Source organism: Pristiophorus japonicus, chromosome 22 (assembly GCF_044704955.1).
Source record: "Pristiophorus japonicus isolate sPriJap1 chromosome 22, sPriJap1.hap1, whole genome shotgun sequence".
Lineage (NCBI taxonomy): Eukaryota > Metazoa > Chordata > Chondrichthyes > Pristiophoridae > Pristiophorus > Pristiophorus japonicus.
In genome coordinates this window covers 64,294,897-64,439,075 of record NC_091998.1, presented here as the reverse complement: position 1 = coordinate 64,439,075, position 144,179 = coordinate 64,294,897, and the positions used below count along the sequence as shown (strand labels likewise).

Below are 144,179 nucleotides of genomic sequence, written 5' to 3'. Positions count from 1 at the left end.
GAGTGCGAGGAGCCAGTGCTGAGCGAGCCACTGACAGTAACCCGGGAGTGTGGACCCTGCCCCCTCACACGCAGACCCCTGTACCTGAGTGCCGGCATCTGGCACTGCTCAATCTCCGCAACTCGCTGGTCGACAAACAGCGTCTCCCTCTCCAGCTGAACCTGCGCCGAGCCTCCAGGGAAAGCATCGCGACTACTCCCCCCATGGCCACGCACAGTGGGATCCTCAGTCCGGGCTGGTCACTGCCAAGTGAATCAGACAAGCTGACCTTTGTCTGTATTTATCTGCAGCTAACCCGCCTCGTCACTGAATTATCACGTGCTTCTGCCCCCCCCCCCCCCCCACCCCAGCTCCTCTCTGACCAACCACGCTGCAGGGTTTCTGCCCATTCCTCACCGCAAATGAACAAAATACTTGCATTTATATAGCGCCTTCCACCACCACTGGATGCCCCAGAGCGCTGTACAGTACTCTCTGAAGTGTAGTCGCTGTTGTAATGTGGGAAACGCAGCAGCCAATTTGCGCACAGCAAGCTCCCACAAACAGCAATGCGATAATGACCCAGATAATCTGTTTTTGTTTTGATTGAGGGATAAATATTGGCCCCAGGACACCGGGGATAACTCCCCTGCTCTTCTTCGAAATAGTGCCATGCGATCTTTTACACCCACCTGAGAGAGCAGACAGGGCCTTGGTTAAACATCTCATCTGAAAGACGGCACCTCCGACAGTGCGGCACTCCCTCATTATTGCCCCTCCTACAGTGCACATTCCCTCAGTACTGACCCTTCGACAGTGCGGCGCTCCCTCAGCAGTGCCCCTCCGACAGTGCGGCCCCTCCGACAGTGCGGCCCCTCCGACAGTGCGGCGCTCCCTCAGCACTGCCCCTCCGACAGTGCGGCCCCTCCGACAGTGCGGCGCTCCCTCAGCACTGCCCCTCCGACAGTGCGGCGCTCCCTCAGCACTGCCCCTCCGACAGTGCGGCGCTCCCTCAGCACTGCCCCTCCGACAGTGCAGCACTCCCTCAGCACTGCCCTCCGACAGTGCAGCTCTCCCTCAGTATTGCCCCTCCGACAGTGTGGCGCTCCCTCAGCACTGCCCTTCCGACAGTGCAGCGCTCCCTCAGCACTGCCCCTCCGACAGTGCAGCGCTCCCTCAGTACTGCCCCTCCGACAGTGCAGCACTCCCTCAGCACTGCCCTAGTTTTATTTTTGTGTTCAAGTTCCTGGAGTGGGACTTGAACACACGACCTTCTGACTCAGAATGACAATGACCTGTTATTTACAACAGCACTTTTAACGTGAACTCTGTCCAACAGTATGTCACGGATAAGTGTAAGGAAAATGAAAAATCATTGACAGCTTATTATCCAGCATTCCTGCGCATGAGGCCAATATTTATCCCTCAATCAACATAACATAAACAGATTATCTGGTCAGTATCACATTGCTGTTTGTGGGAGCTTGCTGTGTGCAAATTGGTTGCTGTGTTTCCCACATTGCAACAGTGACTACACTCCAAATGTACTTCATTGGCTGTAAAGCGCTTTGAGACATCTGGTGGTCGTGAAAGGCGCTATATAAATCTTTCTTTCTTTCAAACAACACCATCAGAACAGATTAGCTGGTCAGTCACCTATTTTTCCGTGTAGGAACCCTGGCTGTGCACAATTCGGCTGTGGGGTCTGTCTGTGTCTCAAGGACTACATTTCAGCACTGCACCATGTTCTGAGCATGTGATAAAATATTGATCCAATGCCAATTTTCTCCATCATCTTATTGACAGCTAATGATCTGGTGTCAGCTGTGACTCAGTGGATAATGCACTCGCCTCTGAGTCAGAAGGTTGTGGGTTCAAGTCCCACTCCAGCAACTTAAGCATAAAAATCTAGGCTGACACTGCAGTGCAGTGCTGAGGGAGTGCCGCACTGTCAGAGGTGCCATCTTTGGGATGAGATGTTAAACAGTCTGCTCTCTCAGGTAGACAAAAAGATCCCATGGTACTATTTTGAAGAAGAGCAGGGGACTTATCTCTGGTGCCCTGGGGTCAATATTTATCCCTCAATCAACATAATAAAAAAACAGATTATCTGATCATTATCACATTGCTGTTTGTGGGAGCTTGCTGTGAGCAAATTGGCTGCTGCGTTTCCCACATTACAACAGCGACGACACTCCAAAAGTACTTCATTGGCTGTAAAGTGTTTTGGGACGTCCTGAAAGGTGTGATATAAATGCAAGTCTTTCTTTCTTGATGCCCAGCCTGTTACTGAGGGGCAATTACCCAATGTTGATCTCCCCTAGGTGTGTATGTTATTTGCATGGATCTGATCTATCTAATCGTAGCCAGCGGCTTCTCACCTACACCATTACCCCTGGTGTACCCCAAGGGTCTATCCTTGGCCCCCTCCTATTTCTCATCTACATGTTGCCCCTCAGCGACATCATCCCAAAACACAGCGTCAGTTTCCACATGTACGCTGACGACACCCAGCTCCACCTCACCACCACTTCTCTCGACCCCTCCACGGGCTCTAAATTGTCAGACTGCTCGTCCCACATCCAGTTCTGGATGAGCAGAAATTGTCTCCAATTGAATATTGGGAAGACCGAAGCCATTGTCTTCGGTCCCCGTCACAAACTGCGTTCCCTAGCCACTGACTCCATACCTCTCCCTGGCAACTGTCAGAGGCTGGACCAGAGTGTTCGCAACCTTGGTGTTGTACTTGACCCTGAGATTAGCTTCCGATCATAACTAAGACCGCCTAGTTCCACCTCTGTAACATCGCCCGACTCTGCCCCTGCCTCAGCTCATCTGCTGCTGAAGCCCTCATCCATGCCTTTGTTACCTCTAGACCTGACTATTCCAACACACTCCTGGCTGGCCTCCCACAGTCTACCCTCCAAAGCTCAGCAGCCCGTGTCCTAACTCACACCAAGTCTCGTTCATCCATCACCCCTGTGCTCGCTGACCTACATTGGCTCCCAGTCCAACAATGCCTCAAATTTAACATTCTCATCTTTGATTTCAAATCGCTCCATGGCCTCGCCCCTCCCTATCTCTCCAATCACCTCCCCAGCCCAATAACCCCCCCCCCCACCCCGAGATCTCTGTGTTCCTCCAATTCTGCCCTCAAGCATCCCTGATTATAATCGCTCAATCATCGGTGGCCGTGCCTTCAGCTGCCTGGGCCCCAAGCTCTGGAACTCCCTCCCTAAAACACTCCAGTTCTGTACCTCTCTCCTCCTTTAAGATGCTCCTTAAAACCTACCTCACCTGTATTAATATCTCCTCATGTGGCTTGGTGTCAAATTTTGTTTGATTACGCTGCTGTGAAGCGCCTTGGGCTATAATTTAGTTGTTGTGCCCATCCCGTTACTAACAGTTAAATCTTTCGTTGTTGTGCGCCATTACTGACACCCAATTTTTAAATGTATTTTATTAACTTTGATCACAATGTCACATGCCTGATCCATTCCCCGACTGTTCCCAGTTAATAAAGGCACTTCCCCGTGACATGAGGAATGTTCACCCTGCCCATCACTGTTGGTGGTAATTGTCGGTTCAGTAGAATTATAGAAATTTACAGAACGGAAGGAGATCATTTCGGCCCATCATGTCCGCTCCGGCCGACCAAAAGCTACCCAGCCTAATCCCACTTTCCAGCTCCAGGTCCGTAGCCCTGTGGGTTACCGCACTTCAAGTGCACATCCAAGTACTTTTTAAATGTGGTGAGGGTTTCTGCCTCTACCACCCTTTCAGGCCGTGAGTTCCAGACCCCCACCACCCTCTGGGTGAAGAAACTTCCCCTCAAATCCCCACTAAACCTCCTACAAATTACTTTAAATTTATGTCCCCTGGTTGTTGACCCTTCTGCTAAGGGAAATAGGTCTTTCCTATCCACTATATCTAGGCCCCTCATAATGAGGTCTCAACCTCAGCCTCCTCTGTTCCAATGAAAACAACCCCAGCCTATCCAATCTTTTCTCATAGCTTAGATTCTCCACACCCGGCAACATCCTCGTAAATCTCCTCTGTACCCTCTCCAGTGCAATCACGTCTTTCCTTAATGTGGTGACCAGAACTGCACGCAGTACTCCAGCTGTGGTTGAACCAGTTCAAGCATAACCCCCCCTGCTCTTGTATTCCATGCCTCGGCTAATAAAGGCAAACATTCCGTATGCCTTCTTAACCACCTTATCTACCTGGCCTGCTACTTTCAGGGATCTGTGGACATGCACTCCAAGGTCCCTCTCTTCCTCTACACTTCTCAGTATCCTACCATTTATTGTGTATTCCCTTTCCTTGTTAGCCCTCCCCGAATGCATTACCTCACACTTCTCCGGGTAAAATTCCATTTGCCACTGTTCTGCCCACCTGACCAGTTGATTGATATCTTCCTGCAGTCTACAGCTTTCTTCTTCATTATCAACCCCATGGCCTATTTTAGTATCATCTGCAAACTTCTTAATCATACCCGCTATATTCAAGTATCAGCATCATAGACAGTCCCTCGAACGAGGATGACTTGCTTCCACAAGAGTTCACAGGTGTTTCAATGAAGGACCCGATGTTCCAGATCCTGAACTCCAGTTGAGGGGGTGGAAGATGCCTGTGCGTAGATTTTTTAACGTGTTGTTGAGGCCAATTCACTAAATATATTCAAAAAGGAGTTAGATGTAGTCCTTACTACTAGGGGGATCAAGGGGTATGGCGAGAAAGCAGGAATGGGGTACTGAAGTTGCATGTTCAGCCATGAACTCATTGAATGGCGGTGCAGGCTCGAAGGGCCGAATGGCCTACTCCTGCACCTATTTTCTATGTTTCTATGTTTCTATGTGGGGTGACCGTTGCACACCAACCACCACACGGGCTTGACAGAGCTAGGTCTTGGTCCAGTGGCAAGGGTTACCCAGAACGATTGGAGATCTGCTCTGCTGCACGGACCTAGTGGGCACACATATCGCAGTGTGGGCTGGGCCCGTGCTGCCCCTGGGCCCTCGGCTCTTCTGGGCCCCGTACCCTCATTCGCCGCACCTCCGCCCACGATGTTCCAGGGCCCGGCTGTCCAGCTCTATTTATAGCCCCGACCTGTGGTGGTGATCTCACACAGGTCGGGGGGGCCCAAGTCTAGATCATTGATGTATATCACAAAAAGCAAGGGACCTTGTACTGAGCCCTGCGGAACCCGTAGTGACAGGGTTAAACGTTCCTCCCCACTCTCTTCCTTTCAAGTTAAGGTTACTGCAGCAACATCTTTGCCTTTCATGTGCTGTTTCGCCTTTTATCTGGAAACTCAAAGCGCGACATGAAAGTTGATGCAAGAACAGACAGCGACTGATCTGGTGCTGTCTGGGCCACAGCTGGCTCCCTGACATCACACACCATGCAGCAGTGGTGAAAATCGATGACACAAATAATCACTTTGCAAAACTTCACAACAAATAATTTAACTAGAGAGCTCAAGCCCTGAAAGCAAATATGAATTATACTGGTTTTAAGCTTCCAACGCTTTTACAGTTGATAGGAATTTTTAAGAACTGAAAAATGAGATTAAGCCTGCCTTTCTTTCATATTTTAATCCCCTCCACCCACCTTCTCATCGCCACCCTTAATCCCTCATTCTGCTGAAGCATATCTTGATAAGTCCTTTCTATACAGTATAAATGCACACGAGGCCCATTCTTGAGAGAAGGTCACTCTGTGACCAGTTACCTTTATTACCAAAACCTCAAGTGATGAAGGTGGGTGGAGCTTCCCCTTTTATACCTGAAAGTCCAGGTTAGGAGTGTTTCCCACAAGTGCACCCCTTGTGGTCAGTGTTCTCAAGGTGTGCAACTTAGGTCAGCTTATACATGGGTCACAATGATAGTTGAATACATGGCATCTCTAATGGTCTCTTGAACTCATCTGTGATGGAACATCAGTGCATTGTTAGAATCATACAGCACACAGGAGGCCATTCAGGCCTTCATCCTTGTGAAACAGCGATCTGTAATATATTTGCTTCATGGGTTCTTTGCTTAAGAATTCATAGCAACACATTGCTATTAAGAACTAGTTGGTTTATTAGCAAAGGTTTAACAATCACACGACACATTACCAGCTGAGCACCTCGAGTCTCGTCGCCGAGAGCATGCAGAAAACAAGCGCAGACAGCGGAAGGAGCGTGTGACAAACCTGTCCCACCCTCCCTTTCCTCCAACCACTGTCTGCCCCACCTGCGACAGAGACTGTAATTCCCGTATTGGACTGTTCAGCCACCCGAGAACTCACTTTTGGAGTGGAAGCAAGTCTTCTCTCAGAGGGTTGTAAATTTGTGGAGTTTGCTGCTTCAGAGAGCTGTGGAAGCTGGGACATTGAATAAATTTAAGACAGAAATAGACAGTTTCTTAAACGCGAAGGGGACGAGGGATTATGGGGAGCGGGCGGGGAAGTGGAGCTGAGTTCATGATCGGATCAGCCATGATCTTATTGAATGGTGGAGCAGGCTCGAGGAGCCGTATGGCCTGCTCCTGTTCCTATTTCTTATGTTCTTATGTTCCTCGATTTCAAGGGACTGCCTATGATGATGATGATGACATTACCAGTCCATCCACTAGCTTCACAACTGCATACCTCATCATGGATGACCTAGACCCAACTGGCTGGGGTTTTATTGAGTCTTGTGAACATCACGTGACTGGCTAAGCCACTCCCAATGCAACAGCTCTACAACTATTTTAAGTTGAAACCATAAATCAAGTGCCGCCTTATTAAATGTGTGGGGGGGGGGCACTAAAACTGACACATTAAACAAATTAAACTTAATTAAAATTAAAATTTGGTTGCCGTGGGTGATGATGCACTCCAGTCCCTCCGGCGCCCATCTCTCGCGGAAGGCCACGAGCGTATCGGTAGACACCGCGTGCTCCATCTCCAGGGACACCCTGGCTCAACAGCTCTACAAACCTGTGAGCATACTCACATGTGCAAATATTACACTACCCAATTAGTCGCGGACCCTGTTGAACAGCGTTTTAAATGTTACCCATTGCTATTCTACATCATTGTTTGTCCATTGCCAATAAATACTGAGAAGGACTACAACAAATTACAGGAGGACATTAATAAACTTGCAGAATGGGCATATAATTGGCAAATGAAGTTCACCACAGAGAAATATGATGTATTACATTTTGGTAAGAAAAATTACTAAAAATGGATATTGCTGCCCATTTTATTTTCCCGAGTTCTATTCTCAGCCGCTTAAAATCTCAGCTTCCGCTGTCTCTCCACAAAATTCCTTCTTAACAACAGACAAAATGTGCATTAGTCTCGTATGTCAATACTCCTTAATTTGTGACTGTCTTTCATGCTCGGCTGTTGCACAGATAGAATTCTTACCTGCTCCCTGTGGAACCCCACGACTCAGAATCCATTTTAACAGCCAGCATTTCATCAGTGCCTTCCTGGAGAGATGTGGCTTTTGCCAGTTTGCTGTCGTCTTCACCAGCACTGGCTCTGCCATCGGGTCAGAATTTACAGGCTGGCTGCCTTCAGAATCAGTCGTGTCCTGGGAGCAGCAACACAAACACAAACAGTTCACATCAATGCAACCTGAGAGCTCACTGCATGGCTCCTGCATACAATAGCGCTGATGCTCATGTACCGGTGTCAGTCTGTTCTCAGCGGCTAAGATCATGTGTCAGCTGCAGCTCAGTGAGTAGCACACTCTATCCTCTGAGTCAGAAGGTCGTGGGTTCACACGGCCCCACTCCAGAGACTTGAACACACAATCTAGGCTGACACTCCAGTGCAGTGCTGAGGGAGCGCCGCACTGTCGGAGGGGCCGTCTTTCGGATGAGACGTTAAACCGAGGCCCCGCCTGCTCTCCCAGGTGGACGTAAAAGATCCCATGGCACCATTCGAAGACAAGCAGGGGAGTTACCCCCAGTGTCCTGGCCAATCAGTATCACTAAACACAGATTATTTGGTCATTATCCCTCTGCTATTTGTGGGAGCTTGCTGTGTGTAAATTGGCTGCCATGTTTCCTACCAGTGACAACATTTCAAAAAGGACAAGAGGTCATGAAAGGTGCTATACTGTATAACTTTCTTATCTCACCAGACGGTTAATTTACTTGTCGCACTCATTTTTCTCCTGACACTTATTTCAAGCTCCACCAGAAACTTGCACAAGAAGCAAGCCGAGTGGTAATGAGAATAGTCCCACCCATTTTTACAATTCAACACATACCTAATTCCGAGGTGTAATGAATCCTAAAACTGGCTCCAGTATATATTGGCAGGCATTGCCACAGCTCTCCCACAACTCTTCATAATAGTATTCACGCCGTGAACTTCAAGATCGCAGTATTAAGGATACCTAGCTGCAGTTTTTATATTCGTTCCTGGGATGTGGGCGTCGCTGGCAGGGCCGGCATTTATTGCCCATCCCTAATTGCCCCTTGAGAAGGTGGTGGTGAGCCGCCTTCTTGAACCGCTGCAGTCCGTGTGGTGAAGGTGCTCCCACAGTGCTGTTAGGGAGGGAGTTCCAGGATTGTGACCCAGCGACGATGGAGGAACGGCCGATATATTTCCAAGTCAGGATGGTGTGTGACTGGGAGGGGAACGTGGAGGTGGTGGTGTTCCCATGCGCCTGCTGCCCTTGTCCTTCTAGGTGGTAGAGGTCGCGGGTTTGGGAGGTAGTGTGCTGACGTGGATTGAGAACTGGTTGTCAGACAGGAAGCAAAGAGTAGGAGTAAACGGGTACTTTTCAGAATGGCAGGCAGTGACTAGTGGGGTGCCGCAAGGTTCTGTGCTGGGGCCCCAGCTGTTTACACTGTACATTAATGATTTAGACGAGGGGATTAAATGCAGTATCTCCAAATTTGCGGATGACACTAAGTTGGGTGGCAGTGTGAGCTGCGAGGAGGATGCTATTAGGCTGCAGAGTGACTTGGATAGGTTAGGTGAGTGGGCAAATGCATGGCAGATGAAGTATAATGTGGATAAATGTGAGGTTATCCACTTTGGTGGTAAAAACAGAGAGACAGACTATTATCTGAATGGTGACAGATTAGGAAAAGGGAAGGTGCAACGAGACCTGGGTGTCATGGTACATCAGTCATTGAAGGTTAGCATGCAGGTACAGCAGGCGGTTAAGAAAGCAAATGGCATGTTGGCCTTCATAGCGAGGGGATTTGAATACAGGGGCAGGGAGGTGTTGCTACAGTTGTACAGGGCCTTGGTGAGGCCACACCTGGAGTATTGTGTACAGTTTTGGTCTCCTAACTTGAGGAAGGACATTCTTGCTATTGAGGGAGTGCAGCGAAGATTCACCAGACTGATTCCCGGGATGGCGGGACTGACCTATCAAGAAAGACTGGATCAACTGGGCTTGTAGTCACTGGAGTTCAGAAGAATGAGAGGGGACCTCATAGAAACGTTTAAAATTCTGACGGGTTTAGACAGGTTAGATGCAGGAAGAATGTTCCCAATGTTAAGAAAGTCCAGAACCAGGGGTCACAGTCTAAGGATAAGGGGTAAGCCATTTAGGACCGAGATGAGGAGAAACTTCTTCACCCAGAGAGTGGTGAACCTGTGGAATTCTCTACCACAGAAAGTTGTTGAGGCCAATTCACTAAATATATTCAAAAGGGAGTTAGATGAAGTCCTTACTACTCGGGGGATCAAGGGTTATGGCGAGAAAGCAGGAAGGGGGTACTGAAGTTTCATGTTCAGCCATGAACTCATTGAATGGCGGTGCAGGCTAGAAGGGCTGAATGGCCTACTCCTGCACCTATTTTCTATGTTTCTATGTTTCTATGTTAACAATTTCAAGCACAACCTTACCAACCTTCCAATGAAAGCAAGAGTTGCAGCTGTTAAGGGATGAGTTAGATGCACATATTGTAAGGGATGAGTTAGATGCACATATTGTAAGGGATGAGTTAGATGCACATATTGTAAGGGATGAGTTAGTTGTCGAAAGCACCGAAACCCGGCTTTTGCCAGATCACACGTTTGTAAAGGAAACGGACCTCCGCGGTGGAGATTAGGCTATTTGCCCAACTCCTGCCCAGCGAATGTCCTACAAATTCTTAAAGTGGTAAAAGCCTTGACCAGCGTAACAGTTTTTTTTTAAATGTAAAATAAAATGTCATCACACATTTATATATTAAAACCCTGCCCATTAAGGTAAGTTTATTTTTAGCCCTGTTAAAACATATATTTAAAAAATTCCAAAAAATAATTTTTTGCATAAAATATTCAGTTCGATTGCATTTTAATTCATTTTAAATATGAAACGTGTTGTTTAAATTTATTTTCAGTGTTTCTGTGTATTCCCATTCTTACTCACGGCAGCTCCGTACATACGGAATTACTATAATTGTGAATGAGGATCCCCCTACTCTGATTGGTTGGGCGACCCACGTGATCCAGAGATCCGTACAAAACCCGTACGACCCTGGGATAGGTGGGCCCCTACGCTGGCCTTTGCGTAGAGCCCCAGGACCTCAAATCGCCAAACCTCCGGGACCACCGAGTACTTTCGTAGAAATGATTGCGGTCGAAGGCACACAATTTCTGGGCCATGGTTGTGTCCAAATCCCTCCATGACCTCGACCTCCGTCTCTCTGTAACCTCCTCTAGCGCTAGAATCCTCCGCGGTCTCTGCGTTCCTCCAATTCGGGCGTTTTGAGCACACCTGATTTCCTTCACCCCACCATCGGTGGCCGTGCCTTCTGTTGCCTGGGCCCCAAGCTCTGGAACTCCCTCCCTAAACCTCTCCGCCTCTCTCTCCTCCTTTAAGACGCTCCTTAAAACCGACCTCTTTGACCAAGCTTTTGATTATCCGCCCTAATATCTCCTCATGTGGCGCGGTGGCAAATTTTGTTTGATAAGCGCCTCGGGACATTTTACGATGTTAAAGGCGCTATATAAATTCACATTGTTATTGTTGTTGTTCCCAGCAACTGTGACGATTCTTTCATTTTATGGCAAGGTGCATACTGGCCAACTACGCACAGAGTGGAAAATCTATCTTATTGCATTATCGCTATCTACGGCCAGATGCCAAGGGCAATTGGCACAAAAATTTTCAGATGAAAGAAGCAATGAATGAGAAAGACCTGCGCGCAATGTTCGCTCGAATTTGTTTTGGGGGGGGTGGGGTGGCGCGGGGGTGCACCGGCCCTTTAAGGGCGCCCCTTAAAGGGGCAGCGTGGCCCAGTCAAACCTTCGCCCGTGCGCGATTTTCTTTGCAGCGGGAACCCGGCAAGTGGCCTGCGCGGGAGCCTCAGACTGATGTGCAACCGTGCGGCTAGACAGGGGCATTGCTGGAGACAGACAGACAGAGAGAGAGAGAGAGAGAGAGACAAGCAGACAGACTTGGAGATAGAGAGGCAGAGCACGCATCCGACAGGACAGAGAATTATGTGCGGAGACACTGCGAGAGAGAGCGAGAGAGAGAGAAAGAATGGTGGGGAGGGACAGCCGTCCTTTGGATGTGAAAGAATATCCATCTCGGCACCAAAAACATGAATAAAAGCACGGGCAGATTTCCCTGCTGGGAGTAAACCTATATTTAGAACAGATCCTGAAAGCACAAACATCAGCAGCTTGCGAGGAAAGAAATGACTGAAGCACGAGAACACCGATAATCAGAAGCGCAAGGTGCTGAAAATAAGCTAGGTTCAACCGTATGTTACACAAACATTAAAGCAATGGCAACGGTTCAGGATAAAGCTGCCACTGTTACCTGCATGCAGACAAGCTGGATCCTGGCGTCCAGTTCACAGCAATCCCAGGCAGCAGCGAGCTCAGAATATCAGCAGCCAGGCACAGCCTATGACTCACCATTCTGCCTCACAGTTTGAGCACTGAATTATGAGAGAGCGACACTCGGGGATAGAATCACAGGGGTCGGAATCCGGTCCGGCCGTTTATGAGGCGGTGACACCGGCTGAGCGCTGGTTTTTAACGCCAGGCCCTCAAACTGGGCAAAATTCAGTTCTGCCGCCCAAAAGGTGAGAGAGCGGAGCTCAAAGTGGCGTCGCTGACTCACCCTCGGGCACCAAAGGGGGCAGCATCTCAGGGGGCCGACCGAATTTCCCAAACGGTCGGCTGCCGGCATGCGGGTTAAAAAAAAAGTTACCGACACTCTCCCTCACCAAACCCCCATCCTTCCCCACCGGTCCCATTAAAAAAAAACCGCAGAAATTATAACCATAACCAATGACCTTGATCCCCCCGCCCCGGGACCCCGATGACCCGCCACCTTTCCCCGGCTGTACGGACGCGTGCCGGTCAGGTCACCGCGCTCACCGAATCTCGCAGCCGCGGGCGGCAAGGGGGCGTGGCACGCTCGACGATGTCACCACGTGGGTGGCGGCCGAGCGCGCGGCGGGACGCCTTGCCACCGCCAGCGCCCAACTGAATTTAGCGGGAGGCCAGGATCCCGGTCGCCGTCGACGGTAAGGACTTAGCCGCCCGTTGCCCGCCACCTCTCCGGCGGCAACGAGCGGCGTAAGAAACCGAATCTCGACCCCCATGAACCGTACCGCACAGAGCGAGCCGTCCCATTCGTCCCACTCGATGCTCCTTGGTCTGAGGCTCCTGTACAGGCCGCACACCGCCTTCTAAATGGAAAAAAACGCGCATGCGCGGGGATTTGAACGGGCCCCGCAGCCCCTTAAAGGGGCTGTGCACCCCCCCCCCAAAAATTAAAGGGAACATTGGGCCCACTCCCCCACTCTTTCCCCACAGCCCTGTAAATATTCTCCTCTTCAAGTACTTACCCAATTCCCTATTGAAAGTTATTATTGAATCTGCTACCACTGCCCTTTCAGGCAGCGCGTTCCCGATCGTCACATAAGGGGGCCGGAATTCGGTTTCTAACGCCACCTGTTAGTGTCGGAGAGGGGCGGCTAAATACTTACCGTCGGCAGGGAGCCGGTTCCTCGGTTCACGGGAAATTTAGTTGGGCGGTGGGTCGGAGCCAACACCTGATGAGACCACACCTGGAGTACTGCGTACAGTCTTGGTCTCCTTATTTAAGGAGGGATATACTTGCATTGGAGGCAGTTCAGAGAAGGTTCACTCGGTTGATTCCTGGGATGAAGGGGTTGCCTTATGAAGATAGGTTGAGCAGGTTGGGCCTGTACTCACTGGAGTTTAGAAGAATGAGAGGTGATCTTATTGAAACATATAAGGTACAGAGGGGGCTCGACAAGGATAGATGCAGAGAGGATGTTTCCCCTCGTGGGGGAATCTAGAACTAGGGGGCATAGTCTCAGAATAAGGGGTCGCCCATTTAAAACGGAGATGAGGAGGAATTTCTTCTCTCAGAGGGTTGTAAATCTGTGGAATTCTCTGCCCCAGAGAGCTGTGGAGGTCACTGAATATATTTAAGGCGGAGAGAGACAGATTTTTGAGCGATAAGGGAGTGAAGAGTTATGGGGAGCGGGCGGGGAAGTGGAGCTGAGCTCAAGATCAGATCAGCCGTGATCTTATTGAATGGCGGAGCAGGCTCGAGGGTCCAACAGGCCTACTCCCGCTCCTATTTCTTATGTTCTTATGTTCTAAGACCGACCGCTGAGTGCTCTACCGCCACCCACGTGATGACATCATCGAGCGTGCCACGCCCCCTTGCCGCCGCCGCGGCGAGATTCGGTGAATGTGGTGGCCTTACCGGCCGGCATCCGTACAGCCTGAGAAAGGTAACGGGACATCGGGGGTCCAGGGGCGGGAGGGTCCAGGGATCAAGGTCAGTGTTTATGGTTATATTTTTCAGTATTTATGTATTAATGGCACCAGTGGAGATGTGTGGGTGGGGTCAGATAAATTTTCGGAAACTGTTTTTTTTCACTTTTTCCAACTCCAAGGACACCGACCTGAAACGTTAACTCTGTTTCTCTCTCCAAAGATGCTGCCTGACCCGCTGAGTATTTCCAGCAATTTCTGTTTTTACTTGCATTTGTATCAATAGATTTTTTTATTGGGCAAGGGTACCAAGTGATATGAGTCAAATGTTCTTCCAATATAATCGCTTTTACAATTAGATGATTACAAAGTTTGCAGATGATACAAAAGTCGGCCGTGTGGTTGATAGTGAGGAAGAAAGCTATAAACCGCAGGAAAATAGCAATGAACTGGTCAGCTGGGCAGAACAGTGGCAAACGGAATTCAATCTGGAGAAGTGTGAGGTAATGCATTTAGGGAGGATTAACAAGGCAAGGGAATTCACAATAAATGGTAGGACACTGAGAAGTGTAGAGGCACAGAGGGACCTGGGAGTGCAGGTCCACAGATCCCTGAAGGTAGCAGGCCAGGTAGATAAGGTGGTTAAGAAGACATACAGGATACTTTCCTTTATTAGCCAAGGCATAGAATATAAGAGTAGGGATGTTATGCTTGAACTGTATGAAACATTGGTTAGGCCACAGCTGGAGTACTGCGTGCAGTTCTGGTCACCACATTACAGGAAAGATGTGATTGCACTGGAGAAAGCGCAGAGGAGAATTACAAGGATGTTGCCTGGACTGGAGAATTTTAGCTATCAGTAAATTGGATAGGCTGGGATTGTTTTCTTTGGAACAGAGGAGGCTGAGGGGAGATTTAATTGAGGTGTATAAAATTATGAGGGGCCTAGATAGACTGGATAGGAAGGACCTGTTTCGCTTAGCAGAGGGGTCAACAACCAGGGGGCATAGATTTAAAGTAATCGGTAGAAGGTTTAGAGGGGAGTTGAGGAGAACTTTGTTTACCCAGAGGGTGGTGGGGGTCTGGAACTCACTGCCTGAAAGGGTGGTAGAGGCAGAAACCCTCACCACATTTAAAAAGTACTTGGATGTGCACCTGAAGTGCCGTAACCTACAGGGCTACGGACCGAGAGCTGGAAAGTGGGATTAGGCTGATAGCTCTTTGTCGGCCGGTGCGGACACGATGGGCCGAATGGCCTCCCTCTGTGCTGTAAACCTCTTTGATTCTATGATCTATGCAGGGGCCTCAACTATTCACTATATTTATTAATGATGTAGATAACACAATAGAGAGCCATATATCCAAATTTGCCAATGACACAAAGATTGGTGGCACAGTCAGTAGAGTAGACAGGAGCATAAATTACATGGAGACATTGATAGATTAATTGGCTGGAATTTTAATTTGGAGGTGGGTAGGGAGTGGGGGAGGCGGGGTGGGGCAGTGATGGGTGCTGGAAAACGGTCGGGAAACCCGGGAAAACTATTTTTCCACAGGCCCTGACAAATTTAACGGCAGGACTGTTAGAGATCAGGGATGCCTAAAAATGGATAAAACTGTTACGAATGCTGTGGTTAGATCGTGTGCACACTAGGCCCGTGCAGCAGAGCAGGTCTCCAGTCGTCCTGGTTAACCCTTGCCGCTGGACCAAGACCTCGCTCTGTCAAGCCCGTGTGGTGGCTGGTGTACAACGGTCACCCCACGTTAAAACAATCCACGCACAGGCATCTTCCACCCTTCAGGATGTAGTTCGGGATCCGGAATATTATCGAAACACCTGTGAACTTTTTGATGTGGAAGCAAGTCAGCCTCGACTCGAGGGACTGCCTCGAGTGACGGTGATGATGATGTTTTGAACTGGAGAAGAATTGTCTGTTGAAGATGGTCGGAAATGCTAATGCCTTGGTGCCCTGCTGAGATGTTATAATATTTTGCACCATAGCAACCATTAACTGTGGTTTTCAAGTTAAAGCTTAAGTTTGTTGATGTATCTTGAAGACAACGTGTATAGAAAAGGCTTAGAATCGATGGAAATTGTAAGAGTTAACATAAACATGTTGCTACATCGTAATAGAGATAACGATTCTAAAGTGGGCACTTTTCTGGTTTGACCTCATGGGATCAAAGAGAGGATCAGGATGAGAGGGATGAGTGAGATTCCACGGGAAGAAATCTTGGATTAGTGTAAACAGCGTGACATATGGCCAAAATCGTAAGACGTTTTTAAGGTGGGCTTTGTTTCGAGAATCGAGACAAAGAACTAGAAGGCTTATTGGATATTATGTTTACAGGGGAACCTCTATAGGTCAAAATCCTGGGTCAGGTCCACCCCTAAAAAGAGAATAAAAGTGACACATAGAGATCCGTTTAGCGCAGTCGGTGGAGGGGAGAGCAGAACAGAAGTTTAGTTGGTTGAATACTTTTCGCGAGTGGTCCCATGCATTACTGAAGGAAGCTCCAGCCAAGAGAAAGAGTCTAGAAACCACAGAACTGCTTAGCGCCAGCTGTTTGTCCGATCGGAATTGGTATCAACTACCTGTTACGGTTGTATGTTTTTGTTATAGAAACACAGGGCCCAAGTTTCCACATGATTTGCGCCTGATTTTTAGGAGCAACTGGTGGAGAACGGACTATTTTAGAAATCGCAATTCTCCACATTTTTTTTTCTGCAGTTCTAGTCAGGTAGAACAGTTCTAGTTTAGAACAGAATTTTTTCTTCAAAAGGGGGTGTGTCCGGCCACTGACGCCTGATTTGAAAGTTTCCACAGTGAAAATGTACTCCAAACTAAAGTAGAATGGAGCAAGTGAAGATTTTTGTAGAACTGAAAAAACCTGTTCTTCACATTAAAAAATCAGGCGCAGGTTACAAATTAGGTGTCCAGAACGAGGTGGGGGGGGGGGGGGAGGGAACTCATTAAATTCTACAATAAATCCTTATTTATACATCTACAAATATTATACAAATAAATCCAACCTGAATAAACATTTATAAGCCAAGAAAAGATTAAATAAACCATCTTCCTACCTGTGTGAAAGTGCTTCAGCCAGGGAGAATTCTGCAGCTGTTCGTGCCGCTGAGCGAGGCAGGGGGAGAGAGAGAGAGAGGGAAGGGAGGGAGAGAGAGAGGGAGAGGGAGAGAGGGAGGGAGGGAGAGAGGGAGGGAGAGGGAGAGAGGGAGGGAGAGGGAGGGAGAGAGGAGAGGGAGGGAGGGAGGGGGAGGCAGGGAGAGAGAGGGGGGGGTCGGGGGGAGCGGGTGTCGGGTCGGGGGGGGGGGGAGCGGGTGTCGGGTCGGGGCCGGGGGGGGGGAGCGGGTCTCGGGTGTCGGGTCGGGGCGGGGGGGGGGAGCGGGTGTCGTGGGGGCGGGGGGAGCGAGTGTCGGGGGGGGGGGGGGGAGCAGGAGCTGGCCGTGGGAGGAGCCTTATTCACGCAGCCCCAGTGAGGCCATTGGGCCAGGGCTAGGGGCTGCGTGCTTCGGGCCCCTCCCACACAGTTCGGCGCCTGGAGCTACTGCACTTGCGTGCCCACTGTAGCGCGCATGTGCAGAGGTCCCGGCACTGTTTTCAGCGCAGGGACCTGGCTCCGCCCCCCCACAGCTCGTGCCGGCTGCGCCGAGGGCCAGAGGACCTGTAAGTCGGTGGAGAATACCGAGGATTTTTTTAGGCGCCGTTTTAGGCGCGAAAAACGGGCGCCCAGCTCGGAGGGGCGCCCGTTTTTTTTCTTGTGGAAACTTGGGCCCATAGAAACTAACAGCGCAGAAGGAGGCCATTTCGGCCATCGTGTCCGCGCCGGCCGACAAAGAGCCGCACGGCCCTCGGTCAGCAGCCCTGAAGGTTACATATAAACCTATAAACAATGAACAATGGCGGAAAGGTAAAGAGCACCCAGCCCAACCAGTCCGCCTCACACAACTGCAACACCCCTTATACTGAAACATTCTACACTCCACTCCATTATATAACTAATGTGTTATATTCCGTCTTAAACTCTGATTAAATACAATATAGCCACCAGATTGGTTTCGAGTTGATCCTGATTATTAACGTGAATAGCGCTAGCCTTAACCTGGCATATTTCACAACAAGGGCCTGATTAATATTTCAAAGCACTGATTCCCACCCACAGCCAGGTGTAGGCCTGTGGCACCAGGCTGTAGAGAGGAGGGAGGGAGAGATAAAGGGGGGGTTTCGTAAGCCGGAGGAGGATGGGGGCAAGAGGGGGAGGCTGGAGGGGGAGGCGGGAGGGAATTGGGGTCAGTGAGGGGAGGTTGGAGGGGGGTTCAGGCCAGAGGGGGGTGGGGGCCGGAGGGAGGAGGGCAGTAGGTCGGGGGGGAATCGTAGGCCAGGGACCGAGTTTCGAAGGCCGGAGGGAGATCGGAGATCAGGCTCGGGCACAGATCAACGGCCTCGGGGGGACAGACGGAGACTTCTGCGGGGGAGAGAAGGGTCTAGGGTTATCCGATAGCATTGGGTTGGTGAGGCAGGGACGCTGGATCCAGCTGGCAAATGCAAAGGCTCGTACCTCCTGGATCCAGCAGTGCTCAGCTCCCTTTATCTGGCGGGTTTTCCGAGGCCTGAGAAACCCAGTCAGCCAGAGTTAAATGTGAAATGGTGGATCACCTTGAGGCACGGAGCCTCATTATAATATTTAACCGGGGGTGGGTTGGCTTCCTGCCTCCGTTAAAACGGGAAGTGGGCGGATTGGGGGGGGGGGGCGGGTGTGATTCTGTTTTTTTAACTCTTTAACCTCCCACCCGACCCTAACCTACCCGTTTGGCAAGGTTAAAATGACACCTATTGAAGGGACAAATCTCTGCCAGATGGACTTCAGTGCAGGTAAGCGTGAGGCCACCCAGATTCGGCTGTTGGGCACAGGCGAGAGAGGGAGAAGTGGGTGCCCGTTTAGTGGGTATGGCAGCACAGCGGGCAAAGAGAAATGGACCTCCAAGCGGGAAGGGAGAGAGACTGGTGGGCCATTAATGGGGGAGTTTAGTGGGTGTGGGGGGGGGGGGGGGTGAACAAGGTATGGGCAGAGGAGTGCGAGCAGAGATGGGGAGCAGTGCACAGCAGGATGGCTCCAGTAGTGAAGGTCACGACAGAGAGGCAGAGGAAGACTCAATGGGGATGGAGGCCCGGAGTATATACAGCAGTAACGATCTGGGACTCCGGCACAAGTCAGCCAGAGAGAGCAGCGGGAACAGGTGGGATAGGAGCATTCCGGCTCGGACACCGGGAAAGTGAGGAAACAGTGAGTGTACCATGGGAGCTGATAATTTAACTGCAGAGGATCGCACACGACTTTACAAATTATTTTCATAAGAACATAAGAATTAGGAGCAGGAGTCGGCCATTCGGCCCCTCGAGCCCGCTCTGCCATCAGTGAGATCATGGCGGCTCTTCTACCTCAACTCCACTTGCCTCAAGGTTATGGGTTCAAGTCCCGCTCCATAGATTTGAGCACAAAAATCTAGGCCTGACACTCCAGTGCAGTGCTGAGGGAGTGCCGTACTGTCGGAGGTGTCGTCTTTCAGATGAGACGTTAAACCGAGGCCCCGTCTGCTCTCTCAGGTGGGGTAAAAGATCCCACAGCACTATTTCGAAGAAGAGTAGGGGAGTTATCCCCGGTGTCCTGGGGCCAATATTTATCCCTCATCAAACATCACTAAAAACAGATTATCTGGTCATTATCTCATTGCTGTTTGTGGGAGCTTGCTGTGCACAAATTGGCTGCCGTGTTTCCTGCATTACAACAGTGACTACACTCCAAAAGTATTTCATTGGCTGTAAAGCGCTTTGGGACGTACGATGGTTGAGAAAGGCACTATATAAATGCAGTCTCTACAACTATTTTAGTAGAAAACCTTTAATCAAGTTCCCTCTTTTGGCATTGGAACCCACAAATTAACAATTTAAAACAACGAAAACCTTTAATCAAATTAAAATTTGGTTGTCGGGGGTGATGATGCACTCCAGTCTCTCCGGCGCCCACCTCTCGCGGAAGGCCGCGAGCGTACCGGTGGACACCGCGTGCTCCATCTCCAGGGACACCCTGGCTCGGATGTAAGCGCGGAAGAGAGGCAGGCAGTCAGGCTGAACGACCCCCTCGACCGCCCGCTGCCTGGACCGACTGATGGCCCCCTTGGCCGTGCCCAGGAGCAGTCCTACGAGGAGGCCCTCGGACCTACCCGCTCCCCTCCGCACAGGGTACCCAAAGATCAGGAGTGTGGGACTGAAGTGCAGCCAGAACCTGAGGAGCAGCCCCTTCAAATAATGGAATGGGGCACAGGCTCTACAACAAATGATGCTACAACAGAAGGCAGGTCCGCAATGGCGATGGATAAATGAAAATTAATCCAGCGGAGTCTTGGTTTGCACTGTCCCAATGAAGGGTTCAGAGCTGAAGTGTTGGCTTGTCTCTGCAGACGGTGTTTAACCTGTTCAGAGTATGTTTGGTTTATGCTACAACCTTGGTTTTAGACAGAGGAAACGTTACAAGGACATCCTCAAAGCCTCCCTGATAAAGTGCAACATCCCCACCGACTCCTGGGAGTCCCGGGCCAAAGACCGCCCTAAGTGGAGGAAGTGCATCCGGGAGGGTGCTGAGCACCTCGAGTCTCGTCGCCGAGAGCATGTAGAAATCAAGCGCAGACAGCAGAAGGAGCGTGCGGCAAACCAGTCCCACCCACCCCTTCCCTCAACGACTATCTGTCCCACCTGTGACAGGGACTGTGGCTCTCGTATTAACATAGAAACATAGAAAATAGGTGCAGGAGTAGGCCATTCGGCCCTTCGAGCCTGCACCACCATTCAATAAGATCATGTCTGATCATTCCCTCAGTACCCCTTTCCTGCTTTCTCTCCATACTCCTTGATCCCTTTAGCCGTAAGGGCCACATCTAACTCCCTCTTGAATATATCCAATGAACTGGCATCAACAATTCCACAGGTTAACAACTCTCGAAGTGAAGAAGTTTCTCCTCATCTCGGTCCTAAATGGCCTACCCCTTATCCTTAGACTGTGTCCCCTGGTTCTGGACGTCCCCAACATCGGGAACATTCTTCCTGCATCTAACCTGTCCAGTCCCGTCAGAATCTTATAAGTTTCTATGAGATCTCCTCTCATCCTTCTAAACTCCAGTGTATAAAGACCCAGTTGATCCAGTCTCTCCTCATATGTCAGTCCAACCATCCCGGGAATCAGTCTGGTGAACCTTCGCTGCACTCCCTCAATAACAAAAACATCCTTCCTCGATTAGGAGGCCAAAACTGAACAGAATATTCAAGGTGAGGCCTCACTAAGGCCCTGTACAACTGCAGTAAGACCTCCCTGCTCCTATACTCAAATCTCCTAGCTATGAAGGCCAACATACCATTTGCCTTCTTCACCGCCTGCTGCACCTGCATGCCAACTGATACGTCCTTACTATTCAGTATAAATGCACACGAGGCCCATGCTTGAGAGAAGGTCAGTCTGTGACCTGTCCTTTATTCCTTAGCACTTGTTAGATCTCTTAATTTCCAATGAAATACGAACTCCGATTGTAGTTTTAATGTCACTTTATTTTAACAGCAGCAACAGGTCTTTGTCCTTCTGATATCACATGGCCAAAATGGCTGTACTTATACCTGGATCAATTTACAGAAAAGAACTCACCTTCTTTGACCTTATTGGCTCAATTAATAGTCTTTTAACCTTTTAATTGGCTCGCTTCCCAAGGTCCTAAAATGTCAAGTTGATTGATGACTTAATGCAACATGCTCCCACTCACGTAGCATCTCTGACTTGGTGTCTGTGAATTTTCACAGCCTGTCTAAATGCAGCCTGTTTGAATTACCTATCAATCCCCCCTTTGATTCTTTCACAAACTGAATCATAAAACATCAGGTATCACTGGTTAAACATTCTACAAAATAATTTCTTACATGTTAATAGAGTTTCCTTCTAAAATTTGTTGATGTGTTTCGCCACATGTCCGGACTAGTAGCTTCCACACAAATTTACACCAACCCGAGTTCCATCGTGGCCACAATGGAAGTCTGGTTTTAGTAGGTTAATTAACCTTATTCCAATTTAATCCAAATCAATATCTTAATTCAACCAGTAAACAACCTTCCCTTAAGCATAACATACCCCTGTGCCACGTACAGACGGTCTGCTGGGACCTGCAAGGTGCCTCACCTGCGGGACAGCAGCTACAGCCGCCTGGTCGCAACAACATTTAATCAACATAAACAAACAATATAAAAATAAAACAATTACAACAAATAGAATTAAACCTTCCACCAATGAAGTTCCTATTGAACCTAGCCATTCAGTGGCTCCGCTCCACAAAGTGAATGATGGGGGTTGCTTAAGTTTTTCTACCTCCTTTTGGATATGCTCCGCTAAGTGGGTAATTTCTTCGGAGCTATCTGGGATATACGTGCAACACTCAGTTCCGAGTAGGGTGCAAGTACCTCCCTTTTCAGCGAGGATGTAATCAAGGGCCAGTCTATTCTGTAGGGCTACTGTGCGGATTGCTACCATTTCTGCATTGATTTTAACTAGGGCCTCTGAGGTATCATTGGCTACTCATTCCACAACGGATGCCATGTTAATGGATTCCCTTGCCAGTCTGGCGGTCCCATACCTGGGGATCAGAATGGCAAAGAACCTCTCTGTTTCTGTGATAGCTCTCTTAGGACGTGTAAATGTTCCGACAGTGACTGTATATGATACATATAAGGCACAATGTAGGCTAAATAGCAGGATCCCGTCCAATTCTGGGGCAGCCAAGGGTAGGCCTTGTGGCCACACACCCAATAGGTGCCATTATAGGCAATGAATGTTAGCTGTTTCTTTGTCAGCAACACTCCGGGGCCTGTCCAGGCTTTTCCATCTGTTTTATTCAGAATCCCCGTTGCGTTAAAAATTCCCACATCGGCCCAGTTTGAACGGTTCCGTGGCTTGATTATATTATAATTCCGGGAGCAGTTACTATACCCCATATTTTGGCCTCCTTTGATGTTTCTAATCAGACAGACCGATTCCCCCGGTCTTCCTATTCCCGTTGTATTAGTGATAACAAAAAATGGGGGCCGTTTGGAATTATTGTAGCACGGTTGGTATCCCCCTTCAAAGGTAGTCAGATTGTAACCTGCTGACTTCCATTTACGTGCCCAGTTTTCCGTATCCTGAAACGCATTGCCTGTTTTATTTTGATTAATTATCCACTCAGCCATTTCCGAGATATTCAAGGGAACTGGCCTCAAGGGAATCCCTCCCTTTGAGTGAATAGGAATATACGCACACACCCAACAACTAGACATGTTACCTTGTTTGGCATAAACGTATGACATATATAAAAAGGTATTTACATGTAATTCCCTTGCTACCCTACTATCTCCCTTTGGTGCAGAGGGTTGGCTCGTAAGAAGTAGGCCTATGCCTAGAATACTTACAATCAATAATACAGTAAATTTATAGATTTTCGCAAAAAGTAATTGTCCTTATTAGATTTCAGCTTCAGTTACGGGTGCTCGTTTAATGTGTGAAGCGTGGATCCAGGCTTTCTTTCCTTGGACTTTAACAGCTGCCTGAGTGGTCGATAACACTTGATAAGGTCCCTCCCACTTGGCACCCAAAGGTTCTTTATGCAACTTTTTCACATACACCCAGACTCCCGGGATGATGTCGTGTCCTCCTTCGGGTGGATTACCCCAAGCTGCCGATACCTGTCAGGAATCAGAACTAATAGCATTGGTTAAGTTCTGACAGTATGATAACAAAGTGTCACTAAGTGAACATCAGCTTTCCGTAAATCGATAGTTCCTGGCAGCGACATGGGTCTTCCTGTGATAATTTCAAATGGGCTTAGACCTGTAGTTCTGTTCGGGGTTGCCCTAATACTACATAGCACTATTGGTAGCGCCTGGGGCCATGGTGTTCCTTCTTGGTGATATTTGGCAAGCTGTTGTTTCAGAGTTCGATTCATTCGTTCTACTTGTCCTGATGATTGTGGATGATGAGGACAGTGTAAATCCCACGTAATGTTCAGTAACCTAGACTTCTTGGCAGACAGCACCTGTGAAGTGTGTTCCCTGATCTGAGTCAATGCTACTCGGGACTCCCCATCGGGGAATGTAATCCTTACACAAGACCTTTGCAGTGTGATTGGCTGTGGCTCTTTTGGTTGGGACAGCTTCTACCCATCTAGAGAATCTGTCGACCATGACAAGAATGTTAGTGTATCCTTGGCATGAAGGAAGAGATATATAATCAACCTGCAGATGCTGGAATGGTCCGACAGGGGCAGGGGGCCTCAGTTGGGGCATTACCGTGATGGGTCCAGAATTATTTTTCTGGCAGACCACACAGCGGTCTACTACCAGCTTGGGCGTGTTTTTTAAATCCCCGACCCCACCAGCTTTTCTGGAACCGTGCTGTCATCTGTTGTGAGGCCAAGTGTCCCCACGAGTGGATCTGTTGGGCTAAAAAAGGCATAAGCGCTTGTGGCGCGACTGGCTTGTCGGTAACTCTTTGTCTCCAGACACCATCTTCACATAGCTTAATTCCTGCCTCAATCCATGTCCATTTTTCCTCTCGGGAGCACTCGCCTTGCATTGTTTGAAGGTCTTGTGTCAGAGTCCTGAGTGCTTTCAATCTGCACATCTGTGTTGGTTCTTCTGGAGGAACGCCCTGTGAGGCGGCATCTTTAGCTGCCTGGTCGGCTAGGGCATTTCCCTGTGCTTCTGTGGTATTTTCCTTGGTATGGGCCTTACACTTCAGGATGGACACTTCCAGAGGTGATTGTATGGCCTCCAGTAAGTCTCGGACTTCTTTTCCATTTCGGATAGGTGTACCAGCAGCAGTGAGGAATCCTCTTTTCCGCCATAACAGACCAAAGTCATGAGCGACTCCAAAAGCATAACGCGAATCTGTGTAGACATTAGCTGTCTGTCCTTCTGCTATTCGACATGCTTCTGACAGGGCCCGTAACCCGGCCTGTTGTGCTGACATTCCTGAGGGTAAACATCCTTTTGCCACTACCTCATATAAGGTTGTAACTGCCCATCCTGCTTTTCTGGTACCATTGTCAACAAAGGAGGAACCATCAGTAAACGGGATGAGGTCTGGGTTGTGCAGAGGCTCCTCTGCTGCTAAGGCTGCTTCTTCTGTTTCTTTTAAAATCTCCATGCAGTCATGCTCTTCACATTCTCCCCCCTCTTGCACCCTCGATTCTGACATCGGGAGCATAGTTGCGGGATTAACCGGGCTGGCCCGGACGATATGGAGATTAGGAGCTTCCAAAACTGCTGTCCAGCGGGTCCATCTTGCTGCTGTCACCTGAGACACTCTATTCATAGTCAGCAAAGCGTGTACGGTGTGGGGACACTTGACAATCAGCTTTTGATCGAGGACTAGACCCGCAGTGATCATTACCGCTTAACATGTAGCTTCCATGGCCCTTAGGCAACTTCCCCATCCGAGGGCTACCGCATCCAGTTTTGCCGAGTAATAGCCAATAGGTCTTTGCTGATCCCCATGTTCTTGTGTCAATATAGCTGTCATATATCCTTCTTTCTCATGAACAAACAGGGTAAATGGCTTACCACTGTCGGGGATTCCCAGAGCCGGTGCCGAACACAAAGCCTTTTTCAAACTCAGGAAGGCCTCTTGCTGTTCCTTAGTGAGGGTGATGGCTTCTTTAGAGCCACGTTTCCCCTTTAAAATATCATTCAATGGCTGAGCAAGCTGTGTGAAGGAGTCAATCCAATTTCTGTTAAAGTTACACAATCTCAAAAAAGACCGTAGTTCCTGAATAGTGGTGGGGTTTTTTAGCAGCCCGAATGGCTGCAGTTCTATCCTGGGTAAGTTCTCTCTTTCTTTGTGAAATCTTTTGTCCCACGTATACAACCTCTTCTTGGGATATTTGTGCTTTGTCGATGCTGGCTTTATGTCCTTTCAGCCGAAGGTGGTCCAGCAAAGCTCATAAATCTTGTTCATGCTGGTCTTCCGTGTTTGAAGCTAGCGGGATATCGTCTACATATTGGATGACTGTGGATGACAGGGGAGGTAATTCTTGCAAATGGCTTTGTAAAGCCATGTGGAATACCGTAGGGCTGTTGTGGAAACCCTGCGGTAACCGGGTCCAAGTATACTGTTGTCCTTGGACCATGAAAGCAAACCACTGTCGAACCTCTGGTGCCAGAGGCACCGACCAAAATCCGTTGGCCATATCTATAACCGAGAAATATTTATGTTCCGGTTTGAGGGCATTAAAAATGGTGGAGGGATCTGCGACCACAGGAGCTTTTTGATCAATACACTGGTTAGCTTTCCTATAATCGACAGTCAAACACCAAGTCTCATTAGATTCCTGTACCGGCCACACGGGACTATTGGAGGAGCTATGCGTTTTAATAAGCACCCCTTGTTTCTTCAATTGCTGAATAACCGGTAAGATTCCCGCGATGGCAGTTGGACTGATGGGATATTGTTTAGTGCATGGAGGCTTGGTCCCGGTAAATGACGCAGGCTCCATCTGGAGTAGGCCACAATCGTTCTTATCTTTAGCCCATATCGGGTGTTCCTTCAATTCTTCTTTCTTCAAAGTTCTAATTGACCATGTCACCCGACCATCCTCGAAATGCAACGATGAATCTATTTGGATTAGAACGTCCATTCCCAAAAGGGGTTGATCTACTGGGCCTATCCAGACAGGCGTGGTTAGTTCATGTGGACCCAGCCCTATAAGTACCGGTGTTGTCCTTTTAATTTCCATTTTATGGCCCCCAACTCCATAGGCTGTACGTGCCCTACCATCCAACAGCAAAAAGTCTCCATATTGTAGGGGTAAGCATGTTAATTCTGCCCCTGTGTCTAAAAGACAGTCCACATCCTTATCGCCCACCCTCACAGTTATATATAGCCCATCTCCCCTTTGTTGTATTAGTGCGAGATGGTGGGCTCCAATCGTTTTTTGCTATCCCAAGTAACTCCTGTTGTTGTATTGTCAGTCGCTTAAATGCCTCTATGAGGTCATTATCTTGTGACAAGCCTGGCTTGTTGGCTGAATTGTATCCCTGGCTGCGTCCTCTTCCCCAGCCACGACCTTTCTGTTTTGCCCTGCACGTCTTGGCCCAGTGACCTTCTTTCCCACAATAATGACATTTTCCGGGTAATTTTCCTAATGACTGTTTATTGGAATCCTGGGATTTCCATCCCATAGCCTGTACAGCTCGGACTTTAGCTCCCATATCCCGATCTAATTGGTTACATCGATCCACTAACTCTGCAAAAGTAGTTCCTCTACCTTCCCAGTCCGGTAACACTACCTGAAGCATTTTGGACAGTTCTGGCTTTAGACCTGCCACGAAAGCTGCTTTCAGGGGTCCAAACACTTGTTCATCCATTTCCTCATCTGTATTATTCATACCCGAATGTTCTAGCCACGTGCATCTAAACCGCTCGTCATACTCCAGGACCTCCTCTGTTCCTTTCTGTTGGCAGGCTGCAATTTTTCCCCAGTCTGTCTTAGCTGGACTGAAGGCTTGCAGCCAGTGTTTAATCGCCTCCCATCCTGCGTCGAATTCTTGCTCATCCTGCCCCAAAGCTTCATCTACCTTGTCGTGCAATTTTCTTCCCTGTGTTTTTGGCACCATTATGGTCAAAATTTGCACTCCGTCCCAGGGATGAAGTTGATATATATTTCTTAAGCGGTCCAATTGGTCCCACATTTTTACTCCTCCTTTCTTTGGATTGGGCAATTCCTTGGACCATTTACCAATTTCTCTAGGCCTGCCGGATCATGAACTAAGTATTCTGCATACATCCTTTTCCTCGTTTTTTTGGTTCCGCCCTGATCCGCAGTCTCTTCTGATTTGACTACAACTCGTCTTTTTTTAAACGGGGCAAAGCGCACCTGTTGTAGGTATTAGGCACCCTAGGGCAATGGCACCTGTAGGATAAGGTTAGAAATACACCTGTAGTATAAGGTTAGAACTAAATATGTAACTTGTACCATAAAATGGCTATCAGTGAAGCCTCAAGGAATTTCTGTTAGCTGAAATTAGACCGCATTCTTGGAGACTGATACTTGTTGTTTCCCACACACAGGACTAGAAGCAAACTCTGCAGGTGTCTCTAAATTAGCCAGGCCTCAGGACTAAATGTTCTGTTGAAAGTAAGGACAATACGACTCTGTAGCAGGATTTAGATAAGGAGGCTACCCAAACACAGCATCCAAGGACAGTAAGATAAGGGAGGCCCAGGCCATGTTACAAGACACATGAGTCATTCCTAGCAACACACCCCTTAGCAACACATCTCTTGGCAACACATGAGCCACTTTACGTTTAGAGACTAACTCTATCTATTGGTCTAATGTAACTGTAGTAAACTGTTGTATGTAACTGTAGTAAACTGTTGTAAAACATATAAAGATCCATGAAACCCTTTGTTCGGCGGAGAGAAGCCTGGATCCAGTCCTGTGACTTCCTCCCTGCTGGCGTAAATAAAGGCCGCAGTGGCATTGGAACCGACTCTGAGTGTTGAGTGATTCTTCTGATAAACACTAACACTAACAGTGGCGTCACGAACAGGATTTCAGGGTCGCTGGATGCCCTTGGAAAAACCCGGATGAGTATAAAAAATGATTTTTAATTATAAAGGATGCGGAAGGTGGATGCTGGTTGATCGACACGAGGGGACGGTCCAATATCTCAAACACCTAGCCTGAGCCTAAATTAAAAGGACTTTAGTCCCACGTGACGGCCAGGAATTAAGTAGGTGCCGGGAACACACTTGGACCATGGGATCATGATACCGAAAGACATCTTCCGGACCCAGTAGTGTAATTTGAGATATACCCCGGGGTAGAACCAAGCGGTGTACAGAGGCTAATGGAATCCAAACCTGTGAACAGGGTCGGACCAACAGGCAGAGCAGTGGTAGGTAGTCGTTAAGGATACGTAGAGCACTGCGGGAATTGCTTAAACGCGTTTTAAGAATTGTATAAGTTTGTGTAATAGCAGACTTGTGACCTGACAGCAGCCCAGAGACGGTCTATTACAAGTTGTGCGAGGTAAAAGGCAAACCTCTGAGAGTAGATTCCTAATGGTTCTAGTCCTACCCAGGAATGGCCATGAAAGCAAGTAACCTCGAGTGGGGATCAGAAGGGTCCATTCCCCGCCATCTGGCGGAAAAGCAAAAGAAACTAATTGAGAAAATGATTAGAGCAGGGTGGGATACTCAGGACCTGCCAGCAGCCCAACGGGAATGGTGGGAGAAGGAACGGAAAGTCAAAAAAGAAAAAAGGCTGTGGTCTTGATACTGCGAGCCCACGTAAATTAACATGGGAAGTTAATCAATAAAAAAAAACTGACGGTGATTGTCTTAAGTGAAGTATGGAAGAGGAATAGAGCTGGCCAAAACAATTAATAGGAAAGAAGAGAGACTTTTGTGAACGTCTGTTTTAAATGAGAAGTGCCTGTGTGATTTTTGACTGCGGAATGAATTTTTTATGTTTTCATGTTCTGAAAGCCTGGTTGGAAGAGGAATGCTTATTTTAGCTAACCCTTTGTAGTGTTGTCCTGTATGTGGGAAGTTTTAAGACATTTTAAGTTAGAAACGCAGGTGTGGATTTATTCGGATGATAAGTTACGGAGCTAGGAAATGTACAAAGGATAGGTTTGTTGAGCAAAAGATAATAAATACATGGTCCCGGTGGTTAAAAAAAAAAGAATTTACTTGTCGAAAGAAAACGTGCAATGATTGATTACATTCGATTGAAAGACATAAATTTAGTCTTGGAATGAGATAAAGAATGCCTTTTAAGAAAGCTTCTAGCTCAAAACAAAAAAAGGTTTTAAATAAAGATTGAAATTACAAAGTTTGAATTGGGATTTTGAGATATTCAGAGAAGGCACAGAAAATACTGAGGTGGATTCAAAAAAAAAATTATTAAATTAAATCTGATCAGGTCAAACTCCTGGGCGAGTGGCGAGTTATCTGCGAAGGTGTAAAAGGGACTTTTGAAAAATAACGAAAAGCAGCCCTCAAACCCTCAAAGCTGGACTCCATTCCAGTTATGGAGAAAAGAAAAAGATAAAGACGCCACTTTGAAAGTAAACAAATGATTTTAAATTAACAACTTTATGGAGTTACGGGCCCTCTGTGTAAAATACAAAACCTAATTTGAAGAAAGAAAAAAAAAGATGTAACGGAATAAATAAGTGCTGAAAAAAAAAATGTTTGTGATGGAAAAAAGACATAACTTACTAAATACTAGTTGATGTTTGCTGTGAAAAAAAAAGATATTGATTTAATTAGAAAAAGAGAAAAAAATTTCGAAGAGGTAAAAAAACACTCAACATTGATAATGATTTTAAATTATGAGAAAGTTTCAATGCAGTTTGAAAAGATTTCCAAAATGGACTGTGTTTATCAAGAAAAGTCCTGAATAGTCTAAACAAGCAAGAGGGTTTTGTAGATAACGAGGAGAAAGAGAGAAATTTAAAAAAAATTGAATTTCAGTAAACAAAATTGCTATTGTATGTGTGGTCTCGTTTTAAATCAATTAAAAAAAATTTTTTGGCAAGTACTTGAATTAGAAGTTAAGAAAACATTGGAGTTTACTCTAATGATTTATGCTGTTTAACGGATTCCTAATTTCTAAGCAAGTTTTTAAGGCACAAAGACTTTTTTTTCAGATGATTACGTGAAGTCACGTAATGACATCAGGTCTTCGTACAAACCTGGAAAGGAGTTAACCCTTTCCATTGACAGCCGTTTTATACTGAACATTATTAATTTGGATTTCTTAATAGAAAAAAAGACTCACCTATCAGAGGAAACAAAAATAAAAACAGAACTAGCTTATGTAATAATACTTGCCTGATACAATAAAGAAATAGATACTCAAACAAAACAAATTGAAGAGTTAAAAGCTAAGATAAACAGGCTGGAAGAGATGTTTTAAAAAAAAAACGGGACTACACGGATAGTGCAGTGCGTAGTCATAGCACCATCACCTATGGCAATAGAGCCAATGTACCCCACAGAGGGTAGGTGTAGTCCACAAACCCAACCTAACGGTAAAGCAGACAGCGATGTTTGGAGGAATAATGGTGGCATTGGTGTTGATTGGAGTTTGGATAATATTTAGATGGGTCATCGTGCAGGCTCGAGCACAGCAGGCTCAAATACAAAACCGACAGCAGCCCAGACAGGGACATGAAGTGATAGAGGTGGTACGACTATAAAGAATATGGTTAACCTAATCCTTACCTTCGATTCCACAGAGTGACAGCGACACAAGTAGACCAGAACCTAACACCTGGTGACGACCAGGCTATCTGTTTAAAATTTTCAGATAAAACACTCACCAAGATGGGACCGCAGTGGTGACTCCGACTCTGGGGACTCATGATATTGGGAACCTCAAGACCCACGCAAACACTGGATGATACCAACGGATTGCAGCGCACTCAGGAAATAAACAACTACATGAACTATGGAGTCTTGTTTAATTTAACGGATGGAATGTGCATCCCAGCAGCCAAGGACTGGAGCAAGGACAGGACTTATTTTAATGCATGGTTACAAGTGAATCCTAATAAGAACCGGGTATCTGTACAGTGCTCCACGGGTACAAGGAGCAGCTGCATTAAACAGAGGGGTGTCAAAGGACCCGATGAATGTACTTTCGGCATAATTTGCACGCCTCCGGGACAGTCCCAGCAATCAGTCATCCGCAAAAAGGGAGTGGGGCTGTGTGGATACTACGAGGAGATGGGGGCGGCTGCAATATCATTGTATGTATGCTTCTCACCCCCTCCGACACCGCGCCCCATAAGAACCACTGCATTGCCCGAGGAACTGCCTTGTCCCATAACTACTAAGGGACCAGAAAATGGGATTGTAATGTACAACGAAGGGGAATTATTGTATGATAATGTTAAACATGAAATTGTGCCTGTCCTGATCAATATTTCAGGCATCCAGATGCCGGAATACTGTACAGAACAGTCAAGGAAAATGTACAATGTATTAAGTAAAGTTGCAATGCAGCAGGCTGCCGATGCAATGGGTGCCAGTAGATTCCGAGGACAGGGGTCAGCCCCCTGGATAAAGAGGGGAATAGTTAATGATGTTGCCACCGTTTTCAATACAGGGGCCTCCGTAGTAAACTCGATAGATATACAAGGGTTAAATGAGAGGGTGGAACAGCTGAGAGGAGTGATGAAGGGGTTATTAGAGAGGGTGGAGAAAAACCAGGAAGACCAAGCCAACCTAGGAAAGGAGGGTGCCGAAATCCAGTTGGATGGCATCTCAGTCCTGGAAGCTCACGCCAAAACCATCAATCACCTCATTGATAGAGAAAGAGAAGATACCGGAAAGCAAAGACAGGGGCAACTCTGTCACGCTTATGGTCTGTGGATGGTGGGACAGATCCGCCACAATCTCGACCAGATCCAACGCGGGGAAGTACCCGATTGGATAGACAGTTCACATTTGGCTCAGTTGGCTAACCAGAGGGGGACTCTGGATAATTGTACTCTGAAGGGACTGACCTGAGTATACCCAGCAATTCCAGACTGCCAGATGGGAAGGAATACTGGGATAGGGATAGTCCTGATGATCCCTATAGCCACGCCGGACTCAGGACCGTTCCCCCTGTACCAACTAGAGAATATCGGAGTAATACGGGAAAATGTCTCCACACGTTACTATCTGACCACCACCTCCGCCGTTCGTCGAAACAACATACTTACCGGGATTTCCCTAACAGAATGCAAGCAAAGGGGGGAGATCACAGTATGCCCTCCCCCAGTAGGCCGAGGTGAGCTAGACGAGTGCGGGTTTAACCGAACCGACGGGTGTGTACTAGAAATAGTGCCCGCACACAGGCACTTCGCGAGGTCAGGCTACGGAGGGAAAGGAAGATACTGCATCTCTACCACAGAGCGTTCATACCAGTATAATGACCTGCAGCGCCCGATACCACAGCCAAGCTTTTGCTTTACGCCGCTACGACCTGTCACGATCGGGCAAGCGCATATCACCCAGGTTAGGCGCCGGAAGCCTGAAGCTATTGATGTAACCGATCAGCTCCATGATCATTTGCAGGATTATGACGAGCCAGATCAGGTCCCTATCCCACAGCTAACCGAAGTATTACGAGAATTGAGGCTCAGGGTGGGTCAATCCGTAAAGCTCTACCACCAACTGCAAACTAAAATCAAAGTACTGGAAGAAGATATCGAAATAGACTTACAAAGTCAGAGTTGGTGGAGAAAGGTCTGGGACTGGGGAATAAATGTGAACATCCATCCTTGGAGTCGTATAATTTCACACATACTGGTCGGGATACAATTGATCTTGGCAATAACATGGGGCATAATGGTCTGCCAGGCATGCAGGCACCAAGCACGATGAAGAGGGACCCATGACCGGTCCCCAAACACTAAACAAGCCTGTCTAATAAAGGAGAAGGAGGATTTGACCTTAGTCAATTTGATCTAAGCAACCGGGACTCCTGAAACCGCGTGACTGGCCAGCACGTTGAGGCAGGGAGTACCGAGCTGTGCACAAAATCTAACATAAGTAGGCCGGTCGGTTAAAGGGGGACTAGGACTAGTCCCCTTACCGAAAGGAGGGAATTGATGTAGATATTAGGCACCCTAGGGCAACGGCACCTGTAGGATAAGGTTAGAAATACACCTGTAGTATAAGGTTAGAATTAAATATGTAACTTGTACCATAAAATGGCTACCAGTGAAGCCTCAAGGGATTCCTGTTAGCTGAAATTAGACCGCATTCCTGGAGACTGATACTTGTTGTTTCCCACACACAGGACTAGAAGCAAACTCTGCAAGTGTCTCTCAATCAGCCAGGCCTCAGGACTAAATGTTCTGTTGAAAGTAAGGACAATACGACTCTGTAGCAGGATTTAGATAAGGAGGCTACCCAAACACAGCATCCAAGGACAGTAAGATAAGGGAGGCCCAGGCCATGTTACAAGACACATGAGTCATTCCTAGCAACACACCCCTTAGCAACACATCTCTTGGCAACACATGAGCCACTTTACGTTTAGAGACTAACTCTATCTATTGGTCTAATGTAACTGTAGTAAACTGTTGTATGTAACTGTAGTAAACTGTTGTAAAACATATAAAGATCCATGAAACCCTTTGTTCGGCGGAGAGAAGCCTGGATCCAGTCCTGAGGCTTCCTCGCCGTTGGCGTAAATAAAGGCCGCACTGGCGTTGGAACCGACTCTGAGTGTTGAGTGATTCTTCTGATAAACACTAACACTAACAGCACCCCTAATTCTTCATCCTCCGACCCTGTATCATCGGAGGATTCAGAATCCGTATCTATTCCTCGGTTGTGTCTTCGGGTTTGCGCTTTTAATTTATCCAAACATGGGTACCCTGGGAATTGACCGATACATTTTCCTTTTCCTATTACTGTCTCTTGACCTAATGATTTTTTCCATTCTTTAATTTCACCTTTAAGATCTTTAATTTCCACTTCCGACTTTTCAAGTTCAAGTTTTTTCTGTCGAAGCTGTGCACAAACAGCTAGCAATTGGTCCTTTGTACTGCTCAGTTCTCGATCATGTTGGGAATGCATTATAATTTCATTCCGCTTTCGGATCTTTCCCATAACAGCTAGGGACCATCTGATTCGCTCTTTATTTTTCATACGGGTCGTTTTTCCCCAGACCCTTTTAATCTCGTCCAAGGACCATTGTCCTTTGGAGGTTCTGTGCTTTTGTTCGATCTTAATACAGGTTTTAGATAAGTTGAATTGTTGCTCTATGTATTCTTTCAACTGCTCGAGGATTTCATCTATCGAAACCTCAGGTGGTGCCTGCCCGCCTTTAACAGTTGTCGGCAATTCTTTGCTCTTATCTCCTGCTGCCATAATACTGATTTCTTTACTGGGGTCTCGAGTCGTAGGCTTTCCAGCCGATCAGTGGGTCAGTGATTAATTAACTAACACACCGCCGAAGTTAGACATCTATGGGACCTCGAGCCGACTACCAACCGGAGGGTTCGCAAACCGGAGGCTTTCAGAATCGCGTAGAAGGAGAGGCGAATTTAGACTTTTGACTGAGGACTTTTATAAAGAGGAGTCCTTACCTCAGTATGTAGGTCCGATGTCCAAAATTCAGTTTCTTCCCTCAGCAATCGTGTTCGTGACGCCAAAATTGTTAGATCTCTTAATTTCCAATGAAATACGAACTCCGATTGTAGTTTTAATGTCACTTTATTTTAGCAGCAGCAATAAGCTCTTGGCTTTAAGCCAGGTCTTTGTCCTTCTGATATCACATGGCCAAAATGACTGTACTTATACCTGGATCAATTTACAGAAAATAACTCGCCTTCTTTGACCTTATTGGCTCAATTAATAGTCTTTTAACCTTTTAATTGGCTCGCTACCCAAGGTCCTAAAATGTCAAGTTGATTGATCACTTAATGCAACATGCTCCCACTCATGTAGCATCTCTGACTTGGTGTCTGTGAATTTTAACAGCCTGTCTAAATGCAGCCTGTTTGAATTCTCTATCAGCACTCAAGTGATGAAAGTGGGTGGAACTTCCCCTTTTATACCTGAAGGTCCAGGTTAGGAGTGTCTCCCACAAGTTCACCACCTAGTGGTCATTGTTCTCACAGTGTACAACTTCGGTCAGATTATACATGGGTTACAATGCTGGTTGAATACATGACATCACCTCCCCCCCAAAGTCTTATTGGGATCACAGGTTGAGTCTCTCTGGTGGTTTACGCTCTCTTGTAGAGCGCCTGAGTTGGGGCTCCGGTTGTTGGGCGCTGGCCTGAGTGTCTGCTGTTTGCGGTGCCTCAGGCCTATCCGGACTGCCCACAGTGACTGGGCTCTCCTCCCTTTGGTTCCGGTGTTCGGTCACCTGTGTTGGAGTGAACTCTATATCGTGTTCTTCCTCTGCTTCTTCTATGGGGTTGCTGAACCTCCTTTTTGTTTGATCCACGTGTTTGTGGCAGATTTGTCCATTGGTAAGTTTAACTACCAGAATCCTATTTTCCTCTTTGGCAATCACGGTGCCTGCGAGCCATTTGGGGCCCTGCGGCATAGTTGAGGACAAAAACAGTGTCATTTACATCAATACATTCCTGTCATGGTAGTCATATTGTGACTGGCGCCTGCTCTCGACAATTTCTTTCATGGTGGGGTGTATAAGGGATAACCGGGTTTTGAGCATCCTTTTCATTAGCAGCTCTGTGGGTGGAACCCCTGTGAGCGAGTGTGGTCGGGATCTGTAGGCCAACAGGAGGCGTGATAAGCGGCATTGTAGGGAATCCCCTTGGATTCTGAGCATCCCCGTTTGATTATCTGCACTGCTCGTTCTGTCTGGCCATGTTCTGACATGGTTAATTCCATTGCCTGCCATGAAGTCCTGGAATTCAGTGCTTGTGAAGCACGGGCCATTGTCGCTGACCAAGATGTCCGGTAGACCTGGGCGGCGAACATTGCCCATAGACTTTCTGCCATGGCAGAGGATGTGCTTGAATTTAAAATGTCACACTCGATCCATTTGGAGTAGGCGTCTACTACAACCAAAAACATTTTCCCCATGAAAGGACCTGCGTAGTCCACATGGATACGTGGCCAAGGCTGGCGGGCCATGGCCAGGGGCTAACCTGGACTTTCAGGTATAAAAGGGGAAGCTCCACCCACTTCCATCATTATCGGTGGCGTCCTGGTGTATGAACGGTATACGTGCTCCACATGAACTCGCTGAACTTCAGCTTCCTGCGATTTCCCCCAGCGTTCATTTCTGCAATTTCTGCAGGTATTTTGCTCATCTCTGCAAACTCCGGCTGAGTGTGTGCCTCCATGTCTCCAATATGAGCTGTTGTTGGAAACAAAAGGTCCCTTGCCAGTCGATCGTCCCTGACTGCCCCTGTTATTGTCCTTGAGTGCACCATTAACAAGTGTTGATGGCCCCATTACTGGCCGCATTGTCCCTTGCAATGGCGTGAATCGCCGTTCAGCTTGCCATTGTCTCTGTCGAACTCCCCCTCTGGGTTCGACTACATGTTGGGGCATGCCCGATTGCCCTTGTCTGCCTGGAGAACTGTGTGTTGCTTTAACAATGTTGAATCTCTGTCCCAACCATTCCTTAACATAGTACCTCTCGTCTGTTCTGCTAGTGGCCATGCTCACGTGGTTTAAATCCCGTTTCTCATCGCCATTGATACGTCCTTACTATACAGTATAAATGCACACGAGGCCCATGCTTGAGAGAAGGTCAGTCTGTGACTTGTCCTTTATTCCTTAGCACTCAAGTGATGAAAGTGGGTGGAGCTTCCCCTTTTATACCCGAAGGTCCAGGTTGTGTCTCCCACAAGTTCACCACCTAGTGGTCATTGTTCTCATAGTGTACAACTTAGGTCAGATTATACATTGGTTACATTGCTGGTTGAATACATGACACCAACTTTCAATGACTGATGAACCATGACACCTAGGTCTCGTTGTACCTCCCGCTTTCCTAATCTGCCGCCATTCAGATAATATTCTGCCTTCCTGTTTTTGCCCCCAAAGTGGATAACCTCACATTTATCCACATTATACTGCATCTGCCATGCATTTGCCCACTCACCTAACCTGTCCAAGTCACCCTGCAGCCTCTTAGCGTCCTCCTCACAGCTCACACCGCCACCCAGCTTAGTGTCATCCGCAAACTTGGAGATATTGCACTCAATTCCCTCATCCAATTAATTAATGTATATTGTAAAGTATATTGTAATGTATATTGGACTGTTCAGCCACCTAAGGACTCATTCTAAGAGTGGAAGCAAGTCTTCCTCGATTCCGAGGGGCTGCCTATGATGATGATGGTTTCAGGAGAGTTTGTTTCTGATTCCGCAGTGCAAGGAATGACTTTCGTAGGAGCTGGCGTCAAAATTAATAAATAGAAACGACAACGTCATTATAAATAGAAAATATTTTATTCCTTACAATCAACGTAAGTCATTGGACAAAATGATGCAGCGTATAAGTAGCGCAAATCAGCAGAAAGCACCTGACACGAATCTAAATGTGCCCTGTGCCACCCAGCGATGGGAAAATGTGTTTCATTCACTCGTGACAGGAAGGAATGGAAGGAGAGAGGGGCTTGCTCTGGCAGAGAGAGCCAGTCCCGTCTCTCCACCTCCACTCGCCCTCCACTTTAACAAAATGGCTATCATATCTTCAGGGAGCACACAACACACAACCTGTCAGGTGGCTGCAGGTTCCGGAATCTTCTGACCGGCTGGTCAGGTGACCTGCTCTTTATTAAACAGCACTAGCTGCAGTAACACAGGCGTCCACAGTGTGGAGCTACAGACATGTCGGGCGGCCTGCTCACGTCAATCTGCGCGCCTTTATTGGTTCAGATTCTTCTATCTGTCGCAGCAGTTTATGAGCGTGATTCCTGATCCGGCGCTCCTGGGAAATGCTTCTCGGCAAATCGCGTCTCCAAACACCTTTCCCCACTCGGAGTGCCAGATCGGGTAATGACCCTGTGTGTCTGTGCACATCACACGTGTCTGATATCCCTTAATGTAATAAACAGCAACAGTATATATAAAATATAATAGAAACACTGACTCCAGCAGTAATTCCCAAATATTAATGGCAACCCGGGACTCCGGCAATAACAATTAAGACCCCAAACTAAGAGGCACTAACACACTTGAATCAAACGGTATCCTAGTCATGTAACACTAATATAAGGGTGACCATATTTTCTAAACCCAATCCGGGGACACACAGGGTGGGAACACGGCAAAGTAGCCAGGATGGAAAATGTAGGCCGGGCGAGGCAACATTTTATTTCAGCAGCCTATATTTTAACAGTTGCACAGATGCACTGCAAATGTACAACGATTGTGCATGTGTTTATCGTGGATGTGACCAATGTTCCCGTTAAGCTGCACGGCCGTGCAGTGCCCTGGAGGTCTCGCGCAGGCTGCTCAGCGGCTTTTCAATGAAACTGCGGTAATTTGAATGGGCTGCACACCCCCCCCCAAAGAAATTAGCGGGAACATTGGATGTGACATTGAAGGTCACACCTGACTCCTCCCCCCAGTGACTGAGGTCACACCCCCCCCCTCCTCCCCCAGTGACTGAGGTCACACCTAACCCCTCCCCCCACACTGACTGAGGTCACAAACCCCCCCCCCTCCCACCCCACTGACTGAGGTCACACACCCCCCCCCCCTCCTCCCCCAGTGACTGAGGTCACACCTAACCCCTCCCCCCACACTGACTGAGGTCACACCCCCCACCTCCACCCCCAGTGACTGAGGTCACACCTGACCCTCCCCCAGTGACTAAGGTCACACCTGACCCCTCCCCCAGTGACTGAGGTCACACCCTCCCCCCTCCACCCCAGTGACTAAGGTCATACGTAACCCCGCCCCCTCACCCCCAGTGACTGAGGTCACACCTAACCCCTCCCCCGTGACTAAGGTCACACCTAACCCCGCCCCCTCACCCCCAGTGACTGAGGTCACACGTAATCCCGCCCCTTCACCCCCAGTGACTAAGGTCACACCTAACCCCTCCCCCCAGTGACTCAGGTCACACCTAACCCCTCCCCCCCCCCAGTGACTGAGGTCACACGTAACCCCGGCCCCTCACCCCCAGTGACTAAGGTCACACCTAACCCCTCCCCCAGTGACTAAAGTCACACGTAACCCCGCCCCCTCACCCCCAGTGACTAAGGTCACACCTAACCCCTCCCCCAGTGACTAAGGTCACAACTAACCCCACCCCCCCCCACAGTGACTAGGAATAGCCGCCCCTCCCATCCCCCCCATTCCCCCAGTGATGCTGACCGATGTCCCACCCCCCCCCCCACACAGCCTCTCCCTCAGCCCCCCTGGTTGCCATGGTACCAGGCACTTCCAGCGCTGACAATCCGGCATCACGAGCCCAGCCAGAAACTCAGAAACAGCAAGGGGCATGTGTGCAGAGAGACCGCCCAGACGTGCATGCGCAGGGAGCCATGCGTGGCCGTTGTACAAGTTGTTGTTTAGCTTGGACATGTAGCTACAAAAAGGCAACCTGGAGCGCGGTGGGGGTTGTGGGGGGAGTGCACCCACTGCCCAGGGGCACACCTCGAGGACGAGGAACGATGGTCACCCTAACTAATCCCTGTGTCTGAGTGCTACACACACTCACACGTCAATGGAAGCTGGACTGTGGAACCACGGCCTGTTTATTGAGAGAAACCCAGGCAGCAACGCACATTATCAGTGGACACTTGAGGCAGCCTCACATATTAAGCAGTAAAGCCGCTCCGAATCTATACAAAACACATTCACAGTATTGGTGGAGCTCGGGGAGAGAGCGTAGTGCATCCTCAGAGTGTTGGGAGGTTCTCTGATGAGGTTGTCAGTCTCCAGTCTTGTCTCAGCGAGCAGCACCAGCCGGTCCAACAGGCCTGTGTTTACACAAACAGGACAGAGAGTGAAATATTCCAGGGTGGCCGGTTCATACCTGTTTCCCCCTCCCCTCGGCCCCAACCCCCGCCGCCGAGACTGAGGCAGGAGCATTCATTCTACCTGGCCTCGTGGAAATATATTGTCTAAATATCTTTCCCTCCTCTTCAAGGTCACGGTGCATGGGTAGCGTGAATTGGGCTGTGCTTTAATCAACTAAAATGAGGAGGAAAATAATCATATAGCACGGAAGGAGGCCATTCGGCCCATCGAGCCCGTGTCAGCTCTCTGCCAGAACACCTCAGCCAGTCCCGCTCCCCCCCCCCCCCCACCCCACCTTTCCCCGGAGCCCGGCAAATTATTTTCTTTCAGATACTTATCCAACTCCCTTTTGAAAGCCACGATTGAGTTTGCCTCCACCACCTTCTCAGGCAGCGCATTCTGGATCCTAACCACTCGCTGCGTAAAAACGTTTTTTCTTACATCGCCTTTGGTTACATAAGAACATAAGAAATAGGAGCAGGAGTCGGCCATACGGCCCCTCGAGCCTGCTCCGCCATTGCATAAGATCATGGCTGATCCGATCATGGACTCAGCTCCACTTCCCCGCCCGCTCCCCATAACCCCTTATCCCCTTATTGTTTAAGAAACTGTCCATCTCTGTCTTAAATTTATTCAATGTCCCAGCTTCCACAGCTCTCTGAGGCAGCAAATTCCACAGATTTACAACCCTCTGAGAGAAGAAATTCCTCCTCATCTCAGTTTTAAATGGGCGGCCCCTTATTCTAAGATCATACCCTCTAGTTCTAGTCTCCCCCATCAGTGGAAACATCCTCTCTGCATCCACCTTGTCAAGCCCCCTCATAATCTTATACGTTTCAATAAGATCACCTCTCATTCTTCTGAATTCCAATGAGTAGAGGCCCAACCTACTCAACCTTTCCTCATAAGTCAACCCCCTCATCCCCGGAATCAACCGAGTGAACAAAGCAAGTATATCCTTTCTTAAATATGGAAACCAAAACTGCACGCAGTATTCCAGGTGTGGCCTCACTAATACCCTGTATAGCTGTAGCAAGACCTCCCTGCTTTTATACTCCATCTCCTTCGCAATAAAGGCCAAGATTCCATTGGCCTTCCTGATCACTTGCTGTACCTGCATACTAACCTTTTGTGTTTCATGCACAAGTACCCCCAGGTCCCGCTGTACTGCAGCACTTTGCAATCTTTCTCCATTTAAATAATAACTTGCTCTTTGATTTTTTTTCTGCCAAAGTGCATGACCTCACACTTTCCAACATTATACTCCATCTGCCAATCACCTTTAGATCTGTCTCCTCTGGTTTTCGACTCTTCCCCCAATGGGAACACTTTGGGGGCGGTTTTTGTGGACTGAGGGCATTGTTTGCCTGGGGACCCCGTACCTCATCCAGGCAAGAAAATGGCAGCCCTCTGCCGAAACCAGCCTTAACGGCCGGTGCTAAGGGGCCACATTTCACAGCCATAAAATTACTCTGCTAAAGACACTAACACACGATTGCTGCATGGACACTGGCTGCACGCCAAAGCCTCACCAGAGTGATCATTCTTCGTGTGTGAAGGAGACAGTGAAGCTGGCTGAAGGCCTCTTGCCCCCCATTCAGGTAGAGGACTTGTCTTCTTCCACAGTGACAACGAGGTGCTTCTGCAACAAAGCACCTCCCCTTTAAGAAGTGCAGAGGAGCCTTAGGCAAAATTTTATTGGCCAGCAGACTGCACCCAATATTGGCCCCCCGCTCTTGTGTGCTGAGCCAATCAGCAGCGTGTTTAGCACTGGGTCAGCGCTGCAATCATTATAATGAGCGAGCAGCATGAATTTTGCGTGCTGCCTGCGCCACTTTAAACAGGCACGGCCATGCTCCCCACGAAAATGGCCAAGCAAGCCACCCACTTGTATTCAAGCAGCTGGCTCACCGCCACCACCTTCTCGAGGGCAATTAGGGATGGGCAATAAATGTCGGCATTGCCAGCGATGCCCACTGGAATGTATGTTTGTGAAGCTGTTGCATTGTGAGTGGCTTAGCCAGTCTCGTGATGTTCACAAGACTCAATAAAACCCCAGCCAGTTGGGTTCGGGGGATCCACGATGAGGCAGGTGGTTGTGAGCCTGGTGGATGAACTGGTAATGTGTAGTGTGATTGTTAAACCTTTGCTAATAAACCAACTAGTTTTTAATGGCAATGTGTTGCGATGAATTCTAAGCAATCAACCCATGAAGCAAATACATTACACTCACATCCCGTGAATGAAGAAGCATTTATTGCCCCAGAGAAGGTGGTGGATGAGCCACAATTTCAGAGGGCAGTTAGGAGTCAACCATTTGCTGTGGGTCTGGAGTCACATATAGGCCCAGACCGGGTAAGGACGGCAGATTTCCTTTCCCTAAAGGAAATTAATCAACCAGATGGGTTTTTAACAATAAGCTAATAGTTTCATGGCCACCATTACGAACAATTCCAGATTTATTTTGTATTCCCCAGCTGCCGTGGTGGGATTCGAACTTGTGTCTGCGGACAGGCCTCTAGATTACTCTAGATTACAACCGAGCCAAAGGTGGGCAGCGCAAACGTTATAAGGACACCCTCAAAGCCTCCCTGGTGAAATGCGACATCTCCACTGACACCTGGGAGACCCTGGCCGCAGACCGCCCGAGGTGGAGAAAGTGCATCCGGGAGGGCGCTGAGCTCTTCGAGCCTCATCGCTGCGAGCGTGAAGAGGTCAGGCGCAGGCAGCGGAAGGAGCGTGCGGCAAATCAGTCCCACCTACCCCTTCCCCCAACGAATGTCTGTCCCACCTGTGGCTCTCGTATTGGACTGTTCAGCCACCAAAGAACTCACTTCAGGAGTGGAAGCAAGTCTTCCTCGATCCCGAGGGACTGCCTATGATGAGATTACTAATCCAGTAACATAACCACGATCCAACTGTTCCCTGAACATTTACTTTAAGTGAAGTCTGTGCATAAAAGGAAACTAAATAAAAAACAAAAACCTCAAAATTGGAACAAATACAAAACATTGAAAAGCATATTGTGACCAGGACTCACACGGCGGGACCGGATGAGGTATTGTACTTACTGGTGTACTGGGGGGCCATACGTATTCTGTACCCGAGGAAATTTAAAGTGAGCCATTTCCGACCGCTCAGGACTGCAAAACAGAAACAAGCGGGAGAAACAGGAATGATTAATACCTGTACCGTTAGATTCTGATTATTACACATCAGCTGCAGTGTTCAGTCCCTGGGAAAGACTCTTAATAGTAGGATCACAGACCCGTCATCACCAGGGAGAGCGGAGGAGAGGAGAGCAGAGGAGAGGAGAGCGGAGGAGAGGAGAGCGGAGGAGAGGAGAGCGGAGGAGAGGAGATCCGGGAAGAGGAGAGATGAGGGCGAGAGGACTGGAGGAGAGGAGAGCGGGTTGTGGAGAGGTACGGAGAGGAGAGAGGGGAGAGGAGAGAGGGACAGAGGAGAGGAGAGATGAGGGAGAGAGGGGCAGAGGAGAGGAGAGATGAGGGAGAGAGGGGCAGAGGAGAGGAGAGACGAGGGAGAGAGGGGCAGAGGAGAGGAGAGCGGGTTGCGGAGAGGAGAGCAGAGGAGAGAAAAGGCTTATTGACTACCACACCAGTAGACGAAGGTCAAACTGATTTAGAATCATAGAATCCTAGAACGGTTACAGCACAGAAGAAGGCCATTCGGCCCGTTGAGCCCGTGCCGGCTCTCTGCAAGAGCACCTCAGGTATTCCCACTCCCCCGCCCTTTCCCCGAAGCCTTACAATTTTTTTCCTTCAGGTACTTATCCAACTCCCTTTTGAAAGCCACGATTGAGTCTGCCTCCCCCACCCTCTCAGGCCGCACATTCACGAACCTAACCACTCGCTGCGTAAAAAAACGTTTTTTCTCATGTCGCCTTTGGTTTTTCTAACAATCACCTTACATCTGTGTCCTCTGGTTCCTGACCCTTCCACCAATGGGAACAGTTTCTCTCTCTCTACTCTGTCCAGACCCCTCATGATTTTGAACACCTCGATCAAATGTCCTCTCAACCTTCTCTGCTCCAAGGAGAACAACCCCAGCTTCTCCAGTCTATCCCCGTCACTGAAATCCCTCATCCCTGGAACCATTCTTGTTTCCTACATTACAACAGTGACTACACTGCAAAAGTAATTCATTGGCTGTAAAGTGCTTTGAGACGTCTGGTGGTCATGAAAGGCGCTATATAAATGCAAGTCTTTCTTTCTTTCTTTAAATCTTTTCTGCGCGCTCTCTAAGGCCTTCACATCCTTCATAAAGTGTGGTGCCCAGAATTGGACACAATACTCCAGTTGAGGCCGAACCAGTGTTCTATAAAGGTTCATCACAATGTAGTCCATTACACTGCACGGAATAATTCTGTTAAATCTAACATGACAAATTTTAAAGAGGAGGACAACCTCACAGATCTCTGCGGCTTTTGAATTATTAGCGAGCACCATAAGTGAATGAAGAAAGGGGTAACATCACTTGGCGGCAAAGTGTGTACTGTGTTTTCATCTGTAGAAAGATTATAAGCACAGCAAACAGCATAATTCTTGCTGATTCTAACTTGACATCAGTGGTGTATGGGCGTAAGTTTCAACAGTTCTGGAAATGCTCAGGGCAGTACTCAAAGACAGAAATTTGCATGATGTCTTGACGTAGTGGTTAGAAAGAGAAACTATAACATTTCAGAAGGAGGTACACCAGATAATGGTAACATTCTTTATAAAGTGATTCCAGATGATTAAAGGGTTTGGCTGCTTGATCAGGGGCACTAAACCCCTGGGGTGATTCTCCCAGAAATGAGCTTCCAGCCACATATCCACAGCGTAACTAAGACCGCCTATTTCCACCTCCGTAACATCACCCGTCGCCGCCGTTGCCTCAGCTCATCCGCTACTGAAGCCCTCATCCATGCCTTTGTTACCTCTAGACTTGACTATTCCAACGCACTCCTGGCTGGCCGCCCACATTCTACCCGATGTAAACTAGAGCTGATCCAAAACTCGGCAGCCTGTGTCCTAACAAGTCCCGCTCACCCATCACCCGCCCCTGTGCTCGCTGACCTACATTGGCTCCCGGTTAAGCAACGCCTGGATTTCAAAATTCTCATCCTTATTTTCAAATCCCTCCATGGCCTCGCCCCTCCCTATCTCTGTAATCTCCTCCAGCCCCCACAACACCCCCGAGATGTCTGTGCTCCTCTAATTCTGCCCTCCTGAGCATCCCTGATTATAATCACTCAACCATCGGTGGCCGTGCCTTCTGTTGCCTGGGCCCCAAGCTCTGGAACTCCCTCCCTAAACCTCTCCCCATCTTTACCTCTCTTTCCTCCTTCAAGACGCTCCTTAAAACCGACCTCTTTGACCGAGCTTTTGGTCATGTGCGCTAATTTCTACTTATGTGGCTCGGTGTCAAATTTTTGATATCATAATACTCCTATGAAGCACCTTGGGACGTTTCACTACGTTAAAGGCGCTATCTAAATACAAGGTGTTGTTGTTGTTCAGTGTTAGTGGGGTACAAGTCATTGTTGTAAATTTGAGCATAAACTGTGCGCACATTTTCTCCCGTTGGGTTGCAACGAGAGACAGACAGCGATTGGAGTCAGGAGAGCGGAGTGCAGAGTGACAGCAAGCGGAGAAAGGTTAATGATTGGCCCACAGCACGCCCTTATATGGGGTGGGAGGGGCGGATAGGTCACCTCACCTTGACAGGCGCATTCAACCATTTCACTCAACGTGAACCCTCCGAGCGTCTGGTGAGCTTACCTGCTGGCTTTATTCTTGATGGGCCGGTAGTGTTTTGCAGTCTTCACTGCGAAGATAATGCTCGGGATGAGGAACAGCGTGCACCATCCCAGGCAGAACCAAAAGGCATTCTGTGGGACAGTGGTCAAAGGTCAAAATCAACGGCAACGTCAATTGTCTTGATTAAAGTCAGTGAAACGACCCGTTTTAACCGGGTCAAGGGCCGCATTAATACCAAAGCAAAATACCGCGGAGGCTGAAAACCTGAAATAAAAACAGAAAATGCTGGAAATACTCAGCAGGTCAGGCAGCACCTGTGGAGCGAGAAACAGAGTCCGTGGGCCGAGAATTGCGGCCTCACTGGGCGCGTCCGATGTGCACACGCCCCTGAAGAGGCCTCGCAAATGCCGGCTCTCAGCGTGTGATGTGCATGCGCAGAGACCCGCCTTTTGCGATCTGTCAGAGCGCACGCGTCCCCCGGGAGAAGGACAGTCGCGGGGCGGAGATTTGGGCCGTTTGCCTCACTCCTGCCCAGCGAACGACCTTCAAACTCTTACATCCGGTAAAAGCACCAGCATCAGAGTTTTAAAACATAGAAAAAAATAAATGTTATTACATTATTATATTAAAAACCCTGTCTATGAAAGTAAGTTTATTTTTAAAAAAAAATTTTATTTCAAAAAAGTAATTTTTTTCTCGAAAACATTTAATTTAATACAATTTGTATTCATTTAAAAAAAGTGAAGTGTTTTTTTAAATTTATGCTTATGTTTTATTTGATTTTAGGAGTATTCTCATTGATAGTAATAGGAGCTGGGAGCTGGGAGAATACTCCATTGTGATTGGTGGTCCAGGGCCACGTGATCCCAGGATACCCATACGCTCCTGGAAGACAAGTTCCCGTACGCTGGACTGCGTAACCAGGCCTCGGAGCACAAGTCCACGTTCCTCCGGGACCACCAGCTATTTTTGTGATTTCCCCCCCCACCCCCACCAAAGTTTCAGGTCGATGATCTTTCGTCAGAACTCACGACCTGAAACATTAACTCTGTTTCTCTCTCCACAGTTGCTGCCTGACCCGCTGAGTATTTCCAGCATTTTCTGTGATTATAACGGCTGCGATCATTCATTCAACTGATTCAAATTGTTCCAGCCTCGAGCAATGACATTGCTTTCATCTTTTTATTGGTTCAATTTTTTCATTTCCCCCCCCACCCTCCTCTCCCCCCCTCCCCTCTGATTTAGTCCCAGTTTACACATTTTATCTGAGTTACACATTCCCATCAGCACCTCTCTCTGCCCCACACAGCAAGTCCATTGGTCCCCTCGATTGGTCCTGTTTGATGCGCTGGTGGCGATATTGGGGCTCTGACCTCTGAGTACGGATACTCTAGGCCACGGAGACCCCTTGCCTTGACCGACGCAACTCGACGGTGTAGGACCAGGAGATTCAGACAGGTCTGAAAACCTGCAACAGTCACAGGTTTCGCAACACGCCTTACCCAAGGATCAGTGACGAACTCACAAATGATGACACGGAAATTGTCAATAATGATCACGGCTGGCTGGCAGGAAAGCAAATCGTCGATAATCTGCAGAACAACAAAAGCTCGATGAAACAAAATAAAGGCTCATTGCTTGTCCCAATGGCCCTGTGTGGCACTGAATGACCCTTCCACTTGTGATATATGATAGAAGCAGTTCTCTAGCACTAGGTAAGTTGTGCCACTTACACTGTCAGTGCCCACTGTGGCTCAGTGGGCAGTACTCTCGCCCCTGAGTCAGGAGGCTGTGGGTTTAAGTCCCACTGCAGGGACTTAAGCACATAATCTAGGCTGACACTCCAGTGCAGTGCTGAGGGAGCACTGCACTGTCAGAGGTGCTATCTTTCCGATGACATGTTAAACTGAGGCCCCGTTTGCCCTCTCAGGTGGATGTAAAAGATCCCACGGCACTATTTTGATGAAGAGCAGGGGAGTTATCCCCGGTGTCCTGGGGCCAATATTTATCCCTCAATCAACATAACAAAAATACAGATAATCTGGGTCATTATCACATTGCTGTTTGTGGGAGCTTGCTGTGCGCAAATTAGCTGCTGCGTTTCCCACATTACAACAGTGACTACACTCCAAAAGTACTTCATTGGCTGTAAAGCGCTTTGAGACGTCCGATGGTCATGAAAGGCGATGTATAAATCCTCAGACCCTGCCCCAATGACCCTGTGTGGCAATGAATGTCCCTCCCACTTGTGGTATATGATAGAAGCAGTCTCTAGCAGCAGGTAAGTGGTACCACCCGACAAACAGGACAGCCTGCTCTGTTTTTTGTATTTTAATGCCCTTCTTCTCCATATATGAGGCCCCCACCTTCACTCAGTGTGTCTCCAGTGCACAGCAGGGCCTTCAGCGAGACGGAAGTGAGGAGTATGGAGTTCGACCTGCCCAGTGTGTGGCACTGTAGCTGCGCTGTGCCGTGGCCTGACCAGGGCAGCTGGTTCACCACACAAACAACTACAGGGTAAACCTTCGTGCATTCCACCCTGGTGGATTCAGGGGACAGGAGGAGCACAGGTGGTAACATAAAGTCCCTCAGCTTTTTACATTTCTATAGCACCTTTAATGCAGTAAAACATCTCGAGGTCACAGAAATGTACTCAGACAAAACATAGAAACATAGAAACATAGAAAATAGGTGCAGGAGTCGGCCATTCGGCCCTTCGAGCCTGCACCACCATTCAATAAGATCATGGCTGATCATTCACCTCAGTACCCCTTTCCTGCTTTCTCTCCATACCCCTTGATCCCTTTAGCCGTAAGGGCCACATCTAACTCCCTTTTGAATCTATCTAACGAACTGGCCTCAACAACTTTCTGTGGTAGAGAATTCTACGGGTTAACAACTCTCTGAGTGACACCGACACATAGGAGAAATAAGGAGAAATTAGGACAGGTGATGGGAAGCTCGGCCAAAGACGTAGGTTTTAAGGAGCATCTTAAAGAAGGAGAGGGAGGTGGAGAGACCGAGAGGTTTAGGGAAGGGATACTAAACACGGCCGCCAATGGTGGAGCGATGACTGTACAGTTAGAATCAGGTTCTGCCTAGCCCCTGTACCTTTGCAATCGTACTTTCTAAACAACATGGCTTCAAGCACAATCCAAGCTGTCCAATGTGATATTCGCCTATATTCCAGTTTTTACCCCAGTATAGAGAGCATATATCGGCCCCCGAGGTATCGGGACCCCCCGAGACCGATGTGTCCCTTAAGACAGCAGAAGTTCGGTCGACCCCCCCCCACCAAGTGACTACGTGATCCCGCTTCAGCTGCAGGAGATTCTGACGGGTATGGCAAAATTAAAGCAAGGAGGGGGTGCCGCTGTTCATTTTTCCAACATGGAGCAGATAGGGGGTATCAATAACTGCAGCAAGGAAGAGAGGGTGTAGTTAACACTGCTCTCCCTGGAAGGGAAGTTATATCAGAGTTTGTCAACAGCCACCAAGTTAGGCGGAGGAGCCCCACAGGACTTAAAGGAGGAAATCTTGGCAGCATTGAGCCGGGATATAGGCCCCATTAACTCCACGAATGGTCCGCTAGATGTTAATAGACGCTGGGCGGATCGCAGCAGGGGTCACCCAGAGTTGGAGGATGTGGACTTTAAGCAAGTCCTCCTTGGTAGCTGCAACATCAGTTTTAGAAATTTGAAAGCTGCCATTAAGGTGGTGCAGAGAAAGGTGAAACAAGGTGGGCAGAAGGACCCTGCGGAATCCAAAAGGAAGTTTGTGGTTGCTGTTGTAAGACGATTGTTTAAAAGAGGGAAAAAGTACAGAGGCATTTCTATGAGTCTAAGGTGAACCTGACACTTAAGCTTCTAACTTTTGTGCCGAGAGCATTTGCTCCTATGGATGTTTGAGAAGTTATGGAATGTATTGTGTGTGAAAGTCTGTCTGTGTAACAACAAATGGTTTTCTTTGATGTTTCAGGGTGAATGTAAAAGTTTTTTAAAAAAGGCATGTGGATATTTTATTTGTCTTGGTGTGTCTAAAGTTGTTTTTTCAACTGGCACTGGTTAGTTTGAGATTGGTTTAAATGAATCGGGAGTTATTGAGGTTCATTAAAAATAAAAACATTTCTGACCAATTTCAAGAATGTGTGACCAGGGGGAAAAAGGTGAATGCTATTGGTATGCATGGAATGCTTTACAGAATCATTGTAATGTGTAAACTATTGTTACGTGGGGAGCACAGAATGTAAGTCAACTTTTAAAATGAAAGAAAAAAGAAGTTAACTCGCTGCACAAGCAGCTGGAAATTCTTCTTAATTCGGAATGCAACACCTTTTGCGTGGTAAATATGTTGGGCATTTTAAATAAAAATGTTAAGTGTTTGAAGTTGAGTGGATATTTCCCTCAGTAACAGAAAGGGGATCAGAATTAAAGGATTAACCCATTGGGCTGGCAGAAAAGCCACAATGGATTTTATCTCTTTTCTTTTAAGCAGGAGTACTGATGGGTGGAAGATCCCAAGAGGGTTCATTAATATGGAAATAACCTCAAGGTGTTACCAAACTTGAACTTTGATCCATCATAGGCAGTCGCTCGGAATTGAGGAAGACTTGCTTCCACTCTAAAAGTGAGTTCCCAGGTGGCTGAATAGTCCAATACGGGAACCACGGTCCTTGTTACAGGTGGGACAGATAGACGTTGAGGGAAAGGGAGGGTGGGACAGGTTTGCCGCACGCTCCTTCCGCTGCCTGCGCTTGATTTCTGCATGCTCTCGGCAACAAGACTCGAGGTGCTCAGCGCCCTCCCGGATGCTCTTCCTCCACTTAGGGCGGTCTTTGGCCAGGGACTCCCAGGTGTCGGTGGGGTTGTTGCACTTTATCAAGGAGGCTTTGAGGGTGTCCTTCAAACGTTTCCTCTGCCCACCTGGGGCTCGCTTGCCATGTAGGAGTTCTGAGTAGAGCGCTTGCTTTGGGAATCTCGTGTCGGGCATGTGGACAATGTGACCTGCTCAACGGAGCTCATCAAATGTTGTCAGTGCTTCGCTGCTGGAGATGCTGGCCTGATCGAGAACACTGACGTTGGTGATGGGACAGTGCTGTGTGAACTCCAGTAAGGTTAAATCACAAAGGCTGGATGTAGGGTTTTGTGAAATTAAAACGGTTTAAAAGAAAACTTTTGGGACTGTTGGGTTGGAAAAAGGGCGCCAGCCCGAGGCAAGTGGTGACTCGTAACCGATTAATGTGATTTCTGGGGTCGGGAGCGATACCCGATTAACATCGAGACAAAGGGTTTTGATACAATCAGGCAGAGGAGCCCATGGACTAATTGGCTGGAGGGGAAAACCAGTTCCCCATGGAGACTACAAGTCTGCAAAAACCCAGGACCACAAAGGATCTCACAAGATGTGCATTTTTGAATAGTGAGGCATAAAAGATAAGGAGTTATCTTTTGCCCTGCCGATTCCGTGCACAGATTAGTGGTGAAAGCATTGAAGCACTGACCACACTTGATCAGCTCCGCTGGGCGGGCCACATCGTTCGCATGCCAGACACGAGACTCCCAAAGCAAGCGCTCTACTCGGAACTCCTTCACGGCAAACGAGCCAAAGGTGGGCAGAGGAAACGTTACAAGGACACCCTCAAAGCCTCCCTGATAAAGTGCAACATCCCCACCGACACCTGGGAGTCCCTAGCCAAAGACTGCCCTAAGTGGAGAAAGTGCATCTGGGAGGGCGTTGAGCACCTCGAGTCACACACTGATCCATCACGCACTGGTCATTCACGCACTGGTCTGTCACGCACTGGTCCGTCACACACTGGTCCATCACGCACTGGTCCGGCACACACTGATCCATCACGCACTGGTCCGTCACACACTGGTCCATCACGCACTGGTCATTCACGCACTGGTCTGTCACGCACTGGTCCGTCACACACTGGTCCATCACGCACTGGTCTGTCACGCACTGGTCTGTCACGCACTGGTCCGTCACACACTGATCCATCACGCACTGGTCCTTAAGGCTTTGTGTGCCCGGCATTCACTCACTAAATCATTGCAGATCATACCGCTCTCTGATCTCGGTGCCTTGAAGCAGGAGCAGGGTGTCCAGACTCGGCCAGTAGACCCACCCGGTTCTCTACATCATGCACCCTAAAGTGGATCAGACCCATCCCACTCAACCAATACACCAAAGCCATCCACAACTCCCGAATGATGGGCCTGTACGCAGTGATTTCGGGGTTCACAAGCAGACATTTGTGCATTTGTACACCACAACCTGCATTGTACAGCGCCCAAGGTGCAGAGAAATGTGGCAAGGTGCTTCACAGGGGTGGAAATTGGACAAAAAGGGCCGGCGAGCCAGAGAAGGAGATATTTGGAAGGGGTGACCAGAAGCCGGGTCAAAGAGAAAGGTTTTGAAGAGGGTCTTCAATGAGGATAGAGAGGTGGAGTGGTCTGGAGGGAGATTCCAGAGTGTGGGGCCTGCACAGCTGATGCATATCTGTCAAAGGAGGGGTAAAGTGAGAGGGTGGGGGGGAGAGTTCACAAGAGGCTGGAATTGGAGGAACTGGTTTGTGTTTTCACAAACGGAGTTTTGTGTCGGTACACATTGGTTTGTGTGTTTGTGCATAAAACAGTGTTACTGACACTCACCGTTGTTCGGGCCCACTGTAGATACTGCTCGACGTATCCCAGTTCCTTAGTGGTGAGACAATCACTGACCTGAAACAACATGTACTCCGTTTGTAACACGCATATTAGCATTGCTGCAACAGACAATACTCAAAACCCACCTGCTGGCTTAACCATTTCCTCATCTCTCTCCCCTCCTTCTCTCTCTTCCCACCAATCTCATTCTCTTTCTCTGTACCTTACTATCTCTACTGTCTGTCAGTCCGCCTTTTCAGTGGGTAGTACCCTTGCCTCTGAGTCAAGTCCCACTCCAGGGACTTGAGCACAAAAATCCAGGCGGACACTCCAGTGCAGTGCTGAGGGAGTGCCACACTGTTGGAGGTGCCGTCTTTCAGATGAGAAGTTAAACTGAGGCCTTGTCTTCTCTCAGAGATGGACCTAAAAGATCCCGTGGCACTATTTCGAAGAAGAGCAGAGGGTTATCCCCGGTGTCCTGGGCCAATATTTATCCCTCAACCAACATAACAAAAAAACAGATTATCTGATTATTATCACATTGCTGTTTGTGGGAGCTTGCTGTGTGCAAATTGGCTGCTGCATTTCCCACATTACAACAGTGACTGCACTTCAAAAAATACTTTGTTGACTGTAAAATGCTTTGGGACGTCCGGTGATCATGAAAGGCACAATATAAATCCAAGTATTCTTTTTGTAGCTCTATCTGTATTTGTTTAGCTAGATTTCACTATCTCCATCTCTCTTGTTATCTGTCTCTGTTTCTCTGTCTATCTCCAGATCACCCTTTTGAAATGAATGTGATTATCCAAGTTGTCACAACTCACGCTTTTTAAAATCCTCTGGGTGGTGGAAATAATCTCCTCCTGGGCTCTGTCAATTTTCTGGGAGGTGTTATTGATCACATTCTGGAAAAAACAGTCACATAAATTATTTTCCAAAGACAGCATTGTCATTTGTTTCAGCTTGATCATGTGACTGACAGTGTCCCCAGCATAGCATCTAGTACTTACAGGATGCCTCGGTTTGTGTCTCCAATACTCTGCCTCGAAATCCACTCTGCATTTTCATCATTGTGCTTGTGTAAACCTCTTATATCAATCCTAATTCTGTCATTTACTGGTTTGAATTTGTACCATCAGTTTAAGCTGAAATAGTGTTCCAAATGTACATTGTGTCTACAGCACAGAAACACACCATTCGGCCCACTGGTCGATGTTAGTTGTAATGTATTTGCCTCATGGATTCTTTGCTTAAGAATTCACAGTGACACATTGCTATGAAGAACTAGTTGGTTTATTAACAAAGGTTCAACAATCACACGACACATTACCCGTTCATCCACCAGGCTCACAACCACCTGCCCCATCGTGGATCCCCAAAATCCAACTGGCCGGGGTTTTATTGAGTCTTGTGAACATCATGTGACTGGCTAAGCCACTCCCAACTCAACAGCTTTACAACTCTTTTAGGGGAGACAAAATAAACATTAAATCACGTGCCCCCCCCCCCTCCCCGATCTGGGGGACACTCCAAACATTTCCAAAGCTCTTTTTTTTTGGTTTTTTTTCAACAGCTCTACAAACCTGTGAGCATCCTCACAGGTGCACACATTACACCGGTGTTTATGTTCCACACAAGCCTCCACCCACTCTACTGCATCATACCCCATCCACGCATCCTTCTATTCCTTTCTCCCTTAGGTGTCTATCTAGCTTCTCCTTGAATCCATCTACACTACTCGACTCAACAACTCCATGCAGTGGCCTGTACCATTTACCTTCCTGAAACTGTTTACTGTTGTGCATCCCTTGATGAGGTCCCATCTCAGCTGCCTCCTTTCTAGGCTGATATATTTGAGTATTCAAAGTTCAAAATAGAAAAGAAGTCAAATATTAAACCTAAACCAGAAACCTGAAAATCAAAGCTGCAGCGGACTGAGCTAGTAACACTGCGGATAGATGATAGCAGTGCACTCCCAATAATATGGATTTGGATTTCATTATTTTTTAATTCATTCGCGTGATGTTTTTGCCCATTTATTGCTCATTCCTAATTGCCCTTTGAGAAGGTGGTGGGGAGCCACCTTATAACAACTGAGTGAATTGCGAGGCCATTTCAGGGTCAACGACATCCTGTGGGTCTGGAGTCACATATCGGCCAGACCCAGTAAGGGCGGCAGATTTCCTTCCCTGAAGGGCATTAATGAGCCAGATGGGTTTTTACACAATCCAATAGTTTCATGGTACCGATACTAGGTTTTCTAAATTCCAGATTTATTTAATTAACTGAATTTAAATTCCCCAGCTGCCGTGGTGGGATTTGAACTCACGTCTCTGGAGATCTCTAGATTACGAGACCAGTAACAAAAGCACGATGCCACCATTCCCTTCCTTCAAATGTATGTAACTGAGTCATGTGGTACGAAGGATCAGCCTTAAGGAGCTCCTTTGCAATTTGTCCAGGGTTTGCCTGCCTCCCACATATCTCAATGACCAGGGATCGATACTGTACCCAGGGTGTGCGCTGAGCACAGTACGTCACAGGGGGTGGTATCAGAGGAGTGGGCAATGGAAAGTCTAGTCCCCTTATTTAGGAAGGAATTTGGGGATGGGGTCGTGGGTGACGGAGGTGGGGAGGCAGGGATGGTTCAGGCAACTGTTGGCCAGTTAGTCTTTCATTAGCACTGGGGAAATTCTAGAGTCAATTATTGCTCCAGCTGTGGAGATATAAACCGACTCGGAATGGAGTTATAAAAGGGGAGCAGTGCCAAAATAATTCAATCGAGGTTTTTGATTAAGCAACAAAAAATGCAGATAAAGGTGAGAATACAGATGCGGCACAAATAAATTTTAGCAAGGCTTTTGGTAAGATACCTCATAAAAAAAACGAGGTCAGAAAATTATGAGACATGGTATTGGCAGCAGATGCCGAGATGGATTGAAGTGTGGCTGGGCCATGGGACACAGAAAGCGTGTGTGAAAGGGAAACATTCTGGGTGGAGGTGTGATGAGTGAAATCCACAGGGCTTGGTGTTCCTCGACTTCCCCATACATGATCTGGAAGAAGGTACTGGTAGCTGCATCTCAAAGTTTGCAAAGTTGACACCAAAATAGCAGGAGTCATTAACACTCTTAATAAAGTGCAACATCCCCACTGATACCTGGGAGTCCCTGGCCAAAGACTGCCCTAAGTGGAGGAAGAGCATCCGGGAGGGCGCTGAGCACCTCGAGTCTCGTCGCCGAGAGCGTGCAGAAAGCAAGCGCAGGCAGCGGAAGGAGCGAGCGGCAAACCAGACTCCCCAACCACCCTTTCCTTCAACCACTGTCTGTCCCACCTGTGACAGAGACTGTAATTCCCGTATTGAACTGTTCAGTCACCTGAGAACTCACTTTTAGAGTGGAAGCAAGTCTTCCTCGATTTCGAGGGACTGCCTATGATGATGATGGAGAATGGGGACAAGCTAAAGGAGGACTTAAATCATTTGGAGAAGTTCACAGTTTCATGTAGAAACATAAGAACATAGGAATAGGAGTAGGCCATTCGGCCCCTCGAGCCTGTTCCGCCATTCAACAAGATCATGGCTGATCTTCTACCTCAACTCCACCTTCCTGCACTATCCCCATATCCCTGAATGTCCTTAGTTCCTAAAAATTTATCAACCTCTGTCTTGAATATATTCAACAGCCCTCTGGGGCAGAGAATTCCAAAGATTCACCACCCTCTGAGTGAAGAAATTTCTCCTCATCTCAGTCCTAAATGGCCGACCCCTTATTCTGAGACTGTGACCCCTGGCTCTAGACTCACCAGCCAGGAGAAAGATTTTCTCAGCATCTACCCTACCAAGCCCCTGAACAATTTTGTATGTTTCAATGAGATCACCTTTCATTCTTCTAAACTCTAGAGAATATAGACCTAGTCTACTCAGTCTCTCCTCATAGGACAATATCCCAGGAATTAGTTTGTGAACCTTCGCTGCACTCCCTCTAAGGCAAATATGTCTTTCCTTAGGTAAGGAGACCAGAACAGTACACAGTACTCCAGGTGTGGCCTCACCAATGCCCTGTATAATTGTAGTAAGACTTCTTTACTCTTATACTCTAATCATCGGATTACACGGGATATACGGCACAGAAACAGGCCATTCGGTCCAACCAGTCCATGCTGGTGTTTATGCTCCACTCGAGCCTCCTCCCGTCTTTCCTCATCTAACTCTATCAGCATAACCCTCTATTCCCTTCTCCCTCATGTGTTTGCCTAGCCTCCCCTTAAATGCATCGATACTATTCGCCTCAACCACTCCCTGTGGCAGCGAGTTCCACATTCTCACCACTCTCTGGGTAAAGACATTTTTTCTGAATTCCCTATTGGATTTCTTGGTGACTATCTTATATTGATGGCCTCTAGTTATGCTCTTCCCCACAAGTGGAAACACTCTCTCTGTATCCACTCCATTAAAATCTTTCATCATTTTAAAGACCTCTATTAGATCACCCCTCAGCCTTCAATTTTCAAGAAAAAAGAGACCCAGCCTGTTCATCATTTCCTGATATGTAGACCCTCGCATTTCTGGTGTCATCCTTGTAAATCTTCTCTGCACCCTCTCCAGTGCCTCTATATCCTTTTTAAAATATGGCGACCAGAACTGTACGCAGTACTCCAGGTGTGGTCTAACCAAAGTTCGATACAGGTTTAGCATAACTTCCCTACTTTTCAATTCTATCCCTCTAGAAATAAACACTAGTTCTTGGTTTGCTTTTTTATGACCTTGCTAACCTGTCACAACGTTTAGTGATTTGTGTATTTGTATCCGAGATCCCTTTGTTCCTCTAGCCCACCTAGACTCACACCCTCCATGTAATAAGTGACCTCCCTATTCTTCCTCCCAAAATGTACTACCTCACATGTATCTGTGTTGAACTTCATTTGCCAATTATATGCCCATTCTGCAAGTTTATTAATGTGCTCCTGTAATTTGTTGCAGTCCTCCTCAGTATTGACCATCATCTCCCGCTCCTCCCCCCCACGCCCCCCACCCCCCCCAATCCCTTTGCTACAGAAGCTAACATACATATAAAGTCATGCACTCAGGCAGAACAAGCAGAAGGATTACAGGGACACGAGGGTGTGACTACGAGCGAGGCAGGTCTGGGGACATAGAAGGTAGCATTGGAGGAGCCTCAGCCCTTGCTCTTGTCCAACAGGTTCGAGGCTCTTGCTCCCTGTGTGGACAAGAGCAGGGACTGCAGGGAGGATGAGCAAACTGACCACAGCACCGTGGTACAGGGGGCCATTCAAGTGGGGGGAGTAAAAAGAAACGTTACAGTGGTAGGGGACAGTATAGAGTGAAGAGTGACATCACCAAGATCCAGGTCGGTGATTGGAGCGTGGGCAGGTACAGCAAGAGCGGCGAGGTCTGGGCGAAGGAGCGGCAAGGGCCCAGGGGCAGCACGGGCCCAGCCCACACTGCGATATGTGTGCACACTAGGTCCGTGCAGCAGAGCTGGTCTCCAGTTGTCTTGGTTAATCCTTGCCACTGGACCAAGACCTTGCTCTGTCAAGCCCGTGTGGTGGCTGGTGTACAACGGCCACCACACGTTAAACAACTCCACACACAGGCATCTTTCACCCTTCAAGATTTAGTTCGGATCTGGAATATTAGTTCCATCATTGAAACACCTTTGAACTTTTTGACGTGGAAGCAAGTCACCCTCAATTCGAGGGACTGCCTATGATGATGATGAGTTAGAGGGATAGATACTGTTCTCTGCAGCCGAGAACATGAGTCCTGAAGGCCAGAGTTAAGGACATCTTCTCGGAGCTGGAGAGGAACTTGGAGTGGGAGGGGAAAGATCCAGTTGTCGTGGTCCATGTAGGTATCAACGACATAGGTAGGACTAAGAAGGAAGTTCTGCTGAGGGAGTATGAACAGCTAGGGGCTAAATTAAAAAGCAGAACCACAAAGGTAATAATCTCTGGATTACTACCTGAGCCGCAGGCAAATTGGCATAGGGTCAATAAGATCAGAGAGTTGAATGCGTGGCTCAACAAAAATATATTCCAGTGAAAAAGAAGGGCGGCAAGAGAAGGGATAACCAGCCGTGGATAACCAAGGAAATAAAGGAGAGTATCAAATCAAAGACCAATGCGTATAAGGTGGCCAAGGTTAGTGGGAAACTAGAAGATTGTGAAAATTTTAAACAACAGCAAAGAATGACTAAGAAAGCAACAAAGAAAGGAAAGATAGATTATGAAAGTAAACTTGCACAAAACATAAAAACAGAGAGTAAAAGCTTTTACCGATATATAAAACGGAAAAGAATGACTAAAGTAAATGTTGGTCCCTTCGAAGATGAGAAGGGGGATTTAATAATGGGAAATGTGGAAATGGCTGAGATCTTAAACAATTATTTTGCTTCGGTCTTCGCAGTGGAAGACACAAAAACCATGCCAAAAATTGCTGGTCACAGGAATGTGGGAAGGGAGGACCTTAAGACAATCACTATCACTAGGGGGGTAGTGCTGAACAGACTAATGGGACTCAAGGTAGACAAGTCCCCTGGTCCTGATGAAATGCATCCCAGGGTATTAAAAGTGATGGCGGAAGTTATAGCAGATGCATTCGTTATAATCTACCAAAATTCTCTGGACTCTGGGGAGATACCAGCGGATTGGAGAGCAGCTAATGTAGCGCCTCTGTTTAAAAAAGGGGGAAGACAAAAGGCAGGTAACTATAGGCCGGTTAGTTTAACATCTGTAGTGGGGAAAATGCTTGAAGCTATCATTAAGGAAGAAATAGCAGGACATCTAGATAGGAATAGTGCAATCAATCAGATGCAACATGGATTCATGAAAGGGAAATCATGTTTAACTAATTTACGGGAATTCTTTGAGATATAATGAGCATGGTGGATAGAGGTGTACCGATGGATGTGGTGTATTTGGATTTCCAAAAGACATTCGATAAGGTGCCACACAAAAGGTTACTGCAGAAGATAAAGGTACGCAGAGTCAGAGGAAATGTATTAGCATGGATAGAGAATTGGCTAACTAACAGAAAGCAGAGAGTCAGGATAAATGGGTCCTTTTCAGGTTGGCAATCGGTGGTTAGTGGTGTGCCACAGGGATTGGTGCTGGGACCACAACTGTTTACAATATACATAGATGACCTGGAAGAGGGGACAGAGTGTAGTGTAACAAAATTTGCAGATGACACAAAGATTAGTGGGAAAGCGGGTTGTGTAGAGGACACAGAGAGGCTGCAAAGAGATTTAGATAGGCTAAGCGAATGGGCTAAGGTTTGGCAGATGGAATACAATGTCGGAAAATGTGAGGTCATCCACCTTGGGGAAAAAAAACAGTAAAAGGGAATATTATTTGAATGGGGAGAAATTACAACATGCTGCGGTGCAGAGGGACCTGGGGGTCCTTGTGCATGAATCCCAAAAAGTTAGTTTGCAGGTGCAGCAGGTAATCAGGAAGGCGAATGGAATGTTGGCTTTCATTGCGAGAGGGATGGAATACAAAAGCAGGGAGGTCCTGCTGCAACTGTACAGGGTATTGGTGAGGCCGCACCTGGAGTACTGCGTGCAGTTTTGGTCACCTTACTTAAGGAAGGATATACTAGCCTTGGAGGGGGTTCAGAGACGATTCACTAGGCTGATTCCGGAGATGAGGGGGTTACCTTATGATGATAGATTGAGTAGACTGGGTCTTTACTCATTGGAGTTCAGAAGGATGAGGGGTGATCTTATAGAAACATTTAAAATAATGAAAGGGATAGACAAGATAGAGGCAGAGAGGTTGTTTCCACTGGTCGGGGACACTAGAACTAGGGGGCACAGCCTCAAAATACGGGTGGGAGCCAATTTAAAACCGAGTTGAGAATGAATTTCTTGTCCCAGTGGGTTGTGAATCTGTGGAATTCTCTGCCCAAGGAGGCAGTTGAGGCTAGCTCATTGAATGTATTCAAGTCACAGATAGATAGATTTTTAACCAATAAGGGAATTAAGGGTTACGGGGAGCGGGCGGGTAAGTGGAGCTGAGTCCACGACCAGATCAGCCATGATCTTATTGAATGGCGGAGCAGGCTCGAGGGGCCAGATGGCCTACTCCGATTCCTAATTCTTATGTTCTTATGTTCTTATGTTCTCAAAGATTGGTATGGGAGAAATGGGTTTCAATTCATGGGCCACTGAAAGAGGGAGCTGTTCCGTTGGGACAGGCTTCACTTGAACCATTCTGGGACCAGTACCTGGCGAATCGAATAACTAGGGCTGTACAGTAGTGAGAAATGATCTTGGCTCGGAAGATCAAGATGTAGAATCAGTTTGGGTGTAGATAAGAAATAGCAAGAGAAAGAAGTCACTGGTGGGAGTAGTATGTAGGTCCCCTAACAGTAGCTACACTGCAGGACAGAGTATAAATCAAGAAATAATATGGGCTTGTAGGAGAGGTACTACAAGAATCGTGGGTGACTTTAATCTTCATATAGATTGCACAAATCAAATTGGCAAAGGTAGCCTTGAGAATGAGTTCATAGAGTGTATTCAGGACAGTTTCTTCGAAGAATACGTTGTGGAACCAACCAGGGAACAGGCTATTTTAGATCTGTAATCTGTAATGAGACTGGATTAATTAATGATCTCATTGTAAAGGATCCTCTCGGGAAGAGTGATCATAACATGATTAGAATTTCACATTTAGTTTGAGGGTGAGAAACTTGGGTCTGTAACTAGTGTCTTAAACCTAAATAAAGGTAATTACAAAAGTATGAAGTCAGAGTTGGCTAAAGTGGATTTAAAAAAGGTAAGATGGTAGATAAGCAGTGGCAGACATTTAAGGAGATATTTCATAATTCTCAACAAAGATATATTCCATTGAGAAAGAAAGACTCCAAGAGAAGGATGAACCATCTGTGGCTAATTAAGGAAGTTAAGGATGGTATCAAATTGAAAGAAAAGGCATACAATGTTACCAAGATTAGTGGTAGGCCAGAAGATTGGGAACATTTAGAAACCAGCAAAGGATGACTAAAAAAATAATAAAGAGGGAGAAAATAAATTATGAGAGTAAACTAGCAAGAAATATCAAAACAGACAGTAAGAGCTTCTACAGGTATATAAAAAGGAAGAGAGTAGCTAAAAAAAACATCGGTCCCTTAGAGGATGAGACTGGGGAATTAATAATGAGAAACACTACATCTACTGGTTCCCCTTTATCCCGCAGGGTCATTACATCCTCAAAGAACTCTAATAAATTTGTAAAACATGATTTCCCTTTCATAAAAGTATGTTGACTCTGCTTTATTGTATTATGATTTTCTAAATGTCCTGCTACTGCTTCCTTAATAATGGATTCCGGCAAAGAGACTTTGAACAAATATATCGTATCTGTCTTCGTGGTAGACAAAACTAAAAGCATCCCAATAATAGTCGAAAATCAGGGACAAAAGGGAGCGAGGAAATTAAAAGAACCACTATCACTGGAGAAAAAGTACTAGGCAAACTAATGGGACTAAAGGCGTCAAGTCCCCTGGACCTGATGGCCTGCATCTTAGGGTCTTAAAAAAAGTGGCTGCAGGGATAGTGGATGCATTGGTTGTAATCTACCAAAATTCCCTGGATTCTGGAGGTCCCAACGGACTGGAAAACCACAAATGTAACACCCCTATTCAAGAAAGGAGGCAGACAGAAAGCAGGAAACTATAGACCAGTTAGCCCAACATCTGTCATTGGGGAAATGCCGGAGTCCATTATTAAGGAAGCAGTAGCAGGACATTTAGAAAATCATAATACAATCAAGCAGAGTCAGCGTACTTTTATGAAAGGGAAATCATGTTTTACAAATTTATTAGCGTTCTTTGAGGATGTAATGACCCTGCGGGATAAAGGGGAACCAGTAGATGTAGTGTATTTGGATTTCCAAAAAGCATTCAATAAGGTGCCACATAAAAGGTTACTACACAATATAAGAGCTCACTGTGTTGGGGGTAATATAATAGCTTGGATAGAGGATTGGCTGACTAACAGAAAACAGAGTGTCGGGATAAACGGGTAATTTTCAGTTTGGCAAATTGTAACTAGTGGGGTGCCACAGGGATCAGTGCTGGGGCCTCAACTAGTTACAATCTATATTAATGACTTGGATGAAGAGACCGAGTGTAATGTCGTCAAATTTGCTGATGATACAAAGATAGGTGGAAAAGTAAGCTGTGAGGAGGACACAAAAAATCTGCAAAGGGATATAGACAGGCTAAGTGAGTGGGCAAAAATTTGGCAGATGGAGTATAATGTGGGAAAGTGCGAGTTAATCCACTTTGGTAGGAAGAATAGAAAAGCAAATTATTATTTAAATGGAGAGAGAATACAGAATACTGCGGTACAGAGGGATGTGGGTGTCCTCGTATATGAAACACAAAAAGTTAGTATGCAGGTATAACGAGTAATTTGGAAAGCAAGTGGCATGTTGGCCTTTATTGCAAAGGAGGATGGAGTATAAAAATTGGGAAACCTTGCTACAAATATACAGGATGTTGGTGAGACCGCACCTGGAGTACTGCGTACAGTTTTGGTCTCCTTATTTAAGGAGGGATATACTTGCATTGGAGGTAGTTCAGAGAAGGTTCACTAGGTTGATTCCTGAGATGAAGGATTGTCTTATGAGGGAAGGTTGAGCAGGTTGGGCCTATGCTCATTGGAGTTTAGAAAAATGAGAGGTGATTTTATTGAAACATAAGATTCTGAGAGGGCTTGACAGGGTGGATGCAGAGAGGATGTTTCCCCCCGTGGGGGAATCTAGAACTAGGGGGCATCGTTTCAGAATAAGGGATCGCCCATTTAGGACGGAGATGAGGAGGAATTTCTTTTCTCAGAGGGTCGCGAATCTTTGGAATTCTCTACCCCAGAGAGCTGTGGCAGCTGAGTCATTGAATATATTCAAGGCAGAGATAGACAAAATCTTGAACTATAGACAAGCCAATGGTTATGGGGAACAGGCAGGGAAGTTGAGTTGAGGCCAAGATCAGATCAGCCATGATCTTATTGATTGGTGGAGCAGGCTCAAGGAGTTGTATGGCCGACTCCTGCTCCTATTTCTTATGTTCTTATGACCAGAAAGAGATCTGGGAGTCATAGCACGTGGATCCTTCAATCAAGCAGCTAATGGGATGTGAGATTGCATAAAAAGAGAAATGGGATGTGGATCTTGCCCTTACAATGATCGCTGGTCTGATCCCATCTCGAATAATGTACCATATTGCAGTCCGAATTTTCCAGCCTGCGCTTGCAGCTAGTGAGACTCCACGAGCCTTGCAAAATTACCCCCCAACACGTACAGGACAGATCCTCTCCAGTAAAAGAAGTACATACCTGTATTGAGGGGGCAAATCCCGCCAAAAATTGGAAACTTGTATTCAACAGAACCTGGAAGGAAAACAAGCATTTACTCAGGGGTGCATGGGATCTTCAGGTACGTTACACAAAATATTTGTTCCTCAATGTACAGAACTTCATCTGTATTATATTGATTGGTGAGCTCATACAATCAGATGGCAAGTGTTACACAAAGCCCCTACATTACATTAGTTACGTTACTTCAAAAGTACTTCATTGGCTGAAAAATAAATCCATAAATGTCTTTCTTTCTTTCTTTCCCTTCCTTCCCTGATTGTTGGATCCATCAAACCTCCCAAGTGCGATAGCAACTTCTTTGATTTCTTTGACGAGACTTCCTCCCTTAGTAATTACTCATGCTTGATGACTCCGATGTCGCGTTCAATGCCTCTGGCTTCTCTGCCCTCCGGTTCTCCCTTAACGTCACCCTTCACAACAGCTCCACCCAAACCCAAGGCTGCCTCTCAACCTTGCCCTCTCTCAGCTCCTCATCACCTCCGAGGTATTGATCATAGATGTGGCCATCTTTAATCACTTCCTCACCTCCTTTACCATCCACACTTACCTGTCTATCTCCAAACCCATACCCTAGCTTCCCCATCAATTGACTAACTCCCAACTTCTCATCCTCTGGTGACATGCACCCACCCCGGGCAACTGAACACCTGAGGTCATAAGGTCATAAGAAATAGGACCAGGAGTAGGCCATTTGGCACTTCGAGCCTGCTCTGCCATTCTACAAGATCTTCTCCCTCAACTCCACTTTCCTGCACTATAATCCCTTAATTCACCTAGTTCCCAAAAATATATCAACCTGTGTCTTGAATATACTCAACGACTGAGCATCCACAGCCCTCTGGGATAGAGAATTCCAGCGATTAGGTTCAAAGTTGCGACGTTCGTTGTGTTCCATTTATATAAATAATTTGGAAACAGGCACAGGAGGAATGATATTGTCACTTGCTGACAAATGGCCTCCTTCTCTGCAGTAAATCTGTGCATGCAATTTTCGCCCATCCCGTATCAAATCGGGTTTTACGATCCGCCCAATTTACTCTCCAGTAATGTCAGTGGAGAGTAATATTAGGCGGGGTGTAAAGCCAGAGTTCCACCTGCTCCTGTGGGCTTCCCGCCCAGTGTGTTAGGTTACAATTGAAGCCCACCCCCCATCCCGTGCCTTTGAGATAAAAACAGATGTGAAGGAAGAGACAAAGATCGGAAGGAGAGGAAGCCAGAAAGAAAAAGAGGAGTGAAGGAAAGATAAGAATAGAAGAGGAATGGAATGAAAGAGAGAGTGAGGGGGAGAGAGAAAAACCAGAAGTGAAGAAAAGAGAGAACATGAATTGGAGGAGGAAGAGCAGAGCAACAAAAAAGACTTGCATTTATATAGCGCCTTTCACAACCACCAGGTATCCCAAAACTCTTTACAGCCAATGAAGTACTTTTGGAGTGTAGTCACTGTTGTAATGTGGGGAACGCGGCAGCCAATTTGCGCACAGCAAGCTCCCACAAACAGCAATGTGATAATGACCAGATAATCTGTTTTACTGATGTTGATTGAGGGATAAAGATTGGCCCCAGGACAGCGGGGATAACTCCCCTGCTCTTCTCTCAAAATAGTACCAGGGGATCTTTTACACCCTACCTGAGAGAGCAAACAGGGCCTCTCCTTAACGTTTCATCTGAAAATCAGCACCTCTGACAGTGCAGCACTCCCTCAGCATTGGAGTGTCACTGGATTTTTGTGCTCTGGGGTGGGACTTGAACCCACAATTGTCTGACACAAAGGCGAGAGTGCTGCCCACTGAGCCACAGCTGACACAGGTAAAATGAAGGAGAGAGAAACAGAAGTGGAGCATGATGACAGTGTAAACTTTGCCGATATTTTTGGTAACCCAGTGTTGATGGCTACACAGCACAAGAGGCTCGGAGAACATCTTGGTGGGAACCAACCCAAAAACATTTCGCAGCCACTGAGCTATCTGGGGACAGCTTTTAGCTGATTGGATAAATTCCTGTCTTTGCTGTTTTAATCCGTCATAAAGCCGTTTGCAATAACCTGTTGAAAATAGCATACATACTGGAGCCAATGCAAAGCAAAGCCTTGATATATTCCAACTTAGAACGTACTGTCGCAGGACTCTGAGTCACAGTTATCACTGTCAGCATTGAAATAGAATTTTCTTTTGATGGGGCTAAATTTAGGATCAGCAGCAATATTGGCCCTGAAATCCCGGCCTCCCTGGGTCTATCCGGAGTGTGTACGGAGTGTGTACGGACCCGGGAAGGCAACGCAAAAGCCGGATTTCTGCACGCAATGCGCATGCGCCAAAAACCGGCTTTGCCGATCTGTCAATTTCTGGCTTGACAGATCTCACGCATCTTGGGGAGAAGGACATCCCCACGGCAGAGATTGGTATTTGCCCATCTCCTGCCCTGCGAATGTCCTTAAAACTCTTGTGCCTGGTGAAAGCAGGCACATAGCCTATTCTTATCAGCGTAACAGTTGAAAAACATATCAAAAACATATAAAAATAAAATTTTAAAATACATATTTATGTTAAAAACCCTGCCCACTCAGGTAATTTTATTTTAAACCATAATTAAAACTTTTTTAAAAAATCAGCAAATATTTATTTTTTTCAAAAACATTTCTATCAACTTTAATTCTATAATGTATTTATGTGAGGTGTTTTTTTTAAATATTTTATGTAGTGTTTGGGTGTTTGTGGGTGTTTCTCATTCATAGTAATAGGAGTTTCCGACTTACAAAACTCCTATCACTATGAATGAGAAAATACTTTACCGTGATTGGGTGTCGAGGCCCACGTGACTCCCTACAGACGTCCCAATGTGAACGCGCTCCGTTGTGCAAGAAGAGGAGGCCTCGAGTCCAGGATCTCTGGCGAGCTTTCGACCAAAGGGTCAGTAGGAATCTTTTCACCTATTTTTAGTTGAACGCCCACGGGAAGAAGAAACCGGGTTTTCAGGGCCGTTAACTATTGCAGGCACTCTTAAAACCTCTTGCTTGCATTGGAGGCTGTTCAGAGAAGGTTCACTCGGTTGATTCCGGAGATGAGGCGGTTGACTTATGAGGAAAGGTTAAGTAAGTTGGGCCTCTACTCATTGGAATTCAGAAGAATGAGAGGTGATCTAATTGAAACTAATTGAAGATGATGAGGGGGCTTGACAAGGTGGATGCAGAGAGGATATTTCCACTCATAGGGGTAAACCAAAACTAGGAGACATAGCCTCAGAATAAGGGGCCGCCCATTTAAAACTGAGATGAGGAGGAATTTCTCCTCTCAGAGGTTTGTAAATCTGTGGAATTCGCTGCCCCAGAGAGCTGTGGAGGCTGGGTCATTGAATATATTTAAGGCGGAGATAGACAGATGTTTGAGCGATAAGGGAGTCAAGGGTTATGGGGAGCGGGCAGGGAAGTGGAGCTGAGTCCATGATCAGATCAGCCAAGATCTTAGATGGCGGAGCAGGTTCAAGGGGCCGAATGGCCGACTCCTGCTCCTATTTCTTATGTCCTTGTGTTTTTATGTTCTCCTGCTACATAACAAAGCTAACTCATTATTGAAGACCCACCAGGTCCTGTTGCAGCGCATTCACAGATGTGTTCTGCAACTCTCGCAGTTTTTGAGCTTGTCGATTTAAATTGCTTCTAATCACGCCGATCTGCAGAGGGAGAAGACAAGAGCCAAGTTAGTTGTCAAGCTGGTCGCCATCAGCAAAGGTTGGTTATCATTAGCACTGACTGATTCCAACAGAGCAGGTTGGCCAATTTTGAAATGAAGGGATATTGGCCAAAGGCAGGTATATGGAGTTAGGTCACAGAACAGCCAAGAGCTCACTGAATGATGGAACAGGCTCGAGGGTAACTGGCCTCCTCCTGTTCCTATGTTTCCATAAACTAGGTTGGTAATTGAGTGCAGCACTGAGGCAGTACTGCATTGTTGGAGGTGCTGTTTTTGAGTGAGATGTTAAATCGAGGTCACGTCTGCCTGCTCCGGTGGATTTGAAATATTCCACGTCACTGTTGTGTATGTATAATATAAGTATATATACCCTGTACACTCAATGTACAGTTACATAAGACCACTGAATAGAAACATAGAAACATAGAAAATAGGTGCAGGAGTAGGCCATTCGGCCCTTCTAGCCTGCACCGCCATTCAATGAGTTCATGGCTGAACATGAAACTTCAGTACCCCATTCCTGCTTTCTCGCCATAACCCTTGATTCCCCTAGTAGTAAGGACTTCATCTAACTCCTTTTTGAATATATTTAGTGAATTGGCCTCAACAACTTTCTGTGATAGAGAATTCCACAGGTTCACCACTCTCTGGGTGAAGAAATTCCTCCTCATCTCGGTCCTAAATGGCTTCCCCCTTATCCTTAGACTGTGTCCCCTGGTTCTGGACTTCCCCAACATTGGGAACATTCTTCCTGCATCTAACCTGTCTAACCCCGTCAGAATTTTAAACGTTTCTATGAGGTCCCCTCTCATTCTTCTGAACTCCAGTGAATACAAGCCCAGTTGATCCAGTCTTTCTTGATAGGTCAGTCCCGCCATCCCAGGAATCAGTCTGGTGAACCTTCGCTGCACTCCCTCAATAGCAAGAATGTCCTTCCTCAGGTTAGGAGACCAAAACTGTACACAATACTCCAGGTGTGGCCTCACCAAGGCCCTGTACAATTGTAGCAACACCTCCCTGCCCTTGTACTCAAATCCCCTCGCTATGAAGGCCAACATGCCATTTGCTTTCTTAACCGCCTGCTGTACCTGCATGCTAACCTTCAATGACTGATGTACCATGACACCCAGGTCTCGTTGCACCTTCACTTTTCCTAATCTGTCACCATTCATATAATAGTCTGTCTCTCTGTTTTTACCACCAAAGTGGATAACCTCACATTTATCCACATTATACTTCATCTGCCATGCATTTGCCCACTCACCTAACCTATCCAAGTCGCTCTGCAGCCTCATAGAATCCTCCTTGCAGCTCACACTGCCACCCAACTTAGTGTCATCCGCAAATTTGGAGATACTACATTTAATCCCCTCGTCTAAATCATTAATGTACAGTGTAAACAGCTGGGGCCCCAGCACAGAACCTTGCGGTACCCCACTAGTCACTGCCTGCCATTCTGAAAAGTCCCCATTTACTCCTACTCTTTGCTTCCTGTCTGACAACCAGTTCTCAATCCATGTCAGCACACTACCCCCAATCCCATGTGCTTTAACTTTGCACATTAATCTCTTGTGTGGGACCTTGTCGAAAGCCTTCTGAAAGTCCAAATATACCACATCAACTGGTTCTCCCTTGTCCACTCTACTGGAAACATCCTCAAAAAATTCCAGAAGATTTGTCAAGCATGATTTCCCTTTCACAAATCCATGCTGACTTGGACCTATCATATTACCTCTTTCCAAATGCACTGCTATGACATCCTTAATAATTGATTCCATCCTTTTACCCACTACCGATGTCAGGCTGACCGGTCTATAATTCCCTGTTTTCTCTCTCCCTCCTTTTTTAAAAAGTGGGGTTACATTGGCTACCCTCCACTCCATAGGAACTGATCCAGAGTCAATGGAATGTTGGAAAATGACTGTCAATGCATCCACTATTTCCAAGGCCACCTCCTTAAGTACTCTGGGATGCAGTCCATCAGGCCCTGGGGATTTATCGGCCTTCAATCCCATCAATTTCCCCAACACAATTTCCCGACTAATAAGGATTTCCCTCAGTTCCTCCTCCTTACTAGACCCTCCGACCCCTTTTATATCCGGAAGGTTGTTTGTGTCCTCCTCAGTGAATACCGAACCAAAGTACTTGTTCAATTGGTCTGCCATTTCTTTGTTCCCCGTTATGACTTCTCCTGATTCTGACTGCAGGGGACCTACGTTTGTCTTTACTAACCTTTTTCTCTTTACATATCTATAGAAACTTTTGCAATCCGTCTTAATGTTCCCTGCAAGCTTCTTCTCGTACTCCATTTTCCCTGCCCTAATCAAACCCTTTGTCCTCCTCTGCTGAGTTCTAAATTTCTCCCAGTCCCCGGGTTCGCTGCTATTTCTGGCCAATTTGTATGCCACTTCCTTGGCTTTAATGCTATCCCTGATTTCCCTTGATAGCCACGGTTGAGCCACCTTCCCTTTTTTATTTTTACGACAGACAGGAATGTACAATTGTTGTAGTTCATCCGTGCGGTCTCTAAATGTCTGCCATTGCCCATCCACAGTCAACCCCTTCAGTATCATTCGCCAATCTATCCTAGCCAATTCACGCCTCATACCTTCAAAGTTACCCTTCTTTAAGTTCTGGACCATGGTCTCTGAATTAACTGTTTCATTCTCCATCCTAATGCAAAATTCCACCATATTATGGTCACTCTTCCCCAAGGGGCCTCGCACAATGAGATTGCTAATTAATCCTCTCTCTTTACACAACACCCAGTCTAAGATGGCCTCCCCCCCTAGTTGGTTCCTCGACATATTGGTCTAAAAAACCATCCCTTATGCACTCCAGGAAATCCTCCTCTACCGTATTGCTTCCAGTTTGGTTAACCCAATCTATGTGCATATTAAAGTCACCCATTATAACTGCTGCACCTTTATTGCACGCACCCCTAATTTCATGTTTGATGCCCTCCCCAACATCACTACTACTGTTTGGAGGTCTGTACACAACTCCCACTAACGTTTTTTGTCCTTTGGTATTCTGCAGCTCTACCCATATAGATTCCACATCATCCAAGCTAATGTCCTTCCGAACTATTGCCTTAATTTGCTCCTTAACCAGCAATGCTACCCCACCTCCTTTTCCTTTTATTCTATCTTTCCTGAATGTTGAATACCCCTGGATGTTGAGTTCCCAGCCCTGATCATCCTGGAGCCACGTCTCCGTAATCCCAATCACATCATATTTGTTAACATCTATTTGCACAGTTAATTCATCCACTTTATTGCGGATACTCCTTGCATTAAGACACAAAGCCTTCAGGCTTGTTCTTTTAACACCCTTTGTCCTTTTAGAATTTTGCTGTACAGTGGCCCTTTCTGTTCTTTGCCTTGGGTTTCTCTGCCCTCCACTTTTCCTCATCTCCTTTCTGTCTTTTGCTTTTGCCTCCTTTTTGTTTCCCTCTGTCTCCCTGCATTGGTTCCCATCTCCCTGCCATATCAGTTTAAATCCTCCCCAACAGCACTAGCAAACACTCCCCCTAGGACATTGGTTCCGGTCCTGCCCAGGTGCAGACCGTCCGGTTTGTACTGGTCCCACCTCCCCCAGAACCGGTTCCAATGCCCCAGGAATTTGAATCCCTCCCTGTTGCACCACTGCTCAAGCCACGTATTCATCTGCGCTATCCTGCGATTCCTACTCTGACTATCACGTGGCACTGGTAGCAATCCGAGATTACTACTTTTGAGGTCCTACTTTTTAATTTAGCTCCTAGCTCCTTAAATTAGTTTCGTAGGACATCATCCCTTTTTTTACCTATGTCGTTGGTACCAATGTGCACCACGACAACTGGCTGTTCTCCCTCCCTTTTTGGAATGTCCTGCACCCGCTCTGAGACATCCTTGACCCTTGCACCAGGGAGGCAACATACCATCCTGGAGTCTCGGTTGCGGCCGCAGAAACGCCTATCTATTCCCCTCACCATTGAATCCCCAATCACTATTGCTCTCCCACTCTTTTTCCTGCCCTCCTGTGCAGCAGAGCCAGCCATGGTGCCATGAACTTGGCTGCTGCTGCCCTCCCCTGATGAGTCATCCCCCTCAACAGTACCCAAAGCAGTGTATCTGTTTTGCAGGGGGATGACCACAGGGGACCCCTGCACTACCTTCCTTGCACTGCTCTTCCTGCTGGTCTTCCATTCCCTATCTGGCTGTGGACCCTTTCCCTGCGGTACGACCAACTCGCTACACGTGCTACTCACGTCATTCTCAGCATCGTGGATGCTCCAGAGTGAATCCACCCTCAGCTCCAACTCCGCAACGCGGACCGTCAGGAGCTTGAGGTGGACACACTTCCTGCAAATATAGTCGTCAGGGACACTGGTGTCGTCCCTGAGTTCCCACATGGTACAGGAGGAGCATAACACCCGACCGAGCTCTCCTGCCATGACTTAACCCTTAGATACACTTAAATTGGCAACAACAATGTTATCTTCACAATGTATACACTATGCCTGTACCACCAGAGGGTACAACTGGTGGAGACCTAGGGGTCACCTGTACACGACAGGTAACCAGGTATAAAAGGGAGCTCACCTTACTGTACCCTCATTCAGGAGCTGCAATAAATGGACTAAGGTCACAACAGTTCAAGTACAATACCTTACCTCGTGGAGTCATTACTCGAGTGCTTACAGACACAATAGTCACTACTTGAAGCAGAACAGGGACATCAAATGTCCTTGCCAACAATTATCTCTCAGCTAACACCACCAAAAGCAGATTAATTAGTCACTTATCTCATTTGCTGTCTGTGAGACCTTGGTGTCCATTAATTGACTGCTGCACTTGTCTCCACAACAACAGGGACCACTTTTCAAAAGTTCTCCACTGTCTGTGCTACTTTGGGACATCCAGCGAGCATGAAATATGCTGTATGTCAGTCTGTCATATCTTTCCTTCTCTGTTGGCTCAGTGATAGCACTGTTGCCACTAAGTTAGATGTTTGTAGGTTCAAGCCCCAATACAGGGTTTGGAGACGTAACCTAGTGGCTTCCACTTGTGGGGAAGAAAGAAAGACTTGCATTTATATAGCGCCTTTCACGACCACCGGATGTCACAAAGCGCTTTACAGCCAATGAAGTACTTTTGGAGAGTAGTCACTGTTGTAATGTGGAAAACACAAAGCAGCCAATTTGCGCACAGCAAGCTCCCACAAACAGCAATGTGATAATGACCAGATCATCTGTTTTTAGTGATGTTGATTGAGGGATAAATATTGGCCAGGACACCGGGGAAAACTCACCTGCTCTTCTTCGAAATAGTGCCGTGGGATCTTTTACATCCACCTGAGAGAGCAGACGGGGCCTCGGTTTAACGTCTCATCCGAAAGATGGCACCTCCGACTGTGCGGCACTCCCTCAACACTGCACTGGAGTGTCAGCCTAAATGTTGTGCTCAGGAGCATAACTACACGCCATTTATATAAGATAGTCACCAAGAAATCAAACAGGGAATTCAGGAGAAACTTCTTTACCCAGAGAGTGGTGAGAATGTGGAACTCGCTGCCACAGGGAGGGGTTGAGGCGAATAATATCGATGCATTTAAGGGGAGGCTAGACAAGAATATGGGGGAGAAGGGAATAGAGGGTTATGCTGATAGATTTAGATGAGGAAAGACGGGAGGAGGCTCGAGTGGGGCATAAACGCCGGCATGGACTGGTTGGGCCGAATGGCCTGTTTCTGGGCCGTATATCCCGTGTAACCCTGTGTTATATTAACACAAACTGTTCATCATCAACTGTTCATAGGCTGGTCAAAAGGAAAAGGTCACTATTATCACGGACACATGACTATCGGCACAGGTTGGTCACTAACCTGGATGGTGAGGAGGCTTTCCAGGATGTTGGCCAGATCCAGGAGGTTTGCTTTCAGCAGAGGTTCATTTACCTGTAGAAATGCAGCAAAATATGGAGTTAGGTTGGAACGAAAACAGGCCAGTGAAATTTCCTTCAAAGGAAATGTGCAAGAAATCCCAAATCACCAATTCGCCACACCTCCCCTTTCTGCAAAGCCCCCTTGTCCCCTAACCTCCTCAAATCTCGTCTTGCTGTTCTAACGCCGATCTGCTGTGCCGCGCAAAAACATTAAGCAAGTCACGGGTGGATTGTTGACGAAAACAAGTCGTCCCATTCTCCTCCTCCGTGCAGCATTACAGCGAGGCAAGACCCCCCGAAGGACCACGGATTCATGGATTGCCCTGCCAAAGGGCGGTAGAAGCAGATTCAAGAGTGACCTTCACAAAGGGATTGGATAAATACTTGAAAGGAAACATTTTCAGGGCTACGGGGAAAGAGCGGGTGAGTGGGATTAAAAAGAAAGAAAGACTTGCATTTATATAGCGCCTTTCACGACCACCGGACGTCTCAAAGCCAATGAAGCACTTTACAGCCAATGAAGTACTTTTGGAGTGTGGTCACTGTTGTAATGTGGGAAACGCGGCAGCCAACTTGCGCACAGCAAGCTCCCACAAACAGTATTGTGATAATGACCAGATAATCTGTTTTTTGTTATGTTGATTGAGGGATAAATATTGGCCCCAGGACACCTGGGAGAACTCCCCTGCTCTTCTTTGATATCGTGCCGTGGGATCTTTTACATCCACCTGAGAGGTCAGACGGGTCCTCGGTTTAACGTCTCATTTGAAAGACGGCACCTCCGACAGTGCAGCGCTCCCTCAGCCCTGCACTGGAGTGTCAGCCTGGATTTATGTGCTCAAGGAGTGGGACTTGAACCCACAACCTTCTGACTCAGAGCCGAGGGTGCTGCCCACTGAGCAACTGGCTGACATCAATTGGGTAGCTGAACCAAAGAACCACATAGACTTGATGGGCCGCATGGCCTCCTTGTGTGCGGTATGATTTGATGTTGCCCACAGCAAGGCAGCCACTTCCTACACCAACACTTCATGCTGTTAAGAGCTGGAACTGTGGGATGCTAGTCACCGAGATCTTCCGCAGAAGGCACATACCCAACCATCCGGCCAGAAAATCCTTCATCCTCATTACAACAGTGACTGCACTTCAAAAAGTACATCATTGGCGGTAGAGCGCTTTGTGGCGTCCGGTGGTCGTGAAAGGCGCTATATAAATGCAAGTCTTTCTTTCTTTCATGTTCCTCCTTACTGACATGCACTCTGCCCCTCCTGCAGATCGCTCCCCTCGCCCTTACGCTCTCCCCGGAGTGGATGTCTCTGGTGTTTGGGAGGGACGCACAAAGCGATGGCCCCAGGCTCAAAGCTGCCGGTGGGGCCAGATGTTCTGGAGTTTGTGTCTTCTTCAGTAACATTTAGAGGCGGAAAAATGGTCACAATGGAAAAACATGGAGCAGAAGGGGTGACATGAGGATTTCATGATGTAGTTTACTGACTGTTAATGTGGGCTGTGATAGCATGTGAAGGGAGAGGAGCATAAGTTTGTCTCAAACCTACACAGGCCCTCTAAATTCCCCTGTAAGGCCTCATCCCTCAACATTTGCTCGACCTGTTCCTCAGTGCTTCACAAGGGAACGTCAGTCTCGATTTTGTGCTCAGCTGTTTGCAATATGACTTGAACTCCCGACCTTCCGGCTCGGAGGCAAGGGTGCTACCCACTGAGCCAGGGAACATAAAATAAAGGTTTGGGTGGGAGGGAGCCTTGGGGGAGAGGGGGGAGTCAGGCTTCATCCATCCTTGTGCGGCATTCATGAGACCCGACTGTGCAGCAGCAACAGGATGTAGCCAGATCTCCACCGTTCCCCTGGGGGTTCACTGGGGTCCTGCCGGGGTTAGGGTGAGCAAGTGCCAGAACCCCCATGCAATTTCAACAACAACGTACATTTATATAGCACCTTTAACATGAGTATGATGACATGAAATATTTGACACCGAGTTGCATAAGTAGAAATTAGCTCATGTGACCAAAGGTTTGGTCAAAGGGGAAGGTTTTAAGGAGTGTCTTGAAGGAGGAAAGAGAGGGAGAGTGAGGTTTAGGCAGGGAATTCCAGAGCTTAGGGCCTAGGCAACAGAAGGCACGGCCACCAATGGTGGAGCGATTATAATCATGATTGCTCAAGAGGGCAGAATTAAAGGAGCGCAGACATCTTGGGGTTTGTGGTTGTGGCCCAAAGCCTTTCTACCATCGACAAGGCACAAGTCAGGAGTGTGATGGAATACTCTCCACTTGCCTGGATGAGTGCAGCTCCAACAACACTCAAGAAGCTCGACACCATCCAGGACAAAGCAGCCGCTTGATTGGCTCCCCATCCACCACCTTCAACATTCACTCCCTCCACCACCGGCGCACCGTGGCTGCAGTGTGCACCATCTACAAGATGCACTGCAGCAACTCGCCAAGGCTTCTTCGGCAGCACCTCCCGCGACCTCTACCACCTAGAAGGACAAGGGCAGCAGGCGCATGGGAACACCACCATCTCCACGTTCCCCTCCCAGTCACACACCATCCTGACTGGGAAATATATCGGCCGTTCCTTCATCGTCGCTGGGTCACAATCCTGGAACTCCCTCCCTAACAGCACTGTGGGAGCACCTTCACCGCACGGACTGCAGCGGTTCAAGAAGGAGCAATTTCTTCTCTCTGAGAGTTGTGAATCTTTGGAATCCTCTGCCCCAGAGAGCTGTGGAGGCTGGGTCATTGAATATATTTAAGGCAGAGAGAGACAGATTTTTGAGCGATAAGGGAGTCAAGGGTTATGGGGAGCGGGCAGGGAAGTGGAGCTGAGCCCAAGATCAGATCAGCCATGATCTTATTAAATGGCGGAGAAGGCTCGAGGGGCCGAATGGCCGACTCCTGCTCCTATTTCTTATGTTCTTATGTAAGAACCAGCTCACCACCACCTTCTCAAGGGGCAATTAGGGATGGGCAATAAATATTGGCCTCGCCAGTGACACCCACATCTCAGGTACGAATGTAACACGATATGGCTGCTGGGGTGGGGGCAGGAAGGGTTAGGGGGTAGATTGGGAAGGGCCCAGTCACAATGCTCCAGGCATCCAGAGTGTGGGGCAGGCTTGAGGGAGCGTTGGCCTTTTACATCACGTTCGTATGTCCCTATGAGAGTAGTCTAAAATATTGAAAGCTGGAATAACGAGACTAAAAGCAGCAGAAAACCTCTGAACATTGCAGTGGGAATGAAGGCATTTGCCGGTTTCTTATTATCTGCTGCTTAACAAGCTTAAAAAAAGCCTGACTTTCAGGCCAGGGCAACAGAAGTATTTGATCCCAGGAGAAATTTAAGGAGCGTGAGCAAAAATTGGAGCCCATTTAGAGATTTACTGGAACGGTTCCAGCGATGAGGGATTACAGAAGCTGGGGTTGTTCTCCTTGGCGCACAGAAGGCTAAGCGGAAGGTTTGATGGAGGCGTTTAAAATCATGAAGGGTTTAGATAGGGTAAATAAAGAGAAGCTGATCCAATGGCCGATAACCAGAGGGCGCAGATTTAAGGCAATGGACAAATGAGGCAAGGAAAACCTTTATACGCAACGAGTGGTTAGGATTTGGAATGCATTGCCTGATAGGGCGGTGGATACAGGATCAATAGTCGCCTTCAACAGGGACTTGGATAAATACTTGAGGGAGAAAAAGTTGCAGGGATATGGGGAGAGAGCTAGGGAGTGGGACTAACGGGACCGCTCTTCGAAAGAGCCGGCACTGACTCGATGGGCCGAATGGCCTCCTTCTGTGCTGTACTCTATTCTATGATTCTATTAGCACTACCAAAAGTATCGTATCTTAACACAAGTGCTCGCTCAGAGGCTGAAAGCAAATGAAGGGCCCCGGCCCCGGCCCCCACCTGCTCAATGGAAAGCGTGTAGTTGATCCCATCAATCCCAGTGCGGCCAGCATTCCTCAGGGCGTTCCTTCCAGCGCTGTCCAGCAAAACGACGTCGCTTAAGTCCACATTCAGTCCCTCGTTAATCTGAACCACATCGCCTGTGTACTGAAGCAGAGAGACAGAGCCGTCACCGTGGAAACGACCCCATTCACCCCGGAAACAAATGGCGTTCAGCAGCGGAACCACTTTAGGAACTACGACCCCCTCCCCCCATCCCTACCCCCCCCCCACCCCTACCCACCCCCCCCCCACCCCTACCCACCCCCCCCCCACCCCTACCCACCCCCCTCACTAAGCCGCCCTCCCGCTCCCACCCATTTACAATGAAAAATACCCGCAGTCACTGCAGGAACTCGCCTTTGCACCGTGGAGACTGTCTCCACTCAATAGTCAACCTAGCCCCCCATTCATAAGAACATAAGAAATAGGAGCAGGATTGGCCATACAGCCCCTCGAGCCTGCTCCGCCATTCAATATGATCATGGCTGATCCGATCATGGACTCAGCTCCACTTCCCCGCCCGCTCCCCATAACCCCTTATGCCCTTAGCGTTTAAGAAACTGTCTATTTCTGTCTTAAGTTTATTCAATGTCCCGGCTTCCACAGCTCTCTGAGGCAGCGAATTCCACAGATTTACAACCCTCTGAGAGAAGAAATTTCTCCTCATCTCAGTTTTAAATGGGCGGCCCCTTATTCTAAGATCATGCCCTCTAGTTCTAGTCTCCCCCATCAGTGGAAACATCCTCTCTGCATCCACCTTGTTGAGCCGCCTCATAATCTTATACGTTTCGATAAGATCACCTCTCATTCTTCTGAATTCCAATGAGTAGAGGCCCAACCTACTCAACCTTTCCTCATAAGTCAACTCCCCTCATCTCCGGAATCAACCGAGTGAACCTTCTCTGAACTGCCTCCAAAGCAAGTATATCCTTTTGTAAATATGGAAACCAAAACTGCATGTAGTACTCCAGGTGTGGCCTGATCAATATCCTGTACAGCTGAGCAAGACTTCCCTGCTTTTATACTCCATCCCCTTTGCAATAAAGGTCAAGATTCCATTGGCCTTCCTCATAGAAATTAATCTCATTCACCATGGGAACTAGACCCATTCATCGCAGGAATTTCCCCGTTCCCCCAATGGAACTATATCCGTTCACCATGGAGACAACCCCCACTCGTCGCAGAAGCTTTTGCTCTGCGCCGCAAAGCATCCAAACACACATTGATCTTATCGGGTCGCTTGAGTCCATTTTGAATCAGCCCGTTGCTCGGGGTTGTCCTCTCGGCTGTGGAAGCGAGGAGATAAATCGATCGGGCCACTGTGTGGACCGTAGCAAGGTGGCCGGCACTAGCCGAGTTGGGGTACTCTGACTCGGGCAAGATGCCACGTGGGTTGTGGTCTAAAGAAGAAAGAGACGGAGAGCCAGAGGCAGAATGCTGGGAATCAGGAAATACGTACAGTACTCAGGTTTAGAAACGAGTCCAAGTCCACAATCTGGTTCAATGATAGGATGTTCCACAGTGACTCATCATTTTCACAGCGTCTAAACAAATAAGAGAGAAATCCTGGTAACAATTGCCTGGTCTCCATATTTCTGCAGACAAATGCTGAACATTCGGAACAGGAGGAGGCCATTCAGCCCCTCAGGCTTGTTCCTGCACTTTATTAGATCATGGCTGATCTGTATCATTTAGCCACCTCTCCTCGCTAGCCCGTGATACCTGTAATGTCTACACCTGGGAGGATGCTCACAGGTTTGTAGAGCTGTTGAAGAGGTGGGTGCCGGAGGGACTGGAGTGCATCATCACCCCCGGCAACCAAATTTTAATTTGATCAAATAATGTAAAAAGTATAATTGGTTTAATTTGTCGGTTTTAGTGCCCCCTTTTAACGAGGGCACTTGGATTATAGTTTTCACTAAAATAGTTGTAGAGCTGTTGAGTTGGGAGGGGCTTAGCCAGTCACGTGATGTTCACAAGACTCAATAAAACCCCAGCCAGTTGGGTTCGGGGCATCCACGATGGGGCAGGTGGTTATGAACCTGGTGGATGAACCGGTAATGTGTAGTGTGATTGTTAAACCTTTGTTAATAAACCAACTAGTTCTTAATAGCAATGTGTTGCTATGAATTCTTAAGGAAAGAACCCATGGAGCAAATACATTACATTGCCCTTACCAAACAAAAGTCGATCATTCTCTGTCTTGAAACCACTAACTGGCATCTGTAGCCTATCGGGGGCGAGAGTTCCAGATTTCCAATACGCATTGTGTCAACTAACTGGCCCAGCTCTAGTGTTAACGTTATGTCCATTTGTTCCCAACTCCCCCACCAAGAGGAAATAGTTTCTGTATCTCTGGGAAATAGTTTCCCCGACGTGAACTGGTTCAGTCCGGCATGGACCGGTTGGGTCCAGCATGGACTGGTTGGGCCCAGCATGGACTGGTTGGGTCCAGTATGGACTGGTTGGGCCCAGCATGGACTTCTTGGGTCCAGCATGGACTGGTTGGGTCCAGTATGGACTGGTTGGGCCCAGCATGGACTGCTTGGTTCGGGCATGGACTGATTGGGTTCGGCATGGACCGGTTGGGTTCTGCATGGACTGGTTGAGTCCAGTATGGACTGGTTGGGCCCAGCATGGACTGCTTGTTTCCGGCATGGACTGATTGGGTTCGGCATGGACCGGTTGGGTTCTGCATGGACTGGTTGAGTCCAGCATGGACTGGTTGGTTCCGATATAGAAACATAGAACCATAGAAATTAGGGTGCAGGAGCAGGCTTTTTGGCCCTTCGAGCCTGCACCACCATTCAATAAGATCATGGCTGATCATTCAACCTCAGTACCCTTTTCCTGCTTTCTCTCCATACCCCTTGATCCCCTTAGCCATAAGGGCCATATCTAACTCCCTTTTGAATATATCTAATGAACTGGCCTCAACAACCTCCTGCGGTAGAGAATTCCACAGTTTAACTGCTCTCTGAGTGAAGAAGTTTCTCCTCATCTCGGTCTTAAATGGCTTACCCCTTATTCTTAGACTGTGACCCCTGGTTCTGGAACTCCCCAGCAACGGGAACATTCTTCCTGCCTCTAATCTGTCCAATCCTGTCAGAATTTTATATGTTTCTATGAGATCCCCTCTCATTCTTCTAAACTCCAGTGGATACAAGCCCAGTTGATCCAGTGTCTCCTCATATGTCAGTCCTGCCATCCCGGGAATCAGTCTGGTGAACCTTCGCTGCACTCCCTCAATAGCAAGAACGTCCTTCCTCAGATTAGGAGACCAAAACTGAACACAATATTCGAGGTGTGGCCTCACCAAGGCCCTGTACAACTGCAGTAAGACCTTCCTGCTCCTATACTCAAATCCCCTAGCTATGAAGGCCAACATGCCATTTGCCTTCTTCACCGCCTGCTGTACCTACATGCCAACTTTCAATGACTGATGTACCATGACACCCAGGTCTCGTTGCACCTCCCCTTTTCCTAATCTGTCACAATTCAGATAATATTCTGTCTTCCTGTTTTTGCCACCAAAGTGGATAACCTCACATTTATCCACATTTTCCTGCATTTGCCATGCAATTGCCCACTCACCGAACCTGTCCAAGTCATCCTGCAGCCTCTTAGCATCCTCCTCACTGCTCACACTGCCATCCAGCTTAGTGTCATCTGCAAACTTGGAGATATTATATTCAATTCCTTCATCTAAATCATTGATGTATATTGTAAATAGCTGGGGTCCCAGCACTGAACCCTGCGGCACCCCACTGGTCACTGCCTGCCATTCTGGTTGGACTGGTTGGGTCTGGCATGGATTGGTTGGGTCTGACATGGACTGGTTGGGCCTGGCATGGACTGGTTGGGTCTGACATGGACTGGTTGAGTCCAGCATGGACTGGTTGGGTCTGACATGGACTGGTTGGGTCTGACATGGACTGGTTGGGCCTGGCATGGACTGGTTGGGTCTGACATGGACTGGTTGAGTCCAGCATGGACTGGTTGGGTCTGACATGGACTGGTTGGTTCTGACATGGACTGGTTGGTTCTGACATGGACTGGTTGGTTCTGACATGGACTGGTTGGGCCCGGCATGACTGGTTGGGCCTGACATGGACTGGTTGGGTCTGACATGGACTGGTTGGGTCTGGCATGGACTGGTTGGGCCCGGCATGGACTGGTTGGGTCCGACATGGACTGGTTGGTTCTGACATGGACTGGTTGGGCCTGGCATGGACTGGTTGGGCCCGGCATGGACTGGTTGGGTCTGACATGGACTGGTTGGTTCTGACATGGACTGGTTGGGCCTGGCATGGACTGGTTGGGTCTGACATGGACTGGTTGAGTCCAGCATGGACTGGTTGGGTCTGACATGGACTGATTGGGTCTGACATGGACTGGTTGGGTACTGACATGGACTGGTTGGGTCTGGCATGGACTGGTTGGGTCTGACATGGACTGGTTGGGTCTGACATGGATTGGTTGGGTACTGACATGGACTGGTTGGGTCTGGCATGGACTGGTTGGGTCTGGCATGGACTGGTTGGGCCAAATGGCCTGTTTCTGTGCTGTATATCAGGAAGAGTATGTTGGTCTTGGAGGGGAGCAGTGCAGGATTATACCCGAGCTTAAAGGGTTCAATTATGACAGGTTACATAAACTTTATTTGCATTACTTGAGTTAAGAAAGCCGAGGGCTGATCTAACAGAGCTTCACTAGGGTACATTACATAGGTGTGAGCTGTGAGGAGGATGCTAAGAAGCTGCAGGATGTAATGTGAAAACTGAACATGGAGCTCCGGATAGGGTCTGATCAAAGCTCTGTACAACTGAAGCATCACTTCCTTACTTTTCAATTCCGATTCCCCTGAGATAAAGGCCCACATTCCCTTAGCCTTCTGTACCGGTGCTCTAGCTTTTAGTGATTTGCCGACCTGGACACCCAAATCGCTTTGCTGCTCTAAATTACAGCAGTGGCTACATTTCAAAAATACGAAATTCCTTGTAAAGCTTTTTGGAACATCCTGCAGTCGTGAAAGGCACTATATAAATGCAAATTCTGTCTTTCTTTCACAGCTCCCAGTCTCTCCTTAATAGGAAAGACTAGCAATTTGCCTTCCCCGTATTGAACTGCATCGGCCACAGGTTTGCCCACTCACTTAGTCCGTCTACATCCCTTTTTACCGTTGCGCTTCCAGCTACACTATTTATTGTGCCTCCTAACTTAGAGTCATCAGAAAGCTTGGCTATACGGCTCTCTGTTTCTCAATCTAAATCATTAACCTCGTGGCGCAGCAGTAGTGTGTCGACTCCAGATCAGAGTCCGTATGTTTGTCTCACATCGGGGCCACAGACTTGTCACAGCGCCATACGTGCCAGCCGTGACTCAGTGGATAGCACCCTATCTCACCTCTGAGTCAGAAGGTTGTGGGTTCAAGTCCCACTTCAGGGACTTGAGCACATAAATCTAGGCTGACACTCCAGTGCAGTGCTGAGGGAGTGCTGCACTGTCGGAGGTGCAGTGCTGAGGGAGTGCTGCACTGTCGGAGGTGCCGTCTTTCGGATGCGACATTAAATCGAGGTCCTGTCTGCTCTCTCAGGTGGATGTAAAAAATCCCAGGGCACTATTTCGAAGAAGAGCAGGGGAGTTATCCCCGGTGTCCTGGGGCCAATATTTATCCCTCAATCAACATAACAAAAACAGATGATCTGGTCATTATCACATTGCTGTTTGTGGGAGCTTGCTGTGCGCAAATTGGCTGCTGTGTTTCCCACATTACAACAGTGACTACACTCCAAAAAGTACTTCATTGGCTGTAAAGCACTTTGGGACATCCGGTGGTTGTGAAAGGCGCTATATAAATGCAAGTCTTTCTTTTCCTTTTGATAAATATAGTGAAAGGCTGAGGCCCCAGTACAGGTCCTTGGGGACACCACTAGTCACGTCCCACCAACCAGAGTTTGTTCCCTTTATTCCGACTCTCTGTCTCCGACTTCCCAACCAATTTGCACCCCATGTCACAAGGTTACCTCCAATTCCACGTGCTTTCATTTTTGCTAATAATCTCTTGTGAGGAAACTTATCGAACGCCGTCTCGAAGTCCACATAGACAACATCCGTAGGCACTCCTCTATCCACTATGCTGCGGACCTCCCAAAACATTCAACTAGATTCGACAGACGTTACCCTTCACAAATCCCTGCTGATGTTGATCAGCTTATATTTGTCCAAGTGCTGTCACTCTGTCTCTGACGATAGAGTTCAGTAACTGATTGTCGCTAAGTAATAGCACCGGACATCACAAAGCGCTTTACAGCCAATGAAGTACTTTTGGAGTGTAGTCACTGTTGTAATGTGGGAAACACAGCAGCCAATTTGCACACAGCAAGCTCCCACAAACAGTAATGTGATAATGTCCAGATAAACTTTGTTTGTTATGTTGATTGAGGGATATATATTGGTCAGGACGCCGGAGATAACTCCCCTGCTCTTCTTTGAAATAGTGCCATGGGATCTTTTACGTCCACCTGAGAGAGTAGACAGGGCCTCGGTTTAACGTCTCATCCGAAAGACAGCACCTCCGGCAGTGCGGCACTCCCTCAGCACTGCACTGGAGTGTCAGCCTAGCGCTCAAGTTCCTGGAGTGGGACTTGAACCCATGACCTTCTGACGCAGAGGCGAGAATGCTGCCCACTGAGCCAGGGCTGACACTTGATAGTCTGTCGTTACCTGGTTTCTAAATGACACTGGCAATTTTCCAATCCATACCCCGAGTAATTTGTCCCCTCTCTCCACTGTGAAAATGGAGAGATTAGACCTAGACCCTTTCTGGCAAACTAGCCCAGGTTAGGACTCAGGGAATGTTACTTTCCTGTGAGATTCGGTGACATTGTCCTGAGGCGCTCCCTGTGCTCGAGAGCGAGCAAGTCGTTACTGACCTGTGGAGCTCGGAGATGCTGATTGACACGTTGAGGTAATTGGAGAGGTTGAATGTTTTGTCCTGGGTGGCAAGGGTATCGATGATCTGCAGAAAATAATCACAGCACATTCAGCATCAATTACTCTCATTTTTCCCGTGCTGATGGTACTACAGCCTTCAGCACTTGACGTACTGCCACATATTGGGTACACATCATTGTCTGGGGTCCACTGAAGCCTCCTCAATGCCACATTCCCAATAAAACAAGAGCAGCGACATGATACATAGATTGCTAAAGCTCCATTAGCAATGATAGCAAGAGCAAATAATTATAGAGAATGTACAGCACAGAAAAGGCCACGTGGCCCAACTGCTCTGTGCCAGGGTTTATGCTCCACACCAGCCCCCTCCCACCTCTCTCCATCTCCCCCCATCAACATACCCTTCTATTCCCTTCTCCCTCATGTACATATCTAGCTTCCCCTTAAAAGCATCTGTGCTATTTGCCTCAACTGTTCCGTATGGCAGCGAGTTCCACATTCCCTCCACTCTCTGGGTAAAGAGGTTTCGATTGAATTCTTTCTTGGATTTATTCGTGACTGTCTTATATTTAAGGCCCCTGGCATTGGACTCTCTAAACATCTTCCACAAGTGGAAAGCAGGGTTAGGGTGCATTTATCGGACAATTGATTATAAGACGTAGATCTTGTGATCAAGCCTCAGTCAGAATACTGCACTCAGTTTTGGTCTCATAAGAACATAAGAAATAGGAGCAGGAGTCGGCCATACGGCCCCTTGAGCCTGCTCCGCCATTTAATACGATCATGGCTGATCCGATCATGGACTTAGCTCCACTTCCCTGCCCGCTCCCCATAACCCCTTATTCCCATGGCTGATCTTCGACCTCAACTCCACTTTCCTGCACTATCCCCATATCCCTTGATCCCCTTTATATGCAAAAATCTATCGATCTCTGTCTTGGATATACTCAAAGACTGAGCCTCCACAGCCCTCTGGGGTCGAGAATTCCAAAGATTCACCACCCTCTGAGTGAAGAAATTTCTCCTCCTCTCAGTTTCCTCACAAGGTGGGCAATATTGAGGCTTTGGAGAGAGTGCAGAGGGGGGGCCACTGCATTAATTCCCAGTTTAAATCATCGTAGATCGGCGAAAAGAGCTGGGGCACTACACTTGAGAGAAGTGTAGTCTTAGGGGGATCTGATTGAGGTTTATAAGACGATGAAAAGGAATAGATTGTGTTCTGTAGACAGTTTGTTTGAACTAAATTGTTTAGGGAGGACCAGGGCCGCATGTTTAAGTTGGACAAGGCCGGATCAAGGTGAGACGTCAAGAGGCGGTTCTTTTCCCAGAGAGCAGTGGGCCTCTGGAACAGGCTGCCCTCTCGAGCGGTGGACATTGATTGGCTGAAACCCTTCCAGCGAGAGCTGGACCTGTTTCTGGCTGATCACCAGAGGCAAGTATGGCATAGAACGATCAGGGCCAGGGGATCACCTGAACTCGTTTCGATCGTCATGGTGACTGGGGGTTGGGGGAGGAGGGGGAGGGGGCGGCAGGGGGAGGTGGGGGATTGGAGATGAATTTCCCAGATTTTTTTCTCCCAAATTGGCCAGAGTTTTTAATCTGCTTCTCCCGGGAGATCACATGGTCCTGGGTGGGGTGCGGAGGTTATATATTATGATTGGCAAGACATTGCAGTTGTGAGGGACAGGCCATCTCCTGTTCACAATCACCAGTGGCACTGCGTTTCTGTCCTGCGCTAGACTCATTAAAGGCCTGAAAGAAATGGGAACTGGATGCGTGATGAAATGCCGCAATGGCTGAGTTTTCATCGCTGTGGTCTGGTGGCTCCACAGTTAGGCCTTCAGAAAATCACGGGCAGTTGTCTCACAACGCACCTGGTAGATTTCTCCAGTTTCCCACGGTTTACAGAGCACCGTCCGAACATTCCCTCCCACTAAAAACGTGACAAACACCAGCAGAATGAGCAGCCAGGAGAAGATAAAGCTGAACCCAACGCCTCTGTAATAGAAGAGAACAGGTAAGAGCAGGGACAGTAAAACTGTCAGTGCGTACAGGCGCAATCCTCACCTCATACAGGCAAACTCCACCCCACATACAGGCAAACTCCTCACCACATACAGGCAAACTCCAGACCACGTACAGGCAAACTCCTCACTACATACAGGCAAACTCCTCACCACATACAGGCAAACTCCAGGCCACATACAGGCAAACTCCTCACCACATACAGGCAAACTCCTCACCACATACAGACAAACTCCACCCCACATACAGGCAAACTCCACCCCACATACAGGCAAACTCCTCACCACATACAGGCAAACTCCACCCCACATACAGGCAAACTCCTCACCACATATGGCCAACTCCAGACCACATACAGGCAAACTCCAAAAACACATACAGGCAAACTCCAAAAACACACACAGGCACTCCACAACACATTGATTGGCACCCCATCCACCACCATAATCCTTCACTCTGCACCACCGGCACACCATGGCTGCAGTGTGCACTATCTACAAGACTCGCCAAGGCTTCTTCGGCAGCACCTCCCAAACACCTGACCTCTACCACCTAGAAGGACAAGGGCAACAGGCGCATGGGAACACCACCACCTCCACGTTCCCCTCCCAGTCACACACCATCCCGACTGGGAAATATATCGGCCGTTCCTCCATCGTCGCTGGGTCACAATCCTGGAACTCCCTCCCTAACAGCACTGTGGGAGCACCTTCACCACACGGACTGCAGCGGTTCAAGAAGGCGGCTCACCACCACCTTCTCAAGGGGCAGTTAGGGGTGGGCAATAAATGCCGGCCTTGCCAGAACCAAATCAAAAAAGATCATACAGGCAGACTCCCCAACACATACAGCATACTGAGTTGATATTCTCCTCACTGTTAAATGCACACTCTTCGTTCTTACTGAAACTGCCGATCCCTACAGGTGCAAGCCCTGATGATCCTGAAGCTTGAAACGCAACCCTTACTGAGACGGTTATTATATGCAATCACACACCTCACTGACATGGAACATGTCCATACACACGGGTGCGCACTCACTGATCCTGAAACTATTGATGTAGACAGACGCAATGCACATCAAGACTGACAATGTCAGCGTCTACACCCCTCACTGCCAATCGATACACGGGTCCTCCTTCCTATCGCTGGAACCCTCAGTACGTACAGGTGCCCCGGCACTGAACCCGCACTCCGACATTCAGTGTGCCGTGAAACACCATTCGAGCCCCGACACCACGCAGCTGCCTTACGCCATCAGGAAGTTGGCTCCAGATTTTGAGCATCCAGTGGCACTGTACGGATCATCCCTGATCGCGATTCCGGCCGTGCCCAGCCCAAGTCCCAGCACATTGCACGCGAGGATTAAGAGAATGATGCAGCACAAGACAATGCCCACTATCCACCTGCAGCAAAAGAAAGAACTTGCATTTAGATAGCACCTTACATCACCTCAGAGGGGAGACTAGAACTAGGGGGCACAGCCTCAAAATACGTGGGAGCCAATTTAAAACCGAGTTGAGAAGGAATTTCTTCTCCCAGAGGGTTGTGAATCTGTGGAATTCTCTGCCCAAGGAAGCAGTTGAGGCTAGCTCATTGAATGTATTCAAGTCAAAGATAGATAGATTTTTAACCAATAAGGGAATTAAGGGTTACGGGGAGCGGGCGGGTAAGTGGAGCTGAGTCCACGGCCAGATCAGCCATGATCTTGTTGAATGGCGGAGCAGGCTCGAGGGGCTAGATGGCCTACTCCTGTTCCTAATTCTTATGTTCTTATGTTCAGGACGTCCCAAAGCGCATTTTCAGCCAATGAAGTACTTTATGACGGTGCGATGCTCCCTCAGTACTGCCCCTCCGACAATGCGGGGCTCCCTCAGTATTGCCCCTCCGACAGTGCGGGGCTCCCTCAGTATTGCCCCTCCGACAGTGCGGTGCTCCCTCAGTATTGCCCCTCCGACAGTGCGGCACTCCCTCAGTACTGCCCCTCCGACAGTGCGGCACTCCCTCAGTACTGCCCCTCCGACAGTGTGGCACTCCCTCACTACTGCCCAGGAGTGCCAGCCTAGATTTTCGTGCTCAATTCTCTGGAGCAGGACTTGAACCTTCGGATTCAGTGGCGACGCGCGGAGCCAAGGCTGACAAACTAGTTTCTTAAGCAAAGAACCCATGAAGCAAATACATTACAGGAGTAAAATGTCCCAAGGCGCTTCACAGAAGTTTTATGAGACAAAACATTTGACACCGATAAGTAGAAATTAGGACAGGTGACCAAAAGCTTGGTCAAAGAGGTAGGTTTTAATGAGCACCTCGAAGGAGGAAAAAGCGGTAGAGAGGCGGAGAGGTTTAGGGAGGGAGTTCCAGAGCTCACGGCCACCGATGGTGGAGCGATTATAATCAGGGATGCGCAAAAGGGCAGAATTTGAGGAGCGCAGACATCTCGGGGGGTTGTGGGGCTGGAGGAAATTACAGAGATAGGGAGGGTGAAGCCATGGAGGGATTTGAAAACAAGGATGAGAATTTTGAAATCGAGGCGTTGCTTAACCAGGAGCCAATGTAGGTCAGCGAGCACAGGGGGTGATGGGTGAGCGGGACTTGGTGCGAGTTAGGACACGGGCTGCCGAGTTTTGGATCACCCCTAGTTTACGTAGGGTAGAATGTGGGAGGCCGGCCGGGAGTGTGATGGAATAGTCAAGTCTAGAGGTAACAGAGGCATGGATGGCTCTAAATGAAGAGACTGACAACCTTTGACCTTCATGCAGCACAGGGCAATGGTTTCCTCAGAAACAGGGGATAAAGTGCAGGCAATAGGTAAGGCCACAGGTGTTCAGTTTGTCAGTGAAACCAGAGGGACTCACAGAATACGATTCCTAAAGCACACGGTGCAAAATCCCAGAGCCCATTATAAATAACAACAACAACTTGTATTCATATAGTGCCTTTAACGTAGTGAAATGAGGCATTGATTAACCAGAAGCCAATGTACATAAGAACATAAGAAATAGGAGTAGGAGTCGGCCATTTGGCCCCTCGAGCCTGCTCCGCCATTCAATAAGATCATGGCTGATCTGATCATGGACTCAACTCCACTTCCCTGCCCGCTCCCCATAACCTTTTACTCCCTTATTGCTCAAAAATCTGTCTATCTCCGCCTTAAATATATTCAATGACCCAGCCTCCATAGATCTCTGGGGCAGAGAATTCCACAGATTCACGACCCTCTGAGAGAAGAAATATCTCATAATCTCAGTTTTAAATGGGTGGCCCCTTATTCTGAGACTATGTCCCCTAGTTTTAGTTTCCCCTATGAGTGGAAATATCCTCTCTGCATCCACCTTGTCGAGCCCCCTCATTATCTTATACGTTTCATAAGATCACATCTCATTCTTCTGAACTCCAATGAGTAGAGGCTCAACCTACTCAACCTATCCTAATAAGTCAACCCCTTCATCTGCAGAATCAACCTAGTGAACCCCCTCTGAACAGCCCCCAATGCAAGTATATCATTCAGTGTAAGTGTGCCGTGGGGTAGCGCGGGCGATGGGTTTGGTGTTGAGCTACGGCACTGGTGTACCATGCCCGTGGGCAGACTGGTCACCTGCGATTAGGACTGAGGGGCAAAGGAGATCCATCTTGTCTCGAATGACCTCAGGGTGGATTTTCCAACCATGTATTACAGTGCGGGGTCAGCTTGCTGAGTTACAGGCAACGCGGAGCTGTGACTAGGGCCGCCACCTTGTGGTTCTGCCCTCGGACCCCGTGGTTATCCTGGAAAGGTTGCCAGCGCATTGCCGGTCACGTAGGGGGGGGGGGCAACGTTCTGACGTGCTGCTCTCCTGGAGCTCATTGATGGCGACACCGCACGGATCCACTGTCCTCTCCAATCCCCTCGGACCAACGGACCGGGAATCGCGGTCTGGGAATGCTGAACGTTGCGAAGTGTGCTTCCAGAGCTTTGAGGAATGGGACATTGGGATTTGTTTTACCCCATATCACGGCTTTGGGGTGAGCCTGAGCAGAGCTTACTGAGAGTGCATGCAGCCCAAATTGTAAAACCCAACCAACGATCCACATCCAGATTCTATCACAAGGCTCCAGAACACAGCTTGAGTTTCTCACACTCATGGTGTAACATAAGAACATAAGAATTAGGAGCAGCAGTAGGCCATAGGGCCCCTCGAGCCTGCTCCACCATTCAATTAGATCTTGACGGATCTGTACCTTAACTATATCTACCCGTCTTTGCTGGGGTACAGATCCATGGGCACTTTCAAGCCCCTGATAACTCCCCAAGTGGCCATCCATCTTCTGTGATCTGGGTCAGCGTGCGTTGAATTGGACTCAATATTCCAGTTGGGGCCGAACCAATGTTTTATAAAGGTTCACCATCATTTCCACACCAGACTAGTCTTGTATTCCTCTGAGTATAACAGATTAAGGGGGATCTAATTGAAGTGATTGAGATGAATAAAGGAGTTGACAGGGTAGATAGAGAGAAACTAGTTCCTCTGCTGGGGAAGTCCAGAACAAAGGGACAAAACCTTAAAATTAGATCCAGGCCATTGAAGAGTCCAAGATGCACCTCTTCACACAAAGGGCAGTGGGAATCTGGAACTCTCTCCCCCAAAAAGAGTAGGATTGAGAATTTCAAAACTGAGCTGGATTGATTTTTGCTCAGCGAGGGTATTAAGGGTTACGGAACCAAGGCGGGTAGAAATAGTTAAGGTACAGATCTGTAATGTGGCAGAACAGGCTCGAGGGGCTGAATGGACTACTCCTGTTCATAAGAAACATAACATAAGAAATAGGAGCAGGAGTTGGCCATTTGACCTCTCGAGCCTGCTCCGCCATTCAATAAGATCATGGCTGATCCGATCATGGACTCAGCTCCACTTCCCCGCCCGCTCCCCATAACACTTGACTCCCTTATCGCTCAAAAATCTGTCTATCTCCACCTTAAATATATTTAATGTCCCAGCCTCCACAGCTCTCTGGGACAGAGAATTCCACAGATTCACGACCCTCTGAGAGAAGAAATTCCTCCTCATCTCCGTTCCTATGTCAGAAGTCAGTCTTGGGGAAAGGAGGGGCGACAACCAGTAGAAGAACTACAACGCAGAAAGATATCACCTTCCTGTATGAATGCAATGATTGTGTTTGCCTACCTGTAGTTATCGTATCGCTTCACTTCACTTGTGACTCCTGCCACCTGCTGAGAATTGAGGGTGTTAGGCAGGGATTGAAGGACATCCGGTAATTGGATCTTCTCAGTGATGGTCGAGAGATTTCCTTCAATGTCCTTGATAGCTATCTTGATGTCTGCAAAAACCAACACAAATAAAAAGATAATCTTGCATTTATATAGCGTCTTTCACAACCACCGGACGTCTCAAAGCACTTTACAGCCAATGAAGTACTTTTGGAGTGTAGTCACTGTTGTAATGTGGGAAGCGCGGCAGCCAATTAGGACACAGCAAGCTCCCACAAACAGCAATGTGATAACAACCAGATAATCTGTTTTTTGTAATGTTGATTGAGGGATAAATATTGGACAGGACACCGGGGATAACTCCCCTGCTCTTCTTTGAAATAGTGCAGTGGGATCTTTTACATCCACCTGAGAGGGCAGACGGGGCCTCAGTTTAACGTCTCATCCGAAAGACAGCACCTCCGACAGTGCGGCACTCCCTTAGCACTGCACTGGAGTGTCAGCCTAGATTTTTGTGCTCAAGTCCCTGGAGTGGGACTTGAACCCACAACCTCCTGACTCAGAGGCGAGAGTGCTGCCCACTGAGCCAGGGCTGACACAGAAATAGGACGCTAACCCAGGAAAGGAACGAGTAGACGAGACTTGGAAGCAGCGAAGGACCAGCACATTTCCTGGTACTAAGCAACCAGGCTGTCCAATGAAAGATTTCTACCCTCCTCCCCTCCCCCCCAGACACACCCACCTTTGATAATCTGTGAGGTACGATTGTTCACCCTGGCAGGAGTTTCATTAAATAACCGATAGCCCTGAGGAGAGAGAACGCACGTTAGCAGTTTGGCAGTGACTCACGCGCACAGGATCCAATGAATCCAAAAAAGTGGACAAGTTACCTGTTCCACGGAATTATCCAGTATATCTGTAGTGATCACGAACCTGTCCAACACCACCTGAATTTCAGTAGGCTAGAGAGAGTGGAGACAGATTACTGGTGGAGATAAACGACTCCAAAAACAGCCACACTAAACGAGTGTCAAATTAATCACCGTTCCTGCACCAGAACTGGCCAATCAGTACGCCAGCCTCAATAACATGGCAAATCAGGGCGTGAATGAGGTCCATGAGAGGTGAAGAGCCGGGGTAGACCTAGTTTGAAAGGTGAAGGCAGAGATGTATGCAGCTTAGGGGGCAAAGACCAAGGGCTCAAGGTATTGAGGCAATTTGAGAGGTAACAATAGAAGGGTGAGGTACAGAGAAAGGTGCAGTTTGAGGAGTGAAGAGCAGAGATGGGCCTGACCAAGGGTTGAAGAGCAGAGATGGGCCTGTCCGAGGGTTGAACAGAGATGGACCTGTCCGAGGGTTGAACAGAGATGGACCTGTCCGAGGGTTGAAGAGCAGAGATGGGCTGTGGAGTGACCTGATAGAGGTCTCGAAAATTATGAAAGGGCTTTGAGAGGGTAGACGTTGAGGTGTTTCCACTTGTGGGGAGTCCAAAGCTAGGAGCTATAAATATAAGATGGCCACGAATAAATCTAATAAGGAATTCAGGAGAGACTTCTTTACCCAGAGAGTGGAGTGAATGTGGACTCGCTGCCAGCAGCAGGCGAATAGCATAGATGCATTTAAGAGGAAGCCAGATCGTGACGGAGGTGCGGTAAATGAGGGTACGGGACCCAGAAGAGCCGAGGGCCCAGGGGCAGCACGTGCCAGATAACTAGGTCCGTGCAGCAGAGCTGGTCCCCAGTTGTCCTGGTTCAACCCTTGCCACTGGATAAAGGCCTAGTTCTGTCAAGCCCGTGCAACGGTCACCACACATTAAAAAAATCCACACACAGGCATCTTCCGCCCTTCAACTGGAGTTCAGGACTGGAACATCGGGTCCTTCATTGAAGCATCTGTGAACCCATGTGGAAGCAAGTCATCCTTGCTGGAGGGAGCGCCTATTATGATGAGATAAGTGGAGCTGTTGGGCCGAATGGACGGTTTCTGTGCTGTACGTTCGATGTAAAGCTTGGAAAGGAACTATCCAAGGCAGTGTGGTTGTTTCCTTACCTTCCTGAGAATACCTTTCAGCTCCAGGTTATTAACTGCTGCCACGGCTGGCAGACAATTTTCACAGCTTGCATTTTCCAGCGTGGCAATGATATCGAGTTTCAGATTCTCCAGCTCGGCCTGCAACTGTAGCTGTTGCACCCGCACAGAGCTCTGTGTGGCGTTGATGGTCGACAGGTGGCCTTTGACAATGCGGAGCTCTGAAGTTAAACAGGAAATGCAACTCCGTGAACAACAGCACCTTTAATATCGTAAAACATCCCAAGGTGCTTCGCAGGAACGTTATCAGCAAAATTTGATACATAAGGAGAAATTAGGGCAGATAATAATAACAATAACTTGTATTTATATAGCGTCTTTAACGTCCCAAGGCGCAACAGTGGTACAGACAAACAGATACATTTGACACCGAGCCACAGAAGAAATTAAGGCAGATGACCAAAAGCTTGTTTAAAGAGGTCGGTTTTAAGGAGCGTCTTAAAGGAGGAGAGAGAGGTAGAGAGGCGGAGAGGTTTAGGGAGGGAGTTCCAGAGCTTGGGTCCCAGGCAACAGAAGGCACGGCCACCGATGGCTGAGCGATTATAATCAGGGATGCTCAGCAGGGCAGAATTTGAGGAGCACAGATATCTCAGGGAGGGAGTTGTGAGGCTGAGGAGATTAGGGATAGGGAGGGGCAAGGCCATGGAGGGATTTGTAAACAAGGATGAGAATTTTGAAATCGAGGCGTTGTTTAACTGGGAGCCAGTGTAGGTCAGTGAGCACAGTGGGTGATGGGTGAGCGGGACTTGGTGCGAGTTAGGACACGGGCTGCCAAGGTTTGGATGACCTCTAGTTTACGTCGGGTAGAACGTGGGAGGCCAGCCAGGAGTGTGTTAGAATAGTCAAGTCTAGAGGTAACAAAGGCATGGATGAGGGTTTCAGCAGCAGAAGAGCTGAGGCAGGGGCGGAGACGGGCGATGTTACAGAGGTGCAAAAAGGCGGTTTTAGTTATGCGGTTTAAGATGACCAAAAGCTTGGTTAAAGAGGCAGGTTTTAAGGAGTATCTCAACGCAGGGAAGAGTAGGAGAGAGGCGGAGAGGCTTAGGGAAGGAATTCCAGAGCTTGGGGCCAAGGCAGCGACCACCAATGGTGAAGTGATTAAAACTGGGGATGTGCCACAGGCCAGAATTGGAGGAGTGTGGAGATCTCGGGGGGGGTGGGGGGGTGTTTGTGGGGCTGGAGGAGATTATAGAGATAGGGAGGTGGCGAGGCCATGGAGGGATTTGTAAACAAGGATGAGCATTTTAAAATCGAGGTGTTGCTTGACCGGGAGCTAATGTAGGTCAGTTGGAACATAGGCGTGTGTGTGTACTAGGCCCATGCAGCAGAGCCTGGTCTTCAATCGTCTTGCATCCCCTTGCCATTGGACCAAGACCTTGCTCCATGTTAAAAGAATTCACACACAAGCATCTTCCACCCTTTAAAATGAAGTTTGGGACCTGGACGCTCTTGCTATTGAAGGAGTGCAGCGAAGGTTCATCAGACTGATTCCTGGGATGGCAGGACTGACATATGAGGAAAGACTGGATCGACTAGACTTATATTCACTGGAGGTTAGAAGAATGAGAGGGGATCTCACAGAAACTTATAAAATTCTGACGGGACTGGACAGGTTAGATGCAGGAAGAATGTTCCCGATGTTGGGGAAGTCCAGAACCAGGCGGTCACATTCTAAGATAAGGCGTAAGCCATCTAGGACCGAGATGAGGAGAAACTTTTTCACCCAGAGAGTTGTGAACCTGTGGAATTCTCTGCCACAGAAAGTTATTGAGTCCAGTTCGTTGGACATATTCAAAAGGGAGTTAGATGTGGCCCTTACGGCTGAAGGGACCAAGGGGTATGGAGAGAAGGCAGGGGTGGGATACTGAGGTTGCATGATCAGCCATGATCATACTGAATGGAGGTGCAGGCTAGAAGGGCCGAATGGCCTGCTCCTGCACCTATTTTCTATGTTTCTATGTTTCTATGGAACATCAGGACCTTCATGGATAACCCCAACAGCAACAGATTGGAGCGTCGTACCACTATTGTTTCCCGGTCAACGAGCACAGGGGTGAAGGGTGAGTGGGACTGGGTGCGAGTTTTGGATGACCTCAGGTTTGCGTAGAGCAGAACGTGGGAGACTAGTCAGGAGTGTGTTGGAGTAATTTGATTAGAAACAGCCGGAATGTGTGCGGGCTATCTGCCGAATATGCATCGGCCCGCGATTCGCTGGAACGGCAATACATTGGCGACTCACGCTGTACATTAAACCGTCCTGCATTCCCATCCTCCAGTGGGAAATTCACGCAACGGAGGATCAGGGACAGTGCGGCCAACGTCTGAAACACACAGCAAGTATCGGAGCCCGAGACACAACGCTGCCACACATTATTTAATAGGGACGGGTTTGGGGGAGGGGGCAATGGCTCTGATCTGATCATGTCTGAATGGACAGGTTCAGTTTGATCGATTAGTTTGTACTGAAACAGTACAGAAAGAAAGACTTACATTTACATAGCCACCGGACGTCACAAAGCGCTTTACAGCCAATGAAGTACTCTTTGGAGTGTAGTCACTGTTGTAATGTGGGAAACGCGGCAGCCAATTTGCGCACAGCAAGCTCCCACAGACAGCAATGTGATAATGACCAGATAATCTGTTTATTTGTTATTGTTGATTGAGGGCTAAATATTGGCCAGGACACCGCGGATAACTCCTCTGCTCTTCTTCGAAATAGTGCCGCGGGATCTTTTACGTCCGCCGCGCTTTAACGTCTGATTTGAAAGACGGCACCTCCGGCAGTGCGGCACTCCTTCACAGTGGTAGAGGTAGCGGGGGAGGGGGTGTTGACGAGTTGCTACAGTGCATTTGTGGATCGGTGGTGGAGATTAAACCAAAAATAAAGAAACACTTGCATTTATATAGCGCCATTCACCACCACCGGACCTCCCAAAGCGCTTTACAGCCAATGAAGTGCTTTTGGAGTGTAGTCACTGTGGAAATGTGGGAAACGCAGCAGCCAATTTGTGCACAGCAAGCTCCCACAGACAGCAATGTGATAATCTGTTGATATGTTACGTTGATTGAGGGATAAATATTGGCCAGGAAGCCATGTCTAGGCAACAACTTGTTGTGAAGCTTCACACATACGTAATCAAATGTTTTATGCATTGTTACTAACATCCGGCCGATAGTGCTATTTTAATGATTAACCTCATTAGTTCTTCTCAACCTCTGAAATTTGAACGGTTGTACCAGCAAGCCATGTCTGTCTGTTTTTCACATGAAAAGCTTATTTTTGCCTAATGGTCCTTCGGACTGATTGCTTTTATACTATAGTCTCTGCCTATAAATAGATTAACCGCCGGTAAAATAGGCACAGGGCCGACTCCAAAACTGCATGCGATCTTTTGCCATGTTTCATTACCGGTTGCAATTCATGCTTAGTGCACCAGCTGAATAAATATTAATTCAAAAAATAATATCCTTCGGGCGGGGCGCGAGTGCGGTGTGAGGGGGCGGGGGGGGGGTGCAAATCAGAACATGCCTGGCTGATAAAACACTTCATGTAATACTTAATGGAGCTTTAGGAATTCAGCGACGTCCCTAGAGAGCAGGTCAGTAAGAATGTTGCCCTTGGGCAACCTGCTGAGTGACTCAGTAATTTCCTGATTCTGAGCCTCCAGTGTCGCTCTCGGACGATGATAATTAGCTGCTCAACCTTTTCAGCAAGAGCCTCCGTGGAGCTGCACAAAAGTCCCAGCCAGTCGTGGTGTGGCGCACGTGATGGTCATTTCTGTGCCATAATAGTGGCGGACATAAGAACATATGAATTAGGAGCAGGAGTAGCTCATACGGCCCCTCGAGCCTGCTCCGCCATTCAATGAGACCACGGCTGATCATTGACCTCAACTCCACTTTCCCGGCCGATCCCCATATACTTTGATTCCCCTAGTCTCCAAAAATCTAATGATCTCAGCCTTGAATATATTCAGAGACTCAGCATCCACAGCCCTCTGTGGCAGAGAATTCCAAAGATTCACCATCCTCTGAGTGAAGAAATTTTTCCTCATCTCAGTCCTAAATGGCTGACCCCTTTTCCTGAGACTGTGACCCCTGGTTCTAGACTTCCCAGCCCGGGGGGAAACATCCTCCCTGCATCTACCCTGTCAATCCCCCTCAGAATCCTTATATGTCTCAATGAGATCACCTCTCATTCTTCTAAACTCCAAAGCATACAGGCCCATTCTACACAATCTCTCCTCATAGGACAACCCTCTCATCCCAGGGATCAGTCTGGTGAAACTCGTATGTTGTAGCTTGATGCAGGTTTCCAACATCGTGGCTGAATTTCTGATACACGCCCTTAGCGGGCGAGGGTCAAAGTGCAAAGTGTCATCATTTCATACGCGTCTCATATGCCAGTCACATAATATTCATTTCTATATTGCAGCCTGGGTCTTGGGAGCGCAAGCTAACTGTAACCTGCCTGCCTTTCCCTGCATGCACAGATACTTAGCCAGACCACATGACGACAGAAGGATAGCTGCACTCCTGCATGGGTAACGCTGCATCTCGATGCGACCATCAATGCATGCTTCTGCCTTTTCAGCAGAGGATTCACTGGCTTCGGGAAGATTCAAGGTAATCAGGGAGACCGACTGAAACAGAAACCTACAGATCTTCCAGGTGGCTAGTCGCAATAAAAAAACCTTTGCCAGCTGCGCAAGAATCACACTGCGGGAGGTGGCATTCCAATACCAGCACAATACCAGCACAATACCAGCACAATACCAGCATAATACCAGCACAATACCAGCACAATACCAGCACAATACCAGCATAATACCAGCACAATACCAGCACAATACCAGCATAATACCAGCACAATACCAGCACAATACCAGCACAATACCAGCATAATACCAGCACAATACCAGCACAATACCAGCACAATACCAGCATAATACCAACACAATACCAGCACAGTACCAGCACAATACCAGCATAATACCAGCACAATACCAGCACAATACCAGCACAATACCAGCATAATACCAGCACAATACCAGCACAATACCAGCACAATACCAGCATAATACCAGCACAATACCAGCATAAGACCAGCACAATACCAGCACAATACCAACACATTGTGAGGCCACACCTGGAATACTGTGTGCAGTTTTGGTTTCCATATTTAAGAAAGGATATACTTGCTTTGGAGGCAGTTCAGAGAAGGTTCACTCGGTTGATTCCGGGGATGAGGGGGTTGACTTATGAGGAAAGGTTGAGCAGGTTGGGCCTCTACTCATTGGAATTCAGAAGAATGAGAGGTAATCTTATCGAAACGTATAAGATTTTGAGGGGGCTTGACAAGGTGGATGCAGAGAGGATGTTTCCACTGATGGGGGAGACTAGATCGAGAAGACATAATCTTAGAATAAGGGGCCGCCCATTTAAAACTGAGATGAGGAGAAATTTCTTCTGTCAGAGAGTTGTAAATCTGTGGAATTTGCTGCCTCAGAGAGCTGTGGAAGCCGGGACATTGAATAAATTTAAGACAGAAATAGACAGTTTCTTGAACGATAAGGGAATAAGGGACTATGGGGACCGGACAGGGAAGTGGAGCTGAGTCCATGATCGGATCAGCCATGATCTTATTGAATGGCGAAGCAGGCTCGAGGGGCCGAATGGCCTACTCCTGCTCCTATTTCTTATGCTCTTATTCTGTACAATACCAACACAATACCTGCACAATACCAGCACTGCTGGTGGGAGGGGCATCCTGTACTGGTGGGAGGAGCATTCCCTGCTGGTGGGAGAGGCTTCCCATACCAGTGGGAGTGACAGGCCTTGTGGACCTGCTTTTGCCCTCAGAGAGCTGGAGGACAAGGGAAGATTCCAGAGGAATAGTTGGAGCCGCTGTTAACCAAGTCGACCCTGCAATAGATACTTGGCCAAATCAGAGGAGATGGGCCTTTGTCACCTGTGCTTGACCAGGGCGGGAGTGTGCCCTTAAGCTGCCACCTTGTAGTAGAAGCAGAAAGGTCCTCTTGCGATGCTGGAAACAGTAACTGCGCGGGGTCAGTTGGACGTCAGTAAGAGACTCGGCATCATGCAGCCAGCTTGTTCAACGATGATTCGTGGCCTTGAGAGATGGGAGTGTGGCAAGGTTGCAAATGGACATTCCAGATATTATGATTTACCTTGTAATCTTGCGAAGAGCATCATCAGCACAGGATCAACTATTGGATCCAGTGCTTCCTTGATTGGCCGCCCAAGAGTTCCATCAATACCTGTATTAAATAAGTCAGAAATAACAGTTAGCCTTAGAGCTGAGGGAAAGCAGCCAAGCTGGACACAAAGATCCAACACTGCTATGTAAAGTCCCTGATAAAGTGCAACATCACCACCGACACCTGGGAGTCCCTGGCCAAAGACCGCCCTAAGTGGAGGAAGTGCATCCGGGAGGGCGCTGAGCACCTCGAGTCTCATCACCGAGAGCATGCAGAAACCAAGCGCAGGCAGCGGAAGGAGCATGCGGCAAACCTGTCCCACCCTCCCTTTCCCTCAACCACTGTCTGTCCCACCTGTGACAGGGATTGTGGTTCTCGTATTGGACTGTTCAGCCGCCTAAGGACTCATGTTAAGAGTGGAAGCAAGTCTTCCTCGATCCCGAGGGACTGCCGATGATGATGATGAGTGAGGGAGAGAAAAGTCAACCAGATTTCTGCTCCTGATCACTTGTTGGAGAGCTTGTGTGTGTGTGTGTGTGTTTGCCTATGTGCATCAGACGAGGATGTTATCTACTGTGCTACCCCTCCCCAGATTTCAATATCTTGCTGACACACGGAGCGCCTTGGGACGTTTTACTCCGTTAAAGGCGCTATATAAGTGAAAGTTGTTGTCGTTATTATTGAGGTTAAGACAGGAGAAGTAGTCACTTTGGCAGGACTGGGTAAGTGCAGCAAGGCAAGAGTTAGCATCTTCAGGTCTCCTGCTTCAGCAGGCCACCACCATTAGAAGTTCGACATTCAAGGGACCGAGCTTAAGGTAACAAAAGTATCTTGGAAGGAGTTCCACGGATTCAGCACTGACACAAACACTTTTCATCCTTGAATGGATCAGATGTTTGTTCTCAACCCACAGCTCATTCAACGTGTATTTATGTAGGGCCTTTAATGTAGTAAAATGTCCCAAGGCGCTTCACAGAAGCGTTAGCAAACAAAATTTGACACCAAGCCCCATAAGGAGAAATTAGTGCAGGTGGAGAGGTGCATTTTAAGGAGTGTCTTGAAGGAGGAGAGAGAGGTAGAGAGGTGGAGAGGTTTAGGGAGGGAGTCCCAGAGCTTGGGGCTCAGGCAACAGAAGGCACGGCCACTGATGGTGGAGCGATTATAATCAGGGATGCTCGAGAGGGTAGAATTAGAGGAGCGCAGATATCTTGGGGGGGATTGTGGGGCTGGAGGAGATTACAGAGATAGGGAGGGGCGAGGCCATGGAGAGATTTGTAAACACGGATGAGAATTTAAAAATCAAGCGTTGCTTAACCGGGAGCCAATGTAGGTCAGCGAGCACAGGGGTGATGTGTGAGTGGGACTCGGTGCGAGTTAGGACACGGGGCTGCCGAGTTTTGGATCACCTCTAGTTTACGTAGGGTAGAATGTGGGAGGCCGGCCAGGAGTGTGTTGGAGTCTGGAGGTAAAAACACTGCAACAACACTTAAATTATCAGAGGTTTCTAGATAAACATTCCCCAGAGCCTAGATTATCTGCAGTATCACATTATCTATGATGTGTGGTTTTTACAGGGTTATATAGTATTCAAATGATTTCATACTTACTGTCGAGTTCAGATAATAACCTGTTCCTTGGGACTGAAAACTGAGCAACAATTTTAGGTACAGTCTGAAATAAATAAAATAAGTTGTCAAGAAAATTCTGAGCAAGAGCTGCCAGGTCTGATATTAAAATTCAGATGTAACAGTGAATCTATAATAAACCTTAGTAAGATCACAGTTATAATATTGTGTGCAGCTTTGGGCTCCAGACTACAGGAAGGTTATTGAGGCGATGGGGAGGAGATAGCGCAGTTCACTGGATTACTGCCTGACATCAGGAAATAAAAATACAAAGATAGATGTAAAACTGGACTGATTTAATTAGAATAGAGTTGTTTATTGGGTGATTAACGAGATTAGTGAGTTGAGGAGCAATTTCTTCTCTGAGGGTTGTAAATCTGTGGAATTCGCTGCCTCAGAGAGCTGTGGAAGCTGGGACATTGAATAAATTTAAGACAGAAATAGACAGTTTCTTAAACGATAAGGGGATAAGGGGTTATGGGGAGCGGGCAGGGAAGTGGACCTGAGTCCATGATGGGATCAGCCACGATCTTATTGAATGGCGGAGCAGGCTCAAGGGGCCATATGGCCTACTCCTGCTCCTATTTCTTACGTTCTTATGATGAAGAGATGGAGAAGATAGGAGATTTACGAGGATGTTGCCAGGACTGGAGAATTTTAGCTATGAGGAGAGACTAGATAGGCTAAGGCTGTTTTCTTTGGAATAGAGGAGGGTGAAGGGAGGCTTAATTGAGGTGTATAAAATTATGAGGGGCCTGGATAGAGTGGATACGAATGACCTGTATCCCTTGAAAGAGGGGTCAAAAACCAGGGGGCATAGATTTAAAGTAATTGGTAGGAGGTTTGGAGGGGATTTGAGGGGAAATGTCTTCACCCAGAGGGTGGTGGGGGTCTGGAACTCACTGCCTGAAAGGGTGGTAGAGGCAGAAACCCTCACCACATTTTAAAAAGTACTTGGATGTGCACTTGAAGTGCTGTAACCTACAGGGCTACGGACCGAGAGCTGGAAAGTGGAATTAGGCTGATAGCTCTTGGTCGGCCGGCGCGGACACGATGGGCCGAATTGGCCTCCTTCTGTGCTGTACGTTTCTGTGATTCTGTGATTACATAGGATTAGAACTGCTGCCCATGTGGAGGATGACCACCAAGGGGGCTGAATGATCTGTTTTCATGCTGTGATTTTAATATAATTATCAGGCCACCATTAACTCTCACCTCCGAGATATTGTTGATGTAAGATATCGTATCTGCAAGCGTGGCATTAATGCTGGCCACACTGGGATCCATTGCATCTGTCACCTTTTGATTGGCTGTAAACGCACAGGCAACTCCTGCCCTGCATATCAACGATAAGAAAACAATAATGAGACAGCAAGAAGGCGCATCATGCCTTCCGTCACCTGCGTGATGCCTGAGCACTCTCGCACTGATCAGAGCTAACCTGCAATGAGTGTTTCATGTGATGCTCGCGCACAATGAATGATCCAACACAGACTGCACTCACTGGCCCAGGTGATACTCACGGACTCTGGCACTGAACCCGCATCAGCTAATGCAAAGAAATGGCAGAACAATTCAACAAATACTTTGGTTCTGTCTTCACTAAGGAAAACACAAATAACTTTCCGGAAATACTAGGGGACCGAGGGTCTAGCGAGAAGGAGGAACTGAAGGAAATCCTTATTAGTCAGGAAATTGTGTTAGGGAAATTGATGGGATTGAAGGGCGATAAATCCTCAGGGCCTGATGATCTGCATCCCAGAGTACTTAAGGAAATGGCCCTAGAAATAGTGGATGCATTGGTGGTCATTTTCCAACAGTCTATAGACTCCGGATCAGTTCCTATGGATTGGAGGGTAGCACTTTTTAAAAAAGGAGGGAGAGAGAAAACGGAATTATAGACCGGTTAGCCTGACATCGATAGTGGGGAAAATGTTGGAATCAATTATTAAAGATGAAATAGCAGCATTTGGAAAGCAGTGACAGGATCGGTCCAAGTCAGCATGGATTTATGAAAGGGAAATCATGCTTGAAAAATCTTCTAGAATTTTTTGAGGATGTAACTAGTAGAGTGGACAAGGGAGAACCAGTGGATGTGGTATATTTGGACTTTCAAAAGGCTTTTGACAAGGTCCCACACAAGAGATTAGTGTGCAAAATCAAAGCACATGATATTGGGGGTAATGTATTGACATGGATAGAGAACTGGTTGGCAGACAGGAAGCAAAGAGTAGGAATAAATGGGTCCTTTTCAGAATGGCAGGCAGTGACTAGTGGGGTACCGCAAGGTTCAGTGCTGGGACCCCAGCTGTTTACAATATACATTAATGATATGGACAAAGGAATTGAATGTAATATCTCCAAGTTTGCAGATGACACTAAGCTGGGTGGCAGTGTGAGCTGTAAGGAGGATGCTAAGAGGCTGCAGGGTGACTTGGACAGGTTAGGTGAATGGGCAAATACATGGCAGATATAGTATAATGTAGATAAATGTGAGGTTATCCACTTTGGTGGCAAAAACAGGAAGGCAGAATATTATCTGAATGGTGATAGATTAGGAAAAGGGGAAGTACAACGAGACCTGGGTGTCATGGTACATCAGTTATTGAAAGTTGGCATGCAGGTACAGCAGGCGGTGAAGAAGGCAAAATGCATGTTGGCCTTCATAGCGAGAGGATTTGAGTATAGGAGCAGGGAGGTCTTACTGCAGTTGTACAGGGCCTTGGTGAGGCCACACCTTGAATATTGTGTACAGTTTTGGTCTCCTAATCTGAGGAAGGGCATTCTTGCTATTGAGGGAGTGCAGCGAAGGTTCACCAGACGGGATGGCGGGACTGACATATGAAGAAAGATTGGATCGACTAGGCTTATATTCATTGGAATTTAGAAGAATGAGAGGGGATCTCATAGAAACATATAAAATTCTGACGAGATGGGACAGGTTAGATGCAGGAAGAATGTTCCCAATGTTAGGGAAGTCCAGAACCAGGGGTCACAGTCTAAGAATAAGGGGTAAGCCATTTAGGACCGAGATGAGGAGAAACTCCTTCACTCAGAGAATTGTGAACCTGTGGAATTCTCTAGGTATATTCAAAAGGGAGTTAGATGTGGCCCTTATGGCTAAAGGAATCAAGGGGTATGGAGAGAAATCAGGAAAGGGGTACTGAAGTTGCATGATCAGCCATGATCATATTGAATGGTGGTGCAGGCTCGAAGGGCCGAATGGCCTGCTCCTGCACCTATTTTCTGTGTTTCGATATTTCTATGAGTCCATCTAATCACTAGCTGACTAACCATGCCTGTCTACCCACCAACCTGCTTAATCACCAACCCACCCACATGCCTACCTGCCGAGCCAACAGCTTTACCCATCAACCTGACCAAACAACCTAAGTACCTACTTAGCCTTCAAAGTGCAAGCCATCAACACACCAACTCACCGACCCATGTTCCCACCAACCCAACAACTTATCTTCTCACCAAATCACCAATTCACCAACTCACCAAATCACCAACTCACCAACTCACCAAATCACCAAATCACCAACTCACCAAATTACCAAATCACCAACTCACCAAATCACCAAATCACCAACTCACCAACTCACCAAATCACCGACTCACCGACTCACCAAATCACCAAATCACCAACTCACCGACTCACCAACTCACCAAATCACCAAATCACCAAATCACCAATCCACCAACTCACCAACTCACCAACTGACCAACTGACCAACTCACCAAATCACCGACTCACCAACTGACCAACTCACCAACTCACCAATTCACCGACTCACTAATCCACCAAATCACCAACTCACCAACTCACCAATTCACTGACTCACCAATCCACCAACTCACCAACCAGCCTACAAACCTGTCTATTGTTTAATCACCTATCCTTCGCCGTTACCCATTATCGTGCCTGTCCTCCAACTTTCAGCCGAACAATTCACCAACCCAGCCACCCAGCAATCGCCGGTGCACTCACTAGTCCGCCCGTAAACCTGCCTATCCACCAACTAAACAACTCGCCAATTCACCAACCTGCGTACTCACCAATCCCTCCATCCACTAATCTGCCCACCACAACCCCTCAAACTCTCCTGAGTCCTCTGATGCCCTCTCTGACATACTCACAGTATAATAATGGTTGTCATCAGAAGAAATATGCCGAGTGTGCGGCGCTGACAGTCGGTGGCTTTTGTTCGCTCCTTCACGTGTCCTCCGCAGTTGTTGCAGCATCGACAGCAGCAGAAGAACAGACCCACCAGCGGCATGATGATGAAGAAGAGCACGCCAATAATGAAACTGACGAGATAGCCGGCTCCATAGCGCAGCAACTGAAATGGAGTAAGCAGAGTGAGGCGGCGGACAAACTCAAAGTTACCTTTTCACCATGTTAAACCTTCAGTGCAATCCAGTTGGGACTGACAACAGAACGACAGATACACCGAAGCAGCCAGTGTTACATTGGGAAGCGGCAGGCATGCCCGATCAGTGTAACAGTGCACACTGCGTGCTCACCATCCAACCAACGTCCTGTGCTACTGTCAGTCTGGGAGAGCGAGGGAGAGGAAGTAATAAACCTGACAGAGATTGAGACCTGGGGGTGAGGAAGATGTGAGTGAGGGAAAGAGAGAGACATGAATAAGAGGGAGAGTCGAGGGAGAGGGAGAACTGAGGGAAAGATAAAGGCTTGAGGGAGAGGGAGTTCCAATGGACAAGGAGAGTAAAGAAAGAAAGACTTGCATTTATATAGCGCCTTTCATGACCACAGGACATCCCAAAGCGCTTTACAACCAATGAAATATTATTCGAAGTGTCATCGCTGCGGTCATGTGGGAATCATCATCATAGGCTGACCCACGAAACGAGGATGACTTGCTTCCTCGCCAAAAAGATGTTTCAGTGAAGGACCTAATATTCCGGATCCCAAACTACATCCTGAAGGGTGGAAGATGCCTGTGCGTGGATTTTTTTAACGTGTGGTGGCCATTGCACACCAGCCACCACACGGGGCTTGACAGAGCGAGGTCTTGGTCCAGTGGCAAGGGTTAACCAGGACGACTGGAGACCTGCTCTGCTGCACGGACCTAGTGCGCGCACATATCGCAGTGTGGGCTGGGCCCGTGCTGTCCCTGGACCCTCGCCTCTCCTGGGCCCCGAACTCGCGCCTCTCCCGGGCCCCGAACACATCCCTCTACAATCTCTCGCCGCTCCTTCGCCCCGACGCCGGGAAACGCAGCAGTCAATTTGCGCACAGCAAGTTGACACAAACAGTGATGTGATAATGACCTGTGATGTTGTTTGAGGAATAAATATTGGCCAGGGCACCAGTGAGAACACTCCTGCTCTTCTTCCAGTGTAACCATGGGATCTTTTACATCAGCAGACAGGGCCTCAGTCTAACGTTTCATCTGAACAACGGTCCCTCCGACAGTGCAGCACTCCCTCAACACTGCACTGGGAGTGTCAGCCTAGATTTTTGCGCTCAATGTCTCTGGAGTGGGCCTTGAACTCACAACCTTCTGACTCAGCGATGAGTGTGCCACCCACTGAGCCACGGCTGACACTACGGCTAAAGGACGGTGAGATTTGAGGTAGAGGAAGATCCCAGGGAAAAGGAAACCCCCAAGGAGACAGCCGAGCCAGGCCGAGTTCAGTACATTACAATTAACTCAGTACCAGCTAACCGCAGATTCTCACCTGCTCGTAGTTCTGTGACACAAAGTTTGTATCTCTCACACCATTGATAATTTCTGGAACCAAAACAGATCATAAATTTACAAATAATACGCGCACTGGACAGATGTTGATCTTCACGAATCGCAGTGAGGATTCAGCCGATCTTCACTTACTCCAAAAGTTAAACATTCCGAGCTGCGTTGATTAAGCAATGTAAATACAATTACTTCTTTTTCAAACTGAAATACTGAGAAACGTATAAGTGGAGTTACAGTAAAAATAATATAAAAGCTAACATTTTCGGTTGGACTGCTACCATGCAAGGTCAGAGTGCTGCCACCTTGACCGTGGATCATAGCCCCAGCATCGAAGCACTGACCACACTCGACCAGCTCCGCTGGGCGGGCCACATTGTCCGCATGCCCGACACAAGACTCCCAAAGCAAGCGCACTACTCGGAACTCCTATATGGCAAGGGAGCCTCAGGTGGGCAGAAGAAACGTTGCAAGGACACCCTCAAAGCCTCCTTGATAAAGTGCAGCATCCCCACCGGAATCTGGGAGTCCCTGGCCAAAGACCGCCCTAAGTGGAGGAAGTGCATCCGGGAGTGCGCTGAGCACCTCGAGTCTCGTCACCGAGAGCATGCAGAAACCAAGTGCAGGCAGAGGAAGGAGCGTGCGGCAAACCAGACTCCCTACCCACTCTTTCCCTCAACCACTGTCTGCCCCACCTTGACAGAGACTGTAATTCCCGTATTGGACTGTACAGCCACCTGAGAACTCACTTTTAGAGTGGAAGCAAGACTTCCTCGATTCCGAGGGACTGTCTATGATGATGGACGGATTATGGTTTTCAAAGGGGCTTGCGGAGTGTCACAGCAGACCAGCACCTGTCCTCCAACAGATTACTGGGATTGCTGAGTGCCCTTCTCCCCCTCCTCCTCCTCCCTCTTCCAGCAGCTTGTCCTGCTCCGCGTGGCCTCTGTTCATTCTCCAAATCTGGCTGTATTCCAAGGGCCATGGTGACCAGTGCACCCATTCCTGGCTGCCAGTGGGTTGTGCAGAAGCCTTGAAGTCAGGAAAAAGTCTTTCAGCACATGCCACACCCATCCCTGCAGACTCTTGCAACTCTAAACAACTGTAGATAGCACCAAACATGTGTAGAATCGTAGCAACGGCGAGAAGAAATCATGCACTTTGACAGAAAATATCAAAGAGCAAGTTATTATTTAAATGGAGAAAGATTGCAAAGTGCTGCAGTACAGCGGGACCTGGGGGTACTTGTGCATGAAACACAAAAGGATAGTATGCAAGTACAGCAAGTGATCAGGAAGGCCAATGGAATCTTGGCCTATATTGCAAATAGGATAGAGTATAAAAGCAGGGAAGTCTTGCTACAGCTATACAGGGTATTGGTGAGGCCACACCTGGAATACTGCGTGCAGTTTTGGTTTCCATATTTACGAAAGGATATACTTGCTTTGGAGGAAGTTCAGTCACTAGGTTGATTCTGGGGATGAGGAGGTTGACTTATGAGGAAAGGTTGAGTAGGTTGGGCCTCTACTCATTGGAATTCAGAAGAATGAGAGGTGATCTTATCGAAACGTATAAGATTATGAGGGGGCTTGACAAGGTGGATGCAGAGAGGATGTTTCCACTGATGGGGGAGACTAGAACTAGAGGGCACGATCTTAAAATAAGGGGCCACCCATTTAAAACTGAGATAAGGAGAAATTTCTTCTCTCTGAAGGTTGTAAATCTGTGGAATTTGCTGCCTCAGAGAGCTGTGGAAGCTGGGTCATTAAATAAATTTTAGACAGAAATAGACAGTCTCTTAACCGATAAGGGGATAAGGGATTATGGGGAGCGGGCGGGGAAGTGGAGCTGAGTCCATGATCAGCTCAGCCATGATCTTATTGAATGGCGGACAGACTCGAGGGGCCGTATGGCCTACTCCTGCTCCTATTTCTTATGGTCTTATGTTCTTTTGTAAGTCAACCAGCAACTAATCTGTAAGTAGTTGATTATGATGACTTATGATTGGACTGCACCAGATACTGTGTAGCGCTTGGAGTCTAACGTCACTGAGCTCGGCCATTAGCGCTTCATTTAGTGCTCCAATCCTTACTTTGAGCAACAAGACTTAATTTTGCGTGCAGCGTGATTCATTAGCGCCTGCCGCTAAATCTCAAACTTTTCTAAAGTTACCGCCCATTCCTGGGCTATAATGAATTTCTCCGCCAGAGAATCAGATAGCTCAATGGAAAAGGAGTTGGTTACGAAGTCAATAACTGAGTTATTGATAAGGTATTGACTCTTATTCATTTCTCTTTATATGGAGTAGTGGTTACCTTTTGATGTGAAGACATGCTGAGGGTCATAGGTCAGGGTTATGGGAAAGGTAATAGAAGTGACAAAATGGACATGAGAATTTGTATTTGATGGGTTCGATCAGCCTTAATACTGAGCTTAGAACTGCAATGGATTAGATTCCCCCGCCTACATCTCCGGGATTGTGTATGCTTAAGTGGTATTACATACATAGACTTCAATGCAGAGGGTATGATTAAGAGGTTTGCAGATGATACATAAATCGACCATGTGGTTGATGGTGAGGAAGAAAGCTATAGACCGCAGGAAGATATCAATGGACTGGTCAGGTGGGCAGAGAAATGGCAAATGGAATTCAATCTGGAGAATTCTGAGGTAATGCATTTGGAGAGGGCTAACAAGGCAAGGAAATACACATATGGTAGGACACTGAGAAGTGTAGAGGAACAAAGGGACCTTGGAGTGCAGGTCCGCAGATCGCTGAAGGTTGCAGGAGAGGTAAATAAGGTGGTTAAGAAGGCATACGAAATACTTGCCATTATTAGCCGAGGCACAGAATACAAGAGCAGGGAGGTTATGCTTGAACTGTATAAAACACGAGTTAGGCCACAGCTGGAGTACTGCGTGCAGTTCTGGTCAGCACATTACAGGAAAGATGTGATTGCATTAGAGAGGGTGCAGTGGAGATTTACGAGGATGTTGCCTGGACGGGAGAATTTTAGCTATGAGGAAAGATTGGATAGGCTGGGGTTGTTGTCTTTGGATCAGAGAAGGCTGAGGGGAGACCTTATTGAGGTGCATAAATTTATGTGGGGTCTAGATAGAGCGGATAGGAAGGACATATTTCCCTCAGCAGAGGGGTGAAGAACCAGATAGCATTGATTTAATAAAGTAATTTGGTAGGAGGATTAGAGGGTAGTTGAGGAGAACTGTTTTCACCCAGAGGGTGGCGGTCTTTAATTCACTGCCTGAAAGAGTGGTAGTGGCAGAAACCCTCATCTCATCTATACACTAGAAGTGCCATAACCTACAGGACTATGGACCAAGAGCTAGAAAGTGGGATTAGGCTGGATAGCTGTTTTCGGTCAGCACGGACACGATGGCCGAATGGCCTCCTCTGTGCCGTAAATCTCTACGATTTTATGATTCTATGCAGCATATACTGAATGAATCATTGAACTGCTGATATCTACGTTTCAAGAATCTTATTCATTCTGAGGAATACAAACATACCAAATTGACAGCTGGTCCAACAAGCCTGACCCATGATAAGAACATAAGAAATAAGAACAGGAGTAGGCCATACGGCCCCTCGAACCTGCTCCGCCATTCAATAAGATCATGGCTGATCCGATCATGGACTCAGCTCCACTTCCCCGCCCGTTCCCCATAACCCCTTATCCCTTATCTTTTAAGAAACTGTCTATTTCTGTCTTAAATTTATTCAATGTCCCAGCTTCCACAGCTCTCTAAGGCAGCGAATTCCACAGATTTACAACCCTCTGAGAGAAGAAATTTCTCCTCATCTCTGTTTTAAATGGGTGGCCCCTTATTCTAAGATCATGCCCCCTAGTTCTAGTCTCCCCCCATCAGTGGAAACATCCTCTCTGCATCCACCCTGTCAAGCCCCCTCATAATCTTATACGTTTCGATAAGATCACCTCTCATTCTTCTGAATTCCAATGAGTATATTCCCGACCTACTCAACCTTTCCTCATAAGTCAACCCCCTCATCTCCGGAATCAACCGAGTGAACCTTCTCTGAACTGCCTCCAAAGCAAGTATATCCTTTCGTAAATATGGAAACCAAAGCTGCACACAGTATTCCAGGTGATGGCCGGAGCATTGTAACTAAACCCTTCCTCACCCCCCCTTCCACCCCTCCGCGCCCCCCCCTCGGCCGAACCAATAGATAGAGCACTTTATCATAAGTAAGAACCATCCCCTTACAATCATGGCAACAAAACAAAGTATGGACTTTCCATCCTTGAGCAACGTGTCAGACCTGTTGGAAAATTGTTGGGCTGGACTGCGTCCAAGTATCGGTTCACCATATCGTACAAAGGTTCGATCGAGCCAGTGTCGCCACTCAGCCTGCTGAAGCCGCGATACGACAGATCTTGGAACTGAAGACGGACTGTCGTGCAATTCTGAGCAGCGGCATGGTGTGGAATGAGGAAAATCATCGCCAGGACAGAGAAGACGGCCATCCTTTCCCCCGTCAGCCTCATTGCTCAGCCCTGAGCTCCAGTTACACAGTTGCTGCGGTCCTGTGAAATAAACAAGTTCACAATAATTCTGCTCTTAGCCCAACGGTTCGATATTAAAAAAAAAAAATAGCAATCTTTCCTCGAGAGCCATCCTGGCCCAGAACGTCACGAGGGAATTATAATGGAGGGGAAACCGTGGAGGGCACACTCCTAAATTCACTCAGAGGGTGGTGAATCTTTGGAATTCTCTACCCCAGAGGCTCAGTCATTCAGTATATTGAAGACAGAGATCAATAGATTTTGGGGTATTAAGAGAATCAAGGTAAATGGAGATCGGACGGGAAAGTGGAGTTGAGGTAGAAGATCAGCCATGATCTTATTGAATGACGGAGCAGGCTTGAGGGGCCGAATGGCCTACTCCTGCTCCTAATTCTTATGTTCTTATTCCTGATATTCACTCCTACATTACACACTCGCCTCTGAGCCAGAAGGTCGTGGGTTCAAGTCTCACTCCAGGGACTTGAGCACAGAAATCCAGGCTGACACTCCCAGTGCAGTGCTGAGGGAGTGCTGCACTGTCGGAGGTGCCATCTTGCAGATGAGACATTAAACCGAGGCCCCGTCTGCTCTCTCAGGTGGACGTAAAAGATCCCATGCCACTATTTCGAAGAAGAGCAGGGGAGTTATCCCCGGTGTCCTGGGGCCAATATTTATCCCTCAATCAGCATAACAAAAACAGATTATCTGGTCATTATCACAGTGCTGTTTGTGGGAGCTTGCTGCGCGCAAATTGGCTGCCGCGTTTCCCACATTACAACAGTGACTACACTCCAAAAAGTACTTCATTGGCTGTAAAGCGCTTTGGGACATCCGGTGACCGTGAAAGGCGCTATATAAATGCAAGCCTTTCTTTTACTTTGTATCTTTCATCCCTGGCATGTATTTTTTCCACTTCAGAAGGCTCCAAAGAGGACAAAATGAGCCCGTGCTTTCTATCACATTCCAGCTACAGGAATGACATTGCCTGTAAATCATGTCAAACCCTACTGATGCGGATGTACACCGATAGTTTTCAACCCTTTGCGGAGGGGGCACCCCTGGAAATATCGGCACCCTCTGCCAATAAACGGCAGGGAATAACTTACAAAATACAGTATCAGAGGAAATCACCGCGATCATTTTTGTTAGTCACCACAGAAATAACATGCTACTAACCCTTGCTGCACTATTCTATGATTCTACATTCAGCTAAAGCAGACTAATAAAACAATGGATAAAAATCGAATGTTCTCTCTGGACTCCCTGACGTCCCACTGCAGAATCCACAGCTTACTTCCCTTAAAACTTGCTCTGCACACCATACCACACACCGAGCAGCTTCGCTCAGCTGGCACACAGGGTCAAGAAAGCAGACCCAACTTTGTGATCAACGAAGAACCAGGAGAGTTAAGAGGACAGAGGCGCGTTTTTTTTTTAAAACCCAGAAACTAAAGTCGTTCTAACCTGCCTTGCTGCTCCACGCTTGCTTTCGGACTGAAGTTTATCCGCTTTCCCCCGGAATCACTGTCCAAAAAAACTCCAGCTTCCTGGTCCCTGGGCTCGAGACACCTCGCATCGAAAAACCTGCCGGACGGGTTTGAATTTAGTTTCAGGGCGGAACAACTTCTGATAAAAAACAATGAGAAGTTGCACCAAGAAAAGTCAAAGACTGCAGTGTGCAATCAGCCATTCCGTGTGCATTGCTCACTCCAGGGCGTGGTCTGCCTTTCTTTCGTTTGTGAACTGCTTACGGTATAATCATACTTTCATAAACAATTTTCAACCTGTTCAGGCAATAATGCAAATCTTGAGCAAACAGCTACAGTTTTTACAATTACAAAGTCAGTAACCCATACGTTGCCAATTAAGAATGTGAGGTGTTTTGGGCACAGGGAAAGAATGCTGAACTGGCTGAGGTCTAATGATGAGGGAATTCAAATGAAGTGAATTAAGAGGAATATCACAATCATACCTCTCTGTATCCCTAACACCCCTCCCTCCCATGAAATGTGTCTCATAGTCTCTTCAGCCCATTTCCATTTCCAGTTCTGATAAGAAGTCATCGACCTGTAATGTTAACGCTGCTTCCTCTTTCCACAGATGCTGTCTGACCCACAGAGTCTTTCCAGCGATTTCTGTTTTTATTACACATTTGTGTTCACTTCACCAGCCTTCGTTCAGTGTCAGCTGTGTCTCAGTGGGCAGCACTCTCGCCGCTGAGTTGAAAGGTTGTGGGTTCAAGTCCCACTCCGGAGACTTCAACACATAAATCTAGGCTGACACTCCCAGTGCAGTACTGAGGGAGTGCCGCACTGCCGGAGGGGCAGTACTGAGGGAGTGCCGCACTGCCGGAGGGGCAGTACTGAGGGAGCGCTGCACTGTTGGAGGGGCAGTACTGAGGGAGCGCCGCACTGTCGGAAGGGCAGTACTGAGGGAGCGCTGCACTGTCGGAGGGGCAGTACTGAGGGAGTGCTGCACTGTCGGAGGGGCAGTACTGAGGGAGCGCTGCACTGTTGGAGGGGCAGTACTGAGGGAGCGCTGCACTGTTGGAGGGGCAGTACTGAGGGAGCGCCGCACTGTCGGAAGGGCAGTACTGAGGGAGCGCTGCACTGTCGGAGGGGCAGTACTGAGGGAGTGCCGCACTGTCGGAGGGGCAGTACTGAGGGAGCGCTGCACTGTTGGAGGGGCAGTACTGAGGGAGCGCTGCACTGTCGGAGGGGCAGTACTGAGGGAGTGCCGCACTGTCGGAGGGGCAGTACTGAAGGAGTGCCGCACTGCCGGAGGGGCAGTACTGAGGGAGCGCCGCACTGTCGGAGGGGCAGTACTGAGAGAGTGCCGCACTGTCGGAGGGGCAGTACTGAGGGAGTGCCGCACTGTCGGAGGGGCAGTACTGAGGGAGCGCTGCACTGTCGGAGGGGCAGTACTGAGGGAGTGCTGCACTGTCGGAGGGGCAGTACTGAGGGAGCGCTGCACTGTCGGAGGGGCAGTACTGAGGGAGCGCTGCACTGTCGGAGGGGCAGTACTGAGGGAGCGCTGCACTGTCGGAGGGGCAGTACTGAGGGAGCGCCGCACTGTCGGAGGGGCAGTACTGAGAGAGTGCCGCACTGTCGGAGGGGCAGTACTGAGGGAGCGCCGCACTGTCGGAGGGGCAGTACTGAGGGAGTGCCGCACTGCCGGAGGGGCAGTACTGAGGGAGCGCTGCACTGTTGGAGGGGCAGTACTGAGGGAGCGCCGCACTGTCGGAAGGGCAGTACTGAGGGAGCGCTGCACTGTCGGAGGGGCAGTACTGAGGGAGTGCCGCACTACCGGATGAGATGTTAAAGTGAGGTCTTGTCTGCTCTCACAGGTGGATGTAAAAGATCTGGAGGTAAAAGATCCCGTGGCACTATTTCAAAGAAGAGGAGTGTCCTGGGATCAATATTTATCCCTCAATCAACATAACCAAAAAAAAGATAATCTAGTCGTTGTCACATTGCTGTGTGTGGGAGCTGTGCGTAAATTGGCTGCCGCGTTTCCCACATTACAGCAGTGACTACACTCCAAAAGTACTTCATTGGCTGTAAAGTGCTTTGAGACATCTGGTGGTTGTGAAAGGCGCTATATAAATCCTTTCCTTTTTACTGGCAACTTATTGGCATATTTCCCTGTCATGGTTTCAGTCCCCTCAATTGCTGCTCTCTTGCCGCCTTTCTCTCACGGGCACATTCCAGGAAATGGTGCCCATGTCAAACTCCAAAGCCCGTTAATATCGCTGTAAGCGACCGAGTAACATACCGAGTCCGACGACCCGCCTCTCCGGAGGGGGCTGCTCACACACAGCCTAACACGCTGCAGTTAGATGCGGAAGACGGTGGGTTGGAGAGACGATTTCCCGATCGCGCGCATTTCTCCCGGATTTCACTCTCCACCCTCACCCACGTTAACGTTCCCCCCAAACGTTTCAGGTCGATCTGACAAAGGGTCATCGACCTGAAACGTTATCACCATCACAGGCGATCCCTCGAGCGAGGATGACTTGCTTCCACATGGGTTCACCGGTGTTTCAATGAAGGACCCGATGTTCCAGGTCCTGAACTCCAGCTGAGGGGGTGGAAGATGCCTGTGCGTGGATTGTTTTAACGTGGGGTGACCGTTGCACACCAGCCACCACACGGGCTCGACAGAGCGAGGTCTTGGTCCAGTGGCAAGAGTTAACCATGACGACTGGAGACCTGCTCTGCTGCACGGGCCTAGTGCACTCACATATCACAGTGTGGGCTGGGCCCGTGCTGCCCCTGGGCCCTCGGCTCTTCTGGGCCCCGTACCCTCATTCGCCGCACCTCCGCCCACGATCTCTCGCCACTCCTCCGCACCAAACATTCGCCGCACCTCCGCCACGATCTCTCGCCGCTCCTCCGCACCAAACATTCGCCGCACCTCCGCCACGATCTCTCGCCGCTCCTCCGCACCAAACATTCGCCGCACCTCCGCCACGATCTCTCGCCGCTCCTCCGCACCAAACATTCGCCGCACCTCCGCCCACGATCTCTCGCCGCTCCTCCGCACCAAACATTCGCCGCTCCTCCACCCACGATCTCTCGCCGCTCCTCCGCACCAAACATTCGCCGCACCTCCGCCACGATCTCTCGCCGCTCCTCCGCACCAAACATTCGCCGCACCTCCGCCCACGATCTCTCGCCGCTCCTCCGCACCAAACATTCGCCGCTCCTCCGCCCACGATCTCTCGCCGCTCCTCCGCACCAAACATTCGCCGCACCTCCGCCCACGATCTCTCGCCGCTCCTCCACCCCGATCGCTCATCGCAAGTCCACCACGACATTCCTGCTCCTCTGCTGTAGCTGGGTCCCGCCGATGCTCCTGCCCAGCTCCAAACGCCGACCTGGGTCATGGTGATGTCACCCAGTCGCCCGCCTCGAAGCCATTGCACGTTTGTGTCGGCTCGCGCTGGAAGCTGCAGTGGCCGCTCCCGCTCTTTTGGAAACCCCAACCTGCGGCGATGTTCTCTCGCAGATCGGGGTGGCCCACGAAACGTTAACTCTGTTCCTTGCTCCGCAGATCCTGCGTATTCCCAGCGCTTTCTGGTTTTTATTTCAGATTTCCACCCTCCGCAGTATGTTGCTGTGGAATCAATATTTATACCAGGTGCAGGGGTCCCAAGACCCTTGCAATATCTTTTCAACCTTAAACATTGCTCTTTATAGCATTTTGTATTAAAGGCAGTTTCTTATCCAGAGCTGTAATTCGCCTCCAGTTCTCGGACTGCTTACTTGAGCTAGCCATTGCTCGTGTTGAATCTTTCAACAAATCCAAAGATATGTCAACAATGCAACTTATAAAATGGCAACTAAAGCTTTATTCATTTTAATCCCGATCTGTTCTAACACTTCTATCATCGAGAAGATGGCCACTCACTCCATCCGGTGCCTCTTTGAAAGAGCTCTCCAATTAGTCCCACCTTGCCGCTCTTTCCCCATGCCCCTGCCAATGTCTCCACTTCAAGTGTAGATCCAATTCCCCTTTGAACGTTCCTACTGAAGCTGCTTCCAGCCCTCTTTCAGGCCACACATTCCAGATCACGACAACTCTCTGCGTAAAAAGATTCCTCCCCATCTCTCCAAAGATTGCCTGTCAGTTTAATTCTCCGCTCCACTCCCACTCCGACCTCTCTGTCCCCGGCCTCCTCCAGCAAAGCTCAACGCAAGCTCGAGGAACAGCGCCTCATCTTTCGTTGAGGGACTTTACAGCCTTCCCGGACTCAACATTGAGTTCAACAATTTCAGACCGAAACCTCTGCCCATATTATTTCAGACGGCAGCTGTTAACGATTTTGTCATTCCCATTTACACCTCTTCCAGACCCATCCTTTGTTTCTTTACCTGTCCCAGTACCATCTCCTTTGGCCTTGTACAATCACACCATTTATCATTTAATCTCTCCTGCCTTACACCCAATCATGGACCTTCCCTTTTTGTTCTTTCCCCCTCCCCCTGTTCCCCGCCCCTTACACTTGCTTAAAACCTGTTCTATCTCTAACTGTTTCCCATTCTGACGAAGGGTCATCGACTTGAAACATTAGCTCTGTTTCTCTCTCCACAGACGCTGCCTGACCCGCTGAGTATTTCCAGCATTTTCCGTTTTTATTTCAGATTTCCAGCATCCGCGGTATTTTGGCTTTTGTATGAACTTCCTGCCCCTTGTACTCTCATCCTCTCGATATAAAGCCCGGTATTCCATTGGCCTATTCGATTATTCACTGTAACTGTCCATGACATTTTAACAATCTAAGTACATGGACCCATAACTCTCTTTGAACCTCCACTACCTTAGCTTTTCACCATTTAGAAAGGACCCTGTTCTGTGCTTTTCAGGTCCAAAGTGGATGACCTTACATTTGACGACACTGAAATCCATTTGCCCGTTCACTTAATCTATTAATAAATATCTCGTTATAATTTTATGCTTCTATCTACACTGCCTACAAAGTTGCCTATCTTTGTGCCATCGTCAAACTTGGATATGTGGTTCTCAATTCCATCAACAAAGTCGTTATTGAATATGGTAAATAGTTGAGGCCCCAACACAGATCCCTGCGGGCCACCACTAGTCACATCCTGCCAATTAGAGTACCCGCCCATTATCCCTACTCCTGTCGCTCAGCCAATATCCTAACCCTCCATTTCATGGGCTGCAACTTTAGCTGACGGTCTCTTGGCCCAAGGTTTCACCAGCACTGGCCGCTGTTTTTTCGGCGGCCAGTGATTTTTTTTTGCCGCTGAAGGTCAGTTTGAAGATTCCCCAATGTTGGAGCGCGCCTACTACTGGCACCAGAACGCTTGCTGCCAAACATTCTGCCGCTGGTGTACCTGCAAAGACTGCTCCCTCCCGCGCCATGTCTGGGCAAAGGGCCAAGTTTCCTCCTGAAAGAAATGTTTCGAACCGGCGCACTGACCCTACAAGCACCGTAGGAAAAACCCTCACCGTCACTTACAGAAACCCGCGCTGGCCCGCTCCTGTCCCTGGCCGAATGGACTCCCTGGGCTTGACTTTCCCAAGAGCACCTCAACGCCCGATTGTCCGCCCAGAAAAACCAGAAGAACAAGTAACGCTGGCGAGAATTTCCATAATCAAGTTAAAAATAATCTCCCGGCAAGAAAATGGGTCTTGCACCAGTAATCTCGGCGGTTTCTCGGCGGTTAAAGGGGAAACAAAGTGAAATGGGCGGTTCTTAAATTTTTGTTTTACATTTAGTCCGAGTCTGTGATTGAGACTAGGGAGGGGGAAACTTTTTATTAAATTCCCAAAATAAAAGTTAAACAACATTCCCAAGATAGTTTTACGGCTAATCGCTGTTTCACAATTAAAATAAAGAACCTGTAACTTACCGTTGCAGATTACTCACCTACTGTCCGGTTTAAGCAGCTTTCACCGGCCGGTTTCCTCGGCGATCATTGAGGCCAAACCTACGCCCTGGCGATTCTCTCGGCGGTGCACGTCGGGGGTGTGCTCCCGGCGGGCGTTTTTGAGATTCAGGCCGTACCATTCAAAAACAAAAGGGGGGGAACTTTCGCCGGGGCGGTTTCTCTCCCAAAAACAGCCGTACCACCGAGAAAACCCGCCGCAAATGAAGGTGAAAGTTTAGCCCAGTTTTAGCAAAATTAAAAATGCAACAGGAACTGTATGTAAGTTGAAAGAAAATCTCAACTCTCAATACCAAAAATGCTGCTCCTTCGAGGTTGAGTGTAATCAGGCCATACCATTGAAGGAAAAAAATTTAACACTTTTCCAGCGATGTCTCTGGGTCCAAAAATGTTCTAAGTAGGTTCCAACCAAAATAATCCAATAGTTTCCAGAATCTTTGTAGACATCCAGCAGGTTTTCAAAGCACAAGGGTAGCCTCCGACCTTTGCTCCACCTTGACTGCAGCCGCTGCTATCCCAGGCCCAAGGACCTCCTCCCACACAGCCCGCAGCTATCCCAGGCCGAAGGACCTCCTCCCACACAGCCTGCTGCTATCCCAGGCCGAAGGACCTCCTCCCACACAGCCTGCTGCTATCCCAGGCCGAAGGACCTCCTCCCACACAACCTGCTGCTATCCCAGGTCCAAGGACCTCCTCCCACACAGCCTGCTGCTATCCCAGGCCCAAGGACCTCCTCCCACACAGCCCGCAGCTATCCCAGGCCGAAGGACCTCCTCCCACACAGCCTGCTGCTATCCCAGGTCCAAGGACCTCCTCCCACACAGCCCGCTGCTATCCCAGGCCCAAGGACCTCCTCCCACACAGCCTGCTGCTATCCCAGGCCCAAGGACCTCCTCCCACACAGCCTGCTGCTATCCCAGGCCCAAGGACCTCCTCCCACACGGCCTGCTGCTATCCCAGGTCCAAGGACCTCCTCCCACACAGCCCGCTGCTATCCCAGGCCGAAGGACCTCCTCCCACACGGCCTGCTGCTATCCCAGGCCAAAGGTCTGCAAACAAAAGACAGCTTAAGACACTCCAGGCTCAAAAGCAAGCAGCAGTGATTTCTAATAAAGGTGGAACATTACATTGAATAAAAAAAATAATCCCACCACAAATCTTGTATGTTTTTATGGAGTATTAGAGTGTTTAGGTGGACATTACATTATGTTTATTAAATATTCCCACCACAAATCTTGTATGTTTTAATGGAGTATTGCAGTGTTGGAGTGCTTAGGTGGACAATAATACTAACTTGTTGATGGATCCAGACTGGGTGAGGGTCACTGATACATGCACCATGGTCCTTCATTGCATGTATCAGTGACCCAGAACAAGGCAGGATCCAAGAACTTAATAACATAGAAAATAGGAGCAGTAGTAGACCATTCGGCCCTTCGAACCTGCACCGCCATTCAATATGATCATGGCTGATCCTCTATCTCAACACCATACCCCTTGAAGCCTTTTGTGTCTAGAAATCTATCCATCTCCCTCTTAAATATATTCCGTGACTTGGCCTCCATAGCCTTCTGTGGTAGAGAATTCCACAGGTTCACCACCCTCCGAGTGAAAACATTTCTCCTCATCTCGGTCTTAAATTTCCTACCCCGTATCCTGAGACTGTGACCCCTTGTTCTAGACTTCCCAGCCCGGGGAAACATCCTCCCCACATCCAGTCTATCCAACCCCGTCAGAATTTTATACCTTTCAATGAGATCCCCTCTCATTCTTCTAAACTCGAGTGAATACAGGCCCAGTCGACCCAATCTCTCCTCATACGACAGTCCTGCCCTCCCAGGAATCAGTCTGGTGAACCTTAGTACTAGAACCTGCCCCTGTATCATTTAAACTAAGAGGTTGCAAGGGGTGAGGCCATTTTACACGTTGAGTCCGGATATCCTGCAATATTTATTAGTGCAGCGTTAAAAAATGAAGTGCAGGAGTCAGGTTAAAAGTCCAAAATTAAAATGTTTATTAAACATTTGTACAGCACAGTTGTAATTAGCTTAACATTACTTGTCTTTAAACCTTCATACCTTTAAAAACTTTATTCAAAACCGTGGTAAACTTTACAAAGCATAATCACCTAAAGCAACCAAAAAACAAACAAGCCATCGATCCTCCTTAGCGTGTGCGCCAATCCTGCCCCAGTAGATGCTGCCACCCCTGTGTGTGCCCGTAGTCTGTTTCCTTGCCCCCCAGTACCCCCAGGTGTAATCTGTTTCTTTGCCGGCACGGCGTTTCTTGATGCTGGGCTACAACAGGGACAGAGCCAGAACGTGTCATAGTTCATCTTCATCATCAACCTCAGCCTCAGGATTAACCCTTGTATTTGGTGCAGAGTGGAAAGTGTCCTCACATTAAGGGCAGCCTAAGTGAGCCTCCCTATTGCCGATACTACCTCGTCCAACCGTCCCGAAAGTCTTTCAACCTGTAATGACAGTTCCCCCCAACTCTGCCCTTACCCCACCAAAGACTTCCAGGAGCAATCGAGATTGTTGGCTGTTCTCCCCGCTCATCCCCACAAGATGTCCTATGTTCTCAGAGTCCAGTGTTCCTGCAGCAGGTCTGGAGTTGGCCCTCCTATGACGTCTCGCAGGTGCGGCTTGCTGAGACACACCTGTACCCACGGCCTCAGACGTCACACCTGGAAAAGTCCCGTCGCTTGATTCGCTCATGAAAGGGCTTGGAGTCCTCGAGGGGTTCAGCACCTCCAAATCCAGGGTGACCATCTCACCGTCTATGACTTCTTGCTGCCCATCGTTGTCCTGAGTTGGAATATCTGGCGTGGCGTTTTCTTGAACATTCTCTCCTTCAACTTCAGGTGCGCCTTCTGTCTCCTCCTGATGCTCAACCTCTGCGAAACAAAAGATAGATGTTTGGTTAGCAGCATTGAGGAAGCAGAAGTGTAGGGAGCACACGCAGTACGTAACATTTAGCCAACACAGACTGTGCCATTTGCAGGGCTTACCCTCTAATGGAAAACTGGGCCCAGCTTCTGCATCGATTGGTCTTCTCCTGTGGCATTTAATCTTTGACGCTATCCTCTGCACCACGGCTGTAAGATGCAGCCTACTTGGCGGACCTCCTCCAGTTTGTGACCGTTCTCGGTTGATCTGTGACACCATCTTCTGCAAAGATGCAAATGGAACTTTTTAAGAGAGGGTCCTTCTGAACACACACACACACACACGCACATGGACCATATTTACAGATGTTGTTGCAGTGCATAAATATACATATATAGGGAACGCTCGTTTATCCGGATCGCTCAGGGGTTCGGCAATTCCGGGTAAATGAATTTTCCGTTAGGGCGAGTTTATATTTTAAAGTTGAAACTTTAATGAATAAATACAATCAGCTACAAACAGTGACAAGGCAGTTAAAGTACACAAAAGACGGACATTCCCAGCATGCATGAACTTCCGCCGGACTGTAATGCTGCACTGGGAGAAGGGGATTGACTAGCTCCGGGGATCCGGAGCGCCCTCGTCGGGCCGCGTTCTGTGCCTGGAACCCGGAGCCAGCACTGGCCCCCGTTCCCAACGTCAGCGGCGGCTGCGAGAGACAGCAGCACGCGCGTACACACACACACCAGCAACACGGGCAGAGGAGCAATTTTGCAACAGAAGGATCTACAACAGATGGATGATTTGCTCTTCCAGGTTACCGTTCAGGTGGCAAAGTAGAAAATTCATTTGGTTAAAATGAACTCCATGCTAATCAAAGCAGCCGGTGAGAAGTGGTGATGCAATATTTTAAATTCCCTTACAGCAGGTTTTCCGTTAGATCCGTATCCGGATAAACGAGAGTTACCTGTATTTAAAAGCCCAAATAAATGTAAGTTTAACGTATTACTTACAGTCACAGCTTGTCCGAGGTCCTGCTGCGCACTGGTTCTCGGGGTCATGGACATTCCATTAAACTTGATAGTGACCTGGTCCCAAACGTTTGCGAGTGCAGACGGTTTCAGCTTATTTTTACCGAAGCTCCCCTTGTTCTCAAGAGCCCCCCATCCACTCTCGATTAAGTCTACCGGGGGCTCAATTTCTTCCACGAGAAATCTCTCTGCCCTTTACGGTTACCCCTTCACCGTCCCTGGCCCTTTCGCCTTCTCTGCACCTTCCATTGCAGCCATCTCGTGAGCGAGGCTGTATTTCCTACCTGCGAAACTACCTCTGCCACCAATGGATTCTCAATGGTGATCCACACCGTCCCCACACGCCCTGTTTTTTTAATACTTTCTTCTGCGCATGCGCAAATGTTTTTTTTTTGCACAACGCGCATGCGCAGTGGGTTTAAAAAAATAATAATTTTTTGTGTGCATGCGCGATTTGGTGCCCGTTTGTTTTTTCCCAGCGCACGCGCTGTGCAGTTTAGGCGCACGTTGGAGGCTTCGCCCTGCGAGAGGGTGCGCATGTTGCGAGAAAACTCTGCATTTTCGTTTTCAGCGCTGAGGGGTGGAAAAAAAACAAGCGTCCAGGTAGGTGAACGCCATCTTTTTTCTTTAGGGAAACTTGGGCCCACTAAAATGGGGGACTTTAGCGAATGCCTTCTGGAAGTCCATATAAATAACATCCATAGATATCCTCCTGTCCACCACTTTAGTCACCTCCTCAAAAAATTCAGGTTTGTCAGGAATGACCTGCCCTTTACGGATCCATGCTGGCTCTCTCTGATCAGCTCAAAATTTTCGAGGTGTTCAGCCACTCCATCCTTAATTATAGACTCTCATAATTTCCCGACAACTGTTTCCTTCTCTTATTGTCCCCACCACTTATAGTGGGCATGTAATTAATGTAATTTGCCTGCTGTAAGTGCTGGCGGGTGTAACATATATGGGTAGATCAAATGAAGGAACAGAGACATCATGAGTTTCTCAACCATGTGCTTGCTTTATTAGGTCAGAGTGAACTGAGCACGCTCAAACTAAAGCCATGTGATAAACCATGTGACAAACCATGTGATAATACATTACATAAGAACATAAGAAATAGGAGCAGGAGTCGGCCATTTGGCCCCTCGAGCCTGCTCCGCCATTTAATAAGACCATGGCTGATCTGATCATGGACTCAGCTCCACTTCCCCGCCCGCTCCCCATAACCCTTCACTCCCTTATCATCCAAAAATCTGTCTATCTCTGTCTTAAATATATTCAATGACCCAGCCTCCACAGCTCTCTGGGGCAGAGAATTCCACAGATTTACAACCCTCTGAGAGAAGAAATTCCTCCTCATCTCAATTCTAAATGGGCGACCCCTTATTCTAAGACTAGTTCTAGATTCCCCCGCGAGGGGAAACATCCTCTCTGCATCTGAGTGTATTGTCTATTGGGGACACCGAGAGAGAGCGGGAACAGAGAAGGAATCAAGTAGCTGACTGGATTTCCAGTTCTGCAGTTGTGGTTAGCGAAAGTTAATGTGGAAAGGGATGGACAGATGGTCAGTCAGCCGTTTAAACCGAGGTTTTCCCATGTGTCCAAGTTAGTGATTTAACAAATTCCATCCCTCCTGCAAGACCTCCAATTCCCCAGCGGAAATCTCAATAGCAGCCACTGGTAACTGAGCAAGAGGTAGGATTCTAATTCAGAACGGGTGATTGTTAACAATGAGGGAGATCATGGACTCAAAACAGACATAGAATGATCCATGGAGGGATTCAAATACAAATATGATAAAAGAAAGAACTTGCATTTATATAGCACCTTTCATGACCTCAGGACGTCCCAAAGTGCTCCACAGCCAATGAATTACTTTTGGACTGTAGTCACTGTTGTAATGTGGGAAACGCGGCAGCCAACTTGCGCACAGCAAGCTCCCACAAACAGCAATGTGATAATGACCAGGTAATCTATTTTGCTGATGTTGGTTGAGGGCTAAATATTGGCCCCAGGACACCGGGGATAACTCCCCTGCTCTTCTTCGAAATAGTGCCGTGGGATCTTTTACATCCACCTGAGAGGGCAGACGTGGCCTCGGTTTAACATCTCATCCAAAAGACGGCCCCTCCGACAGTGCAGCGCTCCCTCAGCATTGCACTGGAGTGTCAGCCTACATTTTTTGTGTTCAAGTCTCTGGAGTGGGACTCGAACCCACGAATTATGAGTCAGAGTCGAGAGTGATACCCACTGAGCCTCGGCTGACATCATCATCATCATCATCGGCGGTCCCTCGAAGCGAGGATGACTTGCTTCCATGACAAAAAAGGATGAGTTCACAGGTGTTTCAATGAAGGATCAAATATTCCGGATCCCGAACTACATCCTGAGGGTGGATGATGCCTGTGCGTGGATTTTTTTTAACGTGTGGTGGCCGTTGCACACCAGCCGGGCTTGACAAGGTGCAAAGCGGTTATTGACCTGTCCACAATGGTTGGTGTGCTAACATCTTATAAGCGGTGCCTTTGTAATTGGCTCCTCCGGTGATGGCAAACTGTGAGCTATTTGGCCGACACAGTGTTAGTGATGGGAACTGCATTTTCTTTCACCCACATCACAACAGTGACTACACTCCAAAAGTACTTCATTGGCTGTAAAGTGCTTTGAGACGTCCGGTGGTCGTGAAAGGCGCTATATAAATCCAAGTCTTTCTCTTTTCTTTGTCAGCCATTTATAAATTTGAAGCCCTTTCTTGTTATTTGATGTTTTACTCAGTATTCCTGTGCTCAGTGAGGCTTTCGACGTGTCTAATTACTCCTTTATCTGTTTTATGTCCCTACAATTAGCTCAGTTTTCCTGCCACCGGATGTTTACGTGTTTTTAAAGCCTTATCTTCGAACTTATACTTGTCTTTATATCCCTCCCGAACTGCGTTAGCTTCCGATAGCCTTGACTTTATTTTGACATCACTGGAATCAATTTTGAATGACAACTTTGCATAGAGGGGATGGGTTTCCAGCCAGTAACACTTGGACATATCCTCCAAGGTGGAATTGGTGCCTGAAGATCTCACAGTTATCTCTCAAAACCTAAGACAGATGAAGCAGCCATTTATTTCATTGCTGGTTGTTGGATCTTGCTGTGCACAATTTGGCAGCTCTGTTACTGACATTACAACAGCGACTACACTTCAAAAGTACTTTGTTGGCTGTAAAGCACTTTTGGAAGTTGTGAGGTCCAGAAAGGTGCTATATAATTGCAAATCTTTCCTTTCTTTTGTGTGTGGACCTTTGAGATTGAGAGCCATAGAAAAAGGTGGAGGTGCAGCTTCAACATAGAAACATAGAAAATAGGTGCAGGAGCAGGCTATTTGGCCCTTCGAGCCTGCACCACCATTCAATAAGATCATGGCTGATCATTCCCTCAGTACCCCTTTCCTGCTTTCTCTCCATACCCCTTGATCCCTTTAGCCGTAAGGGCCACATCTAACTCCCTTTTGAATATATCCAATGAACTGGCCTCAACAACTTTCTGCGGTAGAGAATTCCACAGGTTCACAATTCTCTGAGTGAAGAAGTTTCTCCTAATCTCGGTCCTAAATGGCTTACCCCTTATCCTTAGACTGTGACCCCTGGTTCTGGACATCCCCAACATCGGGAACATTCTTCCTGCATCTAACCTGTCCAATCCCATCAGAATTTTATATGTTTCTATGAGATCCCTTTTCATTCTTCTAAATTCCAGTGAACATAAGCCTAGTCGATCCAGGCTTTCTTCATATGTCAGTCCTGCCATCCCAGGAATCAGTCTGGTGGACCTTCGCTGCACTCCCTCAATAGCAAGAATGTCCTTCCTCTGATTAGGAGACCAAAATTGTACACAATATTCAAGGTGTGGCCTCACCAAGGCCCTGTACAACTGCAGTAAGACCTCCCTGCTCCTATACTCAAATCCCCTCGCTATGAAGGCCAACATGCCATTTGCCTTCTTTACTGCCTGCTGTACCTGCATGCCAACTTTCAATGACTGATGTACCATGACACATAGGTCTCGTTGCACCTCCCCTTTTCCTAATCTATCACCATTCAGCTAATATTCTGCCTTCCTGTTTTTGCCACCAAAGTGGATAACCTCACATTTATCCACATTATATTACATCTGCCATGCATTTGCCCACTCACCTAACCTGTCCAAGTCACCCTGCAGCCTCTTAGCATCCTCCTCACAGCTCACACCGCCACCCAGCTTAGTGCCATCTGCAAACTTGGAGATATTACATTCAATTCCTTCGTCTAAATCATTAATGTATATTGTAAATAGCTGGGGGCCCAGCACTGAACCCTGCGGCACCCCACTAGTCACTGCCTGCCATTCTGAAAAGGACCCGTTTATTCCTACTCTTTGCTTCTTGTCTGCCGACCAGTTCTCGATCCATGTCAATACATTACCCCCAATACCATGTGCTTTAATTTTGCACACTAATCTCGTGTGTGGGATCTTGTCAAAAGCCTTTTGAAGTCCAAATACACCTCATCCACTGGTTCTCACTTGTCCACTCTACCAGTTACATCCTCAAAAAATTCTAGAAGATTTGTCAAGCATGATTTTCCTTTCTTAAATCCATGCTGACTTGGACCGATCCTGTCACTGCTTTCCAAATGTGCTGCTATTTCATCTTTAATAATTGATTCCAACATTTTCCTCACTACTGATGTCAGGCTAACCGGTCTATAATTCTCTGCGTTCTCTCTCCCTCCTTTTTTAAAAAGTGGGGTTACATTAGCTACCCTCTAATCCCTTGGAACTGATCCAGAGTCTATAGAATGTTGGAAAATGACCACCGATGCATCCACTATTTCTAGAGCCACTGCCTTAAGTTCTCTGGGATGCAGACTATCAGGCCCTGGGGATTTATCGGCCTTCAATCCCTTCAATTTCTCTAACACAATTTCATGACTAATAAGGATTTCCTTCAGTTCCTCCTTCTCGCTAGACCCTCGGTCGCAGGCCGCACCCTGACAGAACACAGAGGTCTGGCTTAATTAGAAACATAGAGAGAAACATAGAAAATAGGTGCAGGAGTAGGCCATTCGGCCCTTCTAGCCTGCACCGCCATTCAATGAGTTCATGGCTGAACATGCAACTTCAGTACCCCCTTCCTGCTTTCTCACCATACCCCTTGATTCCCCTAGTAGTAAGGACTTCATCTAACTCCTTTTTGAATATATTTAGTGAATTGGCCTCAACAACTTTCTGTGGTAGAGAATTCCACAGGTTCACCACTCTCTGGGTGAAGAAATTCCTCCTCATCTCGGTCCTAAATGGCTTCCCCCTTATCCTTAGACTGTGTCCCCTGGTTCTGGACTTCCCCAACATTGGAAACATTCTTCCTGCATCTAACCTGTCTAACCCCGTCAGAATTTTAAACGTTTCTATGAGGTCCCCTCTCATTCTTCTGAACTCCAGTGAATACAAGAAATAATGTGGGCCAGAGATGAGAGTCAGCCTAAGTAGCGATGGTGTCGGTACGTGATTTAGAGTTATGTGCTCATGAGTTAGCGTGACTCAGCATCAGTTAACATTGCCAATATTTGGCACTGTTTCAAAGTTCTGCTTTGTGAGCCCTCCTCATTATGTTTCTGAATATAGCAATGGAAAGTCCTCAAGTTACGGGAATATGTGATAATCAGTCACTCTATTGCACAATAAGGAAGGGATTTTTGAGAGTTACTCAACAGGATTGGTAGTTCCCACTCAGCCTTTATGTATTCTGTTGACAACTGGAAACCTGGATACCTGTCTCTTACGTCAACTTGTACTGGCTTATCCATCCATGCAATAAATGATTGCATCATCTGTGGGTAGCATTCTTGCTTCTGAGGATTGTGGGTTCAAGTCCCACTCCAGGAACTTGAGCACATAAATCTAGGCTGACACTCCCAGTGCAGTGCTGGTGGAGTGCCGCACTGTCAGAGGTGCCGTCTTTCGGCTGAGACGTTAAACCGAGGTTCTGCCTTGTCTCTCAGGTGGACATAAAAGATCTCATCGCACTTTTTCAAAGAAGAGCAGGGGAGTTATCCCCAGGTCCTGGCCAATATTTATCGCTCAATCAACATAACAAAACCAGATGATCTGGTCATTATCACATTGCTGATTGTGAGAGATTGGTATGTGCAAATTGACTGACGCATTTCCGACATTTTTTTTTTATTGAATCACGGGATGTGGGCGTCGCTGGCAAGGCTGGCATTTATTGCCCATCCCTAATTGCCCCTTGAGGAGGTGGTGGTGAGCCGCCTTCTTGAACCGCTGCAGTCCGTGTGGTGAAGGTGCTCCCACAGTGCTGTTAGGGAGGGAGTTCCAGGATTGTGACCCAGCGACGATGAAGGAACGGCCGATATATTTCCCAGTCAGGATGGTGTGTGACTGGGAGGGGAACGTGGAGGTGGTGGTGTTCCCATGCGCCTGCTGCCCTTGTCCTTCTAGGGGGTAGAGGTCGCGGGTTTGGGAGGTGCTGCTGAAGAAGCCTTGGCGAGTTGCTGCAGTGCATCTTGTAGATGGTACACACTGCAGCCACGGTACGCCGGTGGTGGAGGGAGTGAGTGTTGAAGGTGGTGGATGGGGAGCCAATCAAGCGGCTGCTTTGTCCTGGATGATGTCGAGCTTCTCGAGTGTTGTTGGAGCTGCACTCATCCAGGCAAGTGGAGAGTGTTCCATCACACTCCTGACTTGTGCCTTGTAGATGGTGGAAAGGCTTTGGGGAGTCAGGAGGTGAGACACTCACCGCAGAATACCCAGCCTCTGACCTGCTCTTGTTGCCACAGTATTTATGTGTCTGGTCCAGTTAAGTTTCTAGCCAATGGTGACCCCCAGGATGTTGATGGTGGGGGATTCAGCGATGGTAATACCGTTGAATGTCAAGGGGCGGTGGTTAGACTCTCGCTTGTTGGAGACAGTGTGCCGCGAATGTTACTTGCCACTTATCAGCCCAAGACTGAATGTTGTCCAGGTCTTGCTGCATGTGGCTCAGACTGCTTCATTATCTGTGGAATTGTGAATGGAACTGAACACTGTGCAGTCATCAGTGAACAACCCCACTCAGGGACGGATTAAAGGGGGGTGGGGCGCAGATGGGACAGTCGCTCGGGGCCCAAGCCTACAGTGGGGCCCACACAGGGTGGGATTAAGGGTAAATAGTTTTGACATCGTAGGCCAATCACAGGCAGTCACTCAAAACGAGGATGACTTGCTTCCACGCCAAAAGGAATGAGTTCACAGGTGTTTCAATGAAGGACCCAATAATTCAGAGACCATGGTCCAGAACTTAAAGAAGGCTAACTTTGAAGGTATGAGGCATGAATTGGCTAGGATAGATTGGCGAATGATACTAAAGGGGTTGACTGTGGATGGGCAATGGCAGACATTTAGAGACCGCATGGATGAATTACAACAATTGTACATCCCTGTCTGGCGTAAAAATAAAAAAGAGAAGGTGGCTCAACCGTGGCTATCAAGGGAAATCAGGGATAGTATTAAAGCCAAGGAAGTGGCATACAAATGGGCCAGAAATAGCAGCGAACCCGGGGACTGGGAGAAATTTAGAACTCAGCAGAGGAGGACAAAGGGTTTGATTAGGGCAGGGAAAATAGAGTACGAGAGGAAGCTTGCAGGGAACATTAAGACGGACTGCAAACGTTTCTATAGATATGTAAAGAGAAAAAGGTTAGTAAAGACAAATGTAGGTCCTCTGCAGTCAGAATCAGGGGAAGTCATAACGGGGAACAAAGAAATGGCAGACCAATTGAACAAGTACTTTGGTTCGGTATTCACTGAGGAGGACACAAACAACTTCCGGATATAAAAGGGGTCAGAGGGTCTAGTAAGAAGGAGGAACTGAGGGAAATCCTTATTAGTCGGGAAATTGTGTTGGGGAAATTGATGGGATTGAAGGCCGATAAATCCCCAGGGCCTGATGGGCCGCATTCCAGAGTACTTAAGGAGGTGGCCTTGGAAATAGCGGATGCATTGACAGTCATTTTCCAACATTCCATAGACTCTGGATCAGTTCCTATGGAGTGGAGGGTAGCCAATGTAACTCCACTTTTTAAAAAAGGAGGGAGAGAGAAAACAGGGAATTATAGACTGGTCAGCCTGACATCGGTAGTGGGTAAAATGATGAAATCAATTATTAAGGATGTCATAGCAGCGCATTTGGAAATAGGTGACATGATAGGTCCAAGTCAACATGGATTTGTGAAAGGGAAATCATGCTTGACAAATCTTCTGGAATTTTTTGAGGATGTTTCCAGTAGAGTGGACAAGGGAGAACCAGTTGATGTGGTGTATTTGGACTTTCAGAAGGCTTTCGACAAGGTCCCACACAAGAGATTAATGTGTAAAGTTAAAGCACATGGGATTGGGGGTAGTGTGCTGACATGGATTGAGAACTGGTTGGCAGACAGGAAGCAAAGAGTAGGAGTAAATGGGTACTTTTCAGAATGGCAGGCAGTGACTAGTGGGGTACCGCAAGGTTCTATGCTGGGGCCCCAGCTGTTTACATTGTACATTAATGATTTAGATGAGGGGATTAAATGTAATATCTCCAAATTTGCGGATGACACTAAGTTGGGTGGCATGCGAGGAGGATGCTGTGAGGCTGCAGAGTAATTTGGATAGGTTAGGTGAGTGGGCAAATGCATGGCAGATGAAGTATAATGTGGATAAATGTGAGGTTATCCACTTTGGTGATAAAAACAGAGAGACAAACTATTATCTGAATGGTGACAGATTAGGAAAAGGGGAGGTGCAACGAGACCTGGGTGTCATGGTACATCAATCATTGAAGGTTGGCATGCAGGTACAGCAGGCGGTTAAGAAAGCAAATGGCATGTTGGCCTTCATAGCGAGGGAATTTGAATACAGGGGCAGGGAGGTGTTGCTACAGTTGGACAGGGCCTTGGTGAGGCCACACCTGGAGTATTGTGTACAGTTTTGGTCTCCTAACTTGAGGAAGGACATTCTTGCTATTGAGGGAGTGCAGCGAAGGTTCACCAGACTGATTCCCAGGATGGCAGGACTGACATATCAAGAAAGACTGGATCAACTGGGCTTGTACTCACTGGAGTTCAGAAGAATGAGAGGGGATCTCATAGAAACGTTTAAAATTCTGACGGGATGGGACAGGTTAGATGCAGGAAGAATGTTCCCAATGTTGGGGAAGTCCAGGGGTCACAGTCTAAGGATAAGGGGTAAGCCATTTAGGACCGAGATGAGGAGAAACTTCTTCACCCAGAGAATTGTGAACCTGTGGAATTCTCTACCTCAGAAAGTTGTTGAGGCCAGTTCATTAGATATATTCAAAAGGGAGTTAGATGTGGCCCTTACGGCTAAAGGGATCAAGGGGTATGGAGAGAAAGCAGGAATGGGGTACTGAAGTTGCATGTTCAGCCATGAACTCATTGAATGGCGGTGCAGGCTCGAAGGGCCGAATGCCCTACTCCTGCACCTATTTTCTATGTTTCTATGTTTCTATTTCGGATCCCAAACTACATCCTGAAGGGTGGAAGATGCCTGTGCGTGGATTTTTTTAACGTGCGTTGGCCGTTGCACACCAGCCACCACACGGGCTCGACAGAGCTGGGTCTTGGTCCAGTGGCAAGGGTTAACCAGGACGACTCATTATCGGCAGCGTGGAGGCCCCGACCCGCGAGAGAATATCAGCGGCAGGTCGGGGCCATAAAAGGAGCGGCAAGCGGCGGCTACGGGCAGCGTGGAGGCGTACCACGGCGAGGTACACCGCGAGCTGATGCAGGAGGGCGACAGCAGCGAAGAGTGAGATCACCAAGGTCCAGGTCAGTGATTGGAGCGTGGGCAGGTACAGCAGGAGCGGCGAGGTCGGGGCGAAGGAGGGGCGAGAGATTGTGGAGGGACGTGATCGGGGCCCGGGAGAGGTGAGAGTTCGGGACCCAGAAGAGACGTGGGCCCAATGGCAGCACGGACCAGCCCACACTGCGATGTGTGTGTGCACTAGGTCCGTGCAGCAGAGCTGGTCTCCAGTTTTGACATAAGTGACGTAGCAAGAGCGGAGTGAAGCCGCAAGAGCTCAGAAGCATGTTATTCTCGACTTGATGTAAACAGACTCGAGATGCTCATTTTCGAGAGATGCATTCTACACACAAATCAGGGGCGGGGAAAGGATAGAGCACCAGCTACACGAGGAGCAAAGAGACAAGAAGTAGCTAAACTGCTTAAACTAGATAACTTCTTCCAACTAAAAATTCAAGATCATGAAGATGAAGGCCAAGACAATGCTGCAGTCAACCTCAACAACGAAACCACTCGTGGCCCCGGACCCAAGGTTTGGCCGAGTTGGAGCTCCAAGTCCGACAAGTTGAAGAAGATGAAAACCAACTGGCGCATACTGAGCTGAAAGAGACGCAACTTACGAGTGACATCGGGCTGTGGGGAGACAATATCTCAGAAGACATGCAAAGCCATTGGAGTGCAAAAGGTAGTGAGGACTACCGAAACCATGATAAAGACTTCCAAAACTCCGTCGTGATCCATGCCAAGGAAGAATGTCGCCGAGACTGCTCGAAGTCTTTCTTCACACGTGAGCACCCGCTGACAGGGGAACTTGTGGAGCGAACTCCGTGCCTCTGTTATTCATCTTCAAACGGTAGAGTATACTACTTTGCTTGCAAGGTCACAGCACAAATAAGTAGTCACTTTACTCGTGGGTTTAATGACTGGAAGCATGGAGATGAGAGGATTTCATTTCACGCAAACAGCCCCCAGCATAGAGAAACCAGGGTAGTAATGTGCACTAGGCAAGCGGACACGGGTTGTGTGGATGGTCATATTGTCTTCCAGTTTGAAAGTGAATGGCAGTACTGGCACAAGGTGTTAGAGTGGGCTGGCTGTGTGATAACGTTTCTCTGTGAATGAGGTCTTTCATTGCGAGGCAGATCGTTGGGTCTCCAAGTAATGGTAATTATCTGGGTGTGTTGGAGATTCTCAGAAATTATGATGCTTTTCTTGCTGAACACATCAAGCGGTTCGCCAACAAAGGCAAGGGGCATACTTCATACTTGTCTTCACCACTTGTGAAGAACTGATTAGTCTGATGGATGGCAAAGTACTTGAGATGATTATCCAGGAATTGAAATCAGCAAAGTTCCATTCAATATCTGTTGCTTCAACACCAGATGTCACACACTCAGATCAGCTGATGTTTGCCGTACGCTATGTTCTACCGACTGGTCCTGAGGAAAGGTTCCGAAAGTTCTTGCCGATAATCGGTCATACTGGACAAGAAACAGCAGAAATAAATCTGACCTTTCTGGATGAGAACGGGATCGACATACAAAATTGTGGCGGACAATCTTATCATAATGCTTCAAATATGAGTGGGGAATACATTGGTGTCCAAACTATCATCAAAGGGCAATGCCCATACGCGACGTTTATACCATGCACAGCGCACTCACTCAACCTTGTGGGGAAAAACTGCCCAGTGCAGCCCAGTGATCCTCAGATTGTTTGACATTGTACAAAACTTTTCTCTCTGCCTCAATGCATCACTGGTGACTGGTTTATGAAAAACTAAAGCCTTTAGGGCTGTCTGTCGTCAAACAGCTTTCTGCTACTCGATGGTCAGCGAGGTATGAACCAGTGACAGCCCTGCTCAAAGGTTACACTCCCATATGCGAAGTGTTGGAATCCCTGGCAAATGACGGGGAACAGAAAGTTGAATGACGAAATGAAGTTCGGTTGCTCCTTCACAAACTGGACGAACGGGATTCAGCGATTATCATTGTTATTTGGATCACAGTCTTGAAGCGCTTTCACCTGACCAATCTCTCGCTTCAAGGGACTGACTTGAATCTGAATGTCATGGTGTCCTTACTCGAGTCCCTTGTTGATTTTGTCAAGACCCAGCGGACAGAGTTTGAGGACTTCGAAGACCAAGGGATTTAACTGTGTGGACACAATGATTACGATTCAGCTCTGAGACACATCCGGGTAGGCAACTGCCGCTATGACGATGGAGATGCTGAAAACACTGTGCTGTTACCCAAGGAGAAAGTCAAATCTGAAGTGATCCTTGTCATCATTGATCAACTAATCAGTACCTTGAAACACCATCTTGAAGCATACAAGGAAATCAACTGTAAGTTTGGATTCCTGTCCAAGCGAGCCACTCTCTCGACTCATGAGATCAAGAAAGCCGCAGCAAATCTTTCCCGCTCCTGTCCCAAAGATCTGGAACCTGTGATTGAAAGTGAATTCATCCAGTTTTCTAGCTTGGTGACATCCTCAACAGAGCTTTGAACCTCAATTTGTGTCAAACAAACTAAGTCAGCAGAGCTGAGAATGTACCAATTCCTCCATACTCACGCCCTCACCCAAACCTTGTCTAACATTGAAATAACTCTTTGTTTATTATATATAATATAATATATAATAATATATCTGTCGATGATGGTATCGAATTGCAGTGGTGAGCAGTCCTTCTCAAAACTAAAACGCATCAAGGATGAGGTCAGGAACCGAATGGGACAAGATCGACTTTAATAGTCTTTCAATCGTGAGCATCGAGAGTGAGGTACTGAGAGGACTTGATTTCTCGAAGATTATTGACGAGTTTAGCCAACAAAAATCTAGGAAGAGACTAATGTTATGTTATACTTGTGGAGGGAGGTGTGTGTGTGGTTGGGGGGGTGGGGGAGGGGGAGGGGGTTATACTTGTAGTTGCCTCTGTGGAGAAAATGGAACGCAAATGACAAATGATAGTCTTCATACAAAATTGCGCTATCTTGTTCTAAATTGTTGTCATCGTCGATTTAGTTTCAAAATGTAAGGATTTTTTTTATTAAAGCGTTATTGTTTACTCTTTATACAGAGTTTCATCAAGGTATCAGTTTGATTGTTTGGAAACATAATAAAATATTCAATGAGTGTCGTCATAGTATCAATGAGAACATGACCTGAGATCGAGACCTAGCCTAACCTTGACCTGATGCATACTCAGTATAGTACCCTGTGACTTAGCTCACTAATGTCATTTACTGCAGGATGCGAATGGGAGTAGGTGGCCCATGGCTGGGGTACTGCCCGGGGCCTGAGGCACCCTTAATCCGTCCCTGACCACACTTCTGACCTTATGATGGAGGGAAGGTCATTGATGAAGCAGTTGATGATGGTTGGGCCTTGGGCAGTGCCCTGAGGAATATCCTGGGGCTGTGATGATTGACCTTCAACCATCACAACCATCTTCCTTTGTGCTAGGTATGGCTCCAGCCAGTGGAGAGTTTCCCCCCGGATTCCTATTGACCTCAGTTTTATTAGGGCTCCTTGAAGCCACACTCGGTCAAATGCTGCCTTGATGTCAAGGGCAGTCACTCTCATCTCACCTCTGGAATTCAGCTCTTTTGTCCATGTTTGGACCAACACAATAATGAGTTCTGGAGCCGAGTAGTCCTGGCGGAACCCAAGTTGGGCAGCGGTGAGCAGGTTATTGGTGAACAAGTGCCGCTTGATAGCACTGTCAACGACACCTTCCATCACTTTGCTAATGGTTGAGAGTAGACTGACGGGCTGGTAATTGGCCGGATTGGATTTGTCCTGCTTTTTGAGGAGAGGACATACCTGGGCAGTTTTCCACATTGATGGATAGATGCCAGTGTTGTAGCTGTACTGGAACAGCTTGGCTAGAGGCACGGCTAGTTCTGGAGCACAAGTCACTTGTCACTTTAATTCCCCGCTCCACTCCCACTCTGACCTCTCCGTCCTCGGCCTCCTACACTGTTCCAATGAAGTTCAACGCAAGCTCGAGGAACAGCACCTCATCTTTCGTTTAGGCACTTTACAGTCTCTGAACTCAACATCGATCAACAATTTCAGGCCGTAACCTCCGCCTCCATTTTTTCAGATGGCAGCTGTTGACGATTCTGCTATATCCATTTACACCCTATCTAGACCCATCCTTTGTATCTTTACTTGTCCCATTACCATCTGCTTTTGCCTTGTACCATCGTCCCCTCTCGTCTCTTAATCTCTTCTGCCTTCCACCCAATCACGGACCTTCCCTTTCGTTCTTTCCTCCCCATCCCCTCCCTTTCCCTGCCCCTACACTTACTACACCTGTCCCATCTCTAACTTTTTCCAGTTCTGACGAAGGGTCATTGACCTGAAACGTTTCTCTCTCCACAGATGCTGCCTGACCCGCTGAGTATTTCCAGCATTTGGTTTTTATTTCAGATGCACTGTAGCCGTGGTATTTTGCTTTTATACTCAGTCACATATTTTGAACACATAAGATCTCCCAATTGCAGTAATTCAGAATCAAGAAGCGGAACGAAGGTGCTTTGTCTGTGGAGGTTCGCCTACCAGGAAAAAAATGAGGATGTAATGTGATAATCTCACGTTATTCCACACTCCCACACACAAATAGAATGACATCATAATACAAGGAATGCGGGTGGAAGATTAATTGTTGACACCACAAACAGCTCGGAGCAAAGCTAAATCAATTCAGCAAAGCCTGCGCATTATTCCATTTAATAGCAGAGTTCATCTTTTCTTTAAACCTTTATAGATAAAATGTGATGGACATGTAGGTATGAACTGTCTGTATGGAAGCACAAAATTACAATCCCCAAATCCTTGTAACGATGCATCTTAGCCTCCAGTTAGTGGATACTCTATAATCCTGGAAGTCAAGGTTCTAAACCTTATCCTCTACATACCTACAGGCATAGCTATGTCAGCCGTAGTTCAGTGGGCACCACTCTCGCCTCTGAGTTACAAGGTTGTGGGTTCAAGTCCCACTGCAGAAACTTGAGCACATAAATCCAGGCTGACATCCAAGGGAGTGCTGCATTGTCAGAGGTGCCATCTTGCAGATGAGACGTTAAACCGAGGCCCTATCTGCCTTTTCAGGTGGGTGTAAAAGATACTTGTTAGATGTCTTCAGACTGTCTTAATTATCTCAGTATAACTTGGATTTTGTTCTCCTGGATGTGCCTGTTCTGTTCTTATTATGATGTATTCGTGATTTTTACAATTGTTATTTAAGTGGAAAAAAAATCAAAAGGGCATTGCACAGCTTTGCCTGGCCTCTTGAGCATCGCTGATTATAATCACTCAAGCATCGGTGGCCGTGCCTTCAGCTGCCTGGGCCCCAAGCTCTGGAACTCCCTCCCTAAACCTCTCCACCTCTCTTTCCTCCTTTAACGTAAGAACATAAGAACATAAGAACATAAGAATTAGGAACAGGAGTAGGCCATCTACCCCCTCGAGCCTGCTCCGCCATTCAATAAGATCATGGCTGATCTGGTCGTGGACTCAGCTCCACTTACCCGCCCTCTCCCCATAACTCTTAATTCCCTTATTGGTTAAAAATCTATCTATCTGTGATTTGAATACATTCAATGAGCTAGCCTCAACTGCTTCCTTGGGCAGAGAATTCCACAGATTCACAACCCTCTAGGAGAAGAAATTCCTTCTCAACTCGGTTTTAAATTGACTTCCCCGTATTTTGAGGCTGTGCCCCCTAGTTCTAGTCTCCCCAACCAGTGGAAACAACCTCTCTGCCTCTATCTTGTCTTTCATTATTTTAAATGTTTCGATAAGATCACCCCTCATCCTTCTGAACTCCAACGAGTAAAGACCCAGTCTACTCAATCTATCATCATAAGGTAACCCCCTCATCTCCGGAATCAGCCTAGTGAATCGTCTCTGTACCTCCTCCTTTAAGACGCTCCTTAAAACCTATCTCTTTGACCAAGTCTGCCTTAATATCTCATTGTGTGGCTCGGTGTCAGACTCTCGTTGGTAACACTCCTGTGAAGTACCTTGGGACGCTTTTCTACTTTAAAGGCGCCGTATCAACGCAGGTGGTTGTTGTAGGCCATTAGGAAGCTTTGAAATTCTTAAAGATACCTGGTGTTCTCAGCTTTGACATGCAGTCAGCTGCCCAGATCATCCACTTCTTAGCTATTTGCAGATTGTCCTTCCTCCTCTGTGGAGCAATCTCTCCGACACAGGTATATGCCTGTCTGGCACCACTTGCCAAATGGACTTGACCTTGTTGGTTTGAAATGCATCAAATTTTATCGACTTTTTATTTGAAAAAGGGGACACAGCTCTTGCCTTGGATGGGTGATGTACTGTACTTGTTAGATGGCATATTAGAGAGAAATCTATGACAGCTGAAAGAAAGATGTTCCTCCACGGCCATAAGAACTTGATCAGTTGCTGGACTGAGGATTAACGATGTAAAGCTGGGCTTGGTCTTATCATCAATTTGATGGAACAAATTCTCAAAACTAATGGCAGGTCCAACAAGTCCATGATGGACTTACAGCTGATGCCAGATCTCGTAAAGGTAGTAACACTCAGTTTTGCTTCAATATTTATCAGTGGGTAGCCTTCTCTCGCCTCTGAGTCAGAAGGTTGTGGGTTCAAGTCTCACTCCAGGGACTTGAGCACCAAAAAAAGTCTAGGCTGACACTCCCAGTGCAATGCTGAGGGAGTGCTGCACTGTCGGAGGTGCCTTCATTCAGATGAGATGTTAAAACCGAGGCCTCGTCTGCCCTCTCAAATGGATGTAAAAGATCCCACGGCACTATTCCGAAGAAAAGCAGGAGAGTTATCCCTGATGTCCTAGGGCCAATATTTATCCCTCAAACCAACATAACAAAAAACAGATTATCTGGTCATTATCACATTGCTGTTTGTGGGAGCTTGCTGTGCGCAAATTGGCTGCCGCGTTTCCCACATTACAACAGTGACTACACTCCAAAAGTACCTCATTGGCTGTAAAGCACTTTGTGATGGCCAGTGGTCGTGAAAGGTGCTATATAAATGCAAGTCTTTCTTCTATTACATTCATCAAAAGAAAATTGCAGAGCTGTGAGGATGCAGACTTTTAGTTTTAGGAACTGACATCCCAAATTGGTGGGAAGAATTCAAATTATAGAGCAGTTGTATTTCAAAAAGGCCTTTGACAAATTACTACATTAGACTTCTTTACAAACTAAAGTTTGGATAGATCTGTAACAAGTTAAAGGGGATAAAGTTGATTTAAGAGGAGCTTGATCGCAGTGGGAGATGCTATTGAGCGTGGATCCCAGGGAAAATTCCACACATCCTGATATATAGAATTGACCTGAAACTGCAGTCTATACACAAGGGAATTAAACTTGCAGATGGCACCAATATATAGTGGGACGGACTATAGATTTGGCGGAGACAGCTGGATACTCATCATCATCATAGGCTGTCCCTCGAACGAGGATGACTTGCTTCCACATGGGTTCACAGATGTTTCGATGAAGGACTCGATGTTCCAGTCCTGAACTCCAATTGAGGGGGTGGAAGATGCCAGTGCGTGGATTTTTTTTAACCTGTGGTGGCCGTTGCACACCAGCCACCACACGGGCTTGACAGAGCTAGACTTTATCCGGTGGCAAGGGTTAACCAGGACGACTGGAGACCAGCTCTGCTGCATGGACCAAGTGCGCGCACATATCGCAGTGTGGGCTGGGTAGATCTATCCACCCATGCAAAGCACCCCCTTCTGCATGCATTTATCCATGCTTGCATACGTGCATACTGTGTATATGCTTACACACATCTCTTGTGTACACATGTCTTTAAACATTCAAATGCATATAAAGTAAAGCACTCGGTGAAGTTTTGTTAAACTCAAAAGTACTATTTTTGTTTTAAACTTTCAGTATCGAAGGTCTAACACAGGTGCAGGCAGTGCTACCTTTACATTCCCATTTGACGAGTTAGTCAAAGAGCTTTAAAACAAAGGAAAAGTCCAGAAAACTGATCTGAAAACAGACCAAATCTCACTGGGGTTTAAAGATTTATTTTACTTTGTCTTCATAGATTTTTCTGTCCACTTTGATTTTAAAATCAGCGAATTCACAAAAATGACAGCTACAGTAACAAGAATTGGCAATTAGCCGTTTATGCTTCAATAGGTCGGTTTAGTGTGAATGTTAGAAAAACCTTCATACCTTTACTTTGTTCAGTTTACTCACAAACTTATCTGTCTCCGATAGAAGGACATTGTTCAAAATTACACACCAGGTTTGTAAAGTTCAGCGGTTATAGTTACCAACTAGATTCTAATTATTACAATTGAGGCTGGGTCAGTGAATATATTTAAGGTGGAGATAGACAGATTTTTGAGTAATAAGGGAGTAAAGTGTTATGGGGAGCGGGCAGGGAAGTGGAGTTGAGGCCAAGATCAGATCAGCCATGGTCTTATTGAATGGCGGAGCAGGCTCGAGGGGCCATATGGCCTAATCCTGCTCCTATTTCTTATGTTCTTATGTTCTTATATATCTCAGCATTTGCTTGCAGTGTTAAAAACCATTTTCACATTGTTAATCAGATTTTTCTTTACATTTATTTCACCATTAAAATGAGGAAAATGAGACAAACAAGTCCAGTCTGTGCAGTTGACTCAACTTCAGAGCGAATCAGTCAGTGCTCCTTTTATACCAGGCTGGCTATCCTGGAGGAGGTTTCCTTTTGCCTCTGCTCTGTATTGCCTCCTGATATGATATAAACACTTCGTACGCCTTTGTTCGTGGAGCTGGCTGCTACATGGGGAAATAGTTTGAAGATTAAAACATAAATAAATAGTGAGAAGAGAATAATGGAATCAGCAACTGTCAGAATCACAGAAAAACCTGTCTGGCCGTTTCACAGCAAATCCTTCCAGGATCCAGCAGAGTATCATAAGGACATAAGAAATAGGAGCAGGACTAGGCTATACGGCCCCTCGAGCCTGCTCCACCATTTAATAAGATCATGGCTGATCTGATCATGGACTCAGCTCCACTTCCCTGCCCGCTCCCCATAACCCCTTATTCCCTTATCGTTTAAGAAACTGTTTATCTGTCTTAAATTTATTCAATGTCCCGGCTTCCACAGAACTCTGATGCAGTGAATTCCACAGAACCCTCTGAGAGAAGAAATTTCTCCTCATCTCAGTTTTAAATGGGCGGTCCCTTATTCTAAAATCATGCCCTCTAGTTCTAGTCTCCCCCATCAGTGGAAACATCCTCTCTGCTTCAACTTTGTAAGCCCCCTCATAATCTTATACATTTCGATAAGATCACCTCTCATTCTTCTGAATTCCAATGAGTAGAGGCCCAAACTACTCAACCTTTCCTCATAAATCAACGCCCTCATCTCCGGAATCAACCGAGTGAACCTTCTCTGAACTGCCTCCAAAGCAAGTATATCCTTTCGTAAATATGGAAACCAAAACTGCACGCGGTACTCCGGGTGTTGCCTCACCAATACTCTGTATAGCTGTAGCAAGACTTCCCTGCTTTTATACTCCATCCCCTTTGCAATAAAAGCCAAGATTCCATTGGCATTCCTGATCACTTGCTGTACCTGCATACTATCCTTTTGTGTTTCATGCACAAGTATCCCCAGGTCCCGCTGTACTGCGGCACTTTGCAATCTTTCTCCATTTAAATAATAACTTGCTCTTTGATTTTTTTTCTGCCAAAGTGCATGACCTCACACTTTCCAACATTATACTCCATCTGCCAAATTTTTGCCCACTCAATTAGCCTGACTATATCCTTTTGCAGACTTTTGTGTCCTCCTCACACATTGCTTTTCCTCCCATCTTTGTATCATGGAGGATCAGTTGGAATTGAGGTGATTCCAAGATCTTAAAAGATCCATCCTCTGTTACTCGGTGCTTTGGTTCTGATTTTAGGAACTGGAGTGGGGGAGAATTGACTATCTGCTTATTTTATTCACTGGATTGATAATACTAACCTGTGGTTATGTACTGATAATCCTGGTCAATTCTGATCCTTATCCTCCAGGTAGATCCTGGAATGACAAGTTAATTACAGGAATGATTCTGACAGTGGATATTGTAAGGGATAACATTAGGTGTGCCTGGATTAGAGCCAATGTCCTGAAGGGCCTTCTTCATCCAAAGCTATCATCCTTGATCTTTCTCCTGGGTAAAGGCAATTCAACAAGGTTTTATCAGGGCTGATCAAAGGCAAAGGCAAAGGATGAATGAAAGTACAGCATATATTGAATAGTAAAACTAAGAGCCATATATACTCTATTGGCAAAACATGTGAAGAGGAAGTTGGCAAATTGCTGATTTAGTTGACACAATGTTTAGACACTATGGGGCAATAATCAAAGCAACTAGGATGTTATGTTCTAATACAAAATCAGCTGAGCTGAAATCCCCAGAGGCCAACAACAACTTTATTTATATAGCGCCTCTAACGTAGTCAAATGTTCCAAGGCACTTCACAGGAGTATTATGAGACAAAGAATTTGACACCGAGCCACATAAGGAGAATTTAAGGCAGGTGACCAAAAGCTTGGTCATTGTGGTAAGTTTTAAGGAGCGTCTTGATGGTGGAAAGAGAGGTAGAGAGGTTTAGGCAGGGAATTCCAGAGCTCGGGGCCTAGGCAACAGAAGGCACGGCCACCAATGGTTGAGCGATTAGAATCAGGGATGCTCAAGTGGCAGAATTAGAGGAGCGCAGACATCTCGGGGTGTTGTGTGGCTGGAGGAGATTACAGAGATAGGGAGGGGCGAGGCCATGGAGAGATTTGAAAGCAAGGATGAGAATTTTGAAATTGAGGTGTAGCTTAACCGGAAGCCAGTGTAGATCAGCGAGCATGCTAAAATCTGGGCACGGTAACGTAGTGGTTGGTGTTTTGCACCTTCGCTCTCTTCCCCGTGAAACAGCAGGGGGATTCGCAGGCTGATTAACAGTCTGACAGGT

General features: G+C 47.6%; 2 protein-coding genes across 2 annotated transcripts in view; both read right to left on the bottom strand.

Annotated features, from left to right (window-relative positions):
- Positions 1–11,782, bottom strand: part of LOC139234792 (calsenilin-like) — a 133,222-nt gene extending 121,440 nt beyond the window's left edge. Inside the window, exons 1-2 of the mRNA XM_070865482.1 lie at positions 11,747–11,782; positions 7,387–7,555 (exon numbers count right to left, since the gene is read on the bottom strand). Coding sequence (XP_070721583.1) covers positions 7,387–7,555; positions 11,747–11,752 — 175 coding nt within the window. The 5' untranslated portion in view covers positions 11,753–11,782. The remainder of the gene's footprint in view (positions 1–7,386; positions 7,556–11,746) is intronic.
- A 27,853-nt stretch (positions 11,783–39,635) lies between these two features.
- On the bottom strand, positions 39,636–113,871 carry LOC139234791 (prominin-2-like). The gene is made up of 25 exons (XM_070865481.1): positions 113,497–113,871; positions 111,789–112,053; positions 107,475–107,527; positions 105,906–106,108; positions 102,978–103,098; positions 101,745–101,808; positions 100,108–100,197; positions 93,878–94,077; positions 92,719–92,790; positions 92,571–92,634; positions 91,785–91,938; positions 87,876–88,028; positions 86,473–86,596; positions 84,577–84,662; positions 79,101–79,185; positions 77,600–77,746; positions 73,627–73,698; positions 67,650–67,739; positions 64,032–64,085; positions 53,490–53,570; positions 52,669–52,737; positions 47,515–47,604; positions 46,034–46,143; positions 43,325–43,396; positions 39,636–40,213 (listed from the first exon to the last, which is right to left on the bottom strand). Exons 2-25 carry the CDS (start codon positions 112,012–112,014, stop codon positions 40,183–40,185), a joined length of 2,511 nt encoding a protein of 836 aa, XP_070721582.1. The 5' UTR covers positions 112,015–112,053; positions 113,497–113,871; the 3' UTR covers positions 39,636–40,182.
- Between the last annotated feature and the right edge of the window lie 30,308 nt (positions 113,872–144,179).

Coding starts and splice junctions, on each gene's coding strand:
- LOC139234791 (XM_070865481.1), bottom strand. CDS start 112,014: ATGAGGCTGACGGGGGAAAGGATGGCCGTCTTCTCTGTCCTGGCGATG. Junction 94,078..100,107: donor GCTCTTCGCAAGATTACAAG/GTAAATCATAAT, acceptor GTTTAACTTCAG/AGCTCCGCATTGTCAAAGGC. Junction 91,939..92,570: donor TACCTCACAGATTATCAAAG/GTGGGTGTGTCT, acceptor TGGTTTTTGCAG/ACATCAAGATAGCTATCAAG.